General features: G+C 43.3%; 3 protein-coding genes and 1 long non-coding RNA gene across 6 annotated transcripts; 2 read left to right on the forward strand and 2 right to left on the reverse strand.

The window, feature by feature from the left end:
• The first annotated feature begins 9,882 nt into the window (after positions 1-9,882).
• On the forward strand, positions 9,883-60,441 carry PLS3 (plastin 3). Of its 3 annotated transcripts, XM_071569062.1 has the most exons (17): positions 9,900-9,969; positions 16,123-16,272; positions 39,078-39,164; positions 46,631-46,794; positions 48,876-49,005; positions 49,458-49,590; positions 50,852-50,933; positions 51,597-51,762; positions 52,799-52,941; positions 54,113-54,208; positions 54,736-54,931; positions 55,597-55,675; positions 56,305-56,419; positions 56,538-56,671; positions 57,541-57,664; positions 58,225-58,349; positions 59,131-60,441. In XM_071569062.1, the coding sequence occupies exons 3-17, from the start codon at positions 39,098-39,100 to the stop codon at positions 59,261-59,263; spliced, it is 1,887 nt and encodes a 628-aa protein (XP_071425163.1). In that variant the 5' UTR covers positions 9,900-9,969; positions 16,123-16,272; positions 39,078-39,097; the 3' UTR covers positions 59,264-60,441. The 3 variants fall into 3 exon arrangements, with proteins under 3 accessions (XP_071425162.1, XP_071425163.1, XP_071425161.1); XM_071569061.1 differs by lacking the exon at positions 16,123-16,272 and having other exon boundaries at positions 9,883-9,969; XM_071569060.1 differs by lacking the exons at positions 9,900-9,969; positions 16,123-16,272 and adding an exon at positions 28,113-28,213.
• LOC139678328 (uncharacterized) lies at positions 27,233-28,197 on the reverse strand. Its single transcript, XR_011699013.1, has 2 exons — positions 27,896-28,197; positions 27,233-27,732 (listed from the first exon to the last, which is right to left on the reverse strand). It is a non-coding gene; the product is annotated as an uncharacterized lncRNA (long non-coding RNA).
• A 3,547-nt stretch (positions 60,442-63,988) lies between the features above and the next one.
• On the reverse strand, positions 63,989-65,275 carry LOC139678702 (nyctalopin-like). Its single transcript, XM_071569732.1, has one exon. It carries the CDS (start codon positions 65,273-65,275, stop codon positions 63,989-63,991), a length of 1,287 nt encoding a protein of 428 aa, XP_071425833.1.
• A 2,393-nt stretch (positions 65,276-67,668) lies between these two features.
• Positions 67,669-74,441, forward strand: AGTR2 (angiotensin II receptor type 2). Its single transcript, XM_071569310.1, has 3 exons — positions 67,669-67,901; positions 70,479-70,611; positions 72,285-74,441. The coding sequence occupies exon 3, from the start codon at positions 72,358-72,360 to the stop codon at positions 73,474-73,476; it is 1,119 nt and encodes a 372-aa protein (XP_071425411.1). The 5' UTR covers positions 67,669-67,901; positions 70,479-70,611; positions 72,285-72,357; the 3' UTR covers positions 73,477-74,441.
• The last annotated feature ends 35,066 nt before the right edge of the window (positions 74,442-109,507 follow it).

Consider the following 109,507-nt stretch of genomic DNA (forward strand, 5'->3'; position numbering starts at 1 on the left):
TGATCTCTCCCTGTTCTTATCTCAACTCATGAGCCTTTCTTTATATTTTCTCCCCCATGTCCAGTTGAGGAGGGGAGTGACAGAATGGCTTTGGTGGGCACCTGGCAACCAGTCAGGGTCAATCCACCACAACACCCCAGCTCAGGTGAGCTAGTATTGTCTTTTGGAGCAAGTCAGCAAGTATGAGCAAGACCTCTGGGCTCACAGCAGCACCCTCAGTGTAGGGCCTCAGTGGTAAAAAAAGAAATCAGAGAGGTGTCTCTGTTGAAAGAGCAAGTCCAGATCAGCAGGACAGTGGGTAGCCAACCTCACCAGGGAGCTCCTCAGGATCTCTCACAATGTGTGATTTCCAACTCTTTGTAAAGCAGCTCTTTCAATAGAATCTTCTAAGCAATTGCATCAATGAAGAAATTAAATCCACAGTGAACACAGGCCTTAACAATCATGTGTAAACAAGGTCAGTTTTGCAACCTGCCTTCATGGCTAGATGGCCTGAAATCCATCAGACAGTACTGAAGTCATCACCACCACAAAAAGTGTTTTTCAAAAGATAAAGCAAGTTTATTAGAAGCTATGTGACAGAGAAAGCCACCTCAGATTTTCTTCCAGCACTAATTTGATGGACCATAAGCATATAATGATTGTAAAAAATCCTCTTTTCACAGATCAGGAGGGGATATTTAGTGACTGAAAAATGTTTTTATGTGTTAATGCCTTTGGCAGTGCTTCATTCTCAAATTTCTTATGAGATACATGTGTGAACACAAAAAACTAAGTCAATTGTAAAAATACTTTGGGCAAAATCAAAACTAAAACCAAATGTTGCTCTCCCTGCTTTTAGAAGAAGTGTTTTTTATTCATGGCTGTCACAGCAGCTGAAGTTGGTGTGGATGGAACATAAAAAATGTGAAAAGTGAGTACAGATACAACAAAAAAGTAGGAAGAGATCAAAACTTTTCACGCTGCCAAGTTTAAAGTGAGATGAGATGAGATCTCCAAGTGCTACTTTGTCTGTCAGAGGAGCTCCCTATTTCATGTGAGGCACTTGGTGCTGGTAGCCCTTAACATGGTTTTGTCTGCATCTGGAGCACAGGCGATGTTGGTTGGGAGAGCTGTAACTGCAGACACCACCCTGCCAGGCAGCCCCTGGGCTTGGGGACACAGAGCTGGGCTGCAGGCTGAGGAGCACATGGCCATCTGTCCTGCAAGTGCGGCCCGTGGAAATGTCTTGCACCATCCCCTCCTTGTCAGAAAGCTGGATCACTAAAGTAATGCAGCTTTGGGCTCCTCTACTGGAGTGGCTGCTGGGGCAGGGCCCCAGAAGAGGTGCAGAGACCCAGTCCTTAAAAACCTCCCAGTGATAAAATACCTGGGGCAAATGTTTTGGAAAAGATCCTTGGCTTAGCATGGCTGAGAGCAGCAGCCCACAGTGCTCTTTTGAGAACAAGTTTGCCCTTTATGTACAGATTAGTGTGGCCAAGGCCTGGTTATCTCAGGTAACCTCCACATGCAGGAGTTGAGGGTCTCTCATTGCTCTCATCTGCCACCATTAAAAGACCTTCAGTGCCTGCTGCAGAAGCAGGAGGATGTGGAGTGCCCTTGCTGGAGGACAACACAGCCTGTTTTCTAATTCTGCCTATGCCCAGCCCACTAGAGAACTTTCTTTTTTTCCACTAGCGTATTATTTTCTTCTGTATTTAAGCCATGTTGCAGCTATGAATTCCCTTGCATCCTGCTGTCCCTATCAGATCTCATAAAGAGAGCAAGATGGGCTTCTGGGAGAAATTCCTGTCTGGGAATGATGAAACACTTTTTATGAGTTGTTTACTGTCCTTTTTCGGTAAATGACTTTTTTTTTTTTTTTTTTTTTTACAGATCATGTTGGTCAAAAACTGCAGACTGTTTTCAGGCTGGAATTTGAAATGCCAGGACAGTGTCCAGCTAAAAGTCTTGTGATGAAATTATGTAAGTGCAGAAGAAGAGGTTTCTGCTCACCCATCTCAGCTGGTACAAATGCTCTTCAATGTCATGAAAATGAATACCCAAGCAAAACATGTTTTGTTATGAATTCAGGAAGAATTATCCATCCAAATGAATCTTTAACCTTATGCAGCTTCTTCATTGCTGAGGTTGCTCCCCTCAACCAGGATGAGGTACAATCCTGCTCTGGCCAAAGAGGGTTTTTTGGGACACAGAAGCTTTCTGCAAATTCCTTTCACAGACTGTCCCAAGGCTGCACACTCCTTGGAGGCATTGAAGCACTCTCTGCAGGACTGGGCTTGCTTTCAGAGCTGGCAACTGCTGTTAGAGAAAGGTTTTACATTTTCTAGAGTCCTTGTCATCACAGTAGAGTTGTTGGTTTGTCCTCTTCTTCTCCTGCCTAGAAGACATTAACATGAGCTACAGATTACTGGCTGAGGGGAAGGCATATGGAAAAGACTTTCTGCACTACTGGAAAGAAGTGTGATGATTCCAGAATGCAGACCAGAGGGAGAAGAAGCTGAGCTCTTGCCACATGATGGCAAATCATTTTACAACATGGAAATGCATTTTCTTGTTCTTTTTGAATAAAATATTTCTTGTTTTTAAAATGAAAGGAGTTTTGCAGGAGTTTTGATGCTGATTAGTCAACAAAATACTGGTGGGTATTTAGTGGGTTACCAACCTGCAGCGCAATGAAAATGATTTCAGCAGCTGACAGCCACGTACTGCAGCAACCCAGCTACCTAATAACCTTGCCTAGAGTCAGGCACCAAGAGAAAAATTAATTTTAACATGTCTAGATCAGCAAAAACTAGAACAGCAAGAGCTAAGCACCGGGAGTACAGTAGTGGGGTCAGGAAGGAGAGAGCATTTCTGCCAGCTGGATCCACCACTCCGCATGCTGCTGCCTAGAGAACTGATCCATGCTCCTGTGCCAGGGGGACGGAGCTAAGCACCACTTATGGGGTTGGGAGTGAGGTTAACCTCATTGTACCCACATCCTGCAGCTGCTCCCTACACTGTAGTTGCACCCTGCATGCTGCTTGGGATTCTGCACAGATGGGAAAGCAGAGAAATCCCAGCATGACCAGCACTAAGAGGTGCTTTCCTGCAACCAACGGGAGCAGCAATAGCGGGAGATAAGTCTGGAAGTGCCTTGAAGAGGGTAACTAGGCTATCTTGTGTTCCACAGGAAGATGACAGGAACCTGAACCACCCTAGACTGATTTTTCCTTGCCATGTCTCTGCAGTTTCCCATGTTCTTCTTGTCCATCACAAGGAGTCCCTCTGCTCTCTGCCCTGTACCACACACTATTACCACAAAAGCCACATTATTTTCAGGCAATTCTCTCTTTCCTGCTGTGTCTGCAGCAATAAAGCTCAGGGAATGCAAAACGTTGATATGTAGGCTGATGCACCAGCACCAGTCCATGCACTGACCTGTGCTGGGGAGGCAACACCCACCAAAACCTGCTGGTTTTGATCAGCATGGTCAGCCCTGCCCCAGCAGCACTCAGCTACCCGGACTTGCAGTTCAGGACAAAGCAGTTTCCTTGGATCTGCTAAGACCAAGGCACCTGGCTTAATCTCTGCTCTGCAGAGCACAGGAGGAGGCAATAAAACCTTACAGTTGCTAGACCTGTTGAAGAAACTGCTCCACTGAGTTTGTCCCAGCCACTGCGTTGGGTTTCATGTCTCCTGGGCCCAGCTGGAGCTACACAGGGTGTTTGGTTTGGCAGGCGTGGTGCAGCCTGGCCTCAGAGCTGGGACCAGCCACCTCCAGTCACAGCCTGGGCTGCAAGACTGGAACGCAACTTCTGTACCAGGCAGGGTGCAAGGGAACAAGTGTGTTTCACAGATACACCTCCACACATGGTCCTGCTGCCTTTTACACGTATTGTAGTGCCTAAGCAAACACACACACATGGCTGGATAGAGAGCATTGCTTTTAACAATAACCTTTCCCCCCTACCTTGGTAAATATCTTTATCCAAAGTCAGTTTAAGGGATTTCTGTGAGTCTTATCTTGTTCTGTAGTTTTCCTGCTTTACATGGTCACCATTAGTTCCCTGTTTATTAGCACTCCACACATCCACGTCATCTCCCAAGCCCTGGGCTTGCAGGAATGTAGACAGCCCTGCTCAGCTTCACTCACTGTGATTTTGGAGGCTCTGGTATGACTGAGCTTTACAGAAGCTGGAGAAACTTTGTGCCAGCATGAGTAAAAGCAGTAAGGAGGCAGAAGGGAAAAAAACATACAAAAGAAGAAAGTTCAGAGAAAATGAGAACAAAATATTCATAAATATATTACAGACTAGAAGGACTAAAAAGTCAAAATTAGTTAGAATCATAGAGTAATTTAGGTTGGAAAAGACCATTAAGGTAATGAAGTCCAACCATTAACCCAGCACTTCCAAGTCCACCACTAAACCATGTCCCTCAGTGCCACATCTACAAGCCTTTTAAATCTCAGCAGGAATGGTGACTCAAGCACTTGCCTGGGCAGCCTGTTCCAGTGCTTGAGAACCCTTTTGGTGAAGATACTAGCGAATGGGGAAATATTAGAAACATTGGAAACAGTGTCCTTGAGCAGCAAGAACCCTTCCTTATCAAGCACAGCCTCTGGCTCTCAGCCTGTAGCAGATGAATATAACTCATTAGCTGCCACGCAGTCTCTGTGTACCTCGTTTTAACTTGAGTTGAGCCAAAGGAAGGCAGACTAGAGAGAAAAATGAAAGGAAGGCCATCGCTGGCAAGCCTGACTGGCATGGTGGTCAGCACTGTGCACACAAGATTCTTCCTTGTTGGCCCTGTACACTTCCAGTTTATCCCATCCCAAGCTCTCCATGTCATGTAGAATTGCCTGTGTCAGCAGCTGTTTTGCTTCCTGCTTCCAGTCTTCTCCCAAGAGCATAAAGTATTGACCTAGTCCTATCTTGCCAAACCACCACACTTTTCCTACTTCAAACCCTTCCAGGGTAACATTGTCCAGCTCTCAGCAGATTGCCAGGATTTAATAATAAGAATTTGCATGCAGATGTCAAGCTGTGGCAATAATCAGGTTACTGCAGCCAAAGTGCCAGCCCAGATAAACGACCAAATGACCAGCTGTCAGCTACATGGCCTGTGACTTTATTATCCACAGTTTGCAGCTAACTCTGCTTGGTTCTTCTGCCCCAAACTACCTATGTCTGACTTTCTGCATCTTGTGGTCTCTGGAAATATGATTTTTTTCATAAACAGTTGTTTGTACCTTACCTATGAGAAAGGGAGTGTGGATTCTGTAGCTTCTCAAGGTCTGGTCTGGGTGGATTAATAAATTAAAATAAGAGACAAACACACCTTCTCATTGAAGCTTTTATTCTTTGGTACACAGTGATGAAGGAGGGAAGTTCACCCTATTGATACGAACTGCAAATAAAGTCTTAACTCACCCACTCTCCTGCATGATTCGAAGGTCAATGAGTCCTCTGTAAGCTCAAACCATAAAAAACTCTGTAGTTAAGGGCTATACAAAGACATTACGTGAGTAACTCTGAGTTGCCACTCCTGGGTTGGAACTGAAGAGCTCTCCTTATGTTACATGGGCAATCCTAAAAAAAACTCCTTGACAGGAAAGAATACAATTTTGAAATAAAATGTCTACTGCAGGATAGAGACAGCAGGAAACCCTGGGCAACCCCTTCAATAAGGCATGACCGGATCAAACAGAAGGCACTGGTGGTTTCACAACACAGTCCAGAGCCCCACAAAGTGATCTATTACCTGGCAGCTAGAATAGTGAGAGGGGAGGCAGCTGGCAGGCAACCTGTTCACAGCCTGGCAGGCTGATAACTTTGGTGGGTAATCTGCATTCACATGGGAAGTCTCACAGACTTCTTTAGACTTTGAATACAGATTCCTTCCACTGGACAAACTTGCTGTATAAACTTACTGATACTTATTTCCCAAAAGCTGTTTTTAAGTAAAGAAGTGCCCAAAATCATTTGATTAAGTGTTTCTAGCAGGAGGTAAATTCAATTTGCTGTAGTTCCAGATACTATGCAGAGACCCATCTGCTTTCTTGCAATGGAAAAACATAGTTCCAGATTATTAATCTATTCACAGTGCCACTCAGTTGTTCTCTTTGGTTGATGACAACAGTTTTTGACATTAATATTCTGATTCTTAGATTCTGTTAATGTTATGGTTAAGTATTTGCAGAAAACAAAACAAAAGTCTAGTTGAGAACAGATGCCTTAATTCTAATGGAAGAATTTCACACCAACTCCTTAAAGGCCTCTTCTGAACCTGCATGAACTCTTCCAGTATATTTTGCAGTTTTTCTCTCTCCTTTGCATATTGTGCATGGAAGACACAAGCTATTTATTGCCCTGTCAGGGTTCTCTCCTTTTTTCTGATTGTCACACCCCTCACTTATGGTCTGAGATGATCTTGATCTCAGAACAGCTATCTTATCCGCAGGATATCAGCATATATTGTTCAATAACCCAGCAAAGAACAACTATGGAACTTTTATACAACAGAAAAGCAGTACAGATGTATCCTTAAGCTGCCAGATAAGAAGCTTATATTTAAACACGCGCAATAAAATTAATTTTACTTCTCTAGGCATGGAGTCACACTAACATTAACCTGGCAGTGGCAAAGTCTGTTAAGGGCCTGTTCACCTTCCCCTGGAGTCAGTGAAAAAGTCATACTGGACACAAGGCCAACTCTTCCTCTGCCTCGTGATTTTTATTGCAATAAACTGCATTTATGGGAATCCATTTCCTTACAGTTAAGAATATTCAACACAATAGCCCTCCCATTGTGAATCTATAGCCAGGACATTTTCTAACAGCTGTTAAATTCACTATATTCTTCTGAAGAAGAGAACTAATGAAGCACCGTTTAAACTAACCTTCAAAAAGTATGGCCTGTTTCCTTCCTCCTAAGTTCCTGTGTGCTAGTAGTCTGTGAAATCAGCATCTTCTATTTGTGTATTTTCTACAAGAATATTTCACTATAACTTGATTTAAAAGTCATATCAAACTAGTCCTGTCCTAAGTCAGGTTGGAAACACCTGTTGCCTGTCTGGCACTAACCTCTCTGTTCAAGCATGGCACTATGTGGAAAGTCCCTCTTTGCAAACAATGCTCTTTGTCATTTTCTAAATAGCAATCTTTTTGAAAGGGTTTTAAAAATTTCCCAAACATAATTTCAGGCATTGGTCAATACTGATATTCCAGATCCACCCTGTGCTTCAGTCTTTGTTTAAAATCTGCATGGGACTTTTTATAATGACACTGTTTTTTCCCTGTGACCTTTGCCAAAATGTCACCTTTTCTTTTATAGTTGTGGGTGCAGTGAAAGAAGAATCCAACTGCCTGCTCTCAGGTGATCCTGAAAAGGTCTGCCCACTCCTTCCCAATGCAGTAATTGCTGAGTCTTGTGTTTTATTCCTGAGAAAGGGAAACTAATGTCTTATGTTAGAGCATTTTCAACCATAGATAATTGCCTAAGAACATGCAGTTGTGTGTTTTTGCAAAGGTGTTAGCTAATTATATGTAAATTAATCTCCACATTTTGACATCTCACTCAGAACACAGTAGCTACATGGAATACATAATAAAATTCTTAAACTGAGCTTGACGATTGTATCAGGGTACTAAGTGGTGGTTGTAATTGAATGAATGGATGTGTCTACTATAGCTCAAGTTTCTTTGTGCATGAAGACACGGGGAAATCCTAATAAAGAGGCAACTGGTAAATGTTCAATATGTTTAATACTTTGCTCCCTCATTTGGAGAACAAAGAGTTGTCTGTTTCATACCACTGGTTTGGACAAAGGCAGGGCACGGAAACATGTAATCTGCATTTTCTGAATAGTCAAGATGCACAAAGATGATTTCATGTCTCTAGCTCTTTTATGTAGGCATGCTAGCAAAATGAGAAAAAAGTAATCTAAAGTGTAATTCTTTTGCTAAAATCCAGAATCAAAAATATTCACAGTTCTGTTGTGTTTGTAATGCAATGTGAAGCATTGGTCTAATCTAAACATAGGACTACCATCAGAGTGTAAAACTGAACTATTCTTTTAAATTAGTCTAAATTACTACTCCTATCACTGAGAGCTAGTCTAATAAACTGATGAATATGTAAGAGTTTCTGACATCCAATGAGAAATCCAACTGTATAAAAAGAATAAAAGGATGAAGGGAAGAGAGTCTAATTCTTCTCAGGAAGCTGCTCCTGCTAAGTGATGAGGAAACTCCCACTGTGAACTGTGTCACTTCCATCATGTGGGACTACTTTGTGAGACCTTGTCACTTTGTAGCTTTGGAAAATAACTGAAAAATGAATTTTCCTGGCAGTTTTGACAACAAAATATGTTCTATTTTATGTTATAATGATCGGACTGACAGTCTTCCTGTAAATAATTCATACAAAACCTCATAACTTATGACTATGCAATTCAAGTTCAGAAATGTGCTCCTGCAACACTGACAACATAGATAACTAAGTACTCATTGCAATGGATTTCACTGGGCAGTTCTAGTTAAATATGGCCTACATCTACTTAATTTTTAAAGAGAAGAAGGGAAAGACTGATCTTATGTTGGTGTGTACCTTATCTATTAATAGTCTGTTAGGTAACTGTTGCCTTTTGACAAGTTTAATTTTTCTGAGAGTGGTGAAAAATAGTTAAACATCAAAAAATGGGACATCTGCTATTACGTTAAACAAGAGGTAGCACCTTCCATTAGCGTTCCTGTTTTTAGTCTGAATTTATTACTTTGTGCTGTTCTCATTTCCAGGCACGGGAATCTCTCATCTTTCTGACCTGAAAAGTTTCTTGTGGGCCTGAGTTAATATTTGCTTTTCTCCTAAAACCAGAAGGTTAATATTAATACCCGAACCCCTGTTTTCTCCTGGTCCTGCTGTAGGTTCCAAAGTCAGACCAAGAGTGTGAGGTTTCTCGTTTGGGGAAATGCCTGTCCCCCATTCTGGCCCAGCTCTGCAGTGCAGCTCTAGCCCTGGTCTCTTTTGCCTCATTCACCTCCTTCCCACAGTAGGTGTTTGCTTTTTCTTTCTCAGTTCAAGGCCCTTTTGAATTAACTTCTGTTCTCAACCACTTTTACGCAAAAGCGTCCCTAAGGTCCTTGACTTCCTGAATCCTTCTAGCAATTTTCAGTGTGAATGCCTGTGTGGCAAATGTAGAAATTAGGACAGTTATGAGGCCACCTATCCCAAATTGGACAGCCAGAGGCTGAATGGGGAAAGGCCACTGCAATGCTCCTTGTCCAGGAGCACAGAGTACAGGGTGCAAGGGTCAGACACCTGCATCCCACATACTCCTTGTGGGAGCCAGGCCCTGAGCCAGCCCCTGGTTCTGCTGTGTGAGGAGCTCTTTGCACGGTACCCATCAGCATCACCTTGCTCTGGGCATCCTCAGCCCCACCCCGCGGTGTTGCTCCTGGGGAGACAAGGGGAGTTTGCAAGGCAAGCCCAGAACTCCTCTGTCTGTGTAGCAGCACTGAGAGAGCCAGAGCTGCCTGTGCATGGGAAACAGGATAGTCTTGCACAGGAGGATGCAAGCAGAGGAGAAGGAATGGATGCCTGTAGGGAGAAGCGGTGCTTGGTGGAGGAGAGTTGCGTATAGGAGAAGAAAAAGGGATGGTTACAGGACAGGAGATACTCATGCACGGGAGGTGGGATGCATGCAGGACGCGAGGGATGCAGGCATGGGCAGGCAAGGGAAGGCAGGGCAGAGCAGCCCGGCGGCGGCGGGGACGGGGTCACGCCCTGGCTGGGTCCTCAGCTCCTCCCTCGCACTGAGTGACTCCGCGCTCGCCCATTCGCAGGGCGGGGACTCCGTGATGTAAAGGTGAGCGGTCCAATCCGGCCGGGGCGGCGGGGCTGGAGTGCGCTGAGCGCGGGGAGCGGGGCTGGGCTAGCACGGCGGGACGGCTCGGAACAGCACGGAACGGCTCGGAGCAGGCGGTGAGTGCTCCCAGGGCTGTTCCAGCGCGCCTCCAACTTGGGGAAAGTTTGTCGGCGCTCGCCCCGCCGCCTGGACATGCGCTCGCCTGCGCGGAGCATCCCGGCCACGGCGGCGGCGGTGGGAGTGGGGCAGGCGCCAACCGGCCCCGGCGGCTCCGCGGGGCCCGGCACGGCCCTCGCTGCCGCCCGACTCCGCTACCGACCAGTCGTGTCCCCGGCGGGGTCCCGGGAGCGTGGGGCGGCGAGGCGGGCGCGGAGCCGGCGCACGTCGGTGCCCGCCGGGACGCGGAGGACGTGTCCGCTGGGCGCGCTCCTGCCGCCGCTTCCAGCCTCCCCGCGGCGATGAAAAGGCACTTGTCTGATTCATCCCCCTGGAAAACTTCACCCCCGGGCTAAGCCGGGGCGGGCTCGGCGCGGGTGATGCACTGCTCGTAGCCGGGCCGCGGCTCCGCGCTGAGATGGAGCTCCGCTCCTGCAAACTTGGAGCTTTGTGCGAGTTGGTGGAAGCAGAGCCCGGCCGAGGGGCGGGGAGGTGGCACTTCCCGCTGCGTGTTCCCGCAAGGCTGCGGGGAAAGGGGTTCGGTTTGCATTTAGCTTTTATCTTTTGCTCAGGATAGCTTTCCTAAAGCAGAAAAAGTGAGGAAATGGAGGCGACTTCTCATCTGTTGAAGCGCGGTAAAATAAAGTGAAGTCGTGGGATAGCTGTATGAGTTTATTTTTATACATCTATAATTTGGACTGGGAGAGGAAGTGTCACCCCGCTCCTCCTAACAATGGCTTCTTGTTGGGAGCCTGAGAAGGGGCAGGGAATTTTTCAGGAGGTAAAGCTTCAGATTTTCATTTGCTTGGGAAAGGCTGGAGCACCCTGACGCTGGCTGTAACTATTCTAATGGATAGTAACAAGTCCCAGTGCTCACAGAGGTAACAAACTGCCGGTATGAATGTGCTACAGTTTTATCTAAGTAGCAGTAGCTGTGAGATACGTGGATGGGAACCGACCTCCTTGGGACGGGCTGCTTGTGTCTGCTCGGCAAGAGCATCTGAACCTTCGAGCAGGGCATCACTTGGACTCGTTAATTTCTTTTCAGGAGAGCTGCTGGTATAGCTCCGAGCAAATGCCATCAAATCAGCCTCCGAGGTTGTTATTGCTGTTACACAATTCCAGTGGAATGTGAGAGCTGGGCTTCCTGTTTTTGGTCAATCTGTAGAAGAGACTATAAAAGCGAATAGATATCTCAGATAAATTGCTTTTGCATGAAAGCTTGGAGCCATTGTTCAACCAGTAACACTTGGTGACTTCTCCAGTGAGCCTGGTAACCTGAGAAGCAAAACTTCTTAATGCTGGGAGACTTGCTCAGAGTAACTTTAAAGACAACAGCTGGAACCTGGATATAAAGAGGGAATAGTTACCAAGATCAACATGTGTTAGTGCTGTGCATAATGATGTATAGAAATTCAATCTGTTTTGAAAAGAAATCTTGTGCAAAGAGGAGCTGCTGGTAGTTTGTAAGTGGAGAGCAGTGATTCAGAGGGATTAGTGGACACAAGGCACGTCCCCTGGGTGCAATAGTCTGTAGCTGGGGGCGTTTGATGGCCTTATGTGGGGTGTGTGCACGCAGACTTCAAATTCCGAATCTGCTGTTTTGAATCTGAATAACTTTAAAAAATAAAGTTATAAAATAATTTGCTAAGAGAAATATTTTTGAAACACTGCTGTTATCACAGCCTGTTAATCTTGCCAAAGATTTAACAATTTGAGGATGTAGCTTGGTTGTAACCAAGCTCCTTTGAAGGAATTTTCTGCTTGTGAAAGATGAATTACTCATTCTTTGTCTGAGTTAGGAGATTGTAATGTGATTATTAAACTCAGTTATTCAGTGCTAGATATAAAGAATTGTGTTTAACTGGGGTCTTTGTTCTCTTATCAAAGTTAATCTGATTATGTTTCCCCTCCTATAAAATAGGCAAACTTCTCCCCAGATTAAAGAATGCTCCAAACTCGAGAAACCTATTTAGTAGTTTTGGCTAGATTAGCTTCACAGTGGACAGGGCTCTGGGAACTGATGACTTCATTAGGTATTTGGCTGATGGATGCTCAGATTTGCGATAAATGCGGAGGAACCCTTTCCCCTGGGGCTCCTTCACTGACTTCTCTGTTACGGGTTTCAATTGTTGTGAGATTAAGGTGGCGAGTGAAGGAGTTGCACCCTTACTAAATGGTGAAGCCACTCATGCAGGATCTTCTAGTAACTCTTTACTGTGTGTACTTGGCTTTCTAGTGCTGCAACTTAACTTGGCTTTGTAGAAACCGAAAGACAACTGTTCTGGCTTGAAGGAAGCAAAGGAAAATACTGCTTAGTAATTCAGTATTTGTTCTTAAGCAGCTGCTGGTGATCTAAGTCATCTATGTGCCTTGTGAATACCTTTATAGGTAACTTGCATGTCTTTTGTGTAGTAAAACTGCAAGTGCAGGAGTTGCATTTTTGACAATGTGTATAGTGTCATGCATCAGGAGAGGAAAAATGCTTTTCTTTTACAAGATAGGCAGTGAGTTTAGGGAGGCTGTGCCAATCATAGATACTGTAATTTATTTCCTTACCTAAGTAGATGGTGTGATCTGCAGCTCATTTAGCAACTGAGGTTGTCTTGGTGGCAATATTTAAGGTGGTGTTAATTTGTTTAGTGACGTGTCCCAACACACAGATAGTGTTCTTGGTAATCTATTTTACATAGCATTAAATAATAGGTGGTGAAACACAGAAGGGTTGTGTTTTCAGAGCCAAACGCCAAGTAAGTTCTGCTTTATATCAAAATTTTCAGTATGGGTTCTTTCTTGTTTGTTAGTTTGGTTTTAAGTTACAGTATTTTGCTTCTCTTCAATTCATAGCGTGCTGAGAGATGTGGACCAGATACAGGCCTGTTAGCTTGATTTTCTTGCACGTGAAGTGCCTGTGGCTAAGGAGATGATGGAAAAGCAGCATCAAGCCTGCTTGCATTATTCCAGCACAGGTTTTGTACAGATCCATCAGTGCCCTACAAAGCACAGTCCCAGCTCTCTAATGGTGTTCACAAGGGCAGCTCCTGATCTGCCACGCTGGGAGGCAGGTTAACCCTGTGCAGGAACATGGGGATGCTTCCGATTATGAAGAGAGTGGAAAGCAAATATGGGCATGGAAGGAGGGAGATGCCATTGCTACAGTGTTGCTTTGCAGTTTACAGAGGGTTGGACAGGCGAAATTTATGCAGCTACAACTGCGTTTTTGTCTGTGCCACAGAGTAGCAATGAACAGCAAAAGAAACATGTTATAAATGTGTTTTGTTCAGGCTTTGGCTTCCATGTATACTAAAGCAGTAATTCAGCATAAAAAAGCAAATTCTCATCTCTTGGGGCCAGCTGTTTAAACATGTGACTGACAAGCTGCATGGCGCCATAACAGATATTAATTTTTAACTTATTAGTTACTACTGAGAAATTCCTTGGGAATAGCCACAATATGATGTGTTAATATTTATTAACTAATAGCTGACCTTTGCTTGCTCAGCACTTTTTGGACTAAGTACTAGTGTGCATTAAGTAATCTGTGTATCTTTTTGGACATTGAGCTTATGGAGTAGCTAAAGTTGCTAAGTTACATCAAAAAAGCCAAACATGAATCCACAAACTCCTACCACGAGATGTGTGAAAAGTAGAGTTAAATACTGAACTAAAAAAGCTTACCAAATGACCTTAATGCCTATGCAGAGCAAAACATTTCTGAATATCATTTCTTTTCAAGTATGTTGCGAAACTGAGACCAGCTCTTTTAATGAGAGTCATGCAAGGTTGAATTAAATCAGTATTTCTTGAGTTACTGCAATGAATGTCACAACATCACCTGTCCCTGATCCCCAAACCCCCTTGATAGGCATCTGTTGATATCTTTACACTTACATTCCTGTTGGCACTTTGGGAATTGGATTATTGCACAAGCAGCAGTGGTTATGTTTGTGGCGAGTATGTCTTTGCAGAGTGCTGCCTGCAAAATTGCTGCTAGGGGAGGGCACGAAATGATTGTTTCCCCTCTGACCATCCCAGGGAATTGCTCAGGCTCTAATGCAGAATCATCTATACTTGCTTGCACCACTACAGCTCTTTCCAGCCTGGAGGTACCTGCTACTCTTGTTGCTGGTAGATAGGTACGTGGGAGGGGTGAGAGGTGAAGGCAATTGAGTGACGGTTCACCATCTGGGCTCTGGGTGCGGTGGCTGAGAGGAATGACGCTCAGTGTCCATCCTGGAGGTCCTGTGAGTAGCAGCAGCTCAGCTGACAGTGACTGGGCAGCTGTAATCGCTTTCAACCATGTGACTGCTGGTCATGAATAAACTACTGTTGTGTCCCCTGCTCCATACACAGGGGTTTGGGTGGTCATATGGGTGTAATGTCTCTCTTGGATTTATTGACTGGCAGGGAACTAAAAATAGGTGTCTTCTTTGTGCTCTTCAATGCTCACATTGTAGGTGATGGGTCAGGTTTATCTGTCCACCCTTGCTAGTATTTCCTGCCCTGGATGTTTCTCCTGCCTGTAGGTCAGGTTTCTCTCCCTCATGTGCTGTGAGATTTGCTTGGAGCACTGCAGCATTGTCTGTGAGGAGTCTTCTGTTTTGTGCAGATGTTTCTCAAGTGAAGGGCTGGGTCAGATGTAGATTTTCTCTGTTTTACCTGAGTGGCATTGTCACACTGTGCCATCAGCATGGGGACACAGAATCCCAGCCATCAGCATGGGGACAGAGAATCCCAGCTCAGAAGTCCTTCTGCCTCATCTTGCTATGCTGCAGCCCCAGACCCACCCCATCTCCTTTGGCACATGGCACCAGCACACCTGGGGTGGGTGTGCTGCAACACTGGGGACATGCTGCTTGTGGGGGGTGGTGGAGGCCTTTAACTGATGATCAAATAGATGATTTGATTACAGCCAAAAGATGGGACTTGTGTGTTTGTGGCTGCAGAGCCCAACCTGGGCAGCGGGTGCTGTGTTTGAGATTTCATGTATTTGGTTCCTTTGTGATTTGCCAGCCACATAAAGGGGAACTTGTCTTATTGCTTCTTGAGCAGGAAAATGTGGTGACTCAAAGGAGCTGGCAGACAGAAGTGTCCATCTAATAGAGCTGGAGGGTGGATGGGAGGAGAAGATACAAATATTTGTGCTCTGCTGGTATCACACTGTTTGTTCTGGAGGTGGTGGCACTGGAGGTAATAGAGCTCTTCCCTGTGGTGGGCATGTCTGATGTCAGTGCTGTTGACCAACAGCTGCCCTGACAGCAGGACTGCCTGCTTGGCCTGGTCCACCCTCTGTTCCACAGAGGTGTGGACCTCTCTGGACAGGGTGCTGAGCTGTGGTGGCCCGCAAGGCCAGTCCACTCAGTCACTGTGGCATCTGCTGGTCTCTTGTGAATCTGTACTCTGTTGGGTTGGTTTTGGTAATAGATTAAAAATGCCAAGAATGATAAGCAAGTCCTGTCTGGCCTGCTTGGAAGAATTATATCACGTGTGCTCCTCTAACAGCTAGGGTTTCACATCTGGGTTTTGTGGGTTAACACTTGGGTTGCTCAAAGCTGGTTTTGTCGCTGGGTTTGTGAATGGTATGATGATGAACAGGGAGCTTTCAAGTTGCTATCAGCAGAGATGGAGCTATCAAGAGTCATTGCTTTCCTTTCGTTTGCTTTTCCAGTTGATTCCTGTCAATTTATCTGCACCTTTCAATGTCTCTGAGCCATGAGGGCTACCACTGCCCATGAAAATGCAGCATCCTTGGCAGGTGGGCCAGCCTTAAGTCTGCTTCCCTGTGTCCCTCTGGGCTGGCTGGTCTGTACTCTCTGGCACCCTGTGCTGTGGGGCAATGTGCATGCTCCTGCAGCATCCAGAATGTCCCCATGGGCTGTGATGGCCTGTGGACTACTAATATTTGGGAGTCAATATGGAAGAAATAAAATAATTATTTATTTGACATGCATGTGAGGATAGGGGGAGCAGGACAACTGTCTGAAATGGGAAGCTCTGGTTAGGACTGCTGCAGATTGCTCATGTCAATCCATATGGGCCATATGCTTCTAACCACTCTCCTTGTCTCATTTCCTTCTCTGAAATGCTTACAGCTGTTTTTCCTGCCTCTTCAGTAGGTTTTTTGTTCCTGTTAAAAGAGTGACAGCTCACAGATGCTGCTGGGAGTCCCACTGCATAGCTGGGAAGAGAGACTATTACTGTGATCTTCAAGAGAAGATAAAGTGTAGTGTCCCTGCAGGAGGCCTAATTACTGGTGTTTTGAAGTAAGCTTTTTTGTTTTTTCTTTTTAAATTTGAAAATAGACTTCAGTGTCTCATTCACTGCTTCTTCTTCACACATTGCCTTTAGTGATGGAAGTGAGAGAGCAGGTAGTTGATGAGGTCAGTTATGGGTAGAACAAGGAAGGATGAAGTGATGTTGGTGGTGATCTTACATGTTGAGGTGTTCAGCATCCAGTTTTGCTGATATGTGTGTAAAATTTAAGTTAAACTTCACAGTGTTGCTTAGATGTTGGCTTTTTTTCTAAATAAGTCTGTAACTAAAATGATAGTAGTGCTTCAGGTTCATCACTGCTTGTCCTCCACTTATCCCAATGTACCATCTCTTGTGTGCTGCCCTTTTTACATTCTGCCAAGGGAAGTAATTGCAGACTTCTGTAGTTGCTTAATGATCCAGCCTGGTTGGGTGAAGGAGCTCTAGAGATGCTGATGCCTATGCAAGTGTTTCACAGTTTATGGATGGATGGGAAGGGCCATCTGAAGACAGTGAGAGAAGCTCTCTGTACCCACTTTCAGACAAATGACTACAGGAAGGTGGAGTTAATGTGGCAAAGTAAATGGCTGTGTTAAATTGGCTTGAATGCCAAGTCAAGACTGTAACAAATAAAACCTAGTGATGTGTTTATGTCTGAAGTCTATGTGATCTTGGTTTCTTTTAGGTGCTGAGAATACAGAAAATCTCTGCTTTTAATGGGTTGGTTGTCTGTTGGCCATAAACCCTAAATAAACAAGACTTCTCTTATTTTCCAATTCTCTGCTTTGCCTTTTTTTGCAGTCCCAGCTGCACAAGACAACAAGGTGTCCCAAGAGCTGTTTTATTGGTGTCTGAGATAGGGAATCTTGTATAGGATCCCTGTGGTTTGTCCGTGACTGGTGACCATTTTCCTGCCTCATCCTCCTGAGACTCTCATTGCTGTGCAAGGGTTGGCTTTTCCTTCTGTGCAAAATGTACTGGGGCTGTACTCTCCTCAGCCCATGTTGTAAATTATACTTCATAATCTGCTGTAGGAAATGGAAAAGAAAGTAATTCTGATTTGTGTTCTTTCAGAGCCCTGTTCTTTAGACCAAAATACACAGGATAAGTCTGGCCCTTCCCTCTATTCACTTTTCATAGCCTCCTTTGTTTTTAATTTATATATCTTTTTATTCTAAATTCCTCCCATCCCCAAAATAGAACAGACATCAGCCTGAAAGCAAAGATTTCCAGGCATTGGTCTTGTGGATTATAGTGGCTTTTTGGCCTGGTTGGAGACTGAGCCCCACCCTATGGAGGTTTGGATTAAAAATAGTCTTCCTTTTCATCAAGCTGAAAACTGTACACAACACATGTATGTCTTGGTTTCTGGGTTATTGGCAGCCACAGGAAGCCCTTCAGCTATAAAATACCTCAGAAAATCTGTGTGCTGCTAATTCATCCTAAAGTGCAAAGGTGTGACTGGTGTTGGGAAGGGGTAGAGCCAGATGTCTACCTGCCAGCCACGTAGTTATCACAGACAATGAGTAAAATTTTAACCATGCTTCTTGGAGGACCTGAAAGAGTCGAAAACTGTACACCATAGTCTATTCATTAGGCTGCCACTTTAAGCATGTCTCAGCTTAAGTGCTGCAGGGAAGTCCAATGTTCAGGAGACTCCTCCTTGCCCCACAGCCTCCAGCTCAATCCTGTCTGTCCAGACCCGACCTGCACATTCCTCTTGCTTCTTGTAAAACAGAAAAAATGATCAAGGGCAGGAGGTTGACCGGTGTGTGGTGTGGTGATCTCATTCCCCCACTGCCTTTTGGAAAGGCTAAGGCTCAAACCCAAGCTTCTCAGGCAAGTCTGAGTGGTTGGCCATGGGATAGCAGAGGGAAGATCCAAATGTCTCCTTGCCCTGGGCATCTGTTCTCTGCCTCAAGAACCTCAACTGCTGACTTCTCATGTTGTTTAATTTGTTTTCCACTGTCCTTGGCCACGCTTGGTGAGGCAGCAAGTCCTTTTACAGGGTGGTAGCAAATGCCAGCTACCTGCAGGCCCCTGCCCACTCTGTGGGGGAAGGCAGGATGCAGCTGATCCGGGATGTGGAAGCAAGCGGTGCTGCCTGGCAATTCCTCCAGCTTAGCCATAAGCCTTTATGGTTGTTTAGGGCAGGGGTGGGAACAAATGAACAGAGGAGTGTGATGGGAGGAGGGCAATGAGACTCTGCCCATTGCCTGTTCGTGGCTGTTTATGACTAGTTTGCTCTGTGGGTCTGGTTTACGTGACCTTGTTGATCAAAAGTCTCTCTGTAATGAGGGAAAATGCTGCCTTTTTTTCAGCTTTTGTAGATTTCTGCCTTGGCCTGTTCTGTTTCTCATTCTTTTATTCTAGGCTAGATAGACTAAAAAAAAAAACCTAAAAATGTGAAATATTGTGTCTCATAAAACCTTTGTAAATGGTCATGAAACTGGCTGTAGAAGGACACAAAGGACTTTATTTCTCCCAAAGCCTAGGGATGAGCTTTCAGCCTTTGTCTAGCTCAGTTGCATGTTTTTACTTTAGTTGAGAGTCAAGGAGCTATTTGTTCATATATCGAAATATTAAAATGGAAAAACTGACTCCTGCAGTTGTGTCTTTACTACAGACTTTTTTTTTTTTTTTTTTTTTTTTTTTCTCCAGAGGAAACTGAATTTTGCTTGAAAAAAGTGCTAGCTAGGATGCTTTTAAAATTTTATCAATACAGAAGCTTACACAAGGTAAGTGAGCTGCTGCCTATAGCAGGGTCAGGTCAAGATAACCTGCAAAAGACCAACTTGGGAAAAAACATGAAGAAAATCTCATGATCTGGTAGATGAAACAGGCTGAGTAACATCAGAAATACTGCTGGCTGTATCAGTGTTTCCTGTATCAGCTGTTGAATGGGGCTGTGGTTTTTGGGGGGTGTCAGTGACCGCTGGTGCAGTAGCTGGAGTGGCCTCACCTCTGGCAGTAGCCAATCCTCCCACTGATTTGTGTCCCATTAGTGCAACTTCTGACAGAGTTCTGTGTGCTAGACCTGCTTCTGTTGACTTACTTCCAGATGATGAGGACAGTGTCTTGCTAGGGAAAGAAAAAGAATTGATTGCAGAGTTCTAGGGACATCCTCTTGGATTGCTACTGAAATTGTTGTGTCATTGAGGTTGAGGAAAAGGAAGCTTAAGAAGAATCACCTTTTTTCTCCCATACTCTTTTTTCCTTCCTGAAGATCAACACATGAAAAGTATTTTGATACTAGAAGGACACACATGCACACTGAGTGCATGTGATTCTTCACTCAATCTATATCTATGGGGCTTATTTTTTGCCAATATGTTAGGGATTAAATTAGGGCTCTCCAGAGCTTAACGCTCAAGATGCTTGAAATGCAGGTTGAAGGCTTTGGATAACAGAACCTTATACCCTGTCTGGATTAGATGGGAGGTGATGTACAGTGAGCTCTTACTGAAACAAGTCTGTACAGTCACCTGTGTGCCATTTCTATGTTTTATCCTGTCTCTTGTGTTGTCACCTGAAAACTATAGCTGAAGTCCTACTTTTCTATATGCTTATTCCCTCAAGATATTTTTGCAGCTTGGCATCCCAGGAGCTGACTGGGTGAGTGAGATGGGATCCTGTTTTTGCATGCTGGGAGTACCACATAACACTCTGCATTGTCAGTGCCAGAATTAGCGGCTATGAGTGATGCAGTTCGTGTCAGGATGGAGTGGAGTGATGAGTAGTTTTGCTTCACGAGAGCATCCCACCTATGATGGACACATTAGCTTCCATCAGAAACTGAAGATTGGAGGACTTCAGGTTACCGTGTTCATAGCAATGTGTGCCTCTTCCTAAGTTTGATCAGAATTGGGGGGTTTTTAATGTTTGTTTTGGTCTTTGCTTCAGTGATTGTTGCTGGTGCATATGGTACTGTCCCTGGTGGCAGTACCAGGATTGTGCTCAAAATAATAGGGAAGCGGGATTGCTGATCTGCCTGTTCTGCCATCTCTGCAGTGCTGCAAGGTAGGAGAGTTTCTTTCTCTAGTTTCTGAAACATAGGACTGAACTTTGACTCTGCCCTGCTGTCAAGGACAGGAATGGTGAACGAGGTCCCACGTGTTTTCACTGTCTGTCCCCATTTTCATGGCAGAGCTCAGCACAGCCCTTCTCGCTGATGAAACTGCTGGGCAAGCACCAAGGTTTTCAGAGTGCCCAGAACAGCACTAACCAAGTGGAAACTTGAATTCAAGCTACCCATCCCTGTAATTGGCATTCATATTTTGTGAAGCAGTGCCTCAGCTGGGTCACTTACTAAACTGTGTCTGAAAGATGATAAATTCTGGGTCCTTGTTTATGCTGCCATTGCAATCTTGTGCTTCTTCCTGCTAATCAGCCAGGAAGGGTCTGTGGAGCATTGTTTGGGTTTGGAACAGGGCTGTGGTTTTGAGATTCCAGGATGCTGAGTCTTGTCCGAGAGACAGGCTTGGATGCTCTCCTGCCTTGGACCCTCTGCTGGAGGATGTTAATGAGCAGGCTGATACTCCAGCCTGTCCCTGTTTTCCTTGGGTTAAAACAATGTTTGTCTTCTGCTATAACTGTCAAGCAGCTGCAGTGCTGCGGTGGTATATACACATATATATTCAGCTATAAATCCTGTAGTTAAACATTTCCTTGACCCAGCATAGAACAAGGTGCTTGTCTCCAGCTGGTCACAGAAATAAAGGAAGTGAGTTCCAAAACAACATTGCAATTAAGCTGTTTCTTCCTGAATTTTGCACAAAATGTTTTGCCTCTGAGAATGGATTGTGAGTACTTTATTTTAGGGAATACATACGGTGTTGTGGGTGTATATAAAGTTACCCTGTTATGAATGGTACTGTGCTGGCATTCAGGGAGAAAGTTGGCCCCTGCTTTTAAGAATTGTTTCTGAGATACCAACATTCTGAAGGTCAGTAGAGAACAAATGGAAATACATTTACAAAAGCATTCATGTTTCTCAGTGCTCCTGAAAGTAATAAGCAAGTTGCTGAAACCTCACTTAGGTAGAATTCACCTCTCTATAAGGAGAGAGGGGAAACTGAGCCTTCAGAAAATTTAAAATATTTTGAATAAGCAGCCTTAATATCTGACCTAAACTTTAGCCTGTTCCTTTCTGCACTGCTTGGCCAAGGCTGGGACTAAGGTTTCCTTGGGGACATGGATAGGAGGTTCCAGTGCAATCCTGCCCCTGCCCTTCTGCTTGCCCACCCCTTTGTAATGTTCTCGATCTAATTTCCAGTTGGGCTTTTGCCACTGTTTTATATAAACCAAATGCTCAGGCAAAAGCAACATAGTCAGACTTGTTCAAAACTTCAAAAACTTACATTGCTTTTGCCCAGCTAAGAAGCTCCTGGAAGTTATTGTAGCTGTGCTGGAGGGATGGTTGTGGCAGTGCCCAGCCTACTTTAGTTATATCCATCACTGATGGCAACAACTTTTATGCCTCACTCACTTCTTCCCCCTTGTCTAAGTAGTATATACCCTTTTTCTGGGTTATATAGGGTTGTTTTAGTTGGTCCCTTTGCTCCTTGTGTTCTGAAGGCCTATATAAAAAGAGATTTGGAAAGCCATGAAATGGGGTAAGGTTCTGCTCTGTACTAATGGCCTTGGAACCCCCTGTTATGCAAGAGCATTTACAACCAGTCAATGATTCACTTTAGCAATTAAGGCTTTGTCCATTGGGTTGATGTCAACTTGGCACATAGCAAGGCATTGCATTTTCTTTTAGTGCGTTGCCCTTTCATGTTTAACACACACAGCTGATATTCTTGCTCAGCATTTGGACCTCTTTGGTGTAATATATGTTTTGCCTTGTGCTATCAGTGCTCCCAGCTATAGATCATCTCTCCTACCTACAAAGTTGCTTCATGCCTTCTATTAAATAACAGACCTTGCTTAGTCTTGGCTCTATGTAGGATTTGTAGATTTTTTTTGTTGTTTCCTTTTTTTAATTTGTTAGGGTGAGGGTTTTTCTTAATTCAAAAAGCATTAAACTTTACAGCAACAACAGACTAGAGAACATGAGAAATCTGCCACCAAAGACTGGCTTTGCAGAGTAGAGATCAGCTACTAGTAGCTGTTTTTTATGATCTGGAAAATGTGAGACGGCTTACTAATTAACAGTGTAATGAGCTGTATGGTGAAGATTGCACTCTAGGGACCTGAAGGCTATGGGTGACAACTTACAGTGTATATGTGAGTGGCTCTACCTCACCTTCCTACATGTGTGAAAAGAGTGCAGTAGTTGTGGAAGCCCCTGAAGTTGGCCTGTCCAGCAGGTCCATCTTACAGAAGATTTTCTGTTGGAGTCTGGGACAGAAAGAGCAGCTGGAGGAAAGCCAACAAATGCATGAGCTAAATACCAGAGAAAGCTTCAAGGTCCCTTGAGATGAGATTCTGGACTAGTTCAACACAGCTGAACTTGTAGGTCCCCTTGCACAACATGGTGAGCCACGTGCTTCTGGCAGGATGTCCAGATGAGATACCAGTCCCTCCTTGAAGATCCTCCCAGACTGGGTTGGGAGTGTGGGCTGCTGCCTGGGCTGGTCAGTGACTGCACCACCAATGAAACCTTTCTGATAGTGGGAGGTCACCTGCAGATGGGTTGTATGGGGTTGAGGAGCCACCCAGTGGCAGTGTCCCACAGCCTCCCACTAGCCAGGGTTGGGTGCAGCAAACTGTTCTGGACAGTGGCCAGTAGTTGGCCAAATGTCCATTTTATTGTTGGAGCAGGGTGTGACTGCAGTGGTATAATCTCTTCTTGCGTATAGATGGAGGTTATTAAGTGGTTCCTGACCTCTGGTCCTGCATAATTGCCAGTCTTGCTAAAGCCCACAGATCCATTTTTCAAGCCACATCCTTTTTACTGTTGTAATCTTATTTTGAAGATTACACCAATTTTATTAGTAATGTAATAGGTTGCTCCTGTAGGCAAATCACCAGTGGTGTTTGGCGTTAGAGAGAGCTCTTGTTTGCAGTTAAGTTTTTAAGTCAATATGAGGTGCAATGCTTGGCTTTGGCAACAGTATTTATGTTTTAGTATTTAGAAAGTGAGTCTTCTCAGGGGAAAAGTCTGGCTCAAGTTGTTGAAAACTTTGCAAAGCTGTTGCTACTGCTCAGGCTGAAGAGGATCTATCACTGACAGAAAATTAAAAGGCTTATGACAGAGTTGTATGAAAATACAACCCCCTTTTGAACAAGTCTGTAATCTTGTCGTTTGCATTGTGCTACAATTTGCAGTTAAGGATTTTTTTGGTGCTTCTTAAAACTTTCTTCTGCATGCTAAAAGACCTTGCTGCAAAGAACTATTCTGTTCCTCCAGTATCTTCTCCTTTGGCTCAGAGAAGACGTAGCAGAAATGATGGGAAGGTGTCTTGGAACTGATGGTGCCCTGTTGAGGCCTGAGACCTGCCTGCAGGACTGACTGGAGAAAATCCCAAAGGCACTGCACACCCCTGCAGTGTTTTTGGTGCTGGCTTCTGCCCTGGGAAGTGTAGCACATCTGGCAACTGCTTTTCCAGGCAAAGAACAGAAAGTGTTCCCAAGTCATCCTTAGTTTCTCTCTCCCTTTACAAAAAACCCCACCCAACACTTGAGCCCCCATGGCCCATGGTCTCAACGGAATAACTTGTTCATTTTTTTCTCCATGGATCCCTTATCCACACCCACCTTTTTTTGTCTTTTGAATTTAATAAAGTGGGTGACTCAGTACTAAATATAAAGCCTGCTTCCGGCATCATCTGCCTGTGGCTCATTTCCTGGAGCTGACATCAGTTGAAGCCTCTGATTTCCTTATGAAATAGCAAGACATGAAATATCATTTGCACGGTGTTCTGGGCATACTTGTGGACTTCTTTGGTGACTGCATGGCTCCCTGATCTAAGCTGTGAATAACTAGCTGGTTAATTGCTAAGCTGAGCTCTGGTGGAGCACAGGGTAAATTAGGCGAGTCCTCAAATCTGTTTTGTACTGCAAAATTGTACTGTAGTTTGCAGGCGGTTTTTAAATAAAGACTAACTTTCAGTCCCTCTGCATATGCAAGGTTTTTATTAAATAAGCATGAGCCTGACTAATGTCTTACTTTCTTCCAGATGACAGGCTCGCTGACAGAGCAGCTCAGGAAGCTTTTAGTGGGGAAATCTAGCAAAGACAGATCTGTTTTTTCTTTTAAAAGACTGATAAACCAAGGAGTTAAGGTCAAATGCTTGCTCCTCAGTTGTCACATCTTTCCATAGCTGTTTACATTGATGGAATGTATGCTGCCATTGGTTGCAACTGATGGTGAAAGCAAGAAGTGCATAAACCCTCAATTTCTATCAAAAAGCACAGGAGAAAATGCTTCTATTTGTCTGCATAATTTCATTAAAATCCTTATCTTTAAAAGAGAATGTACACAGACCTGGAAGAGGGGAACATCTGGCACATCACTGATTCCAGTATCCTAGTCCAAAATGGTATGGTGGCGGCCACTCAGTTTTGCTCTCTGGAGTCCTGGCTCATAAAGCATGGTGGGTTTTTTTTCTGATGAAATACACTATTTAGGTTAGCTGGTTTCTATTTCAGCTTTTTTTTTTTCCCTCTCTCCTTTTTTTTTTTTTTTAAATGAGAAGGGATGCTCCTGAACATGCTTGATGTGCAGCACCAGAGCAGGCAGAGGCAGGAGGCTGAGCCACCTTTGGTGCTCTTGAAGGCCCGCCAAGGTCCGCTGATACTCTGTTGGCTCTGGGATCTCCTGAGTCAGCTGTGGCTCAGCCCTGTGGCCATGGAGGTTTCTCTAGCATGAGGATGCTGGAGAATGTCTTATACCCGCTTGGCTGGTTGATAGTAGAGCTGGCTGTATTCCAGCAAACAGCTACTTTAGGCAGAAGCTAGAAGTGCCCACAGGTAAAACCCATCCCAAAACCCACTAGGACTGATGTAGCATGCCCATCACTGTGGGTTTCATCAGTTGTCACGACCAGCTTTCAGTATTAGCATGACATCTCTTGGCATTGCCAGCTAGGCATGGAAACTACTACTTCTGGCGTGGGCAGGAAAACCTGGTGTCTAGAAGCAGGTGATTGTTCTCTTCTGAACAGTGAGACTCACTCGGGGGAGCAGTGGGGTTGCACAGCCCACTGTAGCTAAAGGCCAGCACATTACATGAGCTCCCTTCCTCCCTCAGAACTTTGCCAGAGGGTCAGTTCTTGAGAGCTAGTAGTGAAAGGAGAGGGACAAGGTGACTCCTGGATTTACCCTCTCTGCTGGCTTGTCACCTGGAAAGCAGCAGGAGCTGCTCTCACAGCCATGGCTGAGTAACTTCTGGAGGGCAAATATGTATTAGTGGCCTCCCAGTGAAACTTGGCAGCTAGAGCTGGGGAGGAGATGTATCCCCTTGCACAATGACATGCTGGAGAAACCCTGTCAGTGCTGGAAGTTCTCCTTGTGTATAAACTACATCACAATGTCCCGTGCAGGGGAGCGGATGTGTCAACTGAGCACCTCGGGCACCATCTTCTTCCCTAAAAGGCTTGCTTAAAGAGGAAGGAAGAGGGAAATACACTGGTATACTGGCTGTACCAAAAAAATTTCCTATTTTGGAAGACTGTGGGGAGTGGTATGTGACCAGGCGTGTTCGAGGAAGTGGGCTGGGAGTGCCCGGGGAACTGTGTGTTCGCTGCCTGCCATCACCACACCCCAGCGTGGTGAGTCTCGGGGCATGACGCAGAGATGAGTGGTGTTGGCACCACCATGGTGCTATTTTGGGTTTGAGTGTAATTGCAGGTTGGACCGACAGGACTGGATTTGGAGTATTCAGAGAGCCCTTAAAGCTCTGGAAAAACTGGCTATCACTGATCCTTTGCAAATGTGGAAGATGGGTATTTCACCTGCCCTGTGTGTGCATTGAACTTCTCCTGATGGTGGAGCCACTGAGGACCTGTGCTGCCTGATGACAGTGGGTAGGGGTGTCCTTTCCCTCTGTCAGAGGGAACGGTGATACCTGTTAGCCCTGTAGACTGCTCTTAACACTTACCTGAAAAAAGAAAAGTGGAGGTCTGAAGATCCATGGGCTAGTGGCTTTTAGGCATCTGCCTCTGCAGTGTGAATCTGTTCCCTGCACATCTGAACGTGCTGCTTTTCTGTCTCAACAACACAGACGCCAGAAAAAAGGAGAGGAGGCTTTTCTTGTAGTTTTCTTCCCAAAAGCAGACATTGCTCATGTGCTGGCTCTGCCACTGATAAGAAGTCACAACCTAGCTGGGGAGCTGGACTTTGGCACACTCCCCAGGACCTTCAAGCCCTAGACCCTTGACACTTCCTAACCTTTACAGGATAAATTTTTGCTGTGTAACATGCTCACATGTAGATTGGAACGTGGAGGCACTAAACTTCATGACTTCATGAAATAGTTTCTTCATTTCTGTTGCATGTTTGCCCCAAGACTTCACAGGCTGATGCAGTCTCTGGTTTGGATCAGAGCAGCCAGTTGGGCTCTTTGCACCCAGGAGCTGATGTGATGGTGAAGGCAGTTGCTGATGCGTGTCAGAGTGGAATCAAAGTCATTCTTCACTAAACCCCATCTGATGTACAGTGAGCCTCATCCTGGTGGACTGCAGAAGTGGTTTTCAAGCCAGCTTCTTTTCTTTTATGTTCCAGCTGCTGTTCTGGGCACTCTCTATTTTGGTTTCCATGATGTTTGCCATCCTGAGGAAGCTGGCAGGCTGTGGGTTTGGGGTTAGGTTTTCTGTTTTGAGTTATTTTGGGGTGTGTTTTATACCTCTTTTGAAACTTTACAGCTGGAAGCTAAATTTTCAGGTGATACCCAAGAAATGGGACCAGACCGTGACTCATTTTCCTGGCCCATGTAATTTTTCAAAAGAAACAACAAAAATACCTCAGTGACACTATTGGTCAAGTATTTTTACTTTTTAGAACAGTCACAAGTTCTTAGAATCCTTTACTAATTCAAATATTGTGTTTATTAGTAAATTACATCCTTTCCTTTGAGCTATGGGAAGGCTGAAGCATTATGGACTTAACAGGATCAGAAATTTCCGAAATATATAATTACAGTTTGCAAAACCCACTTAACCTTTATGATTGATTCTGCTCCTGTGCATTCCATTAGCAACGACACAGTACACAATGTTTTTGTTGCCTGTGTCTTCGTGGTTGCCAGCAGATGTCTGTTCATGTTTCATCTAAAGCAGACAGGGATTAATTGCTGAGGTAATGCAATATATTGTAGTATGGGCCAGCTCCAAACTCTGTATTTAACCACTTATTCAAACCAGAGTAGTTTTTGTTTTGATTTGAGGTTTTTTGTTTTGGTTTAGTTTGGTTGTTTTGAGGAACTGTGGGGTGAAGTAGCAGGCAGTGTCCTCCCTCAGTGCAGACTGAGGCCACATAGGTCTGGGTCCTCTGAGTGTTCTGTGAGCTGGTTGTCTCAAAGACACCTGTAAAAAAGTACATAAAGCAAAATACAAGGTCTGCATTGCTCTTTGGCTGTACATGCTGAGAACCAGCAAAGCAAAATGCATTTATTTTAAATAGTAAAGAGCAAAAGAGGTTTGATTTTGGTTTGTGTTTTTTTTTATATTAAAAAAATAGTTTGCTTACCAAAAAGCTTTGTATCTTACTGCCTCCTATTCCCAAGTGGCGAGCAATAGAAAAACAAGAGCTGGCTGTCGGGGGAGAATCCCCACTCCGTGCACCGTGTTCATGGGCAGCTCGGGCCGCCTGGTCCTCGCCGTTTTAGCGCATCTCTGCGCGACGTGACCGCATCCCTCCGTGGCTCTCGGGAAGCGACCTCCCATCGCTGGGCGGGGATGGTGGGAGGAATGCTGGCTGCCCAGCTCCGGGCTGGAGGCGTGGGAGACGCTTCAGCGCCCGGGCCAGGCGAGGGAGCGATTCGCCTTCCCTGAGAGAGAAGGAGAGGTAAGGAACGGATGGGTGTCCCGGGGCGGGCTGGTGCTCGGGTGCTGCCTGGCTGTGCCGATACAGGCACGTGCCAAAGGTTGTCTTACAACGACTTGTTTTGCTTTTCTTTTCTCTGCAAAACGTCTAGTGATTTGTACTGCTGTAGTAGATAGAGAAAACCAGCTGTGGGCAAGAAAGGATTTCAGGTTTTAATGTGTTTACATCTGGAGTTTTTCTGTGCACCTGACTGAGCAGGGTGTGCAAGCAGCAGCAGCGAGGACTGTACCGCCTGTGCATCACTGAGAGTTTAATGTTCCAGTCGAGGGCTGAGGGCGTGCCTGCCCAGAAATCTGTCTGGGACACAGTCCTACTCCCTCTCAGTCTGCAGCAGGCTTTTATAAAGCAGAACTGCTTAAACTTGCATGTTAGAAGTGTTAAATATTTAAACATCTGCTTTGCAGAAAGTGTGAGGAGCTCCGAGGACTTTTGGGAAATGGCTGTAGGCTGCTGACTGTGGCAGCTACTGAACTTTTTTGGGGTCTTTCATCTAGAGGGGCTGGGCTCTGAGTCCTGCCCTGCTGTTCCGGTTGGAATGGCAAGAGGCATTGCAGCCTGCCAGGATTTAGTTTCCAAACTGAGGAGTTTACCTTGCTTGCTGTGTTTTCTGGTGATGTCTGGCTATACTTTTTGCTGGAAGCCAGCGTAGACCCTCTCCAAATGTTTTATAGCAGTTGATACTGGCTTAAAACTTACATACCGGTGCTTTTAAATATTGAACTGAAATGTTGAATTTTTTGTGCTGAAAAACTTAACATGTCTGCAGACCTGTAAAACACATCTAGTGTATCTTCTTCATGTCCTGATTTTGTTTATGCTGAATGTGTTGCTCTGAGGTTTCGCTAAGTTATATTTTCTCAAACTGATACTGCACTTGATCTTAGACAAAAGACTGAGAACTGATATTTTACCCTCATTTATTCTGCAAATCATCTGTCTCTAAAGAATGATTTCTACAGCTGGAGGACTCTTGCACCCTCCTGAAATTCAGAGTAGTGATGAGGTTGCATGCTGTTTACAGTGCACAGTCTCTTTAACCACAACATCTGTCCTAGGGGTATGGGGCACTGGCTGAGCTGTGAGACTGAGGGAGAAGGAGGAGAAGGCAAAGCAGCTTGAATGGTCCTAAGGAGAAGTTAGTGCTCAGCTCCAGGAGTGCTAGATGCATCTTGGAGATCCTGCCTAACCTTGAAACCTGCTAATTAGAGTGCATTTTGCAGAGGTTATTAATGCTTGTCCAAAATCCAAGTGTCATAAAATAGAGCTTGCTTGATCCTGGACTAGTGACTGCTCCCTATTGCTCCTCCCCATATTAAGTTAAATTATAGAGAAGTGTGGGGAACACCCTGCAGTAAGAGTAAATGTGATTTCTCTGTCATGACAGCCTCCTGGGAGGCAAGGACAGCAGTTTCCCTTCTTTACTAGCCATTTCACATTAATTTTTGAGATTAATGTTTCTGTTTCTGTTAAAAGTAGATAGGATCTGTACCATCATCCCTAGAGTAAATAAGTTGTGAATTTATAGGTTTTTTTCTTACTTCCTAAAGCCACGAAGACAGCTCTGCAGTGACACTTGCTTATTGCAGTCTAGTGCTGCTTTCTTGCTCTGAAACAAATTATTTTGACTTAATTCCCTTTTCCCCAAGTGCTTCTAAACAAGATTACAGAAACCAGAGGATAGATAGAAAACAGTTTTCTTTTATCAGTAGCTCTTTCTAGTAACAGGTAAGTTACTGAAATTCCTGGGGTTTAAGATACTTTAAAAACATAATTACAATGTTTAGGTACGGTTTGTAGTTTCAATTGTTTTGTTTCTTTTTAATAAAGCATTCATTGATACATTTCTGTGTGTTTATCATCTGGGCTGTAGTCACTGCTGGGATTTCAACCCTGACTGTGCCATTGAGAGCTCTGTTTATTTTCAAACTGATAAAGCAGTCTGCAAAACTGCTTGACCACAGCTGTACCTTCTAAAAGGTTGCACGAAACCCACCCTCCCATAATTAATTGCTGAAACTCCCTATTGTCCAGCTTGCCAGGGATCAGCACTATCATGCCAGGTATTTGGCTTGCAAGAGCTTGTTTGCTGTCGTTGAATAAGCAGTGACTGTACTGTGATTTAATTTAGGGATCTGGTTGATTCCCTAACCTGGGTGTGAGGGAAGTTTAACAGACTGAGTAATGCTTCTTGCTGTATCGTGGCATGCTGAATATCAGTTGCTTTACCTGCTAAGCAAAGGCACTACCCGAGAGTGGAGCCTGGAGGTACTGGGGGGATGGAGATGGGTCTGGGGTGTGTGAGCATTGAAGGGCTCTAGCCACATGCTGTGGACCAGGGCACAGGCTGAGGTCTGCAGCTCACCCCTGTAAGAAATTTTCTGCTGAATATTGGGAAATCAAGAGACACACGCTTAAAGCATGTTGTGGGTAACGTGCAGGTCTCAGCAAGTAGGTCCCAGTCACTTCTGGGTAAGAAAATTCGCACTGATTCAGCCTTGTAATCCTCCTCCATCCTCACTTAAGCTGGCAGGGAACCTACGATCTTTCCCCACTGTTGCTTTGAGAGTCCCCTCATAAAAAGAGGGATGCTGAGTTTTTCAAAGGGTGGTAAGAGATGGGTCCTTTATTGAAGATTTGTATGGTTAAGATACAGAATAAGCAGAAAAAAGTGTTTAATGCTCCTCTTTAGGGAACTACACAAGAATAAGGATTACTCTCAGCATAATAGTTTCCTGAGGTGCTAACATGACTTTTCTGTGCCTGAGCCAGGAATTTAAATGAAGCTCTCTGAGTTTCAGTCCATTAGCTGTTACCTGACCCCAACCCTCTTCTCTTTTACCTTCTTGCACTTAAGTTTAAATTATCTCTGTTATTTGCTTTTGCAAGTTCCAAGCAAATGAGTGTACAGCTCTTCCTTTCCTGAGAAGTCTTGAAAGGATCACCAGTTCCACTTTGTACTAGCTAGGTAATGATACTATTGCTATTTTGTTTCCACTGATACGGACAAACTATTGAATTCAAAAGTTAGTTAAACCAGTCTAGTGGGTTATAATCTCAAATACTCTCTAATCCTGGGGTAGTTACTTTGCTAAAACCAGAAGTGTGCCAAAACGTAACATTAGGAGGAGTGTTTGTCAAAGAGGCTTTTAAGGACTGATTCATTGATGCCTTGAGCAGTATTTTATCTGTGTTTCTATTGTGCCTTGCAGATGACAAGTAGTCTGCAGAGATACATAGTAGATTTGGAGCACCAAGGCGGTCTGTGTGCTGTAGCTGCAAGTCTGAAGCATGATGGGGTTGTGTGAGTGTAGGTGACCTCCTCTGAGAAAGTGAGCACTGCCTCTGCTTTGACCATCCATCCATCCATCCAATCCACTTGTCTTTCTTATCAGGAGCCTTCAAATAACGTAAGATCTGCAGAAATCTTTCAGTGCTTCTCCCTTCCATTTGAGTCCCAAACAAGTTTTATGTTTCTGTTGCTTTAGCCTCCTCCTAGTAATTGCTAGGACATGAGATAAACTGAGCATAATCTACTGTACTTCAGAATTCCATCTCACTCCTTAATGTGCATCAGAGGCAGCTCTGGCTCATAGGATGGAGATATGTTGGAGGAGATTTCATTGAGGACTGGGAAAGCTTTTTGCTTTTTGTTTCCCTTCTGTGGGCAACTGGAGTGGAAGCATTTGTGTTTCTCTGACTTGTGCTTCCGCTACAGCCTTTGGGCAATTTGGTGTCATGTGGACAAGCATCCTCAGCTGCTTGCTCTCTGTTTTCTCTGTCTGTGAGACAGAGGGATTTGTGTTCTTGAATCCCTACAAATTTCAGTGTTATATCCCCAGCTTTCGGTATTCTGGATGCTGCCCTGGGGAACATGGCTCTGCTTGCTTTTGTCAAGGAGCTGATTCCTGTTTGATGCTATGAGAATTTGATGCTGATTTTGGGTTTTCTCTGGGCTCTGGCTATAGCTCTGTTCTGGGTCAGGATGCTGAACACACTGACCATTATCCAGGCCTGGTTGCACTCCAAAAAGCTTCCTTGGCTGTGCAGGGAGTCAAAGGCATATAAATTGGCTGATGGGTCAGCAGTTGTTTTTACTAAGGATTTAAGATGGTTGAAACTGGAGAATCTGGTTATGTCTTGAAGGAAGAGAATGCACTTTGACAACCATGCAAATCAGATTGTCCAGGCTGTCGATGGATGCTGGGGCAGCAGTTAAGGTCTAAGCAGAAGGCATGGAAATACTGGTTTGCTGCAATTGTTGCCATACTGTAGGAGTAGCCCTGCCTCTGTGCAGCTCAGATCCCTACTGGGCATCTACCCAAATGCTGCTCAGAAAAATATCTGGCATTGTTCTACACAGGTCTAGCTAGGAGAAATTGAGTTTCTAACCTGGACCTGTTGGAGGAAGGTACATGTCTAGAGGTGGATACAATGGAGGCACACCTCCAGATCCTGAGAGAGCCTCTGTCAAGCTAAGTGCATGTGTCTCTGCTCCTGATGGGTTTGGCACATTTGTCCTCTGCAGCAGCAGTGAGTCGTGCAGCAACTTAAGCAAAGTCTCACAGTCCACTCCCAGGTGAACATAAACATAGCAGGGAGCCTGCCTCTCTACCAGCATGACAATTTCAGGGATTTCGAAGTACATAAAGCAAAATCAGCTTAATGGGACTTTTGTTGATTTAGAGGTACTTCAAAAACAGCAGCTGGAGGTAATCTCTGTATTGGACTGGGATGGAGTGAGCTGTAAGGCGCCTGTGCAGTGGGAATCGCTATCTGCAGTCCTGTGTCCTTTCCCAGTGATGCAGCTGGTGGGCTACACAGCCAGCATGGATCAGTCAGAGGGTATATTGTATGTAAAGGCAGAAGCTTGAGGGAGCTGGAGAACTGAAAGGTGGAAGGTAGTAAATTCAAATAGCCAGGAGATGTTAAAGAAATTCAGGATTAAAATTGGATTTGTGTGTACTTGTTTTTGGCCTGTTGAGGTGAGGTTTTTGATGCTTTGCATGGCTGAGAAAAGCTGGATTAAGAATGAAATAAAGCTGAGTTTGTCTAATGGCTTTGCAAGTGTTAGAGTGCAATCATGTTCAAGAGTTGAAACATTGAAGACCTTGAGAGCAGAGCTGTAGATTTATTGCTGTTGAGCCTGGGCAGGGTGGAGAACTTCATTGAAGGGAAGAACAACAGATGAGAGATGGAACCACTTAGCTCAATTTAGCACCACAAAGAAATACCTGCTCAAAGCTTTATGTGCCCCTTTCCTCCTAAGGCAGGGGAAACAGCTGAGTCCATAGGAATACTGCAGTGTCTGTGTGCAGAGTACCAAGTTCATGCAAAGAGCAACACCAAAGTAATTTCCTGAGGACAGTGGTCTGCAGCAGCATCATGCTGTTGGTAAGTGGTGAGATACCATTGTGGTGCAGTGTCTGTGGATGGGGGTAGCATCTCCTAATCACTGCTCTTACCAAGACACCTATCACTATGTGGAAAGACAAAGTGTGGTGAAGGTCTGGTTACAGCCAGTGCCTCTGACCAGTGGCTTTCTGGAATGTAATTGCCAATTAGAAGTTTATGTGCCTCCAGCAGCCTGGAGTTTTCTAATAATCACATATAAGGTGTGGATGCTGTCATGTAGGAATTTGATGAGCAAAACATTGTGATGAGCATTTGATGAGCGCACAAACTGATTATTAGCAGGAGAGGATGGATTGCATGATAGGTTTTCATTTACAGGCCATCAATCCCTAAACTTCCCTGTCTTCCCCACCAAAGCATTGGAAACCGTTTATCTCGAGGACTCATCAGACCAAGTCTGTGCACCACAAGCTTTTATGTCCTCCTCTTGCTGTCAGGTTTGGAGATGCTGTCTATAAAATCCCAAAGGTTTTGCTTAGACTGGACCAGAAAAAGAAGCTGGCAGAGCTGATGATGATGGGGACCAGGTTGTGTATCTGTGCCCTTTCCTGCCTGTAAACATTTCCAAAGGCAGCATAAGCCTATGCCTGTGCCTGTGCAGGAGGGTTCCTGCAGTGTCTGGAGATCACCACAGCATCCTCTGCAGCTTCCCAGTCACCTGGGAAAGGATGTAAAGAAGACTTGGGCTTGCAGTTCTTGCCAGTGACTTGCTTTCCTCACTTTTTGCCCCAGGGGTGGCTGCTCTGGACTGGGCTGAAAGCTCTGGAGCTTACACAGCTGTGCTGAGATGGTCACAATGCTGCTGACTCTGTGGAGGGTGCCTTTGCAGCAGAGGGGGCTAGAAATGACTTTGTCGTGTTTCACACATCTTTCAAAATGGGCTGGGGAGGGTGAAGTGAGGAGTGCAGATGGCCACCCCATTCTCTGAGGTGACTTTTGGCAGCCACCAGCCCTACCTGCAAAACGGGGATGAAAAGGAGGATGAGGTGAGCCACAGGAAGCCTGGGGCCTGGATCCTGTATCAGCTGGATCACCAGGATTCCCTCCAAATTGGCTGGACAGCTGCGTCAGTGCCCAACCCTAGGGGCTTTGGCACTTGCTGTGGGTTGTGGGGGTGACCAAGCGACTGGCTGTCCTATTTGTTATTCCTAAAGCAAGACTGATATATTCTGTGTTAGTGGCCAGAGATATGTGGAGTTTGAGTATTTTTAATTAGCTAATGCTGACTGACTTGCCTTCTGACGCTGGAGCCTTTGTCATGAAAAGGCAACAAAACCACAAGTTCCTGAAACGGGGAATACATGCAGGGTGAGTCACTGTTGCAGACTAGGTCTGGCTCACTTTTTTTTTTATTGGGTGGAAAAAGGACATATTAATATCTTTTTGTTGACACTTTAATGTGTCTCTGCATTTGCCTATTTAAGTAAACAAGTTGATGTTGTTAATCAGTCATTTGTAGAGATGTTAAAGCATGGCAGGCCTGGGAGGGATGGAGCACTCAGTACTCAAACTAACACAGACCTGCTAAAAGATCAAATTCTTCCATTTGGATCAGCAACAAATTCCAGCTCTGTTTCTGTTGGAAGTGTTCAAGTAGCTGTCAGGAAATATTTGGTTGTCATGTGCTTTCAAATTGGAATTAATCCTCTAAATTTCAAGATGTGTAAATATCTGAATGCCCCCCTCCATCAATTTTCACTTAGTCTCTATGTAGGATGCAGCTCCCAGGGCTTTCCCTCTTGAGGAATAGTCTTGGGGACTCCTTTCTCTGTGCTTGAGTGTTTTTAAGTTGCTCTCTGAGCAGTTAATCCACCCAAATATCCTGGTTAGCTTCTGGCACTTGCGCTGGAAGTGCTGAGCACTGCAGAGGAGTCATACCCCCAGTGACAGCCCCTGTGATGGCGTGTCCCCAGGTGGCTTACAGCTGTCAAAACATGGGCTGGGACAGCTTTCCTTGGCCTGCCGGTGTTGCAGCTCTGTCTGGAGAGCAAATAAACTAACCCCAATTTGGTGACTGCAGCGTGTAAAATCTGTTTGCACAGAAACTTTATACAGCCCCTCTTGGGGAAGGGAGTTGATATTCCAAAGGCTGAGATGCACATAAGGCAGCTCTGATCTGTATCACATGTGGAGTTTTTGGAGGACAGGAACAGGCTGCACTATCTGCCAGCCACGCTCTGGGTTGGTGCTTTTGTGTATCTGTGTGTTACAGAGCCACCTTTGCTTTTCTTCTGTGTGGTGAGCGATAAAGGCAGAAGCAAAAGGGATCTGGAGCAAGACTCTCTTTGTGTATATTGACCCAGGGACCATCAGCCACCAGACTGAAAGAAGTGTGAGATCACTATTTCACTTGTGTCTCCTCTTTTCCCCTTGTTCTCTCTTCCTCTAAAATGTTAAATGTGAGCTGGTCTCTGGCTGTCATTGCAAGCCCTGCAGAGGCTTTGCTCACAGCAGGAGCGTGACGTGGTGAGGCGTGAGCAGAGTGGTGTGTCCCACTGGGCTTCGAGTGAGGCAGCTGATGTGTGATCCCTATGCCACTGTGATAAAAGGGCTTTTTATGTTCCAGAAGACAAAGCCTCTTGTTTAAAAATGCAACTGAATGAAAACCACGATTCTGAATGCCCTAGACTCAGCTATTAAAAACAAACAAACATACCACCCCCAAAAAAAAAAAGAAAAGAAAAGCTCCCCTTCCCCTCAGCCCAGTGTGCCACTGATGTTGTAATGGCTCCATTGCAGCAAAGCTCTACACAATTGCTTTGGGCGCTTGTAACTTTGTGGCTCACTAACCTTTTCATAGACTGTTTTGTTATAACATTCTTTTCCTCTTCCAGACAGCCCTAACAAGGTCAGGTGTCTGCTTTTTCTCTGTTGGTTCAAATTCTCCCTCCATTCTCTCAAGCAGAGAAACAGAAGGAAGAAGCAATAAGAAATCTGAGAGGTGGACTTGTTTTATGGACTGACTGAGCTGAACAGCCTAGGGAGTGGAAGGGAAATTTTATTTTAAGTGAAGACACACACAAACAACTGCAGGACACCTGCAGAGTGTGATACTTTCCCGATAAAGTCAAACAGACCAGCCTTTTTAAAAACTCTTGGTTTACAGTGGTGTTTGCTGCTTTTTTGTTGTTAGAGATACTCAGCAAATTAAATTCCAATTAAGTGGTTAGATACTGATGCTTTGGGAAATCTCTTTTTTGAGGGAAATCCTCATGGTTTGAAAGTGAATTGGTACAAATTAGGATTAGGAAGAAGGCAGAACTTGTGGAGGAGGGTTGGCTGAATTTTCAGGCTATAGTTCAGCCTCTCCTGGCAGCTGATGCCACCTGTGTGCATGGCCAAAACTGGCTTCATTCTTGGTAGTGTTTCCCTGAGTGTTTCTGCCAGTTGTGAAATCCACCTTCTATATCATGCAACAAGCCTGCTCAGAGCTGATTTTCTTGCTGAGCAACTCCTTTATCCCCTGGAAATGGCAGTCAGATTCTGGGGCTGGGGCCACTGGGGCACTGGTACGAGTGCTGCAGGGAAGAGGCTGCTCCAGAAATGGGAATAATTCCCAGACTGGACATTGAGCAAGACAGGCAGTGCTGCCCACAGCATTCCTGCATCTTGCAAGGACCTGAATGGTAGTGTGTTCTTGGTCAAGTATCCTAACTTGCACTCTGTGGAAGAGTATAAAAATTAACTATGGTGCTTTTATTTTTTTTTTAACTATTTTCCGTCTGATGAAGCTTTGCTGCAGTTGTTCCCTTGCCCTGTTCTTTCCTTGACCTTGGTAATGAAGTTGGTTGTCTTAATGTTGGTGGCTTTTACTGACTGTTCAACATCTTGATGTGTCTGCTGGCAGCTCTGCAGATGCTGAGAGGTGGGGTCTGATGTGCTTTCCTTCATGTCTCTGCAGTGATGCAACTTCTTGTTGACTTTCTCTGCTGCTAGCACCTATCCACTTTCCCAGGGTGCCAGACCTGCCCATTGCTCTCATCTCTAACAATTTCATTCTTTCCAGACTGAGTGGAGTGTTACAGAAAATGAATATTTACAGCTACAGGCAAACTTGTGTTCTTAAGTTCACCAGTACTTGTGAAGGCAGCTGGGAGCCTCAGACAAAAGAGGGTTTCTAATCAGAGTACAAGCTTTTGTGAACCTGAGCCTCTTGTCGCTTGAGCCTCAAGCCAGAGCCTGTTCAAGATTCTGCCTTCTGACAGTCCATAAAACTCAATCCAGCCCTCAAGTTTTTGCTTACAAAGGAGGAGGCAGCTGTGTCTGTTCCCATAGGCAGAGGAGGAACCTTTTGTTTTCCAACTTCAGGGATTGTAACTAACAAAATGGGAGCTGGAAAAACTTGGGGATGCAAATCTCATTTGAAGTTTCACCAAGTCTTCCCAAATACCTATTTGTACAGACCCTGAGAAGATCTAGCTAGCAGAGGTGCTATAATGTGCTTATTAGAGCCTGTCTTTTTGTTCACTCGCAGGGATTGCCCTGTGTGCATTGATGCATCAATCACTGGTCTCTTGAGGTTGTGTCAGCCCAAGTGCTAACAGGACATCTTATGTTTTGTCACAAATGTTGTGGGAAGGGGACATGAGCAGGTGACTGGCTTTCTCCCATCCCTATGATGACACCTCCTATCCAGGCTGGCTGGGTGGCACTAGTTAGTGCTTGGAAAGGAGGATGATAGCAGATGGGTGGAGGAACTCAATGCTTCATCCTCTCTGTTTCTTAAACACCAAGCAGATCTGATCAAAGCGGAGTTTCTGTGTACTTGGGGTTTCAGCGTGACTGATGCCTGCTGTTCTGTGCTTGCTCACAGTGCTCCTTGCTCAGGAGGTTGAGGGCATCAGTCAGTGGCTGTTCAACAGCTTGTTCTTTACATAGTTTTTTGGGAGACTGGCCCTGCAGGTTTTTATTCAAACAGCTTTCTTCTAGAAAAGCAAACTTTTCTTTTTGCAAACAGTATCAAGTTTTTTTTGCCAAAAGACCTTTTCCAGGTACTGTTCAGATTCTTTTGATAGCTGTGTGGCAAACAGGCAAGCAGAATGTTCAGTATCTCTTGCATTAATATTTTAACTTTGAATTCTGAATTTGTTCAAAGTTTTGGAAAACCCCTGGAGATGTGAGCTTTTCTGACCTAGAGAATGCACTGGCAGCAGGTGCCTTAATGTGTGCAGAACAGCATAGCCGTAAAATAATACACAGAGCTAAATATTAACAAGGCTATTGGGATTTTTGACTTGTTAAAGAGTGTATTTCCCACCTCTGAGTTTCACACATCTGTTTTCTTAGTGGAAAGATAAATGTGGTTCTGAGAACTGTAGTGACATTGGTACTGATTGTTGCTATGCTGCTGTTTGAAACCGAAATGTTACTGAAATGCAGGCTGTTTTCACAGTGTTCTTTTTTTTCTCTCTAGGTACTCCCTAAATTAATGAGATGGCCAACACCATGCAAATCTCCAAAGACGAGCTGGAGGAACTCAAGGAGGCTTTTGCCAAAGTTGGTAAGTCAAAGTATGGAGGGCACCTTGTTCCTGACTGCTGTACATTTGAAGTGAATTTTTCCCACTCGTGTGAACAGCAGTGGCAGCAGTATGTAGGCATTCTGCTGCTCTCCTGAACGTCTCAGTGCCAAGGAGTCCCTTGGCAGCCTTGTTGCTTCTGGCTTGTCACTTCCAGCCAAGGAGCACAAAAGCTGGGACACGGGCAGTCTGACTGTAAGTGAGCACTGGCAGACAGCCTTGCACTGTTGCTCCAGGGTGGGCTTTGTTGCTTCCTGATGGCAGAAAAATTATCCAAACAGGTATTGCATTGCTTTGGCCTGGTCAACGCTTCAGGGCTTGCACAGTGCTTGGTTCTGGTGATGCTGGTTTTGGCAGGTTGGCTGAGCCAAGCAGCTGGCAAACATAGGTGCTATGTTTCTGGTTTGTACAGGTGCATTTGAGGCCCTTGTAGGCAAAACCAAATTATGTCTGTTTACCTGGTCATTATGGAGCAACTTGTGGTGATCATAATGCTTTGTGGCTGAACACACCTGCATTGCCCTCTGGTGGCTCCATCTCTGCTCTGGTGCTCACCTCCTTCAGCCCTCTGTGCTCCAGGGGCTGCACAGCCCCAGCTACCCCCCTGCCTCCCAACTTTCCCCCTACACTGGCATCACAGAAGCCTCTGACAGGCTGCTTCAGGAAGATGAAATGGGCAAAACACTGACATCATGGAAAAAAATTGTTTTCTGTTGGTTTGGTTTCCTGATACGGCTTACTGGGAGAGAGTTGGTAGGGAGGGGTTGGATGGGAGCTGGAGCACAGCCGTGGGGACTGAGGTCAGCGTGTGCAGCTGGGGAACCACACCCAGGACTGGCACTGGCTGTGAGCGAATTGAACAAGTAGTCAGAGCCAGTGTTTTGTTTTCCTGACTGGACATGGGCATCGCTTGAGCACTGGTTATAAATACAGAATCACAGTTGCCTCTTATCTGCATCAGCGGTTACCACCCTGGAGAAGGGTGGCTGTGAAAACTCTCGCTTGCTCAAAATTTGCAGTCTGCAGAGAAAAATGTTGATTTCAAAGGCAACTGATTCTCATGGAGCAGTATTCCCTGCTGGAACTTGAAGCAAGTTCCATTTTAGGGAGTTCCCTCTCCTGTCTTGTTCTTCCTAAGGTTTTTCCAGCAGGTGGAAGTGAGCTGCCACAGAGCAAAACAAGTGACTGTAGCATTTCTCTCTGCCTAATGTGTCTGAGTGCAGGCCTCAATAAGGCTGGGATGTAGGCACCCTGTTCTGTCCTTGGATACATTTAAAATTATTAACCTCCCTGGAACGTGGTGGCTTTTTGTCATTAGTGTGTGGGAAGTTACTGAGATTAGATTGGCTGTCTGCCTTTGACATGTAGAAACCAAAATTCAAATGCTGATTTGTGTTAGCAAACCAGCTCACCCTGCTCAGAAGGTGTGTCCCTGTTTAGTTTTAAATTACAAAGGCAGTGTCAAAACTTAGCTGTTAATGAGAACTGCAATAATTAACCTGGACATACCCACAAGTGAGATGGGATCTACTAGTTCTTTTCATCTGCCTTTTAGTTTGTGTGCTTCAGGCACGGTGCAGCCCACAAGCATGTGCAACATACCTGTCATGAGTGTCTTTAATGCTCTCATTCCCTTTATTCTTGCCTAAAGGAGCCATATTTGCTTTGGGATACAGAACTGGTCGCTAGTTGTTTGACTGACTTTCACTGTGAACTTCTAATGTCATCTCTAGTGAATATGAACAAAAGCTGGAATAAGACTGCTATGTGAAATGAGGTCTGTTTTTCATCTCCTAGCTACCTGGAAGACTTGGAATGCATCTGAGAAGCATGGTTATAGCAAAACTCAGCTGGTTGGCTTCCGGGATGTTGTAAAGAAGATGCAGGGAGGAGGGAATGTTTCACATGGTGATTTCTTCTCACCAAGATGGGCCTTGCTCTCATCCACAGCTTCCTGGAGACATGCTATGAAGCACAGGGCAAGTTGCTGCTTGGGATGTGTAGGTTGATGGGACTTTTGAGGTGTGTGTTTGACCAGCTTTTCTGTATGCAGCTGGACTGGATCAAGACATCTGGTGGTGCTGGAAGGCAGTAAGGGGTGTGATTATGTACTCTGTCACCACTTGCCTTCCATGCCATGCAGCTGGTGTGCTGTTCTCTGACAGCCAGCAAAATGTGTGGGTCCTATAGACACCTAGTGGTTAAAATAGCAGTCCGCAGGTGAGAAACCACTGTTGAGGTTCATCACTAAAGTCAGCTATAGTGCAGGCAAGCAGCTTCCAGCATCCTACAGCCAGAGATTTGTATTGGATGTGATCCAAGTGATAAACAGCAGTGGGGGGGGGAAAAGCATTGTAATGTCTGAAAACAGCAAGTGGGTCATTGGAACTGTCTAAGCTTTGAGTGACCCACAGGTTAGTGGAAGAAGAGCAGGTTGCTCCAGATCTCAGTGGAGCTCTGGACTTTTTCTGCAGAACAGGGGTGTGTGTACCTGGCCAAACAGTGGCATTTCGGAGGGGAGGCATTGCAGAACGAAATCTGCAAACTTGTTCTGTTTATTTGTCTTCCTTCTCCCTGTTTCTAAGATAAGCAGAGATAAGCATCTTTTCTGGAAACATGAAGTACTCAAAAATCAAAACCCAGCTGAACACTTTGTTCAGTGCTCCTAGGTGGCAAAACAATGCTCTGTAATGTTCGCCTGAGGCAAATGGGGATCTGTGATCCTGCTAGTGTGTCCTGCTGAGCATATATCCTTAAAAGGAAACTGTGTGGGTTACTTTCCCCTCTTGCATCCTGTTATTTAAGCTATTTTAAGTACTTGTCCTCAGGAGGAAGCTGAGCCAGAGCTTGAAGCAGCTTTTGGGATTCGCTGTGGCTTTGCTGCGCCACCTGTGTCTGGGCAGCGGCTGGTGCTGCGCTGCTGCCCTGACCTTCCCCAGGTTTAGCACACTGGTGTGCATGCATCTTTCAGTAGAAATAGGAAACTTCAGATGTGCTGTGGTTTCCTTTCCATTGGGCAGACTATAATGAATCCAGGCTGTAGCTTGTCTGTTAAAACAATTTCACTTTCTTCCATTAGTAATTCTGGGCTGGCCGCCGAAGGGTTTCATTTGGGATAGCTTCTATTTGGACAGCCTCTTCAGCTGTTGAATAACATCTTAAATTTTGTTAGAGAGGGATTTTAGACCACCTTCTGCCTGAGGTCTGAGCCTGTTACAGAACATCCAGCAAGGCACCATATGGTGGGCCTGAAGTGATGCTGGAAATAATTTTGGAACTTGGTGGTACTGCAGAGGTGATTTTTTTTTAAATTCTTCTTTGTACATTGCATTGTGATGCCAGAATGGGAACAGAGACAGCAGGAAGAGAAGCGGCTGCCCTGTGGGATAGGGATCTTAGGCTTTTTGGCATGTTAAGAACAGTTCCATTTTCTACCACATAATCAATCACTAGTTGATTACTTGACTCTGCTACCAAGCCAAAACCACAGGCTAGCACATCAACCAGGCTTTAACACTCAAATCTGCCGGCCAAGAAGCCAAAATTTAAAATGAGAACATCTTTACTGCAAAACCAGTAACTTGGTGTGAGGTCTTGCAGTTCAACCAACACACCTGACTTGCTTATCAATCTCAGTCCCAAGTATCTGGGACATAGATGCCCTTTTAATCTATGAAGTAATTCAGTGATTAATTTTTTCCCAGGATGCTGTGGAAGAGTAACTCTTACAGGTGGATGTTTTGGATGTTGTTGAGTTGGAAGAACTTAGGTCCTGAGTACCAAAGGTTTTGAGTGACTTAAGTGGCCTTCACTCTAGATTATGTGCTGTTTGTCTGAGCCCAGTGCAGATGTTGAGAGCCACTGGTGTGCAGTTCCTCCTGATGGGTACCATCTTTCCTGGTGCCATGCTCCTGAGTTGTGGGAGCTCACATGTGAATGTGCATTTCAGATTGCTCTTTGTATGGCAGATCTGCTAATTTCTTTAATTTTTTTTTCAGTGAGCAGAGGTAAATCTTTGAACTAGGCACACCTGGAGGACTGGGAAGATGCTGATGGCAGGGGTGAATGAAACACTCAAAATGGGCAGATGTTGACCCAGGCTGGAGTAAGTTCCTCATATCTGCCCTGCAGCCAGATTTGATACTTTCAGGCTGAGACTGAGATCTTTGAGCTGAGCAAGTGTGGCTGGACCAGACAGCCAGGGCTAACCCCTCAGTCGCATTTCAATCAGTGTTTTTAAGTTATGGTTTCCTTTTTTCAAGCAAACCAATACAAATGCAAGGCTGAGGGTTAACTCCTATAACTAGATTGTGCGCTTAAAATGGTGATTAGAAAATCCCTTCTTGACTGATTTTCCTCAGTGAGGCAGGGAAAAGATGCATATTGTGGAGTTGGATTCAGTAATAAAAGTACTGTAATAGAAGAAGCTGTGATTTATCTAGAGGGGAAATATTTTGCTCATGACATCTCAGGCTGGACTGATAATAAAGCTTCCCTTTGTAAGATTATATTATTCTGGAATAAAATTCTAAAATCGAGGGCCAGACAGCAGCCTGTTGGTATCATTAATCATTGCCCCAAACCACTTTATTTCATCAGCACTATTGTAAACACTGACATTTCATGAAGTTGTTTAATGTATTTATTAATCCACTGACATTGATGCTCTTCTTTAGTTTGAGACATAGTGACTAGGATGTAGGAGGGAGTACAGATTTGCTCTGGTTACTCTGGATGTTTGCCATTAAGCATTTGAGTTTCACTTTCTTGCTAAATGATAAAAGCAATTTTAGAATCCCATGTTCCCACATGGCTCTGGAAAATGAGGAAGGTATGAGTGCTGTTGTGGACATGCTGCTTGCTGGAATATTACTGTGAAACAAAACTCAAAAACCACACTGACACCTCACTAAAAGTAAATTGCTAAAAAAACAAAACCCAAGAACAAACCAAAAAACCCCCACAAACAGAAAACCCCACTAAAACTCCAAAACTGGACTTTAGAGCAGTCTTGATTGTTTTCTTATATTCTTGAAAGTATCTCCCTTTAAGCATAAATACTGACCCCAGTGGCTGTGGTGTGAGATTCCTTCTTGAACAAAACCAAATATTGAGGCTGTTGTAGCTCTTCCATCCTGCAGCCTGGGCAGCCTGCAGGGTGAGAGGGTGTTTGGGCAGCAGAAACTGTTGCTTGAGTGGAATTTAACTCTGTGGCCTTAAGGAGAGCCTGCTAATGGATTCCTCTAGGTCTGTGGGGCCTGATGGGATTCATCTGAGTGCTCAAAGAGCTGTCTGATGTTATCATGAGACATCTCTCAATGTTTTTTCAATGGTCTTGGGAATTTGGAGAGGTCTCTGTCAACTGGAAGTTGGCAAGTATTGCCCCAATTTTTGAGAATAGCAAGATGGATTACCCTGGTAACCTACAGGCCTGTCAGACTCACTTCACTCCCTCATAAAATTATGGAGAAGATTACTCTGGGATCTATTGAAAAACATCTGAACAACAGTGCAGTCCTTGCTCACAGCCAGCATGTTTCCATGAGCAGCTGAGGTCACCTGGTTTGTTCAGCCTAGAGAAAAAGAGATGGAAGGGAGACCTCATAGCTGTCTACAGCTTCCTCATGAGAGGCAATTCAGGGACAGGCACTGATCTCCTGGTGAGCAGGGACAGGACCTGAGGGAATGGCATGAAGCTGTGTTGGGGGAGGTTTAGGCTGGACATTAGGAAAGGGCTCTTCTCCCAAAGGGTGATTTGGTAGTGCAACAGATTTCCCAGGGAAGTGGTCATGGCATCAAGACTTCCATAGTTCAACTGTTTGAACAATGCTCTCAGGCACACGGAGAGATTCTTGGGGTTGTCCTGTGCAAAGCTGGACTTGGACTCAATGATCCTTACAAGTCCTTCCAACTGAAAATATTCTATGATTCTGTGAAATAGCATAAAAACCCTCCTGTGTGGGATATGGGCAGAGTGGTGGCTGGGTGAAGGCAAGCAGGGCTGGGTGCCTTGCAGCACAGTGGTTTTGGCAGTTGGTGGTGGTGCACTTGGCAGTGCACCCTCACAGTCCCAGGAGCTCTGGAGGTGATGGGGTGGACAAGATAACACAGCTACTTAAATGGAGAAAAAGCTCTCATTTAGCCTTAAAGGGCTCAGCTGATGTCTTCAATACAGGCACTGTGTTGACTTTGCAGAGCCTGTGGTTCAATGAGGATTGTAGGAGACTGCCACTCTTCAGCTTCTCAGCTCATACAGGTTTTCCCCAGCAGCAGCAGTAATCCAGGGTTGGTATCTCCCCACAGCCCCAGGCCTGGGAAGGAAATAGCAGCTCAGGCACCAAATCGACTTCCCTGGGCTGCCTGTAGCACTTGCCTGCAGCAAAGGGTTTTTGACATTGCTAGTGAGCCAGTAACAACACAACTTGCCCTGAATTCCTCTCTCTCCAAAGATGGTGCTGGAGGGTCATGCCTATGTCTTGAGATGTAAAATTGGGCTGTCCAACAGCTTCAAATACTCTGTCTGCTTGTGGACCCAGCAGCTGAAGCCTGGGTACCAGCTGTGCTGTGAGCGACACTGTCTACTCATCCTGTTTAGCCTGAGGAAGGAGGCACCTAATCCCTGCCTGTTTGTAGTGGCAGGAAGACTTGCCTGAAGAAAGGCTGAGTCTGCTGGATTTGCCACATGTGGTCGGTAGATGTGATGATATCTCCAAAGGGTTTGGGATCAGTTGATGTGAAAAGCTCCGGTTTCACAATACATTCTTCTTTTCTTCTTCAATCTAGTAGGTGACAATGTCTCACAAAGCATGCGGTGCTGCTGCAGCTTGGTGACTGACTGCGAAAGCAAAAATAAAATATCTAGCTGCAATTTGCTGTCAGTGTTAAATGGAGAACATAATTATCAACATGATAAAAGTGCAAATGCACAGCTGACTTTGTGTTTTCAGTTCAGAAAGTAAGAAATGCTGTGTTTCATTACTGTCTATTTTTAACATGCAAAGGCAGGGGCTGTTAGATGTAGAAAGAGATGTTATGGAGTTGTTTATGAAAACACAGATGTTGCATTATGAAACTTTTATGCTAGACTTGGTCACATGTGGCAAGAGTCATCCTGGTCAGCCCTGTTTCAAAGCTGCTGTTGCCCAGAGCCAAAGAGATCTCATGGCTTGTGCTGGGACCCTCTGAGGATGTGCTGTGTGTATTTACCGTGTTTGGTTCCTGGGGTGTTTGTGTTGGTGTCCATTGAATATTGTACTCCTTGGTATTTTTGGTGTGGGCATCATGCTTTCCATCTGCTCTGCATGATTCTTGCTTTCCCAGTGCACAGGTTGCTCTCCATAAAGCTCTTGGCCATGGGGGCTGTGTTTCTTCCCCCCTGTCTGGGCCTGGTCCTATCAGGTTACTGGTACATATTTCTAAAACCTTCTCCTGCCTCTTCTCTTCCTCAGACCTCAACAGCAACGGATTCATCTGTGACTATGAGTTGCATGAGCTCTTCAAGGAGGCCAACCTACCTCTGCCTGGATACAAAGTGAGAGAGATCATCCAGAAGCTCATGATCGACGGCGACAAGAATAAAGATGGAAAGATTAGTTTTGAAGAGTTTGTCTATGTAAGTGGTATTCCTAAATTTCCAGCAGCCTGGTGGATGTGCTTTAGACAGAGCTAAAGAAGATAGCAGAAGAGGTTGAACCTGACTTCTCAGCCCCTTATCCTAATCCTAGTTGTCTTTTGACAAACTGATCAGTTTTGAGGGCTGTCCTTGTAAAAATGAGTTCTTTGTGTAGCTCTCTGTATATGACCAGTCTTTTGTACTGTCACTTCCAGCCTTCAGATTTGAAGTTTTTTAAACAAAAAAACCAAAAAGAATCCACATGGTTTTCCTGTATGAAAGCTTCATTTGAGGCCAAAAGACTGTTTCCACATAAGGTGACAACTGGAAAAAGAACTTCCAGTTCTCCAAGCTTACGGTATTGACTGGAAGCTATTCAGTTTTTCCAGGCACATTGATGAATGCTGGTTTTCCCAGTGTATCAGTATAATTTCCTTCATTTAATGCAGCTACAGGTATTTGCCAAAAACTCAAGAAGGCATTTCAAGACACTTTTAGAAAGTAGTACTAGATGCTGATCTAGGAGAATTCAAATCTTTGTTCAAAAGGGAAGAACAGGAGTAAGGAGACAGGAAAAGCTGGAGGATGAGCCTATCCTTCAGTCTTTTTTTGGTAGAAATAGATCAGAATTTTTTAGTTTATTCATTTTTACAAAAGCACAGCACTTCTTCTGAGATACTAATTTAGTGTACGTCTTTCCACCTTTTTATATTTTGTTGACTGCTGAAAGAGAATAAAAATATGTATAGTACATTGAGGGAGCTGTTTTCATGTCAATTAGGTTTTTTTGATATTTCTTAATTTACCTTCACCTTCTGTTCCTTAATTGTTTTCAGACCCTCTGAACTTTTGAGTTCGGAGTCAACTAGTAAGTTGGAGTTGGTTTGCAGTTTGTGAACACTTGCATGCTGGGTGCATGTTTAAGCTGTTGGTTTGAGCTGGTCCATAACTCTTAACTTTGCACTAGGAAGGAAGAAATACATCTTTTCTCACATTTGAATGGTACCAATGATTGAGTAAACACAAAACGTCTTACAGGCAGCAATGTTAGTTGTAGGATTTTTACAAATAGTACTGTTGCTCTTTTCTAACTCTGAGCATTTTTGCTGGAGTTTATGGTACAAAGAATGACATGAACTGACTTGAGGTTGAAGCCAAGTGACTTAGTGGTACCTCAGCATTAAAGCACATGTTTTCAAGAAGATATGCAATACCAATAATTAACCCAGGAAATTTTAAAATAAATAAATCTGCATTAAGCTGATCAGCTTCTGTGTGCCATCAGGAGATGGTTTAACTGCACTGTATCATCACCTTGATTTGCCACCTTCCCTGTGTTTAAGGGAAGGTAAGGAGGCTGGCCGTGTGGTGACACCTACAGCTGGGTGTCCCCTCCTCTCTTTTTAATAGAAGCACTTTGCTGTTCTGCTTTGAAATCCTGTTCCATTGCCTTTTTCCAGGCAGTGTTTAGATAACCTGTATATGGTTCATTTGTTTTTTCAGCATGGTTGAAACTAATTTAGTTCAGTTTTGAGGGTGTTACAGTAGGCTTTCCAGCCATTGAGTATGTTTTTTACTAATAGTTAGACATTATTGCAGATTTGACTATTTCATGCTTAAAGGGAATTGTTTCTTGAGTTGTGGGGAATGTATTTTGTGTGAACTAAAGTCACAGTGCCACAAGCATCTGGCTTATGCAGAAAAGTTAAAATTGCACCACAGCTTTCTCAAGTTTGGTCCTGCGGGAACTGCTGCATGTGTACCTGCTCTCAGACTGCAAAGATTTCACATTTTATTCTTGTGGTCTCTTGAAATCTACTTGTAAAGGTAAAGTGCAAAGTACTTCATGACTTATGCTTCTGTTTCAATAGGCACTTGCAATATGTGTTTGAGAGAGTGGGATGACTTTCTGACCACTATCCATATTAAATTTAATACCACTACACCCTTGCTGGGCCCTTCACATTTGCTGATTCTACTATGAAGTTTGCTTTAAAGCTGAGGAGAAATAGCTTCTTCTGTGGTCCTTTTGTTTTATGAAAACGAGCTTTTCTTGTCTAACAGAGGACTTTAAATTGTAGATTTTCCAAGAGGTGAAAAGCAGTGATATTGCTAAAACATTCAGAAAAGCAATTAACAGGAAGGAAGGAATCTGTGCAATTGGGGGCACCTCAGAGCTCTCCAGCGAGGGGACACAACACTCCTACTCAGGTACTGTTCTGCCTTCTTGCTCTTCTTTTGGCCAGGTGTAGGCCATGTCCCAAAACCGGCCCATTTCTACTGCTGTGCCCAGTGCTCTGCTCTTGTTCTCTGAGAGCTGAATGACCTCACATCAAGGTGGGAGCAGGACAGATTTCATGTACTAAATTTAGCAATATAAAGATTAAATATATGCTTATTTATTTTGTTAACTGTGCTTGTTGAAGAAGTCCTTGTGTCACACTTGAGTAAAATAAAGTTGTTGAGTAACAGGTAAATAACAGGAATATTCTGCTAATTGGAAGTGAGAGTCACCTTTCTTTAAACTGTGTGTGACTAGTAAAATAATGTTGTAGCTGTAGTGGGGCTATTATTTCCCTGGGCTATTATATGCTGCTGCTTTTGGGAAAATCTTTGCTATGTTATGAAAAAGACTGTACTAAATTTACGATTGGTTGTCTTAGAGGAAGAGAAATATGCCTTTGTAAACTGGATAAACAAAGCTTTGGAAAGTGATCCTGACTGTCGGCACGTTATTCCAATGAACCCAAACACAGATGACCTGTTCAAAGCTGTGGGAGATGGGATTGTGCTATGGTAAGTCACGATGGTGCCTGAAAAAAAAAAATTGAAAATCACCAAAATAGCTTCCCAGAACTATAGCAAGGGGAATTTTCATCCTATTCCAGGCTGGTTTTGTGACTAGTGTGTGTGTGTGGATAATCTTTTCACATACAAAAAGAGGCTCGCTCTCTTTCCTTGCTATTGTGTGATGCTTCAGCTTTGGTGCCAGCTTCACACGCTGATATTTTCATCTAGTGTTTTTGTTTGGGCTTGAGTCTGAGTTTGCTGAAGGGGGAGAAGGGGCTTTGTGGGAGCAGAAGTTGCCCTGGTGCAAACTCAGTCTGGTGTTGGGTGGCTTGGGGGAGGGCATGTGTGATAAAGAGCCCATTCCCTTGGATGTTTAGGCAGACAGTATCCTCTGTGGGAATGTTAGTGACCTTATGAATTAACCCAAAAATGGATTTTGGGGGAATCCTTGTGTTGTTCTTTTTAATAGCTGCACTTAGTAGGTAAGGTGGCTTGTTTTGTTGCATGCTGAGAACAGAAGGCATCCAGGGCTGCTAAATGCCAACCACCTTCTATGTGTGGGGTTTTGTGGGTTAGATTCACTTTTTTTGGAAGTGAATTAATATAGTGAAGTGGATCAGCTTGGAATTTCAGTAACTGTGTCAATACATGAAAAAAGTCTGTGAGCAACCCACTGCCTTTATTTTCTTTTTTCCCTTTAGCTTGTTATATACATTTTTATTATTTCACAAGTTTCAAGTAATTCAGGTCTTCAGGCAAAGATTGAACTGAGTAGGAGGTAGCTCATAATATAAAGACTTATCATATTTTCTGTTGATAAAACTTCATTGTGCTCACATGCTCCCCACTGAGCTCTCCAAGTGTTTGTGGATTTTTGTGGCAGGTTTTCTTGCCAGCAGTAGTACACCTGTACAACAGGAGGAAGCATGTTGTCTTACTAAAATGTGCAGTGGATGTCAGCAGAACAGTGAGTCTTCACTAGTTCAGGACTGCACTGTGAATAATTCATGTGCTCTTTTGGCTCCAGCAGCTGAGATCAGTAGTGGCCAGGAACATGTTTAAGGTTTCAGGCTTAGCTATTAGTTACAAATACATTCTTGATAATGTCAATATTGACTTCTGATTTACACAATTTTGATTTTATGAAAAAAAATACACAAAACCCAACAAGCAAAAGGAAATGTACTGTTGTGAGTATTGTCACAGTGCATTGAGTTTTGTACAGGTTAAATATTAAAAGTTTTTTAACTGTTTTTCCTCCTAACAGCAAAATGATCAACCTTTCTGTTCCGGACACGATTGATGAAAGAGCAATTAATAAGAAGAAACTCACACCATTCATAATTCAGGTAGGATGCATTTCTGTATTTTTTGCTGAAATTCATATTCAGATAAAATAAATGAAGGAGCATGATGGCTCAAGGTATTTTTGTGGAATACTGGAAAGGAGCAAGTTTTATAACTTGTGTTTAATTATTAAATGCAGTTTTGTACTGTGCATAATCCCTAGCTCTGTGGCCACAGTTCAAAAGACGAATGCTTAGTGACAAAATGGGTAATGTGACTGAAATGCTGTGCACACCTGATACTGCTATGGTAATTATATACAGTGCTGCCTTTGTGAAACAATATAGTTATTGGTGTTGGGTGTCTGTGAATCATTTCATAGTACAACAGGCTGTATTTGTGAAGATGTTTGTGTGTGTGTGTCTATAAATTAGCACTTCTCTTAGCCTTATTCCAGTTGATGCTGGTAGATGCAACTAACTCAGACACTGAAACCAAATACCAGAGGCTGAAATTAAACCCTGGTGCCCAGTTCAGTTCTTATTGATTCAGCCTGCTGTCACCACAGCTCTGTTAAAACTTCAGCCAGAGTGGCCAGGAGTGTTTCCTCTGAGCTGCTGGTTTTGGAACAAGAACAAGGGGGAAATCTCCACGCTGCTGGTGCTGGATGAAAGGGAAAGCAGCATCTCCTTGGACTGTGTCTCACTGGGCTGTGCTCTTTGCAGGAGAACCTGAACTTGGCCTTGAATTCTGCATCTGCCATTGGCTGTCATGTTGTTAATATTGGTGCAGAGGACTTGAGGGAAGGGAAACCCCACCTGGTGCTTGGGCTTCTCTGGCAGATCATTAAGATTGGCCTGTTCGCCGACATCGAACTCAGCAGAAATGAAGGTAAATTAAACTTTAGGTGATTTCTTCCAAAGCTTGTGCTGTCAGCTCCAGCCCTGTGGCTGCCTCTTCCCTCCTTCCTGTCTGCTGGAAGGGAGTTCATCAGGGCATGTGCAAAGTTGAGTGCCTGTTTGTAGCCATGAGCAGGTCCATGCAGCTGAGTTGTGCCATCCTGGTAATGTGTGTCAGCCTTGGAGAACTGGCAGAACACCAGTCTGTAAGTCAAGTTTCAGCTTGGCTCGAGTCTTGTGGTGAATGAGCACATTGCTTGGTGATGCCCAGGCTGCTTCAGCCATAGGTGCCCAATGGTGCTGGGAGGTGGCAAAAGCTGCTTGTATCCTTTTAGGATTATACACAACTGCACATCTTCCCCTAGGATAAAAAAAAAAGGAGAGAAAGCATCAGTCTTCAGTAATGATTTGGTGGTTCTAAAATCCTCCTTGCTACTGTCAGTGGTGCAGCTGAGCTCTTGCTTTGTTCTTTGTAGTGGAAGAGTGATGCTGCAGCTCTCTCCCTGTGCTCACTTGGTCCTGCATGACAGCCTCCAAAATTTAAAGTTTTCAGATCATTCAAAGAGCTCCGATATTCCTGCATGTGCTATCAGAGCACCCAGATGGATGGAGGGGATTCAGTGTCTTTTATTTAAACTTCCCCATCATGAAGTGGTGCCATTGTTTGGCTTAGATTGAAAATTCATGACAAGGGAAACACCAGCCAGCTGTGAAAGGGTTTTTATCTTGGCTTCTCTGGCTTTTTTTAACAGTGTTTGTGAAACTGCCTGGAAGCATTTTTCATTGAGATAGAAGTACATTTACATTTAGCTTCCTGTCATCAGCTTTTAAAAGACTGCACATAAAATCTGAAGAATTTTGTTATACCAGAAAATAGAAAATACTTTTTACACACAGTTTTCTAGATCATTCATACTCCTCTCTGTGTAACAACCAACTCAGGAAAACTTCACAAATACCAGAATATTTTGACATAATCAGTAGTTGGTATTGTATCCCTCTGAAATGTTGCTGCATTTTTCTTCTAGCACTGGCTGCCTTACTTCGTGATGGTGAAAATCTGGAGGACCTTATGAAACTGTCCCCAGAAGAGCTGCTCTTAAGATGGGCCAACTACCACCTGGAAAACGCAGGCTGGCACAAAATCAATAACTTCAGCTCAGACATCAAGGTATGAAGAGCTCTTCTGACCTGCACATACCTGGGAAAAGGCTGGAAGCCAGCCAGGGCTGTGTTTACATGTGTAAATAAGGCCCTTCATCCTCAGACAGGACCTTTCTTAACCCTAATACACTGAGGGGTCTTAACAGGGTGGTTATGGATGGTGTATTTGAGGTACTGCATTGCTGTTCTCTCTTGCTATGAGGATGAGCCCAACGTTGAACTGTGTTTACTCTAGTGCTGATGGGATTCTGCTGCAAAGCTTTTATATTTTTTAATCAAATACAAAACTAGTATTACAGTAATTTTTCACATATGAGGTGGGTGGCTCTCCTCTCAACACTAGTGACAAATGGAGGGTGGTGGCTCCTGGTCAGTGTGGGGGTTTTGGACACTGGTTGCAGCAGGTTTCTGGTGCTTCTTCATGGGGCTACCAGTTTTGAGAAGGAGAAAGGGAACTGGGAAAAACAATTGATAATTGAGGTGCATGAGGAGCATGTGTACACACACATGATCACTCTTATTTCCAACTTCAAAATTACTTCCAGTTTTGCTGATAGCTTTTGGCTTCTCTGGCTGCCAGGATATGCTGAGCTCCTCCTTAGTGCTGAGGACTAAAAGGACATGTAGTTGATAAATAATTACTGTAACTATTTGCTCCTCCTGGTTTGTGACCATCCCTGACCTCTCTCCTTCAAACTATTGTAGCTAACAGGCAAGAGAAAAACATTCAGACAATTTATAATCAGCTTTTTGTCTGGAATTTTTTTCACTGAGCCATTTTCATTGCTGCTGTAGCAGCAGGAATGGCTGCCTTGTTTAGGGGTTAGGGCTGCCTTGGGGCATCTGGGGGCCATGAGTGTGAGCAGCATGGGGTCATTGCTTCCTCCAGCCATTGGAGAGGAGGCTGTGACACCAGAGCTTGCAGCAAAGGCAGCTTTCAAACTGTTAAATTCTGTCACTTTCATCCTAACTTTGCTAACTTTTTCCCTTTCTGTTTCCTTTTCTGCTGCCTGGATTTCTACCATTGTGCTCTTTTAAGCTTACAGATTTTGGCAATTCAGTAAAGGTACATAAGCCAATTATGCATGGTAACTTGTTAAAGATGAACCTGAAATGAATTGTTATGGTGTATTCACTCCTTTGCAGGAGACATGAATTTTTTCTTTCATCCATTTCAGGATTCCAGAGCTTATTTCCACCTCCTCAATCAAATTGCCCCTAAAGGGCAGAAAGAAGGAGAGCCTCAGATTGATATTAACATGTCTGGTTTCAATGTAAGTATTCAGGCTGTCCTGGCCTCATCCTATAGAACCATGAACTACCTGTACCCTATCATTGCCCCATGACATCTAGGTAACCTGGTATCTTAATTTCTAGAGCGTCTACAGTGTCAGTGGCCATGTGCACACCTCGGGTGTGTTTTCAGTGAGTGGTTATTGCCAGCCTGATCACTACCCGCCAATTAACTGAGATGACTTAGAAATCAGTTGCAGGTTTGCTCCATTAGGGAGCATGCTGACTTCTACTTTTGGACCACCAAGTTCCAAAAGCATAAAAATTAGAAAGCATAAAAGCTTGGAAAGCACCATGCTAGGGACAATCCCAAGACAAAGCAGGATGATTACATGCACAGCAGCAGAAATTACTGTGTGTGCTTCATCCCTTTGTTCCATTAGCAACTGATACCTAATGAAGGGACGTGGAGTTGTGACATTGCTCCAGGTAGTGGTCAGGAGCTTCTCATCTGCTTTTGTAGCCTGATCTCTTCCATGACAGCTCTTGTCCCTTGCATTCCTGGCAGGAAAAGGATGATTTACGGAGAGCAGAGTACATGCTTCAGCAGGCAGATCGGCTTGGCTGCCGGCAGTTCGTCACACCAGCTGATGTGGTCAGTGGCAATCCCAAACTGAACCTGGCCTTCGTTGCCAACCTGTTCAACAAGTACCCAGCACTTACCAAGCCTGAAAACCAGGACATCGACTGGACCCTACTGGAAGGTGATGGACTTATCAGTCATAAAATTAACAGGAGGGAAATATCTAAAGTAAACAGTTGTGTCACAGGAGACTGTGCCTTGCAGAAATGTCTCCTTTGAAGCAACACATATGATTTGAGGTTTCCATGCTGCAGCGCTTGTTTACTTGTTTGGGGCAGATGAGAAGGGTACTTGACAGCCTGTTGAGCTGCTCTGACCCTGTTGTGGAACCTGAACCTATAGGCACACTGCCAGCAGCCCATTGCTCCCCATGCCAGGGAAGTTGGGTTTGGCACTTCCTGTGATGGGCAAGAACACCTCAGCAATGCAGTGAGGTGTTCATGGAAGCACTAACTGTTGGCACAGCTGGGATTAGGGCTTTGGCTGTCTGGCTCCCAGACAGCAGTTAGGTAACACCTATGTGAAAGACCTTCCTGATACTTTTGTTTGGAGAAAGTGCAAAAGGCATGCTCCTCTGAGGCCTGGAGAAATGAAACTGATATCCAAGACTAGGTATCAGGGCCACCCTCTTCCTTTGAAAAAGTTATGGTAGAAAAAATACTCTTTCTCTGCTTAAAAAGCTGCTGATGAGCTTTGCTGCTCAAAGCTCCCTACCTTGCAAAGTGTAAATCCCTTGCACAACACTGAGCATGCAGAATTTGCATGAACCTGTTTTCTCTCATCTAGGAGAGACGCGTGAGGAACGGACGTTCCGTAACTGGATGAACTCCCTTGGTGTGAACCCTCATGTAAATCACCTCTATGGGTAAGTGTTAGGCTCTTGAGAGAGGCCCAAGCAGGTCAGACTAAAGATGTATACACACCAGTGCTGAGCAAAGAGCATGAGAAAGTGTGATGGGAGGGAGTGGGAGATGCTCACTGCACCCTCCCTGCAACGTGCAGATGGGGATTTCTGAGCCAGCACTGGGCTTTAAGGGCTAAAGACAGTGTGTTTATTTTCCCCTACCTTGTAAAATTGTTACCCTGAGATGTCTCAAAAGGTTTGGATCCACTTAAGAAACTGCAGTAGGGCAACTGAAACTAGATGTGCTGTCACCTAATTTTAGGTCTTAACCAAGGCATTATAGTTAGATATTCTGGGTCCCTGTAGTCAGTGGAGAGAAATGACTACCTTTAAATTTCATGTAGCAAACTTCTTCCCTGGATCTGTTGCTGATGACCATGCTGAAACCTGATTTAGCTCAGCAGCTGGCTGATTTTAATCATAGTGTATTTCTCCTGCACAGAAAACTGCAAAATGTCTTGATTTTTTTTCTTTTCTTTTTAGGGTTGTTGAAATAGCAACAACCCTAAAAAGAATTATTAATGATGTGACAAAATCAGAGCACACTTAAATCTTGAAACAGTAGACTTAATCAATGTTTTCCACTTTAGTGATCTCCAAGATGCACTGGTAATACTACAATTATATGAAAAAATCAAAGTTCCTGTTGACTGGAATAAGGTTAACAAGCCTCCATACCCTAAACTTGGGGCAAATATGAAAAAGGTAAGCATGTCAAAAGACTTTAAAAGAAGCCATGGACACTAAAATTTCCTATTTGAGGCTCCCAGTCAAATGAGTGTGTTTGTGAGTGATTTTCTGTTTAAACCCTTGTTCTGTGTAGCTAGAAAACTGCAACTATGCTGTAGATTTGGGGAAGCATCCAGCTAAATTCTCCCTGGTTGGCATTGGAGGACAGGATCTGAACGACGGAAACCCAACACTGACACTTGCCTTGGTCTGGCAGTTGATGAGAAGGTAGGACCCTTTTCAAACGTGTAAAACTTGTGAATGGAGTACACAGTTTGGGAAGTTTTTTTGCCATGAAAGTGCTGCAGTACTGAAAGTGGTCACCCAGAAAGATTTTTAAACCTCTGTCCTATGAGAGAGTTTCTGAGACACAGCTGGACAAAATTGTGGTAGAGCTGATCCTGCTGCACATGAGAGGCTGGAGCAGAGACCTCTGGACAGTCACTGGTGGATCTGTGATCATCCTGCTTGCCTGCTCAAGTCTGGTCCAGATATAGAAACCCTGAGTGAGAACATTATACAACTTTGTTCTAATTTTTAACTGGAAATGGAGAGGAAATCATTGTAGTGCTGTTCTGTAACCCTCTTTTGCATTAGAATGGGGGGAAGGAGAAAATATCAGTTAAAATTGATCTTCCTTTTTCATATCTATTTTTGAAGAATTCCAAGTTGATGCAAATGTATACCTGCCAAAAAGCTGCATAGTAGCTCCTTATATGATGTTAGAGGTCAGAATGCCAACTCACTAGTTAATCACACCTTTGAGGTAATATGTTTACCCCTATGGAGCAAATGGTCAATGAGGTAACAGCTTAATAAGTGTTCTGAGCCCAGGCAATTTTGTGAGCCTGTATTAAAGGATGTGAAAGGCTAGAAAGACTAATGCTTTAACAGAAATCACATTTCAGGTAGGATAGGTGGTTCTTTATTTTTGCTAAAGGAGTTTGAAAGGAAAACCAAAACAACCAAAAAGCCAGAGCTGAGACTATGTAAAGACTTCCCAAGCTGCTGAGGGCTCACGGTGCATCCTTTCTGCATGGTCACTGGGGCTTTGCTCTGGCTCTGTGCCTAATCTTGTTCTCTCTGCTGATTCTCAGGTACACGCTGAATGTCCTCGAGGACCTGGGTGATGGTCAGAAAGCCAACGATGACATTATAGTCAGCTGGGTAAACCAGACCCTGAAAGAAGCCGGCAAGTCCACCTCCATCCAGAACTTCAAGGTGCAGATTCCCCTCTTGCATCCAAAAGGAGAGAAGTGACCAAAATGTGTTTCCCTCATCTGGAGGGAGCAGCAGGGGCATCTTAAAAAGGACAGGATTCAGTCTGTGCTGGGAACAGAGTGGCTTCAAGTACCAGATAGGAGATTGTTTAGAACTGCCCACAGTGGGGAATAGTGGTGAGGTGGCAGAGGAGGGGAGGGTTATTGGGATCTGAGGCAGAGGTGGGGGCTGAGAAGCTGGCAAACATAGGGGTTGGAGCTGGTGAGTGTTTGGAGGTGAGCAGTGCCCCTTGAACTGTGGTCAGCAGGGCAGACCTGATGCCTCCACTTGAGTTACTTTTTATTTTAAGAGCACTTGCAATAAGTTGGAGTAGTTGTCAAAGGAGAAGCAGCAGTTTGGTTTTCCCTGTGGTCCAGCTGGGAGTAATCACCAACTGCTGCTTTGGAAAGAGTTGTTTAAAGCTTATTTTGTTGCTCATTGCAGAGCAGCTGAGTTGAGGTGAGAAGTATGCTTTGAGGATTAGACATTCATCTTTTCTTCTCTTTGCCTGTGTTCTCTAGGACAAGACTATCAGCACGAGCTTGGCGGTTGTGGATTTAATTGACGCTATACAGCCTGGTTGTATCAACTATGACCTTGTAAAGACTGGTCATCTATCGGAAGATGACAAACACAATAACGCTAAGTAAGTTTATCTCAAAAGCCGTTTTGCATTTTAAGAGTGCACCTTCTATGTACTGGCCTCAAGTTGCAGATGTTTTTACCACAGTTTATTACTGTGGTTTTTTGTCTCTTTTAACACTGTCACTTTTAGACAGGCAGCACTTACTGAAATGCAGTTGCTGTCCTTGCCTGTGACGCTGGAGGGAGCCATTGGCTGAACTCTGGCTTGGGAGAAATGCAGAACAGCTCGGGAAGGGCTTAGCAATAATACTCTGTTTCTTACCTGATTGTCCAGGCGTATGAAGAGCTCATTGCTTTGAAATTGAACCCTTGTATGTCTCATGTCTTGTTGAATCATTGTAGGTTGTCATGTTTAAAGTACACCTATTAAAACCTGCCTTTGAAATGTGTGTTCTGTGACTGTTCTGCCATGGCAGAATGACATGAACTTTCTGGCAGATAATAGTCTCACTTGTTTATTTCTAAGGAGCAAAGAGAAAGGGAAATGTAAATGTTACATGATTATTCCTTCATTATATATGCTCTCCATTAGCCCTGACAAATATTAAGATTTTTTTATAAACTGTTAGTAAAGTGGACTTGACGTTCAAAGGTCAATTTGTACATTAAAAACACTTTACCGTGGAAAAGAAAAACACCAGAACAAAAGGATGTGGTGTGATTAAACTGTTCTACATCTTGAATCTTAATAGGTGAAACTGTGTTGGATAGAGCAGGATCTGGCTTGTCATTTATTGGTAGCAGTTTCAGTGCTGACCCACTCATCTTTCCATGGTGAATAGGTATGCTGTGTCCATGGCAAGAAGAATTGGTGCCAGAGTTTATGCTCTTCCAGAAGACCTTGTGGAGGTGAAGCCGAAGATGGTCATGACCGTGTTTGCCTGCTTGATGGGCAGAGGAATGAAACGAGTGTAAAAGAGTTGATCCATGAAAAGAAAAAATACCAAAATGCAACAAAAACCCAACTTGCCACCCTGGGTGCATGAGTAGCAGATCAGCTGTGACCACGTTGAAATGCTGTTGGCCTGGAACTGTTGAGGTTCAAAGGACTTTGAAGACAAAACAAAAACTTTTTATCAAAATTCTCAGGGAGAAGAGTTATAACCAACAGATGTGCTCTTTTCCCAAAGGAAAGTTTTAACTTATCAAGAGCTCACAGAAATGCATTCATAGCAGACCTGCATCTTGCAACACTGCTCTGGAGCTGCTTTCACTCCATTTTTTCTCAGTACTTGATGCGTGGTTTTTTACACCCGAGGGCTATAAGGTGGTTGTATGAGTTGTAATGGAAACAAATCTAATTTCTATCTGCAGTCCATTTTAATTTTTATCATACAGTCCAAGCATAGTCTAGGTTTGACCACATCCTTAACTTTGCAAATAAAGCTGCAGTACAATTTGGGACCTGCAGGTCAGCTCACAGTGCTAAATGAGAAGTGTGTAATTAGGAAGATGTTCTTCCTCTGTATTCTTTGTACATGGTGCTTTTTTGTACATCTAACTATTTTGATTAATTACAAATAAAGCATGGCAGTTTTTTCTCTTGCTGCTTATAAAAAGAATAGAGTTTTTTTTGTTTTATTGTTTTGTTTTGTTTAAGGTTATACTATATATGATAATACCACCATCCTTGGACCTCTTGCAGTAACATATAATATCATGTTGCTGATGGCATGGTTACACCTGAGAATGGAAGTGAATGCATTTTTGTATGCATCTTGGTTCAGTTCTGTGCACCTAGAAAATAATTTTTACAAAAATCTGCATGAAAACTATAACTTTTTTATTTAAAATGCTGTTGGATATAAAACCATACTACATTATGGGGAGATTTTGTGCAGGGAAGAGACAAATGGTATAAACAGCAGGGTTCAGTAAAGTGAGCAGCAAATGTGCTGGAACATAAAACTATTTTTACAGATAAATGGAAGTGTTTTCGCCAAAGAAGGAAGATGCTGTATCCATAGGATTTAATATTATCTTGCTTTGGCAAGCTGTTTGCTATATTTTGAGATCATATTGCTATTCCGAGCTATTCAAAGTGATGTAATATGGTGGCAAACCATTAGTTGAAATAAAAACATTTAAATACACGCTTCTCTCCTTATTTACACTGACCCAGCATGGCAGCCTGCCCTCAGTTGCAGCTGATGCTTTTGGTCTGCCTTGTCACACACCAACTTTCCCCTGTCTTTAATAGCCAGATGCAAATCTGCTGTTAGGTGCTAGTCCTTCAAAGCATGTTGAGAGGTTGGTGCTGCCCTTAAAAGCAAAGAAAATTTGTACTTCTGTACCATAATGCCTTATGGGCTTCAGGGATTAAAATTTATATGAGGGCTAATTAAGTGAAAGGAATTTAATTTTCTTGTGTGTAGGAGATGAAAAAAGAGCAGATGAGAGAGTAGAATCTGACAGGGAGCTGGGAATGTCAGCAAACCACCACAGTAATTTATTGTACCAAGCCTTGTGCACAGCCAGTTGGGAACTTTGCACTGGTACAATTTTTTCATAAGAAAGTATGTTAACAAAGCTTCCACAGGAAGTTGCATGTTTTCACTGAAGATGGAGTGATATACTGTAATTTGAGTCACATCCATCCTGCTGAAACAGTGGTCTGGTGATTTATAGCACCGTGTGGGGGTATGGTATCATTAAGGTCAAAATTCCTGGACTTTGGAAGTGACCATGTGCATCTGTCCTGTCTCGCCTCTTTTGCTTCCTGGTACCAAGTTACAGGGGGAGAAATGGATACTCTGGTAATTACAGAATCAGATATCATCTCCTCCATGTGCTGCATGTGTTTAAGAAATGGACTCACTCAAAGAAAAGTATTGGGTCAAAGCAAAGCGGAGGTCCAGTGCAGAGCAGACAGAACAAACCCCAGTGCTTTTGCACCAGTAAAACCTCTGACAAGCAAGCTTTCAAACAGTTTGTTTTGTCAAATACACCTAAAAGTTTCCAACAAAAAACAGAGATGTAAGTGTTAGCATGTTTTTTTTTCTTCCTGAAACTATTTTTGCTCTTATATAATAAATTATTTCTTTGTATTTATTCAGTTACTTGGTTTTGTTTATTCAAGTCTGCTTTTGTTTCCAAGGATTTTTTAGCAGTGTCATCTTTGTTCACAAAAACTTTTTTTTAAGCAGTCAAAACTTGCTGCTGCCTTCATGGGTACGTGTTGTCCTTAATGTCAAGGTTCTCCTTCAATTGTCTTTCCAAGCCAGAACTGCATCATCAGGGCCTGCCTTTATTACTGGAAATTATTCTTCTATTCCTTGCAAGTTTCATTTTTTGTGAATTAAAAGTATAGCTGCATGTTCTTCCCAAGCATACTGTGTAAACTTGTAAAATATTTCTATTGCTGTTTGATTGTAGCACAGAAGAAGCAAATTAGCTGTGCTCCTGTTCAGTGTTTAATGAGGTGGTGGTGTAAAAGTGGAAGGAATATTTTCTATAAGCATTCAGAGAAGACAAGGCTCTCCACCCTACAAATTTTTCACTACTTGAATGGAAAAAAATCTAATCTTTTAGGTACTTAAAAAATAGCTGTGATGGACTTTACTTGCTGGTTTTTTGCTTCCGCCTTTCTCTATTGCAGCTTGATAGCAGGAAGGACTGCAAAAGCAAGAAACAAACTGGAGTCTTTCCTCCACTACTTTCCAAAGTATGTGAAGCTGAGGAAAGTGAGGATGGTGAAACAGCACCAAAAAAAAGTAAGCAAAAATTTATTGACCATTCAATACCTTGCACAAGCCTAATCACAAATCTGATAATGAGGAGGGTACAGTGTGTGTGGTTTTGTTGTTCAGCCCCAGTTTGTCCCTTTGCTACTGCAACAGCAAAGATTGGCTTTAGTCTGCACTCCAGGACAGGTTTCCCATGTCAGAATGTGCTGGTTTGTGTGTTTTTAGACCTAAACAAAGGTTTATTTCTCTTACCTCTAGTCAGTTTGGAATAATTCCTCTAAGGACTGCAACAATGTGGTGTGTCTGCCACATGTTCTGTTGCTGCCTTCTGTGAGCACTCAGTAAACATTGGGCATGTTTTATGGCAAGTGTTTATACAGTGATAATTGCTGAAAATGTTACCTAGGTGTTCTTGTTTTTAAAAGTAAGGTGAGAAATAATCATAGGCAAGAAATTTCTCTGAGAAAACATCTCAGAGGAAAAAGCCAAAGAGCTGTAAAGAGCAAAGTTTCTCTGACCTGGCTGTGCTGCCACCAGCCAACATGGCTGAGGGTGAGGTCAGAGCACGGAAGGCAGCCGTGGCTGGCGAGGACTCTGCTTGCTCCAGCTTTAGGAATTACTCAATTCCTGAAGTCTCCCAAAAGAGGAAATCAAAGAGACACTGTGTAGCACAAATGCTGCCTGTGCAGGTTGTGTCTTCTGTGTGCTGGCATCCAAAGCCTGAGGGAGACCATGCTAGTTCTGCAGGGCTTGTCTCCATGGCAGACTTACTCCACCTGTGGTGCAATTTAGTCTCTGCAGGAAATCCAGGTCTGCTGTTGACTGTGCCTGGTGCCTGAAGGATGGGATTTGCCATCACCATTGTTATTAGCATTCCTTGGTTGAGCACTGACAAATGGTGCTGCTGGTTTTGGAGATTGTGGGGCTGTTTCTGTGACCTGGCAATGGAAAGTGGTGCTTCCTCAAGAGCAGAGGGGTTTCCTCCTGCCAGGGGATCTGTGTCAGATGCGGGTTTAGCCCAGCAAGATGTTCTATCTGTACAGGAACAAGTTGCAAGTCACAATCTAGCAAAAGCAAAAGCATTTAATATTTCTGGATGTGACTGCATCAGTGGGCAAGTGTTTTTAATATACCTGCAGAAATGGAAAATTCCCTTTGGGAGGATAGAGAAGGCTGATCTCTGTCAGGGAGGAAAGAAAGGTGAACCCCACTGTGATGGAGGCATCATAATGACCTGTCAGTTTCTGGCAGCAGCTGGAGGGAGGCAGATTGGGGTATGTCACCGGTGTGATGCTGTGACAGAGCTCACTGACGACCTCCAGGGAGACACAACTTCTAAAGACCATCCCGAGACAAACTACCTCTTTGCAGGAGTAAGTGCAGAGCTGTGTTAGCTGAGTCAGTGCTGCAAGGAGCAGCTGAGTGTTAAAATGTTTTATCTGATGACATTTTAGCCCAGTCCTCCAATGCTGTCTTATCCTCTAACAGCAAAGTTCCTTGTGTGGGAAGGTACCACAGAGATGATGGTGTGAAGGTTCACATGGATGCTGGTGGACTGGGCCTTTTCTAGGGACTCCAGATGTGCTGGAATATGTGCAATTTACTCCTACTTTAGCAGTACTCACAATATCTCCAATATGTGCTGAGCACAGGAAAGCAGCCCCTCACGGAGAGATCACACATGGCAGTGGGCAGTTGGGAAACAGAGAGGTCAGAGGGGAGCCTCAGGTCACCAGCACAAGCCCCAGCCCTGAAATTGCCAATGTGAGCATTTACATTCAATTTTGGTGTTAGCATTTCAGATCTGAGCATTGCCCATGAGTGAAAGCATTTGTTCCTGTATAATAAAATCCCTTTATTTCCATAGAAAATCCATCTGTAATGAAAACCATTGCTCACAAATAAAATAGCAGGAAAATAAATAAGTAGCCTCCAATTTATAATGTAAACACCATTAAAATATGGCTACCAAGGTGTCCCATCTCCTCACACTGTACCATGTGTGCCAGACAAGTGCCAGCAGGATGACCTTGCTGGGGAGAGTAGGGGGCCCGTGAGCCTCACTGGTACCAGCCAGGCTGCACTTGTCTTCACTTGACAGGTCAAGGGGCACTGTGCAGTCCATCAGGTCCCCTGGGTGGGGGTCATCGAGCGCTGTTGTGTTGTGAGGGCCCAGGAAGGCACAGTCCAGCCCTTCGATCACAGCGCGGCGTGTCGCTGTCCACCGCCAGAACCAGAGCATCCTGCAGTCGCACTTCCATGGGTTGTGGGATAAAAACACATACTTCAGTTTTGTCAGTTCAGCAAACAAGCGGATGGGGAGGGAGCTGAGGTTGTTTTTGCTTAGGTGAACAAAGTGCAGCTTGTTTAAGTATGAAAAAGCAGAGTCTGAAATCGAGGATATCTGGTTGTTGTTCAGGTACAAGTTTCTCAAGTTGAGCAGATGTCTGAAGGTGCAGTTGACAGCAGTGATTTTGTTGGCTTCAAGGTGCATGGTCTTGAGCTGGATCAACCCATCAAAAAGCTGATTAGGCAAATCAGTGATGAAGTTGTGTCCTAAATTTAACATGCCCAATCTGAGGAGCTTTGTGAAAGCGCCATTTTGAATGATCCATATCCGATTCTTCCTGAGATTCAGATCATACAGGGTTTCCAGGTCCTTCAAGGAATCTCTGCCGATGGCTTCTATGTGATTGCCCTCCAGGGACAGCCTGGTGAGACTGGAGAGGTTCTTAAAGGCTTGTGGGACATACCTCATGTTATTGGAGGCTAAATTGAGCCTTTCTAAAGAGGGCAAGTGTGAAAATAGAAGTGGATGGATTTCAAAGATATTGCAATGGGACAAATCCAGGCTGATGAGGTTTAATAGTCCTCTGAAAGTGTTTGCATGCAGATAGGTGAGGCGTGAGTTCCTGCTGAGGTGCAGCTCTCGCAGCTTGTTGAGATCATGAAAGGTTCCTGGGGTCAGAAAAGTCAGATTGTTCCCATCTAGCCAGAGGCTGTGAAGGAAAGTCAGGTTTCTGAACATGTTGGTGGTGAGAATCCGCAAATAATTATTAGAGAGGTTTAGAGAGATGGTGGATGCTGCTATTTCTCCAGGGAGGGCTTTCAGTCCAGCTCTGTTACAGAGAATAGTGTCTTCAGGTGTACACTTGCACATGCTTGGGCATGAATCAGAGATATTCAGACCCAGCCCAGCCTTTGCAGCACAAGTAAATATAAATATAACAAGAAAGAACATGACCAGCCACACATCAGCCACTGCATCTAATACCTGATGGATAGTAGAGAAGGAGGCAAGAAAAAGAGCGTGTACCTTTTGGGCAGGTGAACCACAGGCATTGCAGGGTCGGTTGAACTGTGCACAGAGAAATAAATCAGCTGGTTCTTCCTGCTGCAGACCAGTGGGGATTAAGTGTTTAGGCACATGAAAGCTGATTAAGTGCTGCCCTGCTATGAAAAGCATTTCTGAGAGGTGGGGAGATTTCTCAGCCCAGCATCATGCTCTGACAGTGGGTTTTTTCCCAACTCCTATCCTTTGCAAACAGCAGCAGGTCACAAACTTGCCTTGGGATCTGTCTGGGCAAGGCTCCTGCTCGAGGTTTATCACCATTCTCAGAATCTGCTTGGCAGTTTGTGCAAAGAACTCTGTTTTGGGGGCAATTTTTGTACTTTTCTCCACTTGGACCTTCAGCAGAGGCAGCCGAGTTAGCTCTGCCATTCAGGTGTGGGATGAGAGGTCTCACTCTGCCAGGGCTGCACACACTGACAGATATCTTGGGCTTAGGCCCAGGGAAGTGGAGTTGTCACCAAACCCTAAGCGCAGCCTTGGCAATGGCTGTGACTCCTCTGCAGTAAAATGGGAGACTGTCAGGAGCTGTGTAAACCTCACAACTCCCTGCCAGCTGAGAATGTGCAGGGGAGTGCTGTGTCCTGGCAGAGCCTCTTCGCTTGTAAAGCCCTGAGCCATCTCTGAGTGGTAAAGGATGATGCCCAAGGTTGAAACACAGAGGGCATCATCCCAGGGCACTGCCTTTCTTCAGCAGGTCTGAAGATGCCACTGAGCAGTTGGAGCAGGGCTTGGGTCCCTAAAAACCTGTGCCCTTGACCCCATCCTGTTTTTTATCCTGTATCTGCAGTGCAAAGGAAAAGTGCAGTTGAGGGGCTGATTGATGCACCAAGAAGCCAGGAATCAGCAGTCTGCAGCCTGATCATTTTGCTTACGATGCCAAGAGGACTAGACCAAGGGCTTGCAGCTGATGTGTCAGCAGGGCAGCCAATGACACAGTTGCTGCTCTTGTTCGTTGTCACTCTTTTTTTTTTCCAACTTCTCTCCGCTGGAGTTCTCCTGGTTTTGATGTGTTTAAAGCACCTTCTGTCAGCCTGCTGCCTTCCAGTGTGTTTCCCTGCTCTTAATTTCTTAGCTCAGCTTTTTTCTTTTTTTCATATTTTACAAATTTGGGTTTCCTTTCCCTCCTCTGCTCTGCCAGCTCTGTTCAGACAGTGGCTAGAATCCTGAATATATAGTATAACCAATGGTAAGTGTGAGCTGGACAAATTTGCAGCTCTGTTGTTTTCTCAACAGAAGCAGATTAGGTTTCCTGTGCTGCTAAATCAGCTCTGTTGGCTTCAGCTAGTTCTGTTTTCTTCTTCATTTTTTCAAACAACAACCCCCTGAAGAACAGCTTCTCCCTGGAAGTTTGGCTGGGATGGTCGTGTTGTGTAATGGAGATGATCTTCCAGCTGTAAACAACATCATTCATTTAGTCAGATAGGCTTTGATGCAGTGTTATTGGAGGCCAAAAGCTGGTTTTCACCAAGAGCAGCAGTGACAGCACTGTGCCAAGGGGCTTGTCCTGGGACCCCCAGAGGAAGGTGGAAATGTATGTTGCTTGCCCCATCCAGCTGCTCACATCTGGGGTTATGCCAAAACTTTTGATGGGTGAATCTTTGTTTTCTGTATTCCTAGCTCAGCTGGGACTGCTCCTTCAAGGCCATAACTTTGGGGGGGTGTCCCACTGCTGGGATCTTCATGGCTTCTCTTACCTCCTGCTGCAGCACAGCTGTGAATATCCATTGCTCTATGACTTTGCCAGTGCAACCCTGTGAAGGAGACAGGTTTCTGCTGGTCTCTGTGCAGGATAAGTGTTCTCTCTGTGCTAGGAATGGTTTTGCCTTTAGCTGAAGTTTGGTAGCTCTGGCTGAAGAAGGTGGTTCTCTTGCTCTGGTGTAATTTTTATTCTACACAGATTTTATTTCTGGTTGCAATTCCAGGAGTGTTGCTTTGTTATAGCCCTTTTTTAAGCCTAGAGTTTTCTCTAACTCTCCTTGATTTCATAATGGAAATTTTCAGAGACCAAAAGCATGCAGCACTTGGAGCTCATTGTTGCCAGATGTTCCTTAACTGGACTAAAACTTTGTGGTGGAACAGGACCACAGAGCTCCAGAACACTTCCTTGCTTCAGAGCCTGTAGGGCCAAGGAAGCCCATAAGTATTAAAGTGACCAGAGTTTTACACCTTGTCACAGGTTTGGCAATTGCAGTTGTTCCCTGTAAAGATTCCGCAATGCACGGGGTGGTGGCAGCTGCCTTGCCAGCATTTTGGCTGTGGCTGCTGCTTGGACCACGCTTACTAATGGCAGCTCTGGTTGCAGCTGCTCTTGGGGTGGAAGCAAGGCATTGCTCAATACTGGAGAACTAAACCTTTGCTGGGGGTTGAACTGATCCAAGATGGTGGCCACAGGATCATCCTGTGTGTGCTGCAGTGCCCAGTTCTTCTGCAAGAAGCCTCAGTATTGCCTGTCCAGGTGCAGCCCCTGAGCATTTCCACTGCAGTCATTGCCAAGTCAAGATGCTGCAGAGACAAGGTAAGGACATGGTCTTTGAGAAGAACAGGCACATGTTTTTTTTTCTCTAGCTATCTTTTTAACAAACACACTCCACTCTGGTCCATTCAGTTTTGAGCATCCTGCTCTTGGATTGTCTTGTTCATGCTCAGCTCTCTGTGCTCCATGTGCAGGGATTTTGGTTGTCTCACTCCATCTGCTTGGAGAGTTTTCTGGAGTGCATCACGTGTTTGGACTGTGGTGGCTCGTTATTCCAGCTTTAATGGAAAAGCTGAACCACTGTGGCTTTCTGTTAAAATGTATTCCACCCACTGCATGACCATAGTTGTGTTTTTGTCTTTTTTTCAGTCACTGATTTATCTGACATCTGGGATTTATAGCCCAGCACACCCACTTCAGAAATTGTTGGTAGCTGATGTCAAGAGCCTTGCCTAATACTGTAGATTTTAAGGAGTTGTATTCTCTTTAGAAGATTGATGTTTGATACAAGCAGTCCAAGCGTCTACTTTGGGATGGTCTTGCTGGTCTAATGGGTTAAAGGAGCAAGGTTTGTTTTCTTTAAACTCTCTGTTTGGCAAAGATTGAGTGAGCAGAATCACTTAATAGCTTTGTTGGTTAAAAGATTGATTAAATAAAGTGGAATACCCAAGTGTCAGAAATATTCTGACTGCCAAAGCTATATCTATCTGGTGAACTCTTTCATGTGTATCTCAGCATTTCTGGAACACAAGAGAAATTTCTGATAAAAGTGGGAAAGCTGTTTGTAGTGAGTATAGTTCAAAACAGCAAAGGAAGGAAGATTTTTATTTTTAAAATATCTCTGGAAAGAGACTCCCTGCCTACTCTGTAGCTCTATAAGACTGGCCATGGAGTTGTAACTCTTTGTAAATATCACTTTGAGACCCTAAAAATAAATGTGAAGCATGCTCCCACATCCTTTAAATGCCAGACTATATACAGATATATTAATACTAATAAAGCAGAAGTTAGAGGGATCTCTCTCCTACAAGCTGTGGGCATCAGTGTTTTGGCTTCTGCTGCTCATTACAGCAGCTGGTTTGGGGGAAATGAGCAGGGGAAAATTACCTGTGATAAAAATTTGTCTTTTATGAAAGCTGACTGTGGGTTCCTGTTGCAATCCACCTGAGCAAGTCTCAGTTGCTGGAATGCTGTGTTTGGGACACAACAGTATCAACAGCATTTAGGCTCTGTGCCTGTTGTGGGCAAGTGCTGGTGTCTGGTGGCTTATCTGTGTCTGAGGCCACGGTTTGGAGCTGTGCAGCATTTGGGAATGAAGTTTTGACCAGGCATACTGTCTTCAGCAGGACCAGGCATGCTGCAGCACTCCCGAGAGTGGGCAATGGTGCCAGGGTACATGTGCACTCCCTGCCTTTAATAGCAAAGGGTGCAGCTTGTTTTCAAAATCACTTACATGCTTATTTTCTTTACTACTTTTAGTAACTTGTAAAATGCTTACGGCCAATTATTTGAACAAACAATGTCATGGAGGATCATCTCAGTCTTGGCAGCACTATGGGCTGGACACAAACATCTCATAAAATGCTTTGGAAAAGTTTTCTGCATACTGGAGATGGAAAGAGCATCCCTCTTCCCTCCAAACTGCCTCTGTCTCACACTAGGTACTGAACTGCTTCAAAACCTGACTTCTTTCAGCATAGAAGGTTCATTCAATGGAGCCAAAGCTCTCTGACCGCATACTCGATGGATCATGCCAGGGTGACCCTTGTCTTCACTGCTGTACTGATGTGAAGTGAAAAAGCAGGACTTTTCCTGGATCTGCTCAGTGCCTCCACATGATATCATGGAGGGGAAAATGAAACACTGACCAAAGTTTTCCCTTTGAAAATGCTAGTAGGAAGCTGGGGCCAGGCAGAACGTGTGATACAAGGAAGGAGCAGATGTGAAAACTGTGAATGGGAGTTGGCATGAGCACACTGCCTTGCTAATCTGCTTGCTTTGGTCGTGTGCTACCCCAGTGCAGCCTCAGAGCCAACCCTACCCTCTGTCACATAGATTTGTCCTGCTGCCCTCCTCAGTTCCACCAGTGTGCGTATCTTGGCAAGGAATTGGGCAGTGGCTTTCCCATCCTAACTGGGAGATGGGATCAGTCCCCTTACACAGGCAATGCTGTAGTGTTCCTCTGCTTTCTCTCTCTGTGTGTTTACATTTTACACAGCTCTGCCAGGACTAACAGCCTATTTCACTCTCAAGTGTGTTAGCAAGTCCTGGAAGTCCATGGAGTGCATGGGAATCCCCCTGCCCTCAGAGATGCACGAATCCTTGCATGGAGGCTCCCACGTGTTGCATGTGCACATGGAGGGCAGAAAGGGGTTGCATGTGGGCGTACCCCCTGACCCAAGAGCTGCAGTAGAAAACTGCAGGGATTTTATTTCAATTTCCTTGTTCTTTCTTGCTTTATTTCTTTCTTTCTTTTTTTTTTTTTGGCTGTCTTGTTCCTCTCTCCCGATTTACTGCATGCACTCACGTGGCCTTGGAAAGGGGGGTTCTCAAACTGTTTTGCTTCCAAAAGGAAAAGAAGCTGGCAGGCATTCATATTTCAGTTCTTGAGTTATGTAGGTTAAAGTATCCCAGTGGGGAAACGGAAGATATGAGAGAGCAGATTGCTGGTGGCGATACTCGCTGGAAGGAAAACGGGAAAAAGGAGCACGGAATTCTAGAGCTACATCCAGATGAATGTGAGGTCTGAGAGGTATGTTTTCTGTCTGCTGTTAGAACATAATTTCTATTGATTTGATTCAATTTGTGTTAGAGTATCTCATTGTATATGTGAAGTAACAGTAGGAAGGAGCAGCTTAGGAGCAGATTCTAAGGCACCAGTTGTTCATTTGCAGAGGGGGGAGTATGTTCATCAATGCAACCTTGTTCTCAGTAATGTAACTACAACTGATTATAATGGGGTCCTCTACTAGGAGTGAGAGATTTAATTCTCTGTGACTAGTTCTGAGATTTCAGCTTCTGTAGGTTAAATTGAGGCTGTTTAGGACATAAGAGTTAAGGGTGAAATGGGACTCCAGACCCTCTCCTGAATATTTGTGTTCCCAAACAAAAAGCTTTCATAGGGTTTAGGACCTGTTTGATTACAGACCATGGGCTTGTGAACCACTGTTTGTGACTTTAAGTACTGCCACTCTGCAGAAATTCCCCTACTGAATTTTCATTGTTGAGACAAAACATTTAAAACTAAATTTTTGTCAGTATATCCAAAGTAGCATACAGCATATTTTGCATTGTGCAAATGATAAGTTTCTGTACACTAAACTATTAATACAGAAAAATATGTTCGAAATTATCAGCTACTTTCTGTTAAATGGAAGATTGTTACCCAACTCTGTTGTCTTGGTCAGAATTTCTGTTGTTTTTAGAGCTGCTTGAGAATTCTTAAATACCTGACTGCTTCCACAAAGACTTAATTAAAAAGGAATTATCTCTTTCTATGATGTAAAATCAAATATTTAGGTATGATATCTTCTTTATTTGCTTATAGAGTCATGAAGTTTGAAAAACGCCCTGCCCAGAGTGCAGGCACAAGCTGTTGGACTGGAACAAAGGCAGACCTATCAATTAACTCTCCTATTTTAGCTATTTTGTAGCTACATTTTTCCCTACTGAAACCCAGTCCTGATCTTTCTAAATGAATGGTACATACTACTGTTAAATCCAATGCCTGCAAGAACTGAGTTTATTGCTTGTGTCTACATTTCTTTTACTGTTCTGATTAAAGCTGTTGTGGGGGCTTGAGATGGAGATTTGCTTTGAGAAGACACTGACAGTGAATGATATTTTGCAGACACTTCAGTGTCTTTATATCCAGGCCTGTGAATTAAAAAAAAAAAAAAAAAAACAACCAAAAAATCACATCTTGCTTTCCTAATAGCCTAGTTAAAAGGCTGCTTTCATACCTGTGAAGTCCCAGGAGACCCTCAGGTGTGAAGTATCTGATCTCCACTGGTGACTGCTGCCTTTCTACATTATGTTAACTGCTCAGAGTGCTGGAAAGAGCATGAGAAAGCTGAGCAAAGGATCACAAGGAGCTTCAGTGCACCCTTTGGGTCACAGAAGTTCCCGAAGTGTCTCTAGCTCCTGAGTCCATAATCCTTCTGCTCTGCTGTCCGCAGAAAGCACCATCTGTAATCACAGATAAAACCCAGCTGCTCCCTTCTCTGCCAGGCTAATTAAGAAGTGCTGTGACCTCCCTAGGGCTAATTGTGTCCTGTCAGTGGGATGGAGGTAAGGAGTTCAGCAGGGTTTATTTCAGCACTTACCTTCCTGACATAACTTCAAATGTTTTTTATTTTATCATGATTGTGTGATTTTAGAGCTAAGACAGCTGTGCATGTCTAACACATGGTTTCTGATCTGCAGGTGAGAGATATGATAGAAAAGTGCTGCTAGCACATGAATTTCCTGCAGAACCTCTCTTTCCACCAGCACCAGCATGCAAAGCAACTACTCCCTGGCTGTCACCACCAGAGAAAGTCTTCAAGTCCTCTCTACAGCCTTGACGAATTCATCAGCTGTGCTGCACTCACCCCCTCCCTGCCCTCTTACCTCATCAGATTATCAGTTTTCACTAATTCCAGCACTCTTCTCTGTGGTTTTTGTTTTGGGATTGGTTGGCAACAGTGTGGTGGTTGGGGTGCTTTGTCGCCATGCTGGCCCCAGAACAGTTGCTAATATCTACATTTTCAACCTGGCCATGGCAGATCTGCTGTGCCTTGCCACCCTTCCCTTCTGGGCCACCTACTATGCCCAGGGATACAACTGGCTCTTTGGGTCTTTCATGTGCAAGATCTCCAGTTCTGTCCTGTGCTTGAACATGTTTGCAAGTATTTTTTTCATTACATGCATGAGTGTGGACCGGTACCATGCCATTGTTCATCCTATTCACTCCCAAAGGAGAACTCTACAACAAGCTTATTTTGTAGCATTGGTTGTGTGGGGCCTTGCCTGTTTGTCCTCCCTCCCGACCTTTTATTTCCGAGACACTTACTACATTGAAAGCTTGGGGGTCAAGGCTTGCATTATGGCCTTTCCTTACGAGAATTATGCAAAATGGTCTGTGGCAACAGCCTTCCTGAAAAATGCCCTTGGCTTCTTCATCCCCTTGACCGTGATCACCACGTGCTACATCTGGATCAGGAGGCACTTGCTTAAAGCACAAGAGTTTGGGAAAAGCAAACAGAAGAGGGACAAAGTCCTAAAGCTAGTGGCTGCTGTTGTTATGGCTTTCTTAATTTCCTGGCTCCCATTCCATATTTTAACTTTTTTGGACGCCTTGGCTCGTATGAACATCATTAACAGCTGTGATGTGATAGGGATCATTGACACAGCGCTGCCATTTGGCATCTGCATGGCATTTGCCAACAGCTGCATCAACCCTTTGCTGTACTGCTTCATTGGGAACCAGTTCCAGGAGAAGCTCCATCACTTGTTTAAGAGACGAGTTTATCAGTTCAACAGCCATCAAGAAAGCTCCTCTTTGAGGAAGGGCAGCTGCTTCAGAGATGCTGAGACCCCCATGGGCAGGAAAGGGGAACCCGAGTCATTCCTATAGGCACCGGGGCATGATGTGGGACAATGTCAGTGCAGCTGGCTGTCCCTGCAGTGGTGACATTCCTCTCTCCTCTTTTCTTTGTTTTGTGCCCATTCATTCACCAGCTGTTTGAAGGAGAATCTGTTTTTATCATAACACAAGGATTTAGTTGTCTTTTCTATCTGCAATGAGCACTCAACTTTTACGTAGAGGGGAGGTTCAGGCAAATAAATATATTGGTGGCATTTTAAATATCAGCTTTTTGCATGACTGGGAACAGGCAAGTGTTAAGTGTGACACAAAAAGACTAAATATACCAAAGGACCGTTGCAGGACAGCTACAGTTGCGTAGGTGCTGAGTATTATACTCTAAGCTGATTTTCTAAAATTGATTCTCACTAGAGAATGTGTAAATAAAGAAGTGCAGATAATTCTGTACCTGTGAGTAAGATAATATTTTAACATATTTTGTATATTTCTTTTAAATATATGTCTAGAGATGATGTATGTAAAATGCATCAAATACACCTCCTGTTTGCTTCAGCTTGTGATCCTGAAAATATGTGGAGACATGGCTCTGTCAGCTTCTGGAGGAAGGAGAGTGTTCCTGAGAAAAAATACAACCACATGCATGTTTTTCTACCTTTCTAACAGCAGGTAACATGTCCATAGCCAGATGGTCCTTTGATTCAGTGTGGTCACTTGTAACAGTGATGCTGCAGAAATTGAGCGTGCAATGTCCCACTGCTACATGGGCACACTGAGCCCCAGGCACTGTCCAGCAGCTTTTGGGGAAAGGACTTGCTGATTGTCTGAACGTTTTACATTTAAAATGTCAATTACTGCTACAATTTTTGGGGTGCTCTGTACTGAAAGGCTGAGTGACTCTGTCTTGACATCCAGGAGTAAAACCATGGTGTGACTCCTAATCCTTATCCATGTCTTAGTATGGGAGTTTACTCATTTGTAACTAAAAGAAAGAGTGGGAGGGGAAAAAAGTGTTTGGGAAATACTGATTCTATTTTGAGGTTGCTTTTGATGTTTATTTGAAATTTTCTTTTGCTGTAGAGATACTGGTCCTCTTGGACCCTTCAGAAAGGGTAAACTTTCATAAGCTCAATCTAAAAGAGGGATCTGTTAGCACCTTGCTGTTTCCTGAAGATTGTCCCCAGGCTTCATGACCAAGAGATCATTATCTTCAGGGAATTGTTTTTGTTGAGTTACTATTGAGGCTTCCATTAGCACTTTTGGGTCCATGGGTCAGAAATTATACCTTCTGCTTGGGGTAACCAGGACTCTGGCTTCCCTGGAAGTGCCACTGCTGGCTGCTGCCTGGAAGCCATGCGAAACTGGTGCAGGAGCCTTCTTTCACTGGTAGGGTAGGGCTAAGTTTCTTCACTGGATTATACAAGAAATGTGCCAGTCTCAGAGTGATGCGAGATGAAAACTTTGTGCAGAATTTGGCAAGACATGCCTGACTACAAATAACCCTTTCTCCCTGTTCTGGTCTGCGGTTCTGTGTAGGGTATGTGGATGGAGAGATGCTTGTCCCAGAAAGTGGAAGACCTGCTAGTGCAGCTCCCTGGAATGTTTTTGTTGAAAATATTCCAAGGAGCTAATAGCGTGTGGGACATTGGATATTTCTGGAAGGACAAACTACTAATTGCTAAGCAATGAGGACAGCAACACAGTTGTGCTACAGCAAAACAAACCAGCACACCAAGAAAATTACCAGGTATTCAAAGCAACAGGCTCAGAGGGGTAATAAGAGGTTGTGGAGGCTTTTTACCTTTGCTGCAATACAGGTCACCCATGAACCCAAGTGGGACATTAATTGGCATCTCTGCAGTCTCAAAACAAGCTAATCTGCGCCATCTGACCCCAGTGGTACCTGTGCTTCAGCTGTACCTGTTCTGAGACTAAGTACAGGCTGCACATTCTCTACACATCAAGCTAGACCTGCTAAAAACCCCCATTGTTTAACAAGGATCATGCCTTTTGTGCAGACTTATGCTTATAGAGAAATACTACAGTGATCTGAAATCCAGTTGCATTACACCTGTGAGAGGCTAGAGAAAACAAGGACAAAACTTTCCTGAGGAGAGAGCAGTGATGCAGCATCTCCCTCTGTTGTGAGACAAACTCATGTTTGTCTGCTGAGGAGAGAGATTGATAACCACTTGCATGGGCTGAGCCAGCTGCACACAGTGTTACTTTCCAAGAAATTGAGTTAAAAAAGAGTATTGAATGTGTGGCAAAACCTAAAGGGGAGGAAAATTCCTTCTTTCAAAATGCAGTTTCAAAAGAAGTCTACCCTGAAGGTCATATTCTGCAAGAGTGACAAACTGAGCAACCCCACTGTGGCAGTTTTGTTTACCAGATCTGCCTTGTATTTCTAATAGGTCATGAATTTGAGTGGTGTGGTTACACAAACATCCCAAAAACTCTGTTGAGAGGAACCTGATATGGAAGCAGAGGAAGTGCTGTACCAAGGAGTTTGCTTTATTTTTAGAGCAAACTGATTAATGTTGAGCTCTAAGAATTTCATTTATCACGCTCAAGTTTCTCATGAGATTTTTGAGGACTTTTAGCAGAAAATGTATGTGTGGGAGGGATTTCACAGTTTCCGCATGTTTTGGGTTTTTTTCAGAATTTTTGGCAAAAGAATGTGGACAAAAATTTAGGTAGGCTTCTTTTCCTTGCAAATTTAGAAGCTACATTTTCCTTTCAGAAGAATATTTTGCTGCTATTTGCAAGTTATTCTAATTGTTGTGCAGTGCTGCAGCCTCTCTGTCAGAGCCCAGTTCCACCTCCCACCCTGGTCCATTGCAAGCCTTGTACTCCCTGAGACACTCCTAGGAAATGCAGACCTCTGTCCAAGGCAGGAGCTCTGCAGCCCATTCATGGGGTCAGCAAGCCTGGTAGCCCTACTCAGACCAGCCTGGCCATCCCCCAGGACCCACCCTGGTTTCGGGACACTAGAGCAATTCACACAGTTTTGGCAGGGATTTTGGAAGTGTGTATGTGGTTACTTAGTGTTGCTCATTCTGAAAGTGCCTAGAGATGAATTTATGAGCAACAGCTGGGTTTTGGCTTTGCCCTGCCATGGTGCAACATCAGTGGACTGGAAATTGTGCTGTGGAAGGGGTGCATTGCGATCTACCCTGTGGAAATGCTGATGGGTTTGGAGTCGAAGCTGAGAGTGGTAGCAGGGTTTCTTTCAAGTGGGAAATGTCCTGGAGCACTTCTAAGCCTGTCAGGTGGTCTTTTCCCAAAGACGAATGGTCTCCTACAGGAGTCACTCGATGTCTGATGTATTTGAACAGCAAAACATGTTTGTGTCTTCCTTTTTTAGCTCTAGTTTTTACCCTAAGCCTAAAATGATCACAGAAAGAGTCTGTCTAAACTGAGCATCCTCTGTGTGTCCCTGAGCTGACTTGACTACAAGACTTCAATATATGCAGCAGAGAAAGGCATTTATCATCATGAACTAGTGCTAGGTGGTGAGTTAAATGCTTTGTTTATGTAAGATATACAGTAAGAAATGTTTGGTACAGCATGTTCTCCTTGAGAAGTCAACACAGCCTGAATCTTGTGTTGGCACCCATTCAGCATACTTGTCCTGTTCCTGCCAGATTCTGAGTAGGAATATAATCTTGCCACTCTGCAGCCAACTGCCACAGCTTGGCTTCCCTTCCCAACACGTCCCCTTGTCCTGGCTGAAGAGCGAGGAGGTGCCGTGGAGCAAGTGAACTGCTCACATTTCCCCATGAAAATGAAGCCTTTTGGATACACTGAGTGATCCTGGCAGGAAACCTGAGGTGTGGGGATTGAGGTGGTCTGGCAGCCTTTCCTTCATGTTGGCAGACTTGCTGGTCTTGTCTCAAATCTCCTTCCAACTAAGGAAAATGACTGCTCTTGTTGCAAAGGGGCTGCTCCATTCACCAGGGTCCTGGGTTGTGCCTTTCTCATGCCTGCCTGCTGCAGGATCCAGCTGTGTGCAACAGAGAGGAGCTTGTTCCCTGGACCATGTGCTCTGCCAGGAAGGGTTTGTGAGTCTGCTATGGCCTTGTCTTACCATATGCCTGTCCACAGAAAGAGCCCAGGGCTGTTGTGTTCAACATCACATGTCCTCTGGTTTGGGCACAGTGGTCAGCCCATTGCCATGTTTGTGGAGAGCATCCAGGGAGGTACCTGGCTGAGAGTCAATGTTCCCTCCTGTTTGAGAGGTTTCATTAGAACCAAAATGGGAAAGAAAAAATTAAAACCAAAAAGGGATAAAATTGAGATTTGTTTATTGAAAACAGTGGGGGGGATATGTTTAAAGGGAAGTAATGCCTAACTGTGTGGGATACCAAGCCTGTGCATTTACCTTACCTAATAAGGTGTTTGCAGTCCTTCTCCCACACTGGTATTTCTATATCTGTAATCACCACTTTGCAGTCTTGTGCTGTCCTCAGCTTTGCCACTGCTGAGAAACAGGGCTGTGTGGTGCTGGGCCTATGTGAGGGCACACCTGCTGCTGTGCACAGTAAGGATGGGAACCAGGGGTCTTATGGCCCAGAGGCACCTCCTCACAGTGCTCCTGTCCTTGATAACCCAGAGGACATCCATTTATACCTCCATCCCTCCCTCATTCCCTATCTGTGCCCAAGCCATAATCCCGCCTACTTCAAATGACAACCCTTACATGTGTCAAAGACCATGGATAGTGGTGTAACTTCTTCAGCTTCCAAAGACAGCTTTTTGGGTTTTGCTCTCTATCTGTCACTGGTACTGATGTGGGGCAAGAATTCACCAGGCAACATGGCATGGTTTAGCACAGGCCTGGCTAAAATGTTTCTGGACCTTGGTCCTGGAGTTGAAGAGTCCTGGAACAGGGAGCAAGCCAGCCTCTCTCATTACCTCTTTCAAATGTTTACTTTCCACTTCTTCAGCTGAGACAGAGTCTGAATTTGACACTGTAAGCTCTGGATAGAACTCTGTTAATCTCCAAAGCACTTCACAAGGACAGAGCAGAGTGATATGGAAGTGGATGAGGGTCATGACATTAATATCCCTGCCATGAGGTACATTTGAATTTATGCCCCTCCCCTGCTGGCACCCAGTAGCTCTTCAGTCTAAACATGAAAAATCATGAAGCTCCGCTCCATTCCTGTAATACAGTCAGGATCCAGTGTGATTTTTGGCTTTTAGAACTGTAAATGCAAATGTTTTGTAGTTTTTACAGCAAATAAGAAAATCAACAACAGTGCAAATGCAACTCATGCAACACAGCTGCCAAGTCTACATGACAGAGAGCCGAAATGAAATACAGAACAAGGCTGTCTCTAGAAATCACAGTCACCTTGTAAAAATGTAAGAAGCATTTTTAGTAGAAAGGGAAATGGTATAATCGTTAAATGCATTTAGACAGAGATGTATTTGATATATGAGATACAGTTACTCTTGAACGATGTGTGGGAGAGCTTGCAGAGACTTAATGCAGGGAAATGGAGGGATGTCACATTCATATAATATATCCATAAGGAGCCAGAAGCAGCATATTATTATTACTGTTTAAACTGGTGCTTAACTGTGCCTTCTGCTTCCCTAGGGACACCTCAGAGGTTATGCTCTGAAGTTACCTGCCCACACATATTGCAGTTCACTCATTGTGGTGAAAGTGCATACTTGTAGCCATGCTGGCTGTGCTGGAAGCTGAACTCTTAAATAACTTGTCTGTGCCCTAAACTTGCCCCTTTGTGCTTTGCTGCCAGCTGGCACTGTGGGTAGCTGGTGTGAGCCCAGGGGGCAGGCAGTGGGGAGCTGTGAACTGCATCCATCCCAGTCCCGGGCACTCCAGGGTGCCCTGCCAGCCAGGGTGCAGTGCCATACAGCACACAGCCTCCTCCAAAAGCACAGCAAAACATCTGCACTAACAGTTATAACATTATCCAAACATGAACTCTTTCGCAATGACAGGAACGTGAAAATTATGGATACAGCGTGTGCTAAGCATGCAGCTGTGTCCATGACAGGGTAGGAAATTTGTAGCAACTACCTCTGTCTCTGGAGGAAATGAAGCACTCCAAGAGATACTGTTTATGTGACATACAACGTTTACGGCCTTCACTTGCAGGTAAGTTCTCTCCATAGATGCTGAGTGGCATTACTTTGTGTGTTTTGACTTGCCCTGGTGAGTGCTTTAAGGAGTTTTACAAGTAATGAAACAGATCTCATGACACTCGAGTTCAACCATCTTACTCTGCAAACACCTTCACTGATCACAGCAGGTTTCTTCCAAGAGAAGGACAGTGCAATCTGTCTCTCTATACAAATCTCTACTGTTGTGAACTCTGGTGCTAGAGAGCATTATGAATCCCTTTTTATCATAAAGTACTGAATGTCCTTGTTTTTCTGTATTAGCTGTCCCCTTTCAGATAAGTATAGTGTGCAGAATTTGTTCTTCAAAGTGCTTGTGTTTCTTTGCAAGAGGATCCCTCCATGTGCAATTCAATATGCAGTAAAAATGCTTAAGAAACGTCTGCTTAAGAATATACTTTTAGACTCAGATTGACTTTGTGATGTAATCAACATGCTTAATAGTGAAAAGATTTTTTTTTTCAAATCCATGCTAATAGACTGCTGTAGTTCAGTATATTTGGGCTTTTAGTAGGGAAATAACACACCCCAAGGGAGCTGTTTTCAAGGACAAGTCTAAATAAAAAAGACTTCATGGTATGACACTAAATGTTCTGTATTAACTTGGGAAAGCCCTGTGGACATCACTGGCTCTCAGCCTGGGATCTGGCAGTCTTTCATCTGATTTTATTTTGATCTACATCCCCTGCAGGAATGCAAAGAGATTTTTCTTCCATCCACTGGAACACCCGAAAAAGAAATTACCTATCAGTCAGGAATGTTTATTCCTCCAGCTCTGAGTGCAACATGAATCAAACTGTGACAGAACTAGCTGCTTTTCTACCTGCTTTTATGATGAGATTTGATACTTTGCAGGTAAGTCTCTCTAGGATTAATGGGGAACACGAACAGGTAATGAAAACAGAAAATTGTTAATACTGGGCTATCCTGTAGCTGATTCAGCTGCAAGAGTACCCAGAACTGTCTCCACGCTGAAGGCAGAGGCAGATTTTATCCATATGTAACTGCGTGGGAAGTTATGTACTTGTCGATTGCTAAGACAGCACTTGTGTTAAGCAAGACATACCATAAAAAAATCCCCCACCATTTAAAAAATGTCAGAGGTTCATGTGGAACAAACAGGGTGGATTCAGCATGAGGGTCTGTTGAAAGCCTCTGAAAAATTAGTGAGGATTGTTCATGAGTTTTTCTTGGGTTGCAGGGCAGGTGACAGTGCTGAGGACTTTTTCTGCTGCACTATGACACTGGTAACAGGAGGCCCAGTGACCTGAATTAGTTGCAGCTGGAGACACATGAAGAATTGAGAGGTTGATCCCAGGGCTCCCTCCTGCTGTGGATCCTCTCATAAATCTTTGTTGTGTTCGTGATGCCACCTGTGCCTGTCCTATGATTTTTGTCATACCATTACCACAGGTACACAGTAATGTTCAGACCAGCTGAATTCCTAATAAAGTAGAGCAATGCTGGCAGTTGACACCCACAGCTGTCATACAGAGCATTTCCTTTGGCCTTGTTCCCTTCTTGTCTCCAAGCTCTTAAAGACCCAATAATTAATGAGACTGAATAAAGGAAGTCTGTCTTCAGCTTTATTGAGGTCTTAAACCCTCCTTGTCCCTGGTTCAAGAAGGCAAATACTCCAAAGGAGTGGTGGAGCTACAGGAGTGGTCAGAGTTACAGGAGCACAACAGGGTTAAGGGACAGACAGTCATGTGTTCTCCTTCGTACATGACCAAAAGAAGTCACTAAACACTCTTCTTTTTCATAGAAGTCACAAAAGGAGCAAACTTTTGTAGATAACCCTTATGCTGGCTCTTCATTTACTGGCTCTACAGGCTCCAGCTTTCAATCTCTGACTGGCATGAAGCATTTACCCGCTCTGTAAACAAATTCATCCCATTTCTACTGATGGAGGAAGTTGCTGTTCAGCCACACCATGGCAAAACATGGTTTATTTCCTTCTATGATCTCACCTAATTGCAACGTGTTCTCAGACATTTGTTTAGCATGAAGTTTATCCTGCAGAAGTCCAGTGATTTTGCAACAAAGTGATTGTGCTTTCAGTCACTGGGAAATTCTGAAAGTCAAATTAAGAACCCCTTTCCTGAGGCCATTTTGCCAGAGTGCTCTCTTGCTGTAGGCAATTCTCATTTCCTTGTTAGTCTCTTCAAGAAAGCTAAATGTTCCAATTAAACTATTATGTGCTGGTCTCTGCATTAGAAACCTCAGTCCCATTAGATTTTTTACCATCCATGAAAGTCTCTTAAATACTCCATGATTCATCACAGTTTTCTACTTTTGCAGGCCACTTGGCAGAAAGACACACTATTGGAGTGTATGAACTTCATCCAAAGAGGGGGAGGTGATACTGATGGCTATTTTGGATCTCACCTGGGAAAATTTAAGCCAAGTAGAGAAAAGTAACTATTTTATCTTCATCCTCTTCACTGCTGTACACTCTTGCATCTATGAGTTGGATAACGGGACATTGTGGTTTTCTCGGGTTTTTTTCAGGAATAAAATACTATGGGTACTTCCTTGGAGGTTGTTGTATGGACAAACATGGCTCAAGCTGCGAGCCAAGTTACAGATAGTTCCGTATTCTGAGCTCTGGTGAATGCATTCCAGTTAGGAAACAATGAGCTGTTCAGTAATGTTCATCCTAAAACCGCACTGAACAAAGTTCTTTGGATTTGTTTGATGATTTTATTTTTAGGTAAATCCTAAAGTGATACAATGACATGTCAGACCTTCTCTGAAAGAAGAAAGAGGCCACCTAGTGTCGAATTATGGGCTGCTGTAGAAAACTGTCTGCTTGGGAGATACAAAAACATAACTTTGGTGCAATAGTGATACTATTTGTGAGAGCTTAAAAAAACCCCAACCAAACAAAACTCAAAAAATTGGAAGACTGTTATACATTAAAAATCAGATCTCAATTAGCCATACTTTAAAAATTCAGTGTGTCTGTTTTACAGGTGTGTCCCCTGATGGTTATAAAAAATGAGTGAGGTTTGGCAGTCTTTAAGTTACTGACAGTTCAGTGTAGCACTCAGAAGACAGTTCCACTCTGGTAACTACACTGACCTATTTGTGAAAACCCCACTGCCCCACAGAATGCACAGTTGAGTGAGGGGTAAAGGGTAATGGAACAAGTGTTCATAAAGGGTAACTGGCAGTGCCAGACCAGATGTCAGGACACTTCAGAAAATCCCTGTGGGATGCAGAGATATCACTGGCTCCTCAGGAACCCTGGCTTTCTTTATATTCAGTGGTGAAAAAGTTGCCCCAGCAGTTTGTTTCATATGTCATAAATTTGAATTGCCTGCTGGTATTGCTCCTCTTTCTGCAATGACTTTCAAGAGAGCTTGGAACTACTGGCATGTTTGGAGGAGGGTCTAAACTGATGGGTTTTTGACCTAAGGTCTCTTTGTTGTCTTCTAGAGATATTTGGCTTTTCATGCATTGTCTGCAGAAGGAAATGGGGCTCTTGGATACTTAATCTCACTTGGATGACTAAGGTAGATGGCATGAATAATCCCCCAAGCCATGTAGCAAGTATCTTTGTTAAATACCGGTCTTGCATGCTCTAGTGTTCAATCAGGCTTCCAGTGACACCTTTGCTTTCAAAGGGAATCTACTGTACAAAGTGCAGGGTAATTTGAATACATGCATCTATAGAGAAATGCCTGTATTCATCTGGAATGAGTCCATCTACATAACATGAAACAATTTCCTTGGGAGAAGAAAAACCACTCTTCCCTGTCACCTTCTGAGCCATAGTGTTGTCAAAAAAGATGGCTGGAACAAAGTTACTGAATTTTAGATTTGTTGTGTTTTGGTGCCTGATTTCTCTTGCTAGTCACTGACAGTTGGAACTTTCTCAAAGTTTAATACTTTCCAAATTAGACCCTAAGTATCTTCTTGGAAATATTAGACCCTAATATCTTCTTTGAAATATCCAGAAACGGAAGGGCCCAAAATCAATGTCTCTGTGCACTTGTACCAATTTCATTTTACTCAAGCAGTATCATGAAAATACTTCTTCCCTCAAAATATTCATTATGCACATCAGTGCTTTAGTAACTTCTGAAAGCACAGGTAATGCCAGCATGGGACTGTCAGTGCATGCCCTGGTGGCATGGAATTCAGTAAGGTCAGTGTAATTTGTTATGTAACTATAATAATAAAGGAGTTCTGGTGTACAAGACTTGTAAAAAAATCTGCATAGAAGTAAAAGGTAAAACAGAAGATAAGGTAAGATTCCATGTAAGATTACATATTGATGAAATCAGCTTTGTTCTGTGTTTGAGGCATTTGGCTGCAGGCATAAATTGTTGTTTACCAGATTAGATAGAATAGCAAAATAGTAGCAAAAATAATAATAATTTTTAAAGTTACATAACTTCCAAGAAAAACCTCTATTTAGAGAACTCAAGGTGACAAACCACATAGATATAAAGATTACTTTATACCTACATGAAGTATTTATTATATTTGGAAAATGTTTGTGGCAGTTTCATGTCGCAATCCCAGCCCTTTTACATATTTCAGTAGGAGCTCTAATTCAGTCTGGCATCTATGTGGGTAATAATTAAATTTCAGAGCAAGACAGATTGCAGCAAATAAAAAATGAAGTTAGTCAAAACTTAGTAGGAACAGAAGTCCTCAGAGCTTGGTTTTAATGCCTCCCAGTTATTTGGCCTATATTGAGTCTATCCCAGATGTGCTCTTGGATACGTGCTCTGCTCATGAAGAGGACAGTTCACACAGGTTAGTGGGAGCTTAAGTTTTTCACTTTGTCTGCCTAATATCTGAAATTCCAAGATTTTAAGACAAGAAGGATATTTATAATGTTTATAATTGCCTACTCTTATCTCCTGCATATCTCTCCTTCAGTCATGTTGTGTTTTACTAACTGTTTGTATATACGAATCCTAAAAAAGTCTTATGAACGTGCAAGCCCACGAGAGTGCTACCAGGCTGGTTTTTTATAATTGTTCTTTGTAGATCAAAGTCGTCCACTGGTCTGCAGGGTTCATGGACCAGAGACTGCAAACCATGGAGCTGTGTTTTCCACCAGATTGGAAAACCCTGACATATGTGATGGAAGGTGATTTGAACATGCTGTAAACAAATGTGAATGTGACAAAGTGTACACAGGAAAACTCGCACACTCTTAGTCAAAAGGTGTCATAGGCACTGATGCTGATCCTTTTACGTCTACAGAGCAGTGCCTCCACCCATAAGCCACTGATACCAGTATTATTTACAAACCAGTTGGGTTGATCAGAAAATATTTCAGGCAAATACATCATCGTTTAATGATAATGATCTTTGGTAGGACATCTTGGTGGTGGTTCATCAACTTTGAAGGCAGCAACAAACCATATCTTCATGTTCCCTTCCAAAACACAGTCCAGCAATAGTGTACTATAAATGGTGTATTTGACAGTGTGTTCACTGCAATGAGCAGTCCCTCCTCTGGGGGCCTCCTGGGCTGCAACTAAACAGTAGACTCCGCTTTTTGATATGTATGGTCACATGAAGCAAATCTGTGATGTCTTTCTGTGGTACCTTTACAAAAGTTGTTCCCTCTCCTATCTGAAGCAAAGTGATTAATTGAGTAAATAAATACCACCTGTGAGATTTATCAGCAGCTCCAACTCCTGCCTGCAGAATCCTCCTGTGTTTTCTGTCTTGTGCAATTGAGGAAATATTCATAAACCCTTAAGATACAAGAACTGAAAGAATGCTCTAGAGCTTTTCTGATAAGCCTCAAAATTTCCTGGTAGTACTAATGTCTTAACTTTCCAAACCTGAAGAAATAGTACAGATAAAAATTGCACGCAGAAGGAACACACACAGACAAAAATGGCATGTTTCAGCCAAGAGGAAACATTCTTCTATAAGATTCTGTTTAACAGCATACTTGCAGATTTTTTTACTATTTCCAACAAAAAATAAAGCTAATATTGAGAAATCTGATGCTGTCCATTAGTCTCATATACTGCAATAACTCCTTATGAGAGAAGCACCCAAAGCTTCTTTGCATTCCCTTTTCTCCCCTTTGCTTTTGTGTAGCCTAGCAAAGTTATTTTTAAAAACTGTCAGGTCCGCGTTTCAGATCTGAACCTGACTGTCCTTGCCTTGAGTAGGGTTGGACTCAGTCATTCTTGTCAGTAACAGTCTTGTTTAGTTCTACCTCTCTTTTTTTTAACCTTACCTTTGCTGTTTTGCAAATCTTTTGCCACCTCTACATATAGATCTTCCTATTTGGTTCATAGCAATTACAGAGGTTTAGTATTGCATTCCTCAGAGCTGAAGTTAGATTTTGTGTCTGATTTTATTTGTATTTTGCCTCCTATGTCAAGTTTACTTTCCTTTTCCTGGCCTTCTATGGTTTCAGTAGAACTGGTTAAGGTCTATTTTTGTTTTCCTTCTGATAGAAACTATGTTTTGCTGAGCTATTTTAACTTTTACCACAGCAAGGTGCATATGGTCAGACCCAAAAGCTGGTGTTTTACAGTGAATTTCTTCCACATTTGTTAACCTTGTCCTCTTCCATCCCTCAAACCACATCACACAAGTGACCAGAATAGTGCTGGAATGGTCCTGGCATATGTAACAGTTACGTAATTTAATACAGAATCCTGCTTGTACTCCATTAAATAAACAAGCACATCACTCCCTTCAGCTGTTGGAGTTGGCTGCTTGATTTACAAAGTGGGAAGCCATGGCTTCTTTCTTTCCTTCAGCTCCATTTTATCTTCAGAAACTGAAGTTTCTTGCAGTTGGAATGCTGGATAATACCAGTAAAGCCCGTTAGTCTTCTTTGAGAAGAATGGGTGTGGTGGGCTGTCAAGACACCTTTGACCTCCAACATTAAACCCTCTTTCTCCATCTTCCAGCGTGTAGAGAAAGGGCTTATAACAGAGCTTGTTCCAGGAAGAAGATCCATTCCAAAATACCTGCAATAGGAATTTTCTTAGTTTTTAGCAAATACATTTCTTTACTACATTGAGAAAAACCCAAGGAAAATGCTTAATCAACCATCCAGTAATTACTGCTTCTAAAGTTGTCCTAAATTTTTCCCAGGCTCTGTATTGGAGAAGACACCTTCCCAGTGTATCTTTGTTTAGCTCCTCCTAATTGTGTTTCTGTGCTGTTTTTTTTAATCACTGCCTTATGTAGGAAACCTATTGGTGTCTGTCCAAGATTTTGGATCTAATAGCTTTCTGTGGGTCAGCTCTTTTTTTTCTCGTAGGCTCCTAAACTTCTGTGAGTCATAAAAAGCAATTATTTGTGTAGGTGTAACTCTGTGAATGTTCCCCTGGGTCTCTGCACAAACTGCAGAGAAAAATGACCATCAAAACTTATGCCATGAAGAATCTGTGAAATACTTCCTGAAGAACTTGTCAAGTATTACTTCAGTGTAATCCTTTAACCTTTTTGCTGCAGGGCTTAATCCTCCAAACAGGTATTTCTCTAATTCTCATTAATGTGTCTTGGGATGCCATCCAACACACAGTGACAGTGCTTCCTCTTCTTTCTCCCACCAGGCAGCAGGTCAGAGGTTTTGCTGTTACATGTTTTTTTTTTAATTGGGACAGAAACTTTCTGGGAGCACCTGTGGGGAAAAAAATAGGGCTGCTGTTGTATTTACCTTTGGATGGTGAGAGGAAGAGGGACTGCTCAGCGTTTGTTTTTAATCTGGCAGCTCTCACGTTCTTGGTTTACTTTCAATTTCTTGGAAGCTTGTTCTCATACAATCACAAAGCTCTCCCCTACTAAGCAAGAGTTTTGTTCCTTCTCTGGAGCATGACTACCTTGGGAAGGTCTAGTTGGAGTGCAGAGTAACCACAAGGCAAGGAACTGCCTCAGGCTGTTCAATGCCAAGATCTGCCTTGAGTGTTTGGAGAGGATGACCCTTTGCAGTCCATGCCTGGCTGCTGCATTGTGCTCATCTGGGTGTCACCAGAACCAGCTGAGAACTGTGTTCACCAGCCCTGGTGCTGGGAAATCAGGCCCATTCTGGTCAGACTGAGTGTGATTCCTAGACCAGTCCCAGATGAGTGGGAACACTTCTTCCCAACTACAGCTATGTGCAGGTCAAAGAAGCTCTCAGGAATGTTTATCAGTTGATCAGTCTGAGGGGAGAAGCCTTTAAGGGAAGGACTTTCCTACACAGAAGTAATGTTGTCTGTGTTCTCTCACTGTGTCATTCCAGTGGGGCGGTGACTATGCCTTGGCACTCTCGGAACAAGCTGTGCCAAACTGTACCACAGTCAGAAGACATGACATTGAATGTAGCTCGTGTGGGTGGAGGCAGAATGTGGGTTAGAATTTTGCTGACATGCAGGAATTCCCTTAGGGGAATCCCGAGAAAGGATGAATATGGTGGGATAGGGGCCTGGGAATGAGGAAGTTTCAGCCTTGTCTGTACTTTCTGCTACTGCAGAAACACCTCTATCTTTGGTGACATCCTCCTCACCTTCCTCCACCCTTTCAGTGAGGTCAGTGTAGCTGAGGAATGTGTACATGAGTTTTGGGAGACAGAAAGACACTCCTCTCCCACCCTTAGAGCCTACATTGTTCTAAGACTTAATTGCACCTGCTGGTATCATGATAATTTGATGAAAGATTAAACAGTATCTTCTGTTGCTGGTACTCTTCCCCAGTCTGTCTGGATCTGCTGTCAGCTTCTGAGAGGCTGCCAGAAGTTCAGCTTTGTTGCCTTCAGGGGCTTTAGGGTCCATTGTCATTCCCCTAGTATATGGCCTTGATATTTTTCCCACCAGTGTGATCCTCAGGCAGGCATTAGGAAGCAAGCTGGCAGCTGGTCAAGCTTTACTTTCAGACAATGTTCTGCAAACCTCTGCCAGTGTCCTACAGCTGATTTGGCATCTGTTCTCAAATTCCAAATTCCAGGGAAGGTTGGCTGGTGGGTAAGGGGAGCAAGGAGGTTAAGGAGATGTAGCTTTTGGTCATGCAGCGAATCTCTGTCTCTTTCCTCACTGCACTGCTCTTCTGGAAGGGACATTGCAGGGGCTGTGTTAAGGCACATCAGCTATCAGGACTGAGAAGCACACACATCCGTACACACAACTTTTTGGAATTAATACACATAATTTTTAATCCTGTACCATTCCTATTAATAAATCAAACAGGTACGAGATCTTGAGTTGCTCTGCACTACAAAATGCTAGGCAAGGATAATCTTAGGTTAGATATGTAGCTTAGTAGTTCTCCCAGTTCCACACTGGAGGAAACAGAAAGATATTTCCCTCTCAAGCCTTGTGTCTGCACTCCAGGCACACCCCAGCCTCCCACAGACTCCCTGACAGCTGTGGGTGAGAAAGAAGATAGAAACTGGTCAGCAGTGAGTCTGTGTCAGACTCAGAATGGATGTCTGTAGTTTCCTGTTCCCTGTTCTGCTTGGCAAGGTGATCCAAAATTTGTGAGAATGTACTGTGAGCCATGAGAAAGTGAAATGATGCCAGTAATTCCATTGATCTCACCTGCTTCTACAGTGTAATAAAAAAAGAAAATTTTTCTGACTAGAAATTCTGAGAATTATTTTCTTTGGAATTACTATGAAGAACTGATTTCTTTAGCTTACTATAATTAATTTTTTCTGATACATTTTGCTTCTAAATGTTCAAAACAAACTGATTAAAATAATTTGTTTTCTAGATCACGGTATTTCATGACTTTATCACTGCAATCAGTGCAGCAGCTTGGTTCAAACTCTTGGTTCAAACCAAGTTTTAGTCCTATTGAACTGAAAGAAATATTAAAATTGAATTCCTTAAAGTCAAAGTATTTCTGTAGAGAACAGATACAAAATTAATGCTGCCAAGGACCTGTTACACAACTCTACTGAGTTACTGCACTTTTGGAGGCTTGTCCTGTGGGTAAATTTCCAGTGAGTTCTAACAGAAATTGAAAGAACGAGATTGGTAAGCTTTCCCCATCATTCCTAGGACTCTAATGCAAACAATCTTTATATGAGCTTAGAATTAGGGGCATCTATTAATGAGAAATGCCACAGCTTTTCAGAGCAGCATGATAGAAACAAAAAAATACATGGAACAAGTAGAACATTCAGCTTGGAGTATTTAGTTTGGCAACTACCAATTATTTTTAGAGTAGTTTCTGAGTTCATCCTTGAAACCACCTGGTCATGACATTACTGAGAGCTGTCTGTTCCCCTTACTGGAAGGGTAGATGATTGGTTTCTCTACAGCACTGTCCTCTGCAATTGCCTTGGATATAGTTATGTGCCTGTAGAGCAAGAGAGACTGTTTGGTATTCCCCATGGGAATGCTCAGACTGTCTTTTCCTGGAGGTGATGAAATCCTGATCCTTCAGTGCCAGTTCTGTTTACAGTTTTCTAGTGTGTGCTTTTGTTTGCCTTTCCCTGGCCTTTAAATAATTTCCACTGAATCAGGTAAGGTGATTACTACACTGTGGAATTCCGGTTCTCAAGAGAATAAATGGTTCCGACCTGACAGTTATTTCTAGGCTTTTCCTTATTTCTTTCCTAGAGTCCCTCACTTTGCTTTCTCCCCAACTTTACATTTGGATAATGTGATACTACATGATAACCTTTGGAAGTATTTCCTTACCAAAGGCAAACCAAATTCTCTCCACTAGTTTTTTTCAGTCAATGCAGCACTGTAAACAGTCAGTAGTGGTTATCAGTTTTGTTTAAGCTGCTTTCTGCTTATGACTGCATACATTACTTCATACAAAATTCTTCATCAAATATCATTGTCTACCAGATCTCTAATCTAATTGACCTGTTCTATGGAAGGATGTAGCATTTTACCTGAGATGGATTGAAACACAGTCCTAAGCTCTGGGTTGCAGTTCAGAGCTCTGGTTCTGAATTTGTCTGGTAACTCCAATTCTGGACTTGACCTCGTTTACTAGTTGCTGTTCAGATAAACTAGCCTTCTTATAACATTTCAACTTTTCAGAGAATAAGGAAGCTTATAATGTTTTCTCTATGTGCAGTCCCAAGAACAGTTTTTGGAGCCCTGACAGCCATTCTAATGAACCTGGACAGTTGCTGGAGTGCTTTCAAGGTGAAGAGAGAACATTGTACATATGCAATTCCAAATGCTGTACTCAATAAACTTTTTTTTTAGTACAAAATGTCTTCACAACAGAAAAGTCATCACACCACCTATATGTGAAGAGCAGGGACTCAGTGGCAAAGTACACTTCAGACTGTGAACTGGGCAGAGGTCATTGTAATCAGCAACCAAAAGGTCTATATGCATGTAAAATCTAGGCAGAAGTGTGGACATTGCATCACAGGAAGAAGGGTTTTTCATCAGTGTTTTGCACAATATATAAAATTTTTCACAGATTGTAAATTGTTGCTTGAACAAATTGTTCATTGCGTAATGTGAATCTACTCCCTTTTCCTACTTTAGCTCCCTGTACCTTCAGTCAAAGCGAAATATAATTTTAAAGTCTTAACTAAATCTTAAGAATTTTTATTCATCTTACATTTGACAAGTTTTACAAATAATCTAAAGCTGTACCTTTGCATTAGAACAAGCTACTAAAAGTGAAGTTACTAGAAGTAGTTGGAGCCTTTACCCATTAAGTGATCATGCTGCATAGTCAGTTTTACCTGGCTAACTGGGCTGACCTCCATGTGCCTCATTATATGGTCAGGGACTTCTGTCTCAGAGGTTTCTGTCTTATGGTGTTGCTCTCAAAGAGTGTCTCAGTCAGAAAGACTACATCTTGAGAATCATATGGAATAAAGTTTGGAAGGGTTATAATTAACAATGAACTTAATGATTAACTAAGGTTGATGGCGATGAAAACTTTCTGATTAAGAACGCTGTAGCAGCTTATACAAGTAATTTCTTTTTGTTTACATATTCTACTCTTAACAGTGTGTGTCTGTGATCTCATAGGGTTTTCACTGTACTTAAAACAATGTCTTTGTATTGACATTGCCACTTGAGTTGATGTTATGCCATCCCTCCTATATGTACGTAGGGTACCAACAGAATCAATGTCGGAAGCAGAAATGGAACTTAAAGATCAAACAAACTCCTGTAACTGTTGTTGTTACATTTAGTTAGACAAGAGTAAGGTACACGCCAGCCTTGACCTGAATGCCACAGTGATGGTGATGAAAGATGATACAAGAATGGGTGCCACTCCCACAGGAGTTGACTCTGAACACTGCCAGATGGTCCTACAGCTTCTGTATTTCTGTGGTGAATCTGCTCTTCTCTGTATTTCTTTAGGACCCCAAACACAAAGATATTTTTCCTCTTTACAAAAATGCCTTTTGTTTCATAAGCTGCAGTGTGACCACAGAGGTGTCATGAATCAGCCTTTTCTAAAAGTGTCATGAATCAGCCTTTTCTAAAAAACTCACAATAAGCGCACCAAAATATTGCTGTGTTTTCAAAGTCCTTATATTTTTAGATGATAATTGGGTTGCAGTCCTTGTAAGAGCAGGCTTACATTTTAAACCTTCAGTTTTGTTTTTGTTTTGTTTTCCATTTGTTTGTTTGTGGGGTTTTTTTTGGTTGGTTTTTTTAAGTGAAAAGTATCTTGTATTGGCTGGTTGAAGAACCCAGCAGGAGCTGGGAGTAAGGTACTTTAACAGTTGTATAGTACCTTCCTTTTAAAAAATGTTTTACAATGCTAAGTATCTCCTTCCTCTGGATTTTATTCTCCTTTCCCCAACTGAACCACCACTCTAATTCACTAGCCACTTCCCCTCAGTTTTCCTGTGTAGGTCTGTTTCTCAGCATGTGTCTGCTTTTAATCAGTGTGCTCAGCAAGGTCTGGGGGCCTGAGGTTCATGGGCTGAGTCTCTGTGACCACAAATATCACACTAATCAAATAGCAATAAATAAAATGGTGAAATTCTACCTATACTTTTGAGAGCTGGAGATACCTAAATATAAATCTAAATATAACTCTTCCAAAAACCTGCATGAATTAAGGGCAAATAGATGGGCAGGGAATATCATATGTAAAGAACAGAACAGAGAAGGATGTCACAGGGAGAGAACTACTGCAGGAGAGGGTGCTGTGTGTACTTTTCCCCAGGAATTGCATGTTTGCCGATTATGAAAAAGCACTAAGTGAGCCTTGCATTGCTCCAGTGTGGGAAGTGTGGCTTCAGTCTCTCACCTTAGTGTTTGTCTCTTACCTAATACTGTTCTGATTTTGATACTTTGGAAGATGATTCACACTTCAAAGGTTCTTATGTTACTCATGACCTTGTGGTCCCTTCTCCTTCCAGGGATCCCTGCTGTGGCCGTGTGCTCTGCCTGGTGTGAGCAGCATTTTGCTACATGCTCACACACTTTGTTTGCTACCGTGATAAGACTGAGCTTTATAGGTCAAGGTCAGTGGTTAGGACAATGCAGAAACACCTGCAAGAAAAGATTTTATCTATGCAAATAAAGGGATCTGCTGGGAAAGGCATGAATGCTTCATGGACAAGATAATTAAGTGTTTAATACTGAATTATTTCCTCTACCAGATGCCAACTCCTCAGCACTCCCAGGCAGCAGCTGCTGTCCACTCCTGCTTCTGTGCACTCACTGCCAAAGTATTCAAGTCCAGGCACCTGTAAATGAGAAACTGTACCTCCAGTGGTGTGTGTATTCCAAACCACGTGACTTCCAAGATCCTTTCAGCTTGGTGTGATTTTAAGCATGTTATTTTTCAATACACTGCCTTTTCTTTAGCATGAGTAGTTAATATTGTAGGTCAGTTACTCATAAAAAGAAATACATTTTAATTGTGATAAATCATGTGGACAGAGCAGGTCATGGCAAGGGCAGAAAGAGAAGGAGAGATCAAAACACAAGTAAAAAATGGTTGAACCCTGTTGCTGACACTTACGGAAGAACATTGCACGTCTCTAACGCAGTGCTGGGTGGGAAGAGCAGGCTGATGGCACGAGGGCAAGCTGTAGGATATAAATCCTTGTATTAAGCAACACAGGAGCCTCCTTTTATCTGAAGAGAAGGAAATTGCAAGATAGACCCAAGCAGTAGGTGAAATCCCACCTTGCTTAAGTTAACAGTGTCATACTCTGTATGAGTGTGTACTTTCCATAAATGCACAGGAGAGGCTTAAGCAGACAAAACTGAAGGTCCAAGAGCTTCCTCTTATGCCAAGGAAAGGGACAGAGCCAGCCCTTCTAAACCCCATTTGTGATTTCACTGGAGATGAGACCTACAATAAACCCCTGCAGCTGGTAACACAGCACATTCCTCCCTATGGAGCTGGAGTAGTTCTGCTCCTTGGGTGCCAGACTCAATCTTGTTTCAGATTCTTGCTTCAAAGGCTGGGCCAGCCCCATGCTGTGCTTGTGTGTTTCACAACTGACCCGTACCCTAGACCTTTCCAAGGTGACATTGTTACCTACTTTCTTGAACTTTTCACTGATTGGCCTTTAATCTGTGACTGCTGCAGGTGAAAAATGCACTAATCCATTTATGCGTCTTGGTCTTCCTGCTCCCAAGTCTGTGGGAGGAGTGGGTTCGATAAAGGCTTTGAGTAAATTCCTTTTGGGTAAAACAGAGAAGGGAAGGTTATCTTGGGTCATCTTTGTATCTAAACTCCAGCCCCTTCTATGTAAATAAATTGTCTTCCTCAATGCCAGACCAAGTAACTTTAAGGAAAGTTTAAAAAATAAACCTCACACCTTTGAAACAAACCAGCCAGAAAACAGAAACAGAGCCAAACAATTGATAGTTTCTGGAAGTTGCCTCTTTACGCAGTTCCAGGACAGGTGTTAAAGCTCCCTACATTTACACCTGCCATGGCTTCACAGTGTGGCGTGTGGTTCTGGAACCTTGTGAGCAAAGTGGGGACCCAGCAGACAGTGTGCTGCATTTAATGCCTGCCTGCAGGAGTCCCTCTTTTACACGGACTTGTGAGCATGGAATAATAGAGCTTGTGGCATCTTGAAATGAACATTTCTAACTAGGCATCCCTGCTCCTCAGCCCTTTCATTTTCTAAGTATTTTAGCTCCAGGAGGCTGTTTGGAATTTCAGAGGAGAGGCATGGCAGAGAAGACAGTGAATGCATTTGGGATGTTGTATGCCACCATTCTCCTGCTATTTCCTCCCACCTGACAGTTCGAAGTTGGGAGCAGTGTTAAGGCCTGATATGCTCCAAAAAAAGCTGCAGCTTGGAAAATCACATTATTTGATAATGCTTGCCTTACCCTTCTGGATAAACTGTGCAGCAGACAAGCTCAAAGGGGTTTAGTAAATAGGGTTACCTCAGCCTCATGGCCAGTGGAGTTCCCCAGGGCTCAGTTTTAGGGCCAGTGCTCTTTAATGTTTTTATAAGTGATCTGGATGCAGGAATGAAACACAAATTTGCTGATGATACTAAGCTTGGAGGAGCTGTGGATGCACTCATGGGCAGAGAGGCCTTACAGGGAGCTCTGGATAGACTAGAGGGTTGGAAAGCCACCAGTGGCATGAAATTTAGCAAAAGCATGAGTTGGATTCTCCACCTGGGATGGGGTAATCCTGATTGTATGTACAAACTTGGGAAAGAGAGACTAGAGAGGATCCCTGTGGAAAGAGATCTGGGGGTTGGGCTGGTGCCAAGTTGAATTTGAGTCAGCCATGTCCTGAGGAGCATCAAGCACAGCATCACCAGTCAGCCAAGGGAGGTGATTGTCCCACTCTACCCTGTGCTAGTGTAGTCACACCTCGAGTCCTGTGCATAGTTTTAACATTTCTTTGTAAGAAGACCATCAGACTATTAGAGTGTGTCCAGAGGAGGGCAAGCAAGACGGTGAAAGACTTTGACAGCAATGCTTGGAGTAGCATTTGAGGTCACTCAGTTTGTTCACCTTGGAGAAGAGAAGGCTGAGGGGGAGCTCATCACACTCTACAGTTTCCTGAGGGAGGGCAGTGGAGGGGAGGCCGATGATTTCCTCTCTCTGGTGACCAGAAAAATATGAGCAAATGGGATGCAGCTGTGACAGAGGAAGTTCAAACTGGACATTAGGAAAAGATTCTTCACTGAAAGAGTGGTCAGTCAGTGGAACAGGCTTCCCAGAGAAGTGATCACAGCACCAAGCCCGTCAGAGTTCGAGGGGTGTCTAGATGACACTCTTAGTCATATGGGTTAGCTTTAGGTAGTCCTGTGAAAAGCAGGGAGTTAGACTGGATTCTTACATGTTCCTTCCAACTTGAGATATTCTACAATCCTAGGATTCATTTAGCTCAGCATGGACTTGCAAGGCAGGAGGCTTTTAAGTTTTCCTGTATTTAGAATTTGCTCACAGAGTCAGGAATACAATATTTGGAAAAACAAAGGAAAAAATTGCAACCTAAAACAATTTGACTTAGCTTGGCAGGAGATTACTGCAATATTTAAAGCAATTAGCATATATTCATAGGGTCCATTTAGTAGGTTCTGTGAAAATACATATAATTAAATGTAACCTAAACTAATCTGTGGCAACTTCCATGGGGGCTACTGTGTTCCATTTGGGAAATAAAAGGAATTTTATGTAACCTTTTGGAATCCAATTCTCCACTTAGTCTAGTGCTTATTCTCATTGCTCATACAGAAGTCCTTTGATCTGAATATAGTTGCAAATAAAGAAGAGAATGCCTATTACATCTGTTTTGCATCCACCTGACAGATGATGGTGTAGTTTAACAAAGAATTAGAACAAGTCTGATATTTCCTTCCTGGTCTAAATAGCCTAATCCATAGAAATTATAGTAGAGTGTTTTTAAAGCAGAAACTAAGGAATAGAATTTAATAGGAGAAAATAAAACAATAATAGAAGGAAATTGATGATAATTTCTCATTTTGAATAAATACATACAAGGATAAAATCATCAAATTCTCTTACAAAAGCTGTACACATCCTTTGAATACTAGCTGGGGCAAACTACTGGTCCAAGGGACTTTGTTCCAATACTGGAAGGTTGCTATTGAAAAAACAGCTTTATTCTCAACTAGCTCTGAAAAAGCCCTTCACCGGAGCAAAGAGCCATCATTCCCAACACTGAAGGGCTGCCCTTGTGTAGGTATTTCAAGCTGCCTGTTCAAGAAGGTCCCAGATGATTGCTGAGGTTTGAAAACTTGACCAAGGAGGAGGAGGAGACTGGTCTTGTCATCAGGAAAACCAGACCTGTGGGTTTCAGTCTGTTAACACATCTTGGTTTCTTCAGCAACTGTAAACATGAGTGAACCTTCTACAGAAATGAGTTGTCATGGAGCCTCTGGAAGAGGAAGAAGTAGGTATTTTTAGAAACAGGTTGGAGGTCATCTGAGTGTCTTTGACTAATGTGACCAACACAGGTTCCAAGGCTCATCTCAACTTTGTATGTACACCAGCTAAACTTGGCATCTCTTCAGAGGAATGGGGAATGGAGATAGTGTTAGTAAACAAACAAGTTGTGCTTGTTATCCTTCTTCCACAATAAAGCTTGAACTTTGTCTCTTTCTCACCATCCTGCTGTGAAATTGGAATTTCTGTTGTGATTGCATGTGGCTTAGGTTTTGTGTATGTTGGTTAAAGTGTGTCTGGGTTATAATCAGTCGGTCCTAACTGGAAAAAAACAAGAGCAGACACAAAGTAATTGCTTGAAAAGAAAATGAAATAGCCAACATGCACACACAGCACACCAGATCTACTTCACTGCACATGGGGCCAAAAAACCTTAAAGGCCAGCAGATTTCAATAATGGTGAGAAATTAGATATTGTGACCTCATATAAGACATTTTGAAATATATTTAAATCCAATGGGGAGAGATACAGCCAATTGACTCAAGAGATAGATAGTTGCAGAGAGAGACCTGAAGGTTCTGGATGGCATCACAGCATTATTATTTCATTATTGTAAGGTTTCGTATCACCATCACAGCATTTGCATATGTGATGCATCCACCATATTGTTAAGACATAGGATACACAGTGGTGACTCTGGAGCTAATAGCAGCTGTGATTTCTTGTTTTGATGGCTCCTGTCAAGTCTTCAGTTTCCCAAATCAAATGCCATCTCAGCAGAAGAGTTGAGAGGAGGAAATGTTTCAGGTCTTTATTGGTTTGGTTTTTTTTTTTCCTCAGGAAAAAAGTATCTTCTCTTTTCCTGGCATTGGTCTGGCAAGAATTTGTGTTTCGTGGGGCATGAGGAGATGACCTATGTACTGCTTTCTACGTGCTGAGCCTGTGAAGGGCCATAATATATCCAAACTCTATCTCCAGGCTTTAGAAAGATGAGTGTCTTTTTTTCTGCCTTTTCCTGTTGAATTGCTTCTCTATGACTGTCTAAGCCTTGGTTAACTTTTCCTCATAACTTTAAATGATTTTACGGTGTTAGAAATTTTAGTTGTTCTATTTCACTAATATTTATTTCCCTCATCTCCAGCAGGCTTTTGCATTGGTATTAATTTTTTAAGCATGGATTTTTTCCCCCTATATTTCTCTCTTTCATGAATCTAATTTATATTACTATTGGTGTTCATTAAAGTAGATCTCAGGACATTCAGCAGGAATATTTGTTGTGACAATGTTAAAACAGGCCACTTCCTCCTGCATCCATTCAATCTTAGATGACAACAAGCCATTTCTCTTGAATATCTTCTGAAGGTAAAAACTGCTGTGGCAAAAGAACCATACAAAGTAAAGCCTGAGTCCTTGCTTCAGACTAGATTTCCATCCTCTTCATTTCATATGAAAAAAGCAAAAAACCTATTTTCCTCAAAGGCAGGGTGCTGGACTAGAGGTCCTTTCCAGCCTGAGTTGTTCTGTTACTAAGCCTGTGGTCATACAAATGCTCAGGTTAAATTGAAAGAAAAAAAGTCAATTACAAAAAAATTCAAAAGATGTTTTGAAAATAAAAGTTTAAAAATTATATTACAGTATTTCCCCCTTTTATATTTTTCAATGCATGAGTTTTTGTTAAATTTGACATGAGTTAGTCCTTTCGAAATCAGTCCTAATGAATCTACTATTTAACAGAGACAAGTGTATCACCTCCAGTGACTTCCTCCTAGGTACTTTTCTCTTTATAAAACAGACTAATGTGATCTAATCTTCTGCAAATATAGTTAAGCTTTTTTTGTCTCCAGTGGGAAACTACCTTCAAACATTAACCAAAGAAACACCTTAATAAATAAATGTATTAAACTGATAAAAACTTTAGAACAACTGGGTCGACTTTATCATCCTGCTAGGATCAACAGCTTTTCAAAAGACTGGAGAATGTGTCTCTTCTGTTTGGGTTTTCATGTAAACATGATGCTTAAATTGTCTTCAAAGGTTTCATCCTTGTCCTCCCCACTCTTTTTCCCTGTGTGTGTTACCCATGCTCAAAGAAGCTTAATTCTGGAAGAGGTGCAGAGAAGGGATGTCAGAATGACCAAAGGAACTAATATGTGACTAGAGGAATTTGGTTTATTTACCTTGGAAATACCAAAGAGTGAGAGGAGATATGATAAATTTCAATAGAAAAGGGCAAAAGCAAAGATGGGAGGAAAGGGGGCCAAGGGAGTGGGATAGCAAAGGAGGAAAAGAAAGCTAATCAAGCACAAGTACAGTTGTTTAAAAAAGGTACATATGATTGTCAGAAGCATCAAATGTGGAAATGCTCTGTCTGGAGTCGCAGGTAAAAAACCTTAACTGGTTAAATCAAGGTTTGATCATTTTGAGAGGGAAATGGAATGATGTTATTGTCCATAAAATATTGGATTGCACAACATAGATCTGCACTTCCTGCAGCTCCTGCTTTGTGTCTTCTGACACCACAGTGAACCTTCCTACTAAAGAAGCCAACTAGGATAAACCCTTGCAGATCATCCATTCTAACAAGTCTTTATAAAAATATTTACTTATTTCCCCCCGACCTTGTAATAAGAATGCTTGATATCTTCTTTTGGTAAAGAAGATGATCCAGGTGCCAAGCTGGCAAATATCCACACTATTTTGGACCAAAGCTAGCAAGTTACCTATTTGCAGCCTGTTTTATCATTTGTGACCTTAGTGTGCCTGTGAATCCACTGACCTTGTTCCAGTGTCACGTGGCGATCATATTCTTGGGTTTGCAATCTTTATCTTTCTAAGTGAAAGGCCTAAAACAGGTGTCCATGTCATTAAATATTGTGCTTGAAATATTCAAACTAGAGGAGATGTTATCTGGCCTTGATTTAGGCAAATAAGGAAGGACCTGACCTCGAACTTTATATAAACAGCCAGCAGCATAGCAGTAACTCTGTTTGCCAGCGTGGCAGATGGAACTCTTCTCTAGGGTTCAGTTTCCTCTCCACCATCCACCCCCACTTCACCAGCCAATGCATGCCCATGGAGAAAGCATATTCATTGTCAAGTGAGCCAGTGAACTCCAGAAAGCTTTAAGAAACAGTCAAGACAAATGTACCAAGATTTCTGTTTGAATTGATATCACTAATGCTCTTTTCATCTTTAATGGGAAATCAACCTCCTTGTAATCTTGTTGAGGTTAAAAAATGAAAACATTGATTTATCTAGTGTCAGCCAGTTACTTCACACACACCCAGAAAAAGCCACAAGTGCATGTCATTTGAATACAAAGGAAAAAATGATTGTCTTTTCACCAGTTAAGCAGGTGGGTAAATGCTCTTTGTTTGGCTTTAGTTTCTACGATGATGTTTCCTCCTCCACTTAGATATTCACTTAGCTAGGAGGGACACTAGTTATAGATATTTGGACATGAAACTGTAATTTAGCCTGTAAAGCCAAACTATACATGGGCAAAAGCAAGAAAGGAGAAACACCGAAACATCTGAAAGAGAAAGCCAGCCAGTAATAACCCCTTGCTAGAAAGACTCATGTCCGTGTGTTCCTTCTACTACCGGTGCCTCATTTATTATCAGTGTTGTCTTAATGCTGCAGGTAAACCTGGAGCCCTTTCTCAATGCCCCAGTAATGAAGGCAACCACGACTTACACCCTAGGAAGGTTGAGATTGCACCTTGTTCTATTTCCATGCACATGTATCAAAACAGAGGTGAACTAGTTACATGCTGAACAATTCCGTCTAAACTGAAGTACATTCCAACATAAAAGTTCATTTTACAGGGAGCAAATAAAAAAATCACAACAGCAAAAGAACCCTTATTCCAAAGCGAAAGCAGGTTTTATGTAACTCTGTCTCACAGGAGTGTTTCCTAACCACAGAATCTTGTGTAAGGAAGACTGGCATGTCTTCTCAAAACTGGACACCTGCTGGCACCACAAGCACTACTGGAAACAATGCTCTAAGGTTACCTCTGGGTTAATATCTACCACCAGAATGTCCTTAATGAAATGCTACCTTGAAACACCTGTAGAAGGAAGAGACATCTGTTTAGTTAATGAAATTCTGCAAAGCCTGATCAATAAACATAGAACCTTACAGCTTGGACATGATTCACCAATTTTTAAATGGAAACACTCAAAAATTATTGTTTCAAATTAATCTGGTTTCTCCATACTGTGGCAGCTCTGGGGTGTTTACACTGAGTCTTGGGATATCAACTCAAATGTGCGTGGGATTGGATGGAATAATGGAGTGAAGTTTCCTGGGATTTTTTCCAGGTCTCCTGGTACTGCACTGTGCAATAGGGAAAATTACCATGTTATATGGTGCCAGTAGGACAGGATTTGCTCTGGTTAAATCATCTAATCATATTAGCTGATTAGATTCTTTAATCAAGGTGGGTCCTGTCCATTCAATATACTGAAAATATAATGTGTTTTAACTGCACACCTCAGGCTGCTATTATAGGACAAATATTCCTACATATTTTGATGTGTGAGGTATGGCTGCAAAGTGTGTATCTAGACAGGCAAACAAATACAATCTCTGTGCACATTTCTTGGGTTTGAAGTAGCTGTTCTATGTAAACTCTGGGGCTTGTTACTCTTTTTAATTTCTTCCTGGCCACCATGACTCAGCAGTAAATCTGTAGAGCCTCTTTACATGGCTCTAAAAGCAGTTGCTTGTGGTCTATGCTGTGTGGAACAGTCCTGGAGACTCCCATCATGGGCAGAAAACCTGGTTCTCTCCTTCAACTTCAACTCCTTACAACTGTTTGTGAAAAAGAAAACCCAGAAAGATGAGCCTTTGGGAATAGGAAGGTGAACATTGTAGAGCTATCAAAACCTGACTGGAGTATTTCTTACAGCTAGTCCTCTATGGACCAGTATTTGCTGTCCATCACAATTTATATGGTAGCTTTCCAGGGACTGCTCATTCCATTTTTAGTAGTCACTACTGCTGTGACATGTGCTGGTGTTCCCTGCCAGGCACATAAACACAGGTTCTTGTGTTTTGCTTCATCCCTTGGAAATGACGTCAGTGCAGTTCCTTACTTTGCCTTCCTACACTCCTGTTCAAACTTCACTCCCTTGTTTGCCAGTGAAGGAGAAGCTGGTAATGAGGAGTGGAGGAGATTACAGAATTGCTAGACCAAGATTATGGAAGAAACTCATGACTGAAAAAAAGGTTGCAAAGCTTCACAATCCGTAGGTGTCCGGATGAATGCCAGAGACTGGCATGCCAGAGGATGCTGGTAATTGCCCCAGCTTGAAGGAAAAAATGACATTTTCATAATACTTTTTTCACTTGAACATTAAAACCAGCTACAGAAAATGAAGGTTCTTTGAGAATAAAAAAATAATAGCATACTACTCAACACGTTATTCTTCAGCTTTGAGGAAAGTAGAGTGCATTTTTATTTTATCCTCTGGAATAAAACATTTGTAGAAGTGGGCATTCTTTGCACTGCTGAGCAGGTCTAACCTGATGAAAGTAGGTTGTTGCAATTGGGCACACTAATAATTTTAGTAATTCAGCAGAGGAGAAAGTGACAACATTCTTGTAAACTTTTCCCAAAATTTAGAAATAGTAGATGTACATTTTTCCTGTTAATGTGGCAGAACTATCTTTTAATCTGTTCTTATAGCTGCAGTAAAAAAGACAAAACCCCCCAGCTTTGTCTGTTAGTTTTACATGACACTTGCCATGGAGAGAGAAGAGATAAAATTTTTCCATCTGGAGCCCTCATCCTACATAAGTCACGGACACTCAAATGCTGAAATAAGATGTAAATTAGTTGAGCTGCCAAGAAAGACAAATTTTTACTCGATATAATTAATAGCTAAGTATGCTCTGAGAAATTCCTTTCAGAATAATATTGATACCCCTAGCATTAAAACTCTTTTGAATGCCTTTTTTTTAGTTCTGAAGATGTTTGGCTAAGTAATTGTTCTAGTGTCCCTGTAAATCTTGCTTTTTCCTTTTAGACTCAGAATTGTGTTACAAGGGCTGAAGTTATGGTGTTACTTCTTGATATGAGGTTGCTTTTCCTTACGTGAGAAGCCCCACTGGCTTGGATGAGCTATTTCTGAGAGTAACTGCTAACCTGCCAGAACAGGTATCACACAAAGGAAAGCGTTGATGGAGGTATTTCCATTTCAAAGATATCAGGCATGGCTAAGAACCTGGCTTTTGTCCTTTTGTGAAGGAGGACAACCACAAAGACTCTTGGAGATCACATATCAGGACTGCATGTTAATATGTAAAATTACCTCAAGGAAAGGTGGACTGAGCTGAAAGGTCTTCTTTTTTGCTGTGTGGTAGTCAATGCCTGTATTTCAAAGACTTACTGTTAGTTAAAAGCTTCTCAAGAATATGCATTTATGTTATCCTCTGTGAAAAGCTGTTTTTTGTGTAACTATCAAGAAGGTATAGAAGTGGGGGAGTGGGAAAGAAAACCAAAACCACCTACCTGCATCTCCTGGCTTTGCTGTTCTCCAGAAATATCAGCACTTGATAATTGGGAAGAATTTAAAAATTAAACTGTTAATGAGATTGATGAACTCAGTACAGTGTATCTGAAAATTGGTACTGTACTCACTCCTAGGCTTTATTTTCTTCAATTAAAAATGACTCCTTAGTTTCTACTGGCCCCACCTCTGAAGTATTTCCCAATAGACAAGTCATTATATTCTGACACCTGTGCGCTCACTGATCATTAAATTTTCATAATTGCACACCCCCAGTTTTTAGTTTTCCCATACTTTATCTCTTCCCTTTTATTTGTTGCATGTGTTGTTACGTCTTCCAGGATACGATACAGGAGGGTTTGCATTCACACAGTGTTTCAGTTGCTCAAAGACAAGTTGAACGTGTTTGGAGCATGCCTCTAGGACACTCAGGGACAGGTGGGGTGAGACTTGGATGTTTGTTTGTCACACGGCTACATGATTCAGGGAAAACTGAGATGCTCTGTACCACAAGCAGAAGCAGAACTGGAGGATTTAGGAGCCCTGGGTCACAAATGCAGTTGATCATTACACTTGGGTAACTCTAATGCAAGTAAGTGTTTCAGCAGAGATTTTCAGCGGGTTCTGCAGTTGATACAAACACCTACCCTCTATGTAATCCTACTTTGAACATCTTAGTCCTTTTTTAGTTCCTTTGTTCCTTATTCTAGAGGGAGCTCTGTGTTCGAGAACTATCATATATTTCCATATGGCAACTTTCGTAATCTCTGACAGACTGATGAATTCTCAGGGCCTGGATAGAGACAGTGTTACAAGAAAGGCCATGTTAGCCTAGCGAGAGTTTTGGTCTGAGAGAGTCAGGTGTTTGAGGAGCACATTCCATCTGACAATTCTTGAAAAGGCTTGGGTCTCCTCTCAGGTTCTCTTTAGTTAAAACTTGAAAATTAATAAATATAACTAAAATGGAGATCAGTGTACCATAGATACAAAACTGTCGGTCTTGCCAAGAGTCTTGAAAACACCTTGATTAGTTTTGTGGATGGAGACTTGTGGCTTCCTCTGGAATGGCTGGGACAGCAAAATCATCTTCCAGGTTCAGTGTAGTAGAAAAGCAGTGCTGTATAACTTTCAGTTTTACTGGTATATTTGAGTGAGTTTATTTCTGCCTAATTTTTTTCCTACATCCATATATAAAACTTGTGTATTATATTAACAATTTTCAAGTTGCAACCTGCTAAAAATGCCTGAAGGCAAATTTGCATTCCATATACTTTCAAGTCTCCGCCCATCCTAGGAGCATGACATTGAAGGTTTAGGCATTTTGCATTCATAGTGCTTTTGCACCTGTTCTGTTTCGAGGAGGTGGGTGAGCTTTCAGCTACCTCTTTCGGTTTCTGATAGCAAACTGTCCATAGAGGCAAGTAAAACTGACCTTGCTGAACTTCTTACCTCTGAGATGGCTGTAGAGATGAATCCAGAAGTCCTAAAGTTGGGGGAAAATCTGATCAAGCACCAATCATTGAGATTAGGTCAATACAGGTTTTGAGTATGATTACATAATGCGTAATAGAGTGTATTGTTTAGCATGATGTTAGTGAACCAAACTTATCACATGCTACTGAAAACTTTCAGTGTCCCCTTTCTAAGTTTCTGAATCGATATTTTTTTTTTAATTTCCATTTAATGAAAATGAACTCATGGGTTGAGAACCAAATTGAGTAGATATGTGTGTCCCGATAGCCTGTTGAACAGCAGCAATGAACATCCTGGTTATGCAGAAGAGCACAAAACTGATAAAGAACCAAAATAGATCAAAGAAGGATATATATCATCTCCTTTTCTCATGAGCAAAATGTCACTCCTTACCCTGAAGGGATCAGCAGGGTTGGAAGAAAAACCTGCTTTATACCTCGGTAGTCCAAGGTGCACAAACTGTTGGATGGGGGCCATTAGAACTAGGCAAGCCAGTACTGGCACAAGGCCTCTTCAGGAAATAATTTCCACACTCTTTGTGTTTTGCTGTAAGCCCTGACTGTCTGTTTCCATAAGTGCCTCTCTGAAACCACAGATGGCTACTGAGGAAACCACTGTCTTTGTCTCTGTAATTTGCCTGTGTCCTTGATAATACCATCATTGTCTCTCTATGCTGCCTTCTGATCAAGAGGGCCACTTCTTGCTATGCCTTCTTTCTAGATACACTTCCAACTTGCTTACAGTGAAATAAGACATTTCTCACCAGATGGAGAATGCTGCCTTGCTTTCAGGATTTACTAGACCAATGACAGAATTTTCTTTTATGTTAGTGATAAAGGTTTGGTCTAAATCACCTGTAGTTCGGACGATCACCAAAGAGATTATCTCATTCATTATGACTTTGTCTTTAAATCAAGGTTGATTCTTTCTTAAGCATTAAGTATTAATTTAAATGTGAACTGTAGGGCTTGATTCTGTTCACCTGTAGAGGAGAGGGTAATTCCTGAAGTTTCAGGAGCCAACAGCTTAAGTTTTCCGCCTTGCTTCATCTATCAGTTTATAGCAGTCCTGTCTGGTTTTCTGGTCCTCTCCTCTAAAGCATTCAATATTGCTCTGGAGTTGTGGATGAGAGTAATTACATGCCGTTGTAGGATGGTTAGATAGTTTAAGTCATCTTCCTGAGATCCTGAAGACCAACATGGTGTGGTGTTTTTGGTTTTTTTGGTTTGTTGTTTTTTGGGTTTGTTTTTTTTTTTGGTTTTTAGTTCTATGGGGGTTTTGTTTGTTTGTTTATCTATTTGGTTTGTTATTGTTTGGTGGGGGTTTTTGGTGTTCAGATTGTTTAGTGGTTTTTCTTTCTCCTAGTTGCTGTGTTTACTGCCATTTGGTTACCTGATGTTTGTCTGTATCTGTAGGGAAGCTGCTGTGCTGCTGCTGGAAAAAAATGCAAGGAGTTTGTTTCTCTCAGCCAGCAAGTCCAGTGCAGTCCCTCACTGCCATCTTTGGCTTTGCGGGAAGGTACCAATGTCCTTGTCATGACCACCTAATGCACACTGGCACATACCTTGTCATTCCAACGTGTGGAGCAGGTTTGTAATACCACACTGGGTACCATGGTGCAGATGTCATGAAGATGCCTGCACAGGCATTCCAGAATGGGAGACGTGGGCAGTTTCATTCCTGTGGCAGGGATCTACACAGATTAAACTTAGTGATCTGCAGACCCAGCTCCATCAACTTTTCATGTAGCATCCTTGTGTGATGCTGGTGGATCTGACTGTTAGCCTTGCAGAACACCAGAAAGTACTCCTGCAGCTGGGTTCTTGCACTTGGTGTCTCAGCTAGAGCAGGTGTTACGTTCAACTATATGGTTCACATCTTGTAGGTGGACATTTCTACATGCAGCTGTCAGTGTGGCTTGATCTGCTCTGACTGAGAGAAAACCTGATTTGTTTGGAGATGCATTTCTGTTTTCCAGGAGTTGTGCACATTAGAGATGGCAAGGCTGCAGGAATCCCTTGCATTCATTCTTGCTCCTCTTCTGGATTGTTTTATCCTAGTGAGAACTGCCTCTTTTGTAGACACACCAGCAATTTCCTTTTACTGCTATGATGCCAGGATTAGTGCATTTTAAAGCCATTGCTACTGTTTGTAAAATGGGTTTTCTGGTCTTTAGCTCCTGACAGCTGGGAATGGCAGAGGTAAGCGAGCCCCAGCTTTGTCCGCTGAATCAGTTTTGGATGTGTGGGCCAAGTGCCAGCATTAGTAAGTGCTGCTATCACAGAATATATAGGTTAAGAACAGAATTTACTCATCATATTCTTGAATAAGCACATCAAACACATCTACTGCATCAGAGCTGTTTGTGTTAGCTAAGGGCAATACCCAACATCTGATAATAGCACTGGTGCAACCAAATGGAAAACACAGGTATCTCACTGCTCCTAGGAAATGTCAGAACTGTTTGTTGTATTGTCAACATGTTAAGGTTATCATTAGTTGTAATTATTTTTACTTTTCTTCCCATTAGATTAACAGAATGTTCAGCAAGTGGAATTGATAGTAATCCAGAGGTGCTTTCCACATTAAAAATATGACCACAGTTAGGCTCCAGGTCATGAGATGGGATATCTTGTCTATGGCAAAGCCAAACTGGCTTCGGTTTGCTGGTTCATACACCTGTATTTCTGAGATGTTCCGGGGGTAACTGGCTGGTGCTTGGCCTGTTGCCAGCCGTGAGGAACCAGCCTTCAGGGATCAACCTGGTGATCTCAGCCTCTAGTGAATGCAAATGGAACTGCTGTGCTGTTCAGCCGAATAGCTAACACAGTGAAATACAACTCTGCTTCAGGCACAATCCTCTCTCTAATGATACTCATCTCTCCCCACTGCTCAGCCCCAGAATTATCACTGTGCTGTGATTTTTACTTTTCTCCTTTAAATAGAGAAAATGGATTACAAATTAAAATCTCGAGTGAGAACGTATCAGAGAAATGGTACCTCCAGAATAGTTTTACTTGTAATCATCTTCAGTTACACAGAGAGAATGATACAGCCAGTGACTCTGCAGCATTGCCACATACACTTAATCCTAGTATGGAAGGACAGGCTGTGGCTAACAGGTTGTTTTTAATCTCACTTTATTTCTAAACAAGATGATAACCAGTTCTGAATCATGAGTTTGGATGAGAACCTGGAGCTTTTGTTAGGCCCAGTATTGTTTACAGGAAAGTTTTCGTTTGGTGAGACAGTGACCCACAGATACTGAATTTACCCAAACCCAAACTAAAAATCATGTAATCTCATTTTATCTCAAATACTTAACTCTAATTAGTACTGTCAAAAAGGTTCCTTTTGTTTATCTACAATTCAGACAGCCTTTGGAAGAGAACATGGACTGATTTCTCAGTGTATCCTTGGTCTGGGTGAGTTTTGTATTGTTCCATGCAGAGCTAGCCTGAAGGTCTGTGCTTGGTGTTGTGGCTTGGCCACTTGAATTCTGAATTTGCAGGGAGCCTGTAAAGGAGTGTTTAATTTTTATCTATCAATTTCTCCTAAAGCCTGTGTCCTGTCAGGACACTACAGCAAAGATAAGAGTATTTTGGCATGTTTCCAGTAGCTAAAATAAAGGACTCCTAGAGAACTTGCTGCACAGGGTGATAAAATATAATCTGATTTTACCTTCCCACCTTCAGATGCTGTCCCACACACTTCTCACTCCTGGTATACCTCTTAGTTGTGGCTAGATTGAGAGATGCTCACTTTGCTCAACAAGAAGTCCCAATAATTGAGGACAGAAAGTGTGTTTGTCATAGTGTGGATCTGAAAGAGCCACAGAAAACAACATTTAGAAGTGGGGGAGAGTAATTAAGCAACCAGTCAGTCCATGTCCCCTCGTGTCTGTACATGGAGTGTGCTTTGATCATTATCCTCCTGTGTTACCTTATGGAATGCCTGGGGAAGGTCACCCTTCCCCTTAAGGGTGAGACATCATAATCACTTTGGTGGGTGAAGCAGGGGAGTGCTTTTTAGAAACAGTCCTTAAGTAGTTTCTGCTCAAATTCCTCCTCTGGAGATGGCTTTGTTTTTATGACCTGCCCTTTCTGTGCCTGTCATGTGTACCTGAAAGGTGTGTTCAGAAGCTGAAATTTCTGGTTAACCCCCTTGTGCCCTTTGCTTTCCTGCATCTCCCAAGCCTGGACTCCAGCATGGAGCAGGTTAAGAAAGAATGAGAGAGCAGTAGGTAGGGGTGGAGCAGGGTCTCTGGGTGAGTGACCATAGGTGAGACAGACAGGCTCTGTGGGGAGGCACACGCAGGTAGGGCTGACAGCTGCTCAGGGGGGTGCGTGGTGCTCAGGACAGGGTCCCTGTGGGACCAGGAGCTGGCAGCCTGTAGGTAGAAGACAAGGGGGTGGGTGTGGTGGTAGGTACAGGTGGAGGAGGGAGAAGGGCAAGGATTCCGTGGGGACATACTAGAAGGGAAGGTGAGTGACAGAGAGACAAGCAGGAAGGGGTGCAAGGATAGCTGAAGAGCCTGGACTGGGGGAGCGAGCCCAGGCAGGTTCTTGGGAAGGGGAAATGGATTGGGGTAAGACGAGGAGCAGAGGGTGTGTGGAAGGCTGGGGCTGTTTAGGAGGGGAAGT

This window comes from Pithys albifrons, chromosome 14 (assembly GCF_047495875.1).
Source record: "Pithys albifrons albifrons isolate INPA30051 chromosome 14, PitAlb_v1, whole genome shotgun sequence".
In the NCBI taxonomy this organism is placed as follows: Eukaryota; Metazoa; Chordata; class Aves; order Passeriformes; family Thamnophilidae; genus Pithys; species Pithys albifrons.

Excerpts from the sequence above, each read along its gene's own strand:
- PLS3 (XM_071569061.1), top strand. The coding sequence starts at position 39,098 with ATGGCCAACACCATGCAAATCTCCAAAGACGAGCTGGAGGAACTCAAG. Across the intron at positions 49,006-49,457 it reads GACACAACACTCCTACTCAG|AGGAAGAGAAATATGCCTTT; the intron begins GTACTGTTCTGC and ends TGGTTGTCTTAG. Across the intron at positions 49,591-50,851 it reads GGAGATGGGATTGTGCTATG|CAAAATGATCAACCTTTCTG; the intron begins GTAAGTCACGAT and ends TCCTCCTAACAG.
- LOC139678702 (XM_071569732.1), bottom strand. The coding sequence starts at position 65,275 with ATGTTCTTTCTTGTTATATTTATATTTACTTGTGCTGCAAAGGCTGGG.
- AGTR2 (XM_071569310.1), top strand. The coding sequence starts at position 72,358 with ATGCAAAGCAACTACTCCCTGGCTGTCACCACCAGAGAAAGTCTTCAA.